This window comes from Symphalangus syndactylus, chromosome 1, assembly GCF_028878055.3.
Source record: "Symphalangus syndactylus isolate Jambi chromosome 1, NHGRI_mSymSyn1-v2.1_pri, whole genome shotgun sequence".
Taxonomy (NCBI): domain Eukaryota; kingdom Metazoa; phylum Chordata; class Mammalia; order Primates; family Hylobatidae; genus Symphalangus; species Symphalangus syndactylus.
This window is the reverse complement of record NC_072423.2, coordinates 7,279,464-7,421,283: the sequence shown is the minus strand read 5'-3', so window position 1 is coordinate 7,421,283 and position 141,820 is coordinate 7,279,464. Positions and strand designations below refer to the sequence as shown.

At 50.6% G+C, this 141,820-nt stretch overlaps 2 protein-coding genes and 1 long non-coding RNA gene across 8 annotated transcripts; 1 reads left to right on the top strand and 2 right to left on the bottom strand.

The window, feature by feature from the left end:
• Nucleotides 1-28,314: 28,314 nt before the first annotated feature.
• LOC129491342 (uncharacterized) lies at nt 28,315-66,840 on the bottom strand. Its single transcript, XM_055295528.1, has 4 exons — nt 66,701-66,840; nt 66,431-66,612; nt 47,438-47,603; nt 28,315-28,468 (listed from the first exon to the last, which is right to left on the bottom strand). The coding sequence occupies exons 1-4, from the start codon at nt 66,838-66,840 to the stop codon at nt 28,315-28,317; spliced, it is 642 nt and encodes a 213-aa protein (XP_055151503.1).
• Nucleotides 66,841-66,994: 154 nt separating this feature from the next.
• Nucleotides 66,995-134,402, top strand: CTDP1 (CTD phosphatase subunit 1). Of its 5 annotated transcripts, XM_055295740.2 has the most exons (14): nt 67,015-67,490; nt 79,266-79,349; nt 80,048-80,141; nt 81,955-82,083; nt 88,677-88,827; nt 94,367-94,457; nt 96,947-97,113; nt 98,076-98,168; nt 98,331-99,371; nt 100,942-101,083; nt 101,234-101,440; nt 109,453-109,615; nt 118,113-118,279; nt 133,589-134,402. In XM_055295740.2, the coding sequence occupies exons 1-14, from the start codon at nt 67,177-67,179 to the stop codon at nt 133,725-133,727; spliced, it is 2,982 nt and encodes a 993-aa protein (XP_055151715.1). In that variant the 5' UTR covers nt 67,015-67,176; the 3' UTR covers nt 133,728-134,402. The 5 variants fall into 5 exon arrangements, with proteins under 5 accessions (XP_055151725.1, XP_055151747.1, XP_055151715.1 ...); XM_055295750.2 differs by lacking the exon at nt 98,076-98,168 and having other exon boundaries at nt 66,995-67,490; XM_055295762.2 differs by lacking the exon at nt 109,453-109,615.
• LOC129491522 (uncharacterized) lies at nt 74,913-76,321 on the bottom strand. Of its 2 annotated transcripts, none has more exons than XR_008660569.1 (3): nt 76,309-76,321; nt 75,549-75,701; nt 74,913-75,095 (listed from the first exon to the last, which is right to left on the bottom strand). It is a non-coding gene; the product is annotated as an uncharacterized lncRNA (long non-coding RNA). The 2 variants fall into 2 exon arrangements; XR_008660570.2 differs by lacking the exon at nt 76,309-76,321 and adding an exon at nt 76,214-76,290.
• Nucleotides 134,403-141,820: the final 7,418 nt, after the last annotated feature.

Sequence of the window (141,820 nt, the reverse complement as noted above, 5' to 3'; positions counted from 1 at the left end):
GGCTGAGCCCCGCCACTGAGCCACCCCAGGAGCAGGCTGAGCCCCCACCTGTGCTGCCCTCTGGTCCCCAGCATCTGAGAGCAGAGGGTGGGGCCATATTCAGACCCCGGGCCTGGCTGTCCTTCCTCCCAAATCTAACCCTAGCCCGGATCCACACCCAGGTGTCCAGCTCTCTGGGTCAGGCTCCCTGAGCCGGCACCCTCCAGAATGTGCCTCTCTTCAGATCACAGGCCAGCAGGGGGGCGAAGGACAGCAGCGCCCCACCTTTTATCTGGGAGCTTGGCCAGGCAGGGGCTGGCCCGAGCAGCAAGAGCCTCCTCCTCCTCACCGCACGGTGGCTCGGAGGAGTTGCATCTTTTTGCCTCGGGAGCCTGGCGCATCAGAGCCTCGCTGCACTCATCCATGCATGACAGTCACCTCCACTCCGGAATGGGCGTGAGTCAGGCGAAAGGCTTGGTTGGCTGTGCATATAAACTGGGCATGTGCTCTTGGAAATAAATTTATAAAATCCCCTGAGAAAGTAAAGTGGAGACAGCCGAGAGGGCCCCGCACACCTCCCTATGGAGGCCCAAGGCCGAGGCAGCTCTGTTTCCTCCTCACCGGATGCCAGGTTCACCCCAGGCCGTGAGAACCCAAGCCTGAGGCAGCGCAGCCAAAGGCCCGATCCGGCCCAGAGCCGTGCCCTGATTAGGCCCAAAGGAGAAGTCAGGATCAGGGAGAGCAGAAAACATCTGAGCAATCAGACACGTTGGGAGTAAAGCTCCTGGCCACCGCGTGGTAACAGGCAGAGTGAGTCATGCGGACTGTGGACTGTGGGAATCTGTGTAGACGGGTTTGGTTTGTTTTCTTTGCTGTTGTGGGGGTGTTTGTCTCCATCTAATAATTTTCATTGTGTGCTAATAAGCACAGTAGGTGGCCTGCATGGAAACCGCCCAGCCGGCCTTTTCTCTTTGTTATGCAAAGGTTTGTAGGGGCCCAGGACCTCCAGGGTCAGGGGAGGAGCAAAACACCTCTTCGATGTGGGAAGAGGGCTGACATGTCACGGCTGTGGCTACAGACGCCGAGGCAGCAAACTGACACTGCTGCCCCCACACCTCTGTGCCCTTCAGAGGGCAGCGGTGACCCATCGCCGGAGGGGCCCCCGTGACCCATCGCCGGAGGGGCCCCCGTGACCCATCGCCGGAGGGGCCCCCGGCCAGGGTGGGTGCTTTCCCACGGAAAGTTGGGGTCCCCTTTGGCAGCTCCCATGGGTGACCAGGAGCACGGCCACATCTGCAGGACAATGGGAGTGGCCCAGCTGCCCTGACAGTGCTTCTTCCTTTGTTCCCTCCCTGGATGGGCCAAAGGGGTTGCCCTGTCTGGTATCTGCTGGATGACCAAGTTCCCTGAGCTAGAGCATCAGGCTGGCCTTCCTCTCCTTAAATAGTCTTCAGGATGGACACACTGCAGCTGTCACGCAGAAAGTAATGCCCAGGCCGGGCACGGGGACTCACGCCTGTAATCCCAGCACTTTGGGAGGCCGAGGCGGGTGGATCACGAGGTCAGGAGATCGAGACCATCCTGGCTAACATGGTGAAACCCTGTCTCTACTAAAAATACAAAAAACTAGCCTGGCGTGGTGGCAGGCACCTGTAGTCCCAGCTACTTGGGTGGCTGAGGCAGGAGAATGGCATCAGCCCGGGAGGCGGAGCTTGCAGTGAGCCGAGATCGTGCCACTGCACTCCAGCCTGGGTGACAGAGTGAGATTCCATCTAAAAAAAAGAAAGAATAAAAAAAGAAAGTAACTGGCCCAAAACTGTATTTGTCATGCAGGTTCCCAACCTCCAGAGGCACTTTAAAGACCATATCCTCACAAAATAGGATCAAGTAAAAGCTGCTCAGTGGTGAAGACGCGGAGCTGGACCAGCCCCGGTGCTGGGTGCAGCAGCCACTGTGCAGGAGGCCATGTCTGTACCGTCCGAGAGAGTTGGAGCCAGAACCTCACCTGGAACCTCACTCCTCCTAGAATAGAGGAATGGCCCAGGTCACACCCCAACCCCACCAGTACAGCAGCTGCTTTGCAAAGTGGATGTCTGCAGGTGCTTCCAATGCATGTCAGAAGTAAGCTGGAGCCCCGTCCACACTCCTTCGTGCTCCACTGGGAGGCTCTGCAGGAGGTGGCTGCTGGGTGGGACGCCAGAAGGTGGCTTCATCTTCCCTGCAGGCTGGACATGCCCCTCACTGAGGGTCCCAGGGTTTTCTTCAAGCCTCTGTGTCAGAGCCAGTGGGCAACTGTGCTGGCTCCGCCCACCCTGCCCACGTGGGCACACATGGGCACACCTGGCTACATGCGGGCACACGTGGGTATCTGCAGGCACACGTGGGTACATGCAGGCACGCCTGGGTACATGCAGGCACGCCCGGGTACATGCGGGCACACGCAGGTATCTGCAGGCACACGTGGGTACATGCGGGCACGCCTGGGTACATGCCGGCATACTTGGGTACATGCAGGCACGCCTGGGTACATGCGGGCACATGTGGGTACATGTGGGCACATGTGGATACATGTAGGCATACTTGGCTACATATGGGCACACATGGGCAGGGCAGCACTGGCAGCTGCTCACTGCCTGTCACAAGCCATGACCTCAGCTTTGACTTTGCAGGTATGCCAGGTTCAATTCGAAGGCAGGCCGTGGCAACGTGTGTGTGCATATTGTACAAGCAATGTAGCTAGAAACAGTAGCTATTATTATCCTAAGGCTAAACATGGATTGTTTTTTAGGTGAAAATTCAAAACCAAGGGAAATTACTGCCATCAGGTTGTGGCTGCAGCCAGAGCTTGCCTCCCAGTCTCACACTCATGCTCTCCTGTGGAATCAGGCTCTGCAATTCTTTTGGCTGGAGCACAAAGGACCTGCGACACGGCCTGGGGAGACGGCTCCACCGTCTGAGGTAGCAGCAAACAAAGCAGCAGCATGGAGGGAGGGGTGGGGGAGGCGAGCAGTCCCGGCTGTCTGCTGGCTTTCCGCTTTCTAAGCTTTTATTTTCACAGGGAGGAGAGAGAGGACGCCTGAGTCTGACAAGAGGGTCTCGGCTCCCGTGCTGGCCACTCTCCTGCCGGCCACAGGGACTTCCGGGCCGTGGTGCCTGGCCGGCCTACTGGGTGACAAGCTTAGAGGATGTGTGGAAGGGCCCAGCTGCTGTGAGGGTGCCGGCGTTCCCCCCCTGGCCTCCTGCTGCATCTGCTCTGAGCTGAGTTCTGCCATCACAGATGTGGGGGCGGCAGAGAGACCATCTGGCAATGAGGCACATGTGTCCGGATGGAGCGTCTGTAAGGGACGTTTGCGGGTGACCCGCCGAGGCGATGGTGGAACCCGTCGGCCGTGGAAAGCAGGAGCTGGTGCTGGCTGTAGCGCCCGGACCCCAGGCCTCCCGCCTGTGGCCCAGCTTCCCCGCCGCCTCATAGCTCTAAAGCGAACGCCCTGGCCAAAGAGACGCATCTCATCCCCAGCAGTCCCCAACTCCTGATGCAGCATGGACCCCTCACTCACTCCTCCAGGCAGCCCGGGGCCTGCGTTGATAGAGCCTCTAGCGTGGCGGACCAGGTTCTGAGGGTCTTTAAAACAGTCACCAATGGGAGGTTTTGTTCACAGAAATTTAACATTGAGAAGCAAATGGAAACATAACAGAAAAGACCGATTATGTTTCCCAAGTTGGAAAGAATCGGGTTCCATCTGCCCGGGAGAAACAGGCGTCTCCACGTGCTGGGAGTGGCGCGTGGGAAGTAGAGGGAATCTCAAGAACAGCAGGGAGGGTCGCCAGGGGCCCAGGGTGGCCTCTCAGATTCACGAACCAGAAAAGGGACCCCAGTAGATGTGGACTCGCCCACATCGCCCCTGGGGGAGGCTCCCCAGCCAGTTGAGGACATACCCGGGGCTCCAGCCCCACCCGCAGCCTCCCTCCCAGTCCATGAAGGATTCGTCTCACCCACAGCAGGAGGTTCTCACCGCGTGGCCTGTGGGTCCTGGCATGGGGTAAGTTCCCAGAGGCTCTGCCAGTGGGTCTGCAGATCAGAACTACATTTGTGACAATGCTAAGTGACACCGTGTGACAATATGTCACTACTTTTGTGACAATGCCTTCTCCAGCAGGCAACATCTGCAGAATGGCGACTGCGTGGTGGGCACGGGGCGGTGGCTCCACACCCTGCCTTCCACCGCCAGGCACTTACTGTGCAGTAGAAACAACAGCTCCACTTTTAAAAGGCCCCCTGGGGCAGAAAAGCTATCCGTTCTGTTCTATCTTGGCCTTGCACACAGCACAGCAGGGTGCGTGGTCACAGGTGGGGGAGTACACAGGAAATGCAGGCAGAGTGCGTGTACCACACATGGAAGCTGACGGGACTGGGAGAAAGTGTGTGGCTGAGTCTGGAGCCACGGCCCCCACCCTCCAGCTACGTCTGTACCTGAAAAAACAACCAACAAGCCACAGTCATCGGGCCTTGGGCAGGCATTTTCTTGAAAATGAGCAAAATGAGCCTGTTGCTTTAAGGTAAACTTGCAGTATTTGTTGCCAATAACAAAATTTGAGCTTTCAAGCAAAAATTAGAATTTTGGAAAACTTGTATCCATCACTGTGAGCTTCCCAGTCAGCACTTCTTTTCCAAGGAAGTTGGTGGTGATATTCGCAAATGTGACTTTTGATATTAAATAAAGACACGCATCAACATTTGGAAGCTCCACATGACTCGATGAACTGACCTTTTCCAATGACTGTTGCAGGATGCTATGAAGCCACGCCGGGTAAACCCACCCAAAGCGCGTGATCGCCGCACATCACAGCCTGGCTGGGCGTGGAGCGCGTGCACTGTGGTCTCAGGTTCCACAGCAGCTCACCTTGAGGAAACCGTCACTTGCCACGTGTTGCGTAACGCCAAGAAAGACGATGTGCAATGATCCAAAAAGGCTGGTAAATAATCCTCTGTCCCAACTCAATGTCTGTGTGTGGCCAGGTTTTCTTCTCAATTTCAACCAGAGCAACAGTATCACAGCAGTTCAAATCAGAGAACCCAGTGAAAGAGGTTTGCAAAATGTAAGATAATGCCATTCTTTTTACTAAAAATATTACTAAAATTTTATCCTATATGTTAACACTTAATGGGTTTATTATTGCTGTTTTTAAATGGATCAGAAAAGGATGAAATGGTCTGCTTTGCAGCAATGTGGATGGAAGTGGTGCCCATTCTCTTAAGTGGAACAGAAAGACAAACGCTACATGTTCTTACTCATAAGTGGAGCTGAATCACGTGTGGACACGGAGTGTGGAATGACAGGCCGTAGAGTCCGGGAGGGAGTTGGGGGGAGAAAGTACTTAACGGGTACAGCACACCTTATTGGGGTCCCCTAAAAGCCGTGGCTTCACCACTGTGCAATGTGTGCCTGTGACAAAATTACACTTGTGCCCCATAAATTTACATAAATCTAAAATGTATAAGTAAATTTTGAAATGTAAACAAAAATGAAGCCATAAGTATTTTTAAATGTCTCAGTTTAATTGCTAATACGGTATACATCTATACATATATACATACGTGTATATACATTATATATTATACACATATGTATATATTATACATACATGTATGTATATATACATGTATATACTTATATAAATACATATGTATATATTTAGATATACATGCATGTGTATATATTTAGATATACATGCATGTGTATATATTTAGATATACATGCATGTGTATATATTTAAATATATATGTGTATGTGTATATATATATATTTATATATACACATGCGTATGTGTATATTTATATACATATATATATATGTTTTTTGTTTTGTTTTATTTTTTGAGACGAAGTCTCACTCTGTCACCCAGGCTGGAGTGCAGTGGCGCGATCTCAGCTCACTGCAAGCTCCGCCTCCCGGGTTCACGCCATTCTCCTGCCTCAGCCTCCCGAGTAGCTGGGACTACAGGAGTCTGTCACCGCGCCCGACTAATTTTTTTGTATTTTTCGTAGAGACGGGGTTTCACCGTGTTAGCCAGGATGGTCTCGATCTCCTGACCTCATGATCTGCTCGCCTCGGCCTCCCAAAGTGCTGGGATTACAGGTGTGAGCCACCGCGCCCAGCCGCTAATACGATATATTTTGAAGGTTATAATGCACAAAAACAAAAGCTCTGAGGGTCTTCAATAATTTTTAAAGTGTAAAAATGTCCCAAGACCAAAACGCTTAAGACCCAGCGGCGACTACAGCTTGGCACACGCTGGGGTTCCTGCCCATCTGTTGACACAGCCGAGGCCGCCCTGCGCCCACTCCGAGCTCCCGGGCCCTGCGTGTCTTCCCCCGCGGAGGCCGCCGGGGCCCGGGCTGGGGACTTGGCCCGTCTAGATTCTGTCCCGGCCTCTGGGCATCGCCTCTCGGGAGCCGGACCCCTTGATCGCCCGCGGCTCCTCTCAGCTCCCCCAGCACAGTCCGATCCGCGCGGCCCTGTCCAGGCGCGATTTGGCCGCTTCTCCCCGCGTCCGGCCGCAGCTGGGAGCACAGGGACCGGGGCCCCGGGAAAGGGAGCGACGCCCCAGGAATGACGGCGCTGAGCCCCTGCGGCGGGACAGGCTCTGGGCGTCTGTTCCATGGGGTTGGAAAGAAAAGAACGTTTGACTTTCCCCGAACACCAGCCGCCCGCGACTCACGGATCTGAGGCCAGGGAGGAGCCGCGGCCCCAGGAACCCCCCGGGGAGGCCTTTTCGGGGCCGCAGTCGGGAGCCCCGGCCACCCCCAGCCCCCGCAACCTCCCCTCGTGGCCCCGAGAAGCCGGAGACCCTCCCCGCGGGACACGCGCCCCCCACTCCGAGCCCCCCAGCTCCCTGGAGAGGAGGAATCCGCCTCCGTCTTGACCCCAGACCCCGCCCTCCCGGGACCCCGCCCTCCCGGGACCCCGCCCTCCCGGGACCCCGCCCTCCCGGGACCCCGCCCTCCCGGGACCCCGCCCTCCCGGGACCCCGCCCTCCCGGGACCCCGCTGCTGCATCTGCCTCTCCAGGCTCAGCCTTTCCCCGGGGGTCCCAGCCCGGTCTGTCCCCCCAGAACGTTCTCCCCCAGGCCAGGCCCGGGCTCCCCACAAGCACCCCGCGACCCCTGACCCCACCGTCTGCCCTCGCCCGGGGCCGCAGCATGGGGGCTATTGGGGGGTCCCACGGGGGTTGCTTGGCCGCGCCTGGAATCGGCCTCAAGGTCCCCCCACGCCTCCCCGGGCGGCCGGACTCAACGCGCTCCCCGGGAACCCCGGACCCCGCGCGGACGAGCAGCTTCCCAGAGGCCTCAGGAAGCCCCGCCGGAGGGTGTCAGTGCCCCGCGCTCCAGCTCTGAGCAGGTCCCGCAAACGCCCCAGCGTATCCCTGCCGGTGACCCCGACACCCCAACACCCCAACGCCCCGCACCGCCCTCAGCAGCCGCGCCTTGGCCAGCGGGTCCGCCGGTGCCTGCGGCCTCTGACATAGAAAACGAGGAAGGAGGCCGGCGGGGTGGCTCACACCTGTCATCCCAGCACTTTGGCAGGCCGAGGCGGGCGGATTATTTGAGGTCAGGAGTTCAAGACCAGCGTGGCCAAGATGGTGAAACCCCATCTCTACTAAAAATACGAAAATCAGCCGGGCGTGGTGGCGGATGCCTGTAATCCCAGCTACCCTGGAGGCTGGGTTGAGGGCCCTCCCGGGCACGTGCTGCTCCCAGCGCTCTGGGCCACGGGCCTCTGCACCTGACGGAGACTCGGTGAAAAACAGCTGCGTACACTAGGCCTAGAACCAGCTGCACAGCAACGCCGGTGACAGTCAAACCAACGCGAAGGGCCTGGCAGCCGCCCTGGCACCAACTCCAGCCGGCCTGGGTCACCACGCGCTCCTGGGGTTCCTGCCATGTCTGTTTACATGCTAACAGGATCACAGCAGACACTGTGTGAAATCAGTCAGTGTGAGCACACTGTTTACATGCTAACAGGATCACAGCAGACACTGTGTGAAATCAGTCAGTGTGAGCACACTGTTTACATGCTAACAGGATCACAGCAGACACTGTGTGAAATCAGTCAGTGTGAGCACACTGTTTACATGCTAACAGGACGACAGCAGACACTGTGTGAAATCAGTCAGTGTGAGCACACTGTTTACATGCTAACAGGATCACAGCAGACACTGTGTGAAATCAGTGAGTGTGAGCACACTGTTTACATGCTAACAGGATCACAGCAGACACTGTGTGAAATCAGTGAGTGTGAGCACACTGTTTACATGCTAACAGGATCACAGCAGACACTGTGTGAAATCAGTCAGTGTGAGCACACTGTTTACATGCTAACAGGATCACAGCAGACACTGTGTGAAATCAGTCAGTGTGAGCACACTGTTTACATGCTAACAGGATCACAGCAGACACTGTGTGAAATCAGTCAGTGTGAGCACACTGTTTACATGCTAACAGGATCACAGCAGACACTGTGTGAAATCAGTCAGTGTGAGCACACTGTTTACATGCTAACAGGATCACAGCAGACACTGTGTGAAATCAGTGTGAGCACACTGTTTACATGCTAACAGGATCACAGCAGACACTGTGTGAAATCAGTCAGTGTGAGCACACTGTTTACATGCTAACAGGATCACAGCAGACACTGTGTGAAATCAGTGTGAGCACACTGTTTACATGCTAACAGGATCACAGCAGACACTGTGTGAAATCAGTCAGTGTGAGCACACTGTTTACATGCTAACAGGATGACAGCAGACACTGTGTGAAATCAGTCAGTGTGAGCACACTGTTTACATGCTAACAGGATCACAGCAGACACTGTGTGAAATCAGTCAGTGTGAGCACACTGTTTACATGCTAACAGGATGACAGCAGACACTGTGTGAAATCAGTCAGTGTGAGCACACTGTTTACATGCTAACAGGATCACAGCAGACACTGTGTGAAATCAGTCAGTGTGAGCACACTGTTTACATGCTAACAGGATCACAGCAGACACTGTGTGAAATCAGTGTGAGCACACTGTTTACATGCTAACAGGATCACAGCAGACACTGTGTGAAATCAGTCAGTGTGAGCACACTGTTTACATGCTAACAGGATGACAGCAGACACTGTGTGAAATCAGTCAGTGTGAGCACACTGTTTACATGCTAACAGGATCACAGCAGACACTGTGTGAAATCAGTCAGTGTGAGCACACTGTTTACATGCTAACAGGATCACAGCAGACACTGTGTGAAATCAGTGTGAGCACACTGTTTAGAAACACAGATGGAGACAGCTGGAGCGTGTGTGGAGGTGGGCCGGGGGACTGCGGCTTTTCTTAACAAGTGTCACAGTCCTATTTAACCTCTTATGTTATTTTAGTAAAAACTTGAAATAACTGTTAGAAAGGAAATCTACAAATCTGAGCATGGCAATCCCGTTAAAAACGTTTGGTCTTTCCCATCGCCGAGAGGCCAGGGCCACGCTCCTGCAACCATCACTGCAAGGTCATCTCTTGCTAAATCCGCGCCCCAGGTGTCCTGAGCCTGCAGCTGCTTCCGCACTGAGTTGTGATTTTCTCTAAATGCACGTACTCTGAACCAGTGAACAATCTGAGAGACGTGGGTACCTTTGCTGAGTACTAAAGCCAAGGTTGATTTGAAAGTTAGGCTGCTACAACCTGGCCAACACGGTGAAACCCCGTCTCTACTAAAAATACAAAAAATTAGCTGGGCGTGGTGGCAGGCGCCTGTAGTCCCAGCTACTCGGTAGGCTGAGGCAGGAGAATCGCTTGAACCCGGGAGGCGGAGGTTGCAGCGAGCCAAGATCGCGCCATCGCACTGTAGCCTGAGTGACAGAGTGAGACTCCATCTTAAAAACAAAAAAAAAGAAAGAAAAAAAAAAAGAAAGGCTCATTGATTCCTGTCAGCCTTTGACAGTGGAAGGGAGGTCACTGAGGGTTGACTGGGGAAGAGTGATTTCCCGAATGGGTTAAAATAAATAATTTATTGGTGACTCTTGTCAACATCAGCCAGTCCTGCTCACCACGCCCATCCTCTCCTCTGCGGGCAAATTCCAGTGGGGACTTTAGGATGGTGGCACCAGGGAGACCGGGACACCAGGGACATCAGTTCTGCAGGCGCAACACACCTGGAAGCACAGGGCTGGCCTCCCTGGCTGACCTCTGACCCCAGGGTCATCTGAGGCCCGTGTCCATCCCACCATCCTGCTGCCACACACGGGTCAAGTGTGTTCCTCACAAGCGTGGCCTGGTTTGGGATCACAGTGATAAAGGGCTCCATGTCACCGAGTGGGAAGGGCAGAGGGTAAACCAGTGTTTAGCTCAGTGTCCCCATTCGCCTCCAATGGAGACGTCACGGCGGCACGGGATCCACGTGGATCCATGTCACGTGGAAAATCCTATCTGGAGCAACACAGTGAGTGGGAATGAGACCCGGCACCCTCGCTCTAGCTGCCAGCAAGATCCTGCATACCTAGCAATTGACGAGACCTGCGCCTGCCCTGGAGATGATTTCAGGAGACTTTGCAGATGCAACTGTATCTATCAGTAGCATGTAATCAGATGAAAAGTCCGAAATCCACCTGTAATTTTCACAAAAATAATAGGCAGGAATGAGAAGCCACAAGATGCCTCACCGGTGGGCTCATGGATCCTCTGCACGGCTTCCGCGGCCGGAAGGCAAATGCCCTCATGCTGATACTCATTATTAGTTACATTTTCATTGCTTTGAGAGCAATTGCTTAGTTTTCATTGCTTAGAGAGGCCCAATTTAAGAAAGTTTCCAGGCCAGGCACAGTGGTTTACGCCTATAATCCCAGCACTTTGGGAGGCCGAGGCGGACAGATCACGAGGTCAGGAGATCGAGACCACGGTGAAACCCCGTCTCTACTAAAAATACAAAAAATTAGCCAGGCGTGGTGGTGGGCACCTGTAGTCCCAGCTACTCGGGAGACTGAGGCAGGAGAATGGCATGAACCCGGGAGGCGGAGCTTGCAGTGAGCCAAGATCGCGCCACTGCACTCCAGCCTGGGTGACAGAGCGAGACTCCGTCTCAAAAAAAAAAAAAAGAAAGTTTCATATCCCCACATCTAAGTGAACAGAACAAAGAAATTGAAGAAATGCTAAATCTCTTTTTGAAAGATACCTCTACATATAAATTTAGACAGACTTTCTATTAAGCAAAAGTTGGCAACCAAAATTTGCATTAAAAAAACCTTTAACTTCACAATTTTATGTTTAGTGTTTACCAGTGAAGAAACTCTGCAACCTATGACCTCACAACACTGCAGTCATCTAACAAGGCGGAGAAGCAGAGAATGGATGCTCAGTTCTCCTCCACTTGTCCAGGTGTTGTAGCTACAACCAAGAGCCTGAATAGACTGTGGGTTTCCGCTCACACGTGGCCAGACACCATCCAAGACTCCGCAGAAACAGGCAATCCCAGGCTTGTCTACTGAAATGAATCCAGCGTTGGTTTGGTGTGAAGACCCCACCCTTTCATTGTAAGTTATTAAAGGTCATTTTCTTCAGGGGTCCCTTCCTCCAACTTTAAATTTGGAAAGCTAGAAAAGGTAAGTCACAGACACCAACACTTTGACAATAGCAAATATCTCTGGAGAGCCTGAGGTCAGACATAAGGAGGGAGAGGAATTTAAAAAAAAATGGTGAAGCAGAGACGCAGAGAGGTAGAGGCTCCTCCTGCAGACGTGGGGCCGAGGTGTATACAGTAGGTAATAGAGGGGCTCCTGCAGACGTAGGGCTGAGGTGTATACAGTAGGTGATAGAGGGGCTTCTGCAGACACGGGGCTGAGGTGTATACAGTAGGTAATAGAGAGGCTCCTGCAGACACGGGGCTGAGGTGTATACAGTAGGTGATAGAGGGGCTTCTGCAGACACGGGGCTGAGGTGTATACAGTAGGTAATAGAGAGGCTCCTGCAGACACGGGGCTGAGGTGTATACAGTAGGTGATAGAGGGGCTCCTGCAGACGTGGGGCCGAGGTGTATGCAGTAGGTAATAGAGGGGCTCCTGCAGACGTGGGGCCGAGGTGTATACAGTAGGTAATAGAGGGGCTCCTGCAGACACGGGGCTGAGGTGTATACAGTAGGTAATAGGCTCCTGCAGACACGGGGCTCAGGTGTATACAGTAGGTAATAGAGGGGCTCCTGCAGACACGGGGCTGAGGTGTATACAGTAGGTAATAGAGAGGCTCCTGCAGACACAGGGCTAAGGTGTATACAGTAGGTAATAGAGGGGCTCCTGCAGACACGGGGCTGAGGTGTATACAGTAGGTAATAGAGGGGCTCCTGCAGACACGGGGCTTAGGTGTATACAGTAGGAAGCAGGAACTGCAGGACACCCTGGGGCTGATGACAGTCATTGGGCCACATTTCAGGGCCAGATTTTCTGGGATTTTTGGGGAGGATGAGCTACATGCCCGGCTTTGTGGATTTAGTCCATGGAATTTGCAACACGGTTTTCCACAAGTCATTGGCCCTGCCATTTAGACGGAAGGTATTGATAAGTAATACATTATTTATAGGCTCCGCTCGAAGGTATTTTCACATTTTTGTAGTCCTGGTGGAGACATTGATTTGCCCTGAATATTTAAACAGTGCTTAGATTTAACCCTGCTCCATGCTTTGTGCCCTGGCGAAGCTGGCCGCTGCCACAGCTCCAGGGTGTCACACTCCACATGGTCTTCCCTGCCTTCAGCGGTCACTTGGGGCTGGAGATGTGGCCTAACACTAGCCCAGTCTGACTCGCCTCCAGGCTCTGGCTTCTGGCACCTGGACAAGGAGACCCTCACTTTCATGGTCCCAAGGCACTGTCAGAAACCACTCTGTGGTGTCAGGAAGAACCAGTCTCAGGATAGTGCAGAACAGGGAGATTAAAACAAGACCACGTGGTTGGTGACATCACTGAGCTGCTGGGTCAAACCATCCCTGAAGCCTTCTCTTCTGGATGTCAGCTACAGAAGCCAATAGACCCCCTTCGTTATATTATTATTTAAGTGAGTTTGAATTGCCAGCAATCTGACTGATACAGCTCAGTGAAAATTGAAAGTTATAGTTTAATTTCCTACCACCTTGAAAATCCTGCCTAGGCCAAAGGAAGCACTGAATGGTGTCTTCTAAGGGAAGTCCTGCTGTATGGCTTGTAAAGATTGGCTATTCGCGGTTCCCGCGAGGAGGAATTTCACTGATGCCACTGTTGCAGCACTTATTTTTCTATGCATAAAGACTGCTAATTTAGGACTTTATATCCGCCACAAAAAAGTCAATTTTATGAGACTGGTTCCTTTTTAAAGCCCACCTCTCTGCAGTAAGAGAATATTTAATAATAACAACAATATGCTTGTGAGAGCAAATGAGGGTTGCAGCTCCAGTTCAAGAGGCAAACCATGGCTAGTCTTGAAGATTTTCGCGCATTTGCTTTTGAAGGAGCTGTTAACTGAAAACATGGGACTCAGAGCTTCGGGGACTTTCCGTGTTGAGTGTTCCGCCAGCAGTGCTCGCATGTCTCAGCAGCACAGAGCTATTTCTGGGGAAAGCAGAAATCATAAACCCACTGAAAATACCCATGATTGATCCAAGCTTCCTCTTTCAAAGAAAAACCGGAAGTTCCTCCTTCCGTATTCTTGTGGAAAGCTTTGCAGGTGCAGGGCCATGGGGCCGGGGAGTCTGGGGAGCAGCCCTCCTGCCGCTGACGGGTCAGGCCAGCTCTGTGAGTGATTAATTCCCAGGTCACATTTCTGTCTACAGCTGGGAGATGATGATTAAAACTTGAGTGTGTTTATTCCTTTGCATTGGAACTTGAAAACATCAATTTTTTTTTCTTGGATAAGTAATAAGAAAAGTAAAACAAGATGAAAGAAAGGAGAGTTTGTGCTACGGACACAGTCAAAGACCTAGAAAGGCACAGTCCTGGAAGGAGTGTGGGAGCAGCTTGACAGCAGATGGACGGAAAGAGCCACAGCGGAGGCAGCCCAGAGACACCCGGAGATCAAGGGCACGTGGTCCAGGCCACGTTTCGAACTACGGGCAAGAGAATGGCTGCTTCGATCCCTGGAATAGAGACCATTTTGGAAAGTTAATTTGGAAGCCTGTAAGATGCAAATTCCAAGCAGATTAAAGTTTGTAGTGATGGGGTTTTCTGTAGACAGACTTTTTCTAGATATCCAAAGAGCTGATCGGGCATGGGGCTCCTGATCTGCCTGCCAGGCTCCACGGGCAGAGCCTAGAGGTCCCATCCGGTGCTGAGGCTGAGCCACACTTGCCTCTGGGGGGGCTCATTGCCGGCTGCATCTGCAGGCTGCTCTTGCAACGCCCTTACTACAAAATGCAAAGAAGACCCACTCCATGTCCTGTCCAGCTGCCTCCGTGTCTAGAAAGGGGCCCGTCCACTTCATGTCTGAGTGACAGGGGCCTGCCCCGACAACACAGCAGCCCCACATGCCACTGAGGAAAAGCCTCAGCGAGAACACAGACTCGTCCGGGGTGCTGCCCGGGGGCACTTGGCTCCTGCAGGAAGGGCTGGCGGGACGCCTGCCGGGGCGTTTTGGAACATAAGCCACTCTGTGTGTGTCTCACACAAGCAATTTCTGCTGCAGCAAAGCACGGCCCTTCTCTAAGCAGGGCAATACCCGCTACCCTCCTCCCTGCCACTCAGGCCCCGGCTCTCAGCCCAGCCACACACGCTGCAAACCCGTGGGTGACATTTCCTCTTGCTTCAAACCTCCATCCCGCTTTCTGGTTTTATTTTATTTTATGCATTTTATTCTGTGTGATCTATTTGGAATCTGTTCTGGAACTAGGCCAGATTCAAATCAATTAACAAATTGGCTGCTTTAGAGTCTGGTAACTCCAACTTACCAGAGTCACTTCCAGGTGGATAAAGCCCCCATGTACAGGGATTTGGGGAGAGATTATGCAACGTTCTGTAGAAGTAATGTTTTTTACACTAATTTGTTAATTGCAGAAGATCAGCACAGAATCTGAAACAGATCAGTAGGAACCAGAGAACGCCCACGCTGCAGCTGCTGCCCCCAGCCCACGCCACTGCCCTGGGGCAGAGCCGCTGTCTGGGCGTGAAGTCTAACCGATCGTGCTTCCTCCAGAGCTCTCCACCCACCTCCAGAATCTGCACCGGGAGCAGCCTGTGTTTAAGGACTCTGATGGACAGACGGCGGGGTGGACGTCCCACCCTCACGAGAGAGGCTGCCGGACACGTAGCCAGGCCACTGCGCCCAGCTGGCCCTGCAGAGGTGCTGCAGGAACTCAGGCACGCTTGATTTGAGAGCAGCAAGCACACGGACGCCCATTTGTCACATCCAAATAAGCAGGTGTCAGTCTTCCTGCCCGACTCCCAAATCAGGGCTGAAGCCTGCTCTCTTCAGCTTGAAATGAGTCAGCCCGGGGCTAGCGAGCAAGCTGGGGTTCAAGTGAGGTAACACTGGCCTGGCCCGCCAAGAAGGAAGGGCTCACGCTTCAGGAGCAGAGGGGCCCCACCAGTCACTCCCCAGGAACAGGGGTGCAAGCGAGGAGGGGGCAGAGTGGGGAGAAGCACAGGCGAGCCCCGAGCCAGGTCCATGAGGGGAGGCACAGCTCCCCCAGGTTTCTACATGGCCACCCGGTGTTGAAAGGGCTGGGGAACCAACATCTCCAGGGATGGCTCCCATGGGCAAGCCCCCAACCTCAAGAGTGGGCTGCGAGGTGACACGGACAGGGCTGCAAGCTGGGCCGGGCTGCGTCCACCACTCTGCTGGGGTGGAGGAAGTTCGACCGGGATCTGGAATTCTCACAGGTGAGGCACAGGCATTGGGCACACATCTGCCTGCTCCTGGGGAACATGGTTGGAGGCCGAGGGCGTCCTGGCTCTAGTGGGGCCGCGCTGTGTCTTCCCTGCACGCTCACCGTGTCTCAGACTGTGGCGTTCCCTGCAATGAGTCCTGCCCGAGACGCAGGCAGGGCACTTCCATGGGGCCTGATACGGGGCTCTGTGATTCCGAGGGCAGCATGGCTGGGTGGAAAACCACAGTGAGAAGGTCATCGAGGTGTTTTCCACGCTAGAAGCACCCTCAACTCAAGTTAAACACACAAATCCACCACCCTGTCTCCAACAGCCCTGGAGAGCAACTGGGCTCCACTGACCTTAATGCCACTGGAGGCTTGTGTAGATGAACTCACATAGGCAGAGCTGCCCAGCGCCCGCTGGGGGTGCTTGCTGACAGGACTTCTGGGTGTTGTGGGGGTGAAAGGCACAAGTAAGTGCATCTGAAGCAGCAGGGAAGGCGTCACAGAAGAGGTGACAGCCCCGGGGACAGTTCAGGCCCAGGGAACCTGGGGAGGCAAGGGGGGAGGCATTTGGGCCGAGGGAACTTTCCAGAACCCGGCGACGATGAGGGCAGATCATGTTGTTTTCTTCCGTTGTCTGGGTCAGGTGTTGTAAAGACGCACTCTTAGAACCAGCTCTGCTGAGTGACGACGCAGAGAAAAACACAGTTACTTTTGTTCTCTCCTGAACTTCAAGTACAGTAAAGAGATTTTGTAAAACAAAAAGCAGCTCACACAAGGGGAAAGAGGCAGAGACGTCTGCAAAGCAGAGGGACCTGGAGCCAGCATCTCTGTGGACCCCAGAAACGACTCTGACACAGTAGTGGGGACAGGGCACCCTGATTTAGATCCTGAACCCCAAAGCCCCTGGGACTGCGGGCCAAGGATGATGCCGGGGGGAGGGCTGGAGGTGCAGAGGGGCCTGCACAGGCTAAGGACCCTTCCCCGCCCCTGCCTCCTGGGGCCACCTCCCCTTCCTGTCTCATCTCTGCAGAGACTGAAGCGATCCCTGGGCCTGGGCAGCCGTGAGCTCTGCAGGGAGTCCCTCTGCCCCAGCGCCAGGCCAGCCTCCTTCCCCGCTCGCTCCCAAGCAGGAGAGCCTCTCCTACAGGGAATCCGACCTGCTGAAAAGGAAGCCCAGAATACAAGCAGACACGCAGATCTGTCAAAACACCCGGGCAAACTCTCCAGCGTGAAAATAAACACAAAGCAAAATCATGTGGAAGTGAACGGAAGCCAAATGGGGAGAAGAGTGGAGCATCACAGACGGTCACCCTGGAGGGGCATCTCAGCACGGTCACCCTGGAGGGGCATCTCTCACCATGGTCACCCTGGAGGGGCATCTCTCACCATGGTCACCCTGGAGGGGCATCTCAGCACAGTCACCCTGGAGGGGCATCTCAGCACGGTCACCCCAGAGGGGTGTCTCAGCACAGTCACCCTGGAGGGGCATCTCTGCACGGTCACCCTGGAGGGGCATCTCTGCACATCACCCTGGAGGGGCATCTCAGCACGGTCACCCTGGAGGGGCATCTCAGCACGGTCACCCTGGAGGGGCATCTCAGCACGGTCACCCTGGAGGGGCATCTCAGCACATCACCCTGGAGGGGCATCTCAGCACATCACCCTGGAGGGGCATCTCAGCACGTCACCCTGGAGGGGCATCTCAGCACATCACCCTGGAGGGGCATCTCAGCACGGTCACCCTGGAGGGGCATCTCAGCACGGTCACCCTGGAGGGGCGTCACCGTCATGAGCTGTGGACAGAACCCACACTCCCCGCAGAGAGCACAGACAGACCCACGATCCCCACAACGGAACCATCACAGAAAAGAAGGAAATAGGCAAAAGGGCCGAGGTGTGAAGGTGCCGGGAATTGGAGCCTGAAGACAAAGATCAAAGCTGGGATGGAAGGCGAGGCCGGAGGACCAGTCCAGAGGCCACCTTGCAGGGATCGGCATTCCGGAGTGGGGAGCGGATACGACAGAAAGGGAGAAACCACAACCAGCAGCACAGGGACAGCCTTGTGGGATGAAGGACACGGGTCCTCGCACAGGAAGAACTGGCGACCACACAACACGGGTGACCACACCGGGCAGCACCTCGGTGGAAGGAGAGGGTCCTGCACCTTCCAGAGACCGAGAAGGGCCCAGAGAACAGCGTCCGGCATCTCCAGGGCACCTCGGGGAGCCCAGATGAGGGCATGACCCCAGCCTCCCGGACACGTCGCCCCCACCAGACTGACCATCGAGTTCAGGGAAGCCCCAGGCAGGGGCCACAACAGAGGGACCCCCACAGCGAGGGGCCTGTCAGCATCACTCCTGTGGGACAGGCTGCAGACACCTCTCCAGAACAAAGTGAGTTACAGTCGTGGGAGAGGCACCACCAGGAAGCCAGAATTAGCAAGCGCCCAAGATAAGACAACTTAAGAGGAGACTAAGACACTTGGGGTTCCATTAGTATATACACAGAAAATAAAGTTGATGGAAAAAGCTAATTATTAATTTCAGGAAAATGGAAAACTGCAAGAAAAGCCATCATCATGTGTGAGGGGCTCAGTGGTGCTGGTGCGTGTGTGGTCATCGCAGTCCTGGCCGATCCATATTTGCCCTCCACGTTGTCAGTGGAAAGGTGGCGGGGACAGGTGGCGTGGGAAGGGAGCTGATCTGTATTGTGGGAGGTGACAGACAATGCCCCAAATTAACCTGCCCAGAGGTAGCAATAGCAGCTAGTTACACAGAGACTGGAGGCGAATGCTGAGAAAATCAGTTTAGAAATTTGGGAATGAATGGTCTGCAAAGATGAAAAGTGAGGTACAGGGTTAGGGACTGCTGTTTGCAGAACAAGCCTTAATAAAAATAAAAATAAACACAGCCAAGTACAAACTGACCCTGAAAAGGACCAGCCTCCAACAGAGAAAGACGGGTTTCCTGATGGCAGCAGCCCCCGGGGTGAGAGTCCCAGCAAGAGCTGTTCACTACTCGGGAAACTTCGCCTGAAATTGGTACCCCCACTATTATTTTTGCATGTGTCTCCTAGGGAAGAGAAGAGGCTGGTTGGGTTGTGGAAAACTGATCTATGAATTTCAAGTCTTCATCACCCCTGAGATCTCTTTAGGAAGAGCACCACGTTGGTGATGCTGCGTCTCTGAGAGCCTCCTGCTATTGGCGCCGTGTTAGGGAGCTGGAAGGAGGCTGAGAGGTTCTGAAAATGAAAGCAGAATGTTGTCCAGGCTGACGCGGGCACCTGGTGAGCAGAGGGACCGTCCATGAATCTGCATCCCACGAGACGCACATGCAAACTGGAACTAATGCCTGCTCACAGCCTCATGACACTCGCGGCGTCAGTGCTCTGGGCAGGCCGTCCACACTTAAACTCTGTCGGCACCGGCGCTGGGTCGGATCCTGGCCATCAACCACACATTCTACAAGCAGCCCCTTCAGTGAGTCGCAACAACACTTGCTGATTCTGGGCCTCAGTTTCCCCCTTGTGAAAGGCGAGGCCAGCACCTTAGCCTCACAGAAAATAAAAAGTGTCCTAGAAGCAGAGGGAAGTGTGGTTTAAAACCCATCAAAACCACAGCGAGGGCCTGACATCCCATCTCCCGACGGTACCACAGCCTCACAGTTCTAGATGCGAGTCACAGACCTTATTCCAGGCAAGCTGGGAACTCCAGCCAGGTCTGGGTTATTATTTCTTGCTAGTGATTTTTCAGAGAGGTTTGTATCCGCTGGGAACCATCAGTCACGTAGTTGCTGTGTGCGTGTGTGTGTACATGTGTGCGTGTCTGTGCCTGTGTGTGTGTGCCCTGTGCGTGTGTGTGCTAGTGCACCTGTGCTCAGTGCCTGCGGTGTGATGAATGATGGCGGTGGGGCTGCATGTGTGTGTGTCTGCACCTGTGCTTGGTGGGATGAACGATGGTGGTGGGGCTGCGTGTCCTCCTACCATTGGCTCCGACGGTTGGAGCCAATCTGGCCAGGCCGATCCATGCATTCTTTCTTTTAAGGATTTCCTTGGGTAAAGCCTCTGCTTGTGAGTTTTCATGCAAGAGAACGTTGAGTTAAAGTCATTTTAGGAAAAAAAAAAAAAAAAAACTTGTTTTGAATGATGTCCATGCCCTTCAAAACTGAACACAAAATTAAGAAATAACTGAGTACCCAGAATGGCAGCCTGTCTCAGAGTGGTAATAAGGTCAACTGCAAACCACACGGCCTGGTGCCCTACATGCGCTGGGCGGCTGAGCCGTGCTCCAGGGCCTGGAGGGCCTTGGGGGCGTCGGATGTGGCTTGCTGGCTGCAGGGCCTGGTCTGTGGACAGGTGAGTTCTGGGCCCACAGGATGTAGCCTGTGAGGCTGGTGAGGTGAGCCAAGACCTCTTATCTCCCATCAGGCCTTCTGTTCCCCTCTCAGGAAGCCCGTTGGTGGCCAGCTGAATGTTTAAACCCAAGTGCTGACCAAGAAAAAGTCAGGGGGAAACCTAGGGGCTCCCTAAGATGAGTCTCGAACACACAGGGAGGTTCAGGAGTCCTCATACCCAACCAAAAGCTCTTCCTCAGGTCTGTGCTAAAATGTGTTTTCCTCCTCAGAAAAATAAGCCATGCTCTTATACAAATGTGGAAAGTATGACAAAATAAAAGAAAGAAACTAGAAATCACTCACAGCATCACTACCAGAGGTAGCTCACGTCAGCATTTTTGTGGATTTCCTTCCACCTGTGAGCATGACTTTGTGTGTGTGTGTGTGTGTGTACACAAGGGGGACAGGATAAAGTTGTGTTGAAAACTACTAAAGTCAGGCTGCTTGGGTCAGAATCTACCCCACGGCTGGCTGTGAAATCCTACACGATAAGCCTACCCAGGGCTCGCACAGATGCTTAACAAGTGTCAGCTCTTAGTATTATATTGACTGCACAAATAATCATACGTGCTATATGTACAGTTGTGTGTCAGCCCCTTCACTTAAAGTCACAACGTGTACCCCATGGCACTGCACATTCTTTGAAAATACGACTTTCAAGGGCTGGCGCTTCTGTGAGACGGCTCGGCTGCCGTCCGGGGGCTGTTCCCTCTTGCTGGATGCCTGTGGCACTTGTGATGATCGAAACACCGCAGTGAAAGCCTCACTTGTGAACCTCTGGGATTTGCTCTGATCATCCCTTAGGAGGAGCCCTAGGATGGCAGCAGGATGCAGATGTGGTTAGCATTGGGATTCACACTGCCCCGTGGCCTGGCTGAGATGCACCCACGAGGATCCCTCGCCCCTGGCCGCCCTCCTCGCCCAGCACTCCAGGCAAGAACGGGATTTCATGGCTGCTCTCATCTGCAGCTCTGGGAGTATTGTTGAAGTGTTTACGGCTTTTCTAAATAAAGTTTCGATTTCTATTTTTGTCCATTTTTATTAATAAGATTGTCACTCTTTCCTGATTGATATATGAATACTAGTAAACTTTGATTTAATATATTTTATAATTTTTTGCAGATTATTATTGCAGTTTTGAAATTTGTTTATGCTGTTCTCTGACTTCTTGCCTTTGCTTTGTTTTTTCTTTTTTCATGTTTAGAAAGCTTTTCTCCATCCCCAGGAAAGAAAAGCATTCATTTTAATTTCCTCTAGTTGTTTTATAATTCAATTCAAATTTTTTAACTTTTAATCAATCTGTAATACATTTGGGTGCAGGTCTTAAATTATATAAATTAATTTAAACAACTCTTCTCTGGTTTATTTTGTTGGTGGTAGTGGTGATGGTGGTGATGGTGATAATGATGGTGGTGGTGATGATTGTGGTGATGGTGGTGGTGGTGACGGTGCTGGTGGTGATGGCAGTGGTGGTGGTGGTGATAGTGATGATAATGGTGATGGTGATGGTGGTGATGGCAGTGGTGATGGTGGTGATGGCAGTGGTGATGGTGGTAATGGCAGTGGTGATGGTGGTAATGGTAGTGGTGGTGGTGGTGATAGTGATGATAATGGTGATGATTGTGGTGATGGTGGTAGTGGTAGTGGTGGTAGTGGTAGTGGTGGTGATGGTGGTAATGGTAGTGGTGGTAGTGGTGGTAGTGGTGGTGATGGTGGTGATGGTGGTAATGGTAGTGGTGGTAGTGGTGGTGATGGTGGTGGTGGTGGTGATAGTTATACTGATGATAATGGTGGTGATGATGGTGATGGTGGTGGTGAACTGTGGCCTCACATCCCCTGGCCTATGTCGGTCAGCCCTGCTGGCAGCTGCCCTCAATCTCGCTGGGCTGTGTGCACCTCCAGCTGGAGGAGGCTGACGGGGGCACAGCGCCCTCTCCAGTGGGTCCCCTTGGGAAGGAGCCTGCACAGCACTCCCAGTGACCCCAAGGGAACAACCTGCCCCCCAGGCAATGCCCTACAGTGCAGTCCGAGGTTCCAGGAGCTTCCCTTCTGCTGGATGGACCTTCAAGCATATTGACCCTTAGCTCCGGGTCATCCCATGGCCCTGGGGATGCAGCAAGGGGCCCAGCAGGCAGGGTGAGTTCTCCTGGAGCCATGTCTCCTGGAGAGCTCCTTAGTGGCTGGCAGAGAAGGATTGAGAAGACATTTTCCCCAGCAGGCCTGAGCAGAACACTGGCACACCCACCCTCATCCCTGGGCCGGCATCCTGGCCCCTGCCGTGCCCCCGACTCCAGCCCAGCTTCTCCACCTTGGTGGTCCAAATGCACCATGCCCCCCTCCCCCAAAGTCACTTTCTCAGTGAGCTTCTCCCTGCTGCCCTGCCCCCAGCCACGGACTCCTGGCCAGTTTCTTCCACAGCCCGTGACCTGATGACTCACGTGTGGCTCACTGTCTGTCTCCCTCCCTGGTGGGACCGTGGCTCCTGGACAGCGCCTGGATACAGTCAGCTGGGCTTTGTTCCCTGGGCCGCCCAGCTGCCCACTCCTGTCCTCCAGTGAGAATGAAGCCCATGCAGAGAAAGGCCCACTGGCCCCTGCCCCCTTTCTGTTGCACTAGGGTCCCAGCCAGGGCATCCACACTTGTCCAGTCCCATTAGGAACACCCCAAGTGTCTGTGTTGCCCACTCAGGCCTCACAGCTGGTGCTTCCTTGTTGAGTCAGTGAGCTTTCCTTCCCAGATGGTGTCTCAGCACTGCCACTCTGCCGTGCATGGCACCAGCGCACACCCCATCCCTGGATGGTCACACTCCTGGGTATGCCCTCAGCAGACAAGGCACAGTGACCAGCGCCTGTCTTAACCTGGGAGAGACACCTGAGCGGCCGGGACAAGTTTTACTCCTCCTTGCAAACCCTGGCAAAACATCCACAGAGAGTGGAGACTCCGCAGTGCTGTCCCCTGTGCTCTGCGACAGGGATGGAGCTACTCAATCAAACCCAAATCCAGCCGTTCCTTAGGGCCTCGGGTAATGGGATGAGAATGAAGAGACAGCGGCCGAGACAGTGGATCCTGATCCCTCCCCGGGAGCAGCCTCTCAACTGCGCCATCACTGACGGCCCCGTCTGCCCCTGCATCACACGTCACAATGTTTTCATATTCTAAAGCACAAGCGCATGTTTCAATGGGGTCATGGATTTTATAGTAATATTTTAGCTTGGAACTGGTAAGAAACTAAGGCAAATTAAATTCAGTGCTAGTTTACACTTGTATTTTAAAAGATGTTGAAAATAAACAGCATGATGAGGCCCAAAGAGCTATTATAAACTCCTCGGAAACATCAGAAAAGCCATCTGAAATTAAAATAAACGACAATCCGCCACTAAAAAATCCAAAACCTAAATGAACAAACCAACAGCCCGCAGCCTGCTCCGAGTGACGCGGTCTCCACACGGACCCTCCGCACCTGCAGAGCGTCTCTGGGTGCCCGGCCAGGCCTCCGAGTGACGAAGTCCCTTTAGGGGACAGACATTTACCTAGAACACGCCAACGTCTACAAGGTGTGAAATGGTCTTAACAAAGGGTTACATCTTCTGAAATGCTGCATTTTAAAATCCCGTCTCTCTCTGTCTTTAGGGTCCGTTTCCTTCCTAAGGCAGGTTCAGAGCCAGGCCTTGCTGGGCCTTCGGGGCGCGGGCATCTCCCGGCCCAGCTCCGCCCTCCTTCCGCGCTGGAAGCCGCAGCCCGCCCTGGCTCGCGGTGAGTCCAGGGGAAGCCACGCTCTGTGGCCACGGCTGTAATTCGAAGGGGCGGTCTCAGGTCTCACCCCAGTGAGACACCAGCACCCGCACCAGCTCTGACTTTGCGCGCTCCAGACCCCGGCCAGGAGCTGCCTCTGGGGCCGCCTGCGCTGCGAGAGGACTTGGGGCCTCGGGGACCCGGCCGGACCGTCCAGCTCTTGGCTGCGGAGCTGCGCGCCCGTGGCACGTCCCACGGCCACCTGGGCCTGGGCCTGTCGGGGACTCGGGAGGCGCCCCCCGGGTCTCAGGGGGACTCTGCCGAGGCGCGGCCTGGGCCCGGGGCGCTACGCGCGGACACAAGTGGGCGGGGAGGGAAGAGCAACCGCAGCCCCGCCGCCCTGTCCAGGGAGCCTTCCCCACCCGAGGCCGGCGGCTCAGCGCTCACGGGCGGCCTGGGGGCGTCTCCGGGAAGGACTCCTGCTCCTGCAGGAATTTGTCCCACGCAGAAGAACGAGGCCCCCGGGGAGCGCCCACGAACGCGGGGAGACGGCGCGGGGCCCTCGAGCAGATGCGGGGCGCTCCTGCCTCAGCCCGGAGCGGTGCAGCCTCGGGCCCTGCTCTCCGCCCGGGAAGGCTCTGCGGGTTCGAATCTGCTGTGAAATGTCACCGGCGCGCTCGCCATCCGCCGGCAGAAGGAGCCGCTCCCGGGGGCCTTTCCACTCCGGGAGGGGACGATGCGCTCCGAACCGCTCATGGGGAGCTTGGCCTGGTGGGTTCCAGGTGGGAGGAGGTGCTGCCCGCTAGGAGGGCCTGGGGCCCGGGGCCTGGACAGCTGCGTGGTCCCAGCGCTGGGGTCCGCGCCGGGTGCAGCCCTGGCCACGTGGAAACCCGGGGCTGGCCGTGCCCACTGCAGTAGCGGTGACTCCGGCGGACGTCAGTGAGGACCTGGAAGTGAGGCCCCCCCTCAGGGACCCGGGCTCCAGTCCCGAATGGGAACAAACCGTGTGGACCCCACATCCACGCAGAGCAGCTCGGAGCCATTGAAGGCCCTGGACCGAGGCTTCCCGGGAGGTCCCCGGGCCCCGCCGTGCGTCCCGAAGCTCCTGTGCCCAGACGCGGCGGGGCTGGGGCTTGGCTCTACCTAGAGCCCAAAATGTTTTCAATGTTCATCTTTGATTTAAGATGAGAAAGCTTGGCTCAGTTCCGCTTCCACTTGCTGGCATCTGTGCCTCAACGAAACTTGCCAACGTCTGGAGTGTAAATAAGGGACTTTGACCTAGAAGTTTTTACAAGCTTTAAAGTTTCAGTAAAGTTGGGTAGAGATATTTCTTGGTAAGTTTGATGCCAAAAAAAGAAAAAAAAGAAAAAAAGACAAGAAAAAAGCATGTGTTTTGCCTTAAGGAAGTTTGGCCGGCTGCTCCTCATGGCCTGGGTGCCCAGGAGAACCCAGCTCTGCCACGCTGGTGTCTGCTGTCCCGACTGTAAACCAAAAATAAACTTCTAAGCCCTCAACCGACTGAATGGATCCTCCTCTCTGTCAAGGGGATTTCAAAGAAACCTGAAAAACGAGGTCAGGCCACGTGCGGCTGCCTCAAGGGTCATCCCTGCAGCGTCCGAAGCACAGGCTGGCGAGGGAGTGGGGGCTGGAGATGCCTCATTCTACCCTCCTCCTGCTGGAATTCACTCACAGCTGACCAGTGTGAACTTTAAAACAGAGATCTTAAGGCTGACAAACAGGCTGTTGGTAGCAATATAAGATACCAAATTCCCACCTGACTCTAGTATAGCATCATATGACCAAGAGGAGGCCCTAGAAGGATCCAAATATTTTACTCCAAAATATATTTATTTGGCATATTTTTTAATGGCCCTGCAAAGCTGTCTCTTGTGGGAGACATTTACATTCTGTAGAGCAGCCTCTTCCCTTTCCAGGCCTTTTTCTGATGCTGAAGAGATTGTCTGAGAGTCTAGCACCTTCTAAAGGTCTAAAGAGGAAACAGTTGCCATCTATTGTCTCCAAGGGTGGCCATCTATGAGACTTCATCTACATAAGAACCTTGGTCTCCAAACCCCTTCACCAAAACACTCCTTTCTGGTGATTCCACGTCTTTAGATAATAACTCTCAACCAACTGCCAATCAGAAAACCTTCAAATACACCTGTGACCAGAAAAACCTTCAAATACACCTGTGACCTGGAGGCCTCCATTTCGAGTCATCCCACCATTCCAGACCAAACCCATGCACACCTCACATGTACTGATTGATGTCTGCTTGTAACTTCTGTCCCCCCAAATGTCTGAGCCAACCTGGGCACCTGTTCTCAGGACCTCTTGAGACTATGCCTCAGGCCTTGGCCACTCATATTTAGCTCAGAAGAAACCTCTCTAAACATTTTACAGAGTTTGGCTTTTTTCCCTCAACATGACCCTGCCACCCACCAACTTGAGCTGATGAATAAAAATGGTTTCAGGTGTCTCCCTGCCCTCCTTGCCCCCCACAAATAGAAACACGTTGTCTGAAACAGCCGGAATGTTAAGCTCACTTTCTTTGTTCCTGTTTTCAGCTGGAGGTTGTGCCAGGGGTTCTCTGGAGGTCCAAGTCACCCCGGAGACACAGGGACACCGCACAGCCACAACCGTCCCACATGGGAGTCTGAGTGGAAAGTGGGGGACTGGGGCACCTCGAATGGGTTAGTGGCACTTAGAAAAGAGTGATGTCTTCTCAAATTAAGTGACAGATGCCTTTCGTGGGATGAAGGGAGTGCTGTCTACCACGCTACTGTGGACCACGGAAAGTTGGGAAGGGCTGTGGCACGAGCCGGCACACCGGAATGCTGCCGTGTGTGCCATGCAGGCAGCACGGGGCTCTTTCCTGAGCAGGGCCCCGCATGTGGCCACAGTGGTGGGCAAAGCTGGGGCAGGGACTCCAGGTGCGGCTGCCTCAAGGGTCCTCCCTGCAGCGTCTGAGCACAGGCTGGCGTTGTGTTCTGAGCCTGTGTGACGTCAGCCACTCACTTTGGCTCTGGGATTCCTCCTTCCCATTCAAAAAGGAGGATCCGAACAAAAACCCACTCATCTGTATCCTTGTGACTGCAGAGTATCAGGGCACCTCTGGAGAAACTGGGGGCCCCGCAGAAGAGCCCTACATGCCCCCCAGATGCCCACTGCACCCTCCTCCTGTAACAAGTAGCCATGCTGAAACTTTCCAAATCCCCAAATAAAGCCGTAGGCTGAGCAAGTCCCTCCCGGAGCGGTGGGCTCCTCCACTGTTTTTAAAATTGTAGTAAAACATAAATAACATAAAATGTGCCATTTTAACCATTTGTAAGGGCACGGTCCAGGGGGCTAAGCACATTCACAATGTTCTGTGCAGTCCTCACCACCGACCATCTCCAGCACTTTCTCATCCTCCCAACTGAAGCTCTGTCCCCGCGAAATGCTCACTCCTCAGCCCCGGCCCCCGGCACCCCCACCTGCTTTCTGTCTCTATGGACCCGTGGACTCCAGAGACCTCCTGTGAGTGAGACTCACACATGACTGTCTTTACTGTGCATGACGTCCCCAAGATTCATCCACGGTATAGCCTGGGTCAGATTTTCCTTCCTTGTCCAAAGCTGAATATTCCACTGTAGGACGGACCACATTGTGTAGGTCCATTCCGCCCTGGATAGACATGCAGGTGGTGTCTGCCTTTTGGCTTTTTTGAATAAAGCTGCTGGGAACATGAGGGTGTAGGTGCTTCTTCAATATCCTGATTTCAATTATTTTGGGCCTATACTCAGCCTTCACTGTATTTTAACATGATTTTATCTTTCTTTAAGCCACTTTTTACACACGTCTATAAAATTTTAACTCGTTTAGTTGAGTGGTAACTGTAATTACAGTGGACCCTTGAGAAATGCAGGTTTAAACTACACAGGTACATTTATTAAACCAGTAGTTTGCACATGGCAGGTCCTCCTGGCTGCAGGGACTGAGTGTGGGGACTGGTCCCATGTTCGAGGTTCTGGGACGCGTCCCCCAGGGACATCAAGGGACAGACAACGGTGCCATTTTTCATATTTGCCGCCAGCGCCATTGGGTTTTCTGCTAATCAACGCCCCCGACTGTCAGGAGGAGAGGAGACGGGGCAGTGAGGCCCCAGCGCAGACCTCGGGCAGGCTGGGCTCACCTTAGCCTCCCCGGGCTCTGTCCCAGCCTCCAGCGGCCTCCTGGCCTCGGGTTCCAGGCCTCTCACCATGAGGACGATGACAGGCCCGGAGGTCCCGTTCTGATTTAAAACTGCGGACTCAGCCGGGACCCTGCAGGGCCTCCAGCCGCACCTGCTCCTCCCAAGCTCGGTCTGGGCCTGGTCAGCGCCGCCCCCTCCGCCCTGAGGAGGAACCTGGCCCTTCGGAAGTCTTCCACTGCACCCTCTGGGGAAACCACGGCACCTCCCTTGCCAAAGCCTGGTTCCTTCTCTCCCTCTTTACCAGGCTGGGTTTTGCCGGCGTTGTCTGTCGGATGCTATGGAGACGGGAAAATGAATTTCATCTTTCATCTTGCACACGCCCTTTCTGAAGGCCCAGTGTTGCCCTGGTGTGGGGACAGCGAGGGGCAAACTCGAGAAGCCCCTGTGGACGCGCAGGTTGCCTCGTGACACCCCCGGGGGAGGCGCCCCAGACCCCCCAACGCCAGAACCCACGGGGCGGGGCCTCGCCTGGAAAGGGGCATCCTCTCTAGATGACTTGGAATGCCTCGAACTATGCAATGTGGTGTATTTACCGTGTAACACTGGTTACATGGTATTTTATTGGGTTTTTTTTATTGTTGTATTGTGATTTTTCTTCCCCTCTGGGGTTGGTGGAACCCTCAGTTGCAAACGGGAATGCAGAGGTGGACGGTGGTTCCACGATTTGGAAATCATGAAAGACCACAGAGCCATGCCAGCTTCTTGGTAGAACTTTGTTTTTTATAAGCTCGATAGAAGATCTTATTAGCTTGATGATTCTTTGAGACCAGGTGCTATTCTTATCTAATTTATTTATTCATTTATTTCCTCAACAAATATTTCTTAAATGACTTTTATATTCTCCCCCAAGCATCTTAAGCAGATGCTTAATAATAGGAAATAACACTCCCTTTATACAATAACATTACACAACGCCATCATTTGTTCTCATAAAGGCAATTAGTGCATGAATTTCCACCCCCACCCTCAAAAATTGCAACACTGTGTGCGGTGGAGAAATCCTGGGCTGTCTCAGGTTTCTTCACTCCACACTCTCCCCAAGACACAGTGGGTAGTTACCGCGCTAGAAGGTGGCCAAGAGCACGTGTGTCTACAGGCAAGCACCTCACCCCCCTGGGGTGAAAATAATTCGGAGAATGTAGAATATATGAAAAGAAAGTGTGGAGTTAAAGAACCAAAGCTCACAGACCATCTCCCCAGTAACCAGAGAGTTACCTAAATGCTTTGAATGTCACTTCTCTCATCTAAAAAATAGGGGTGAGGCCTCTAACCTCCCAGGACTGCCGCTCAAGTCAAACCCTACCCCGAGCATGTGAAGCCTTTGAGGCCTGCGATTTTGGCTGACAGAGGCACAGGCAGAGGCCGGGGCAGCATGGGGAGCAGGAAGCCCCCGTGGCAGAACATGAAGCCCCCCGTGGGGGAACAGGAGCCCAAGCCCCAAGGGGAAACAGGAAGCAGGTGAACTTGCTGCCTCCCCTCCCAGCTGGTGCGTCCCCAGCAGAAAGAGGCCCCAAAACACCGAGTGACTCAGCCTACGTCTGACCATCAGGCTTGTTTCCAAAACCTTGATTTCCAGGTTTCAAAATTGTAAGCTAAGCCCCGTCCATGGCCATTGCCACCCAAAGACCCCCTCAGACCCTCAGCCTGTATTCTCGCCCCCATAACTGCAAGCACTGCCCGGGATGGCCAATTCCATAAACAGCCAGCTTCCTGACTGTATTATCCAAGGACGAACCTCCCCAGGACTGAGGAGTTCTTCCCCCGCGGCTGACCACAAGTAAATCAAGGGCCTCCTGCTTGGAGGCTCAAGGGGAGAGCAGGTGAGACAGTCATCCCTGATCAACGGGTGGACGATTCCCAGGTAATGTGGAGCACACATCTGCCCCTGGAAGGGGGCTGTCCCATTCTCGTGGAAGTCAAGGGATTTTTACTTCATCCTCCCACAGGCATCCTTCCTGCGCTGTTTCAGAGCCCAGAAGCTGGGGTGCCCCACAGGACTTGGCCAGGTCTGCACCTCAACTGACAGTCACTTAATATGTTTCTCGAATTAATTTTAAATGTAATTTTGCTTTTCAACTTAGGCTCATTCTAAACAAAATGAGTGACATCATGGACTAATGTGCCTGTTATATTATTCTCCGTAACACATTCAAGTTAATATATGATAATATATAAGAAATAAGTAACTAGTAAAATAAAGAATGTGTGTGCACATTCTTCCTAAAAAGCCTCTCTTGCACGGACAGGACTAGGCATAAGATATTTGGGGAAACTGTCTCGCGATAAGTGAGGGGCGGAGGCAGGTGCCCAGAGACCTGCAGGTGCCAGGGGGCTGAGGCCGGCCTCCTGCGCGGAGTCTCGCCCTCCGACCTCCCTGGGGTGCGAGCCCCACCTGCAAGGCGGTGGAGAGAGGTCTCCATCTAGTGGCCGCCTGCTTCCATTACACTGGGAAGCAAGTTCCTGATCCTGAGGGTCCCGGGTTCCTTTTGGTGATGAAAACCCTCCGGAAGTGAATAGCGGTGATGCCTGCACGTCCTTGTAAATAGACTAAAAACCCCTGAGCTGGACATTTTAAAGGCATGAATTATATTGTTCGAGTTATAGCTCCACTTTTAAAAGAACTTTTGTGAAAGGTTTCAATATATGAGCAGAAAAACACTGTTCACGTCTTCTTATGGTGAAATTAAAGCATCTGAAGCACAGTGAGCGTCTTTTTTACTTTGTCCAGAAACATGAAGTTTAAAACATCCAGCGACCCAAGTCTTCGAGATAGAAATGTTTCATTTGTGCTTTTCTGTAAGCCACAGCTATAGTTGCTACTAAACACCATGCTTCCAGGACTCTTTTATCTGATATTCTAATAAGTTGTTTCTTTTTAAGGGCACTTCTCCCTAAAAAGTGTTCTCAGGCTGCAATTACACAGATCTTAAGCGTGCAGCATACGCCTTTGCTCTCACTCTGCAGTGGAGCTTGTGGGTGTGGTTAAATTATGATGTTTTATTCTAAGGGGAGGCTAAGAACCATCTGCTTCTTGATGGAAACCATGTGTTATTACAAGACACTGCGTCAGGCGTGTTAACATGATACACTCCTTGCAATTATACTTACTAAACAGAACACCACTGCAGAATTCCCCTAATGTTCTCCTCACACCCCAACTCAAGAATCTTCCCCTGCACCTCAAATGGGATTGATCAGTGCAATTATTTTGTAAAGGTCTTTGTCAGTGGATTCAAAATAACCAGAAACAATAATTATTATTATTTAGAATTCAAGTGTAACTTTCCAGCTGAGATGGAGCCTCAGCTGTACAGGTGTGGACAGAGTGGAAAATGAGGTTATTTGTGTCCAGCCCATCTTCGGGGAGGGGAGACCCTGCTACCGGCTCCTCATTGCCCGGCAGGGAGTGTCCTCCCCCAAAAGATGTTGGAATGTGGCTCCAAAGGAGCCATGAATCCATGCAACCCTAGGCTCGTCACTGTCACAGTGCACGTTTCATGGCCTCAAACAGGTCTTCCTTGTGTGTAAACTTCAGAAAGTGCCTCCATGGGGTAACCACAGAAGTGCCACCCCAGGAAGCCTCTGCTGCCCAGCAGCAAGAAGCGGGGTCGAGTCTGAGGCCCCGAGGGAGGAGGAGCTGAGCTCTGCTGTAGGGAGCCCCATCCAGGGATGAGCAAGGCAGGAGGAGAAGGCCAGGGAGCATCCGGGGAACTCTCTGAAGGCCACCTTCACTCTGGAGCCTGGCCGAGGCTCAGCTGGCTTGACCACACTGCGATATGCATCTCCCTCGACCCAGCCCTGATTCCTCTCCTTTCCTCACATAGCCGTTGACCCTAAACAGATCTGACCTGCAAAATCCAACTGCATGTCAGCCACAGTCTACAATGCACAGTGGAGCCCTCAAAGACAGGATTATTTAGCCCAAAATGTTACCAGCACTGTGGTTGAGAGATCCAGAAACAGGCTGACCACGAAGAGACAGGAGGTACAGTTAGTAAGGCTGGTGATGAGAGGGCACATCACCACCTTGTGCTAAGGGAATGGTATGAGCAAACATATGCCAATAAAGACGAAATGCAAAAATGCCTAGAAAGACACAAATGGCCAAAACTGACTTAAGAAGAAATGGAAAATCCTAATAGGCCTACAACAAGTAAAGACATTTAAAAATCTTCCCAAAAGAAAAGCCCTGTCCCCAGTGGCTTCATCGGTTGACTTTATCAAATATTTAAAGAAGAAAATAATACCAATTCTACACAACTTTTTCAGGAAAACAAAGAGTAAGTAACACTCCCCAATTCATTCTATGAGGCCAGGATCACCCTGATACTAAAGCCAGATTAAGCATTACAAGAAAACTTCACACCAATATCTCCCACAAACATAGACACAAAAACCCCTAACAAAATACTAGCAAACGAAATGCAACCGCATATAAAATGGATTATAAACCAGGATCAATTAAAGTATATCCCAGAAATATAAGATTGGTTTAATATCTGAAAACCAGTTAATCAATAGATATGAAAAATTCATTAACAAAATCCAATACCTTTCATGATAAAAACTCACAGCAAACAAGAAATAGAAAGAAGGAATGTCCTCCATCTTTTAATGGACATGTACAAAAAACCTACAGCTAACATCACGGGTAATCATGAAAGACTGAGGGCTTCCCTCCTAAGATGTTAAACAAGACAAAGCTGTCTATTCTCACGTTGTGCTGGAGGAGAAAAATAAATGTTAGAATTCACTAGTTTATTCACTTCCATGTAATGTACCAAGTAGACCTCAGGTGACAACTGTGCCACAGAACAGCTGGGAGGTACAAGAAGCTCTCTGGCTGTGCCAGACGAAGGGAGTGTTTAACTGAAAGTTGGGCTTGAAAATGTGAATTAGATTCACCCTAAAATATGTTTTCTTTTCTTTTCTTTTTTTTTTTTTTTTGAGACGGAGTCTCGCTCTGTCGCCCAGGCTGGAGTGCAGTGGCGCAATCTCGGCTCACTGCAAGCTCCGCCTCCCGGGTTCACGCCATTCTCCTGCCTCAGCCTCTCCGAGTAGCTGGGACTACAGGCGCCCGCCACCACGCTCGGCTAATTTTTTGTATTTTTAGTAGAGACGGGGTTTCACTGTGTTAGCCAGGATGGTCTCGATCTCCTGACCTCGTGATCCGCCCGCCTTGGCCTCCCAAAGTTCTGGGATTACAAGCGTGAGCCTCTGCACCTGGCCTGTTTTCTTTTCTTAATGCCTGACTTGTAACAATAATTTCTCACATTGTGCTGGAGGAGAAGGGGTGAGAACAGCCAGCCTTGTCTTGTTCAGCATCTTAGGAGGGAAGTCCTCAGTCTTTCATGATTAACTCCTTTCCAAGGAAGGAAGGGAGGGAGGGAGGGAGGGAGGGAGGAAGGAAGGAAGGAAAGGAAAGAGGAAGGGGGAGGGAGGAGGGGAGGGAGGAGGAAGGGGAGGAGAGGGTTAAAACCATAAATACTGAAAAGAAGAAATAAAACTGTCTATTGGAGATAACCTAATCCTCTATGTAGAAACTCTTAAGAAATTTACAAAACAGAACCCTACTGAACTAACAAACAAGCTTATCAAGATTGTAAGATATATCATTACACAAAAATCAATTATATTTTATATAATATCAATAAACAACCTGAAAATTGAATTAAGAAAACAATTCCATTTACAATAGCATCAAAACTAATAAAATAGTATTAAATATAACAAGACGTGCAATATTTGTTCACTGAAAGCTACAAAACATCACTGAGTTTTCATCAGCAAAAACCGCAGACATCGTAGAAGAGCAAAACCAATGGAGAGACATCCTGTGCTCTTTGAAAGGTTCAATATTATTTACATATTGTCTCCACAAATTGCTGTGATTCAATGCAATCACTATCAAAATATCCGCATGCTTTTGTGGCAATTGACAAACTGAACTATTTATTTACATGGACCTGAAGAATCCAAAACAATTTTGAGAAAGAACAAAGTTGGAGAATGGATGCCCCTGGATTTCAGACTTCCTATAAAGCTACAGGGATCAAGATCATCTGGTATCAGCATAAGGATAGACATAAAGATCAATGGAACAGAACTTGAAATTCCAGGATGCTCATGGTCTATAGTGTAAAATGCAGCACTTTAAGGCATCCCTCGAGTGTGATTTCTTTCCGTTAAGGACTCTCTCAAGTCCAGCCCACCCTCGGTTCTATCTTGTGCTGTCTGTCCATGGCTCCAATCCCTTCTCTGTTTTGAATCACATTAAAACAGTCATCTGGGGACCTGCTTCTTAGAAACTCTCCAGTGGCTGTAATGGAAACCTGGCAGTGATAAGAAGAGAAGCAAACTAGAAGGTAATTTGTACACAAATTGCAAGTGAAATTTATAGAGGAAGAATGTTTCCTCTAACGCAACATTTTACATTGTGTATTATGAAAATTTTCAAACATATGTGAAAGCACCAACAGTTCTCAGTCCTGCTGCCCCCTCCAGCACCCTCGGTCCTCAGTCCCGCTGCCCTCCCCCCTCCAGCACCCTCGGTCCTCAGTCCCGCTGCCCTCCCCCCTCCAGCACCCTCGGTCCTCAGTCCCGCTGCCCTCCCCCCTCCAGCACCCTCGGTCCTCAGTCCCGCTGCCCTCCCCCCTCCAGCACCCTCGGTCCTCAGTCCCGCTGCCCTCCCCCCTCCAGCACCCTCGGTCCTCAGTCCTGCTGCCCTCCCCCCTCCAGCACCCTCAGTCCTCGGTCCACTGCCCTCTCCAGCACCCTCGGTCCTCAGTCCCGCTGCCCTCCCCCCTCCAGCACCCTCGGTCCTCAGTCCCGCTGCCCTCCTCCCTCAAGCACCCTCGGTCCTCAGTCCCGCTGCCCTCCCCCCTCCAGCACCCTCGGTCCTCAGTCCTGCTGCCCTCCCCTCTCCAGCACCCTCAGTCCTCGGTCCACTGCCCTCTCCAGCACCCTCGGTCCTCAGTCCCGCTGCCCTCCCCCCTCCAGCACCCTCGGTCCTCAGTCCCGCTGCCCTCCCCCCTCCAGCACCCTCGGTCCTCAGTCCTGCTGCCCTCCCCTCTCCAGCACCCTCAGTCCTCGGTCCACTGCCCTCTCCAGCACCCTCGGTCCTCAGTCCCGCTGCCCTCCCCCCTCCAGCACCCTCGGTCCTCAGTCCCGCCGCCCTCCCCTCTCCAGCACCCTCGGTCCTCAGTCCTGCTGCCCTCCCCTCTCCAGCACCCTCGGTCCTCAGTCCTGCTGCCCTCCCCCCTCCAGCACCCTCGGTCCTCAGTCCCGCTGCCCTCCCCCCTCCAGCACCCTCGGTCCTCAGTCCCGCTGCCCTCCCCCCTCCAGCACCCTCGGTCCTCAGTCCCGCTGCCCTCCTCCCTCCAGCACCCTCGGTCCTCAGTCCTGCTGCCCTCCTCCCTCCAGCACCCTCGGTCCTCAGTCCCGCCGCCCTCTCCAGCACCCTCGGTCCTCAGTCCTGCTGTCCTCTCCAGCACCCTCGGTCCTCAGTCCTGCTGCCCTCCCCTCTCCAGCACCCTCGGTCCTCAGTCCTGCCGCCCTCTCCAGCACCCTCGGTCCTCAGTCCTGCTGCCCTCCCCTCTCCAGCACCCTCAGTCCTCAGTCCTGCTGTCCTCCCCTCTCCAGCACCCTCGGTCCTCAGTCCTGCTGTCCTCCCCTCTCCAGCACCCTCAGCCCTCAGTCCCACCGCTCCCTCCAGCACCCTCAGTGCAGCACCATCTTATCTCAGTCATACCCACTAATCCCTAAACCAGGTTATTTTGAAATAAATCTCAGGTATCATACTATTTCATCTCCAAATATTTCAGCATATATCTCTAAATGATAAGAATCTTCTTTAAGTAATATTCAAATAAGTCATCAGTTTTATGTTTAGGAATTATTTTTAAATAAACAGAAGAAATCCTCCCTTAAGTTGCATGGACAACCCACATTCAGCATACTAAGCCTAGAGGTCTCCTTTAAAAGGCATTTTAAGACTCATCAGATGATTTAAAGTCAAATGAGTCCTATGCTTATTTTTCCAAAATATGTACTTTTTCCAGTGGCAAAGAATGCATTATAATATGCAATAGCAAATAGCCTGTTGCTGTATGGCCAGAACAAATGTGTTAGGAAAATAAATGTTAGAATGCATTAGTTTATTCACTTCAATGTAATGTACCGAGTAGCCCTCAGGTGACAACTGTGCCACAGAAGAGTTGGGAGGTGCCAGAAGCTCTCTGGCTTCACCAGACAAAGGGAATTTTTACATGAAAGTTGGGCTTGGAAACACGAATCAGATTCACCTAAAATATGTTTTCTTTTCTTAATGCCAGACTTGTCATAACAATTTCATAAATTAAAGCCGAGCTGTATGGGAAGGCTCAAACAGCAAAACATTCAATGCCATCTCTCCCTGCTATAATTAAAAACACACCTGGTGAAAATTCTAAGACAAAAGAGGATCCCTCTAACTCGGAGTCGCTAGTTACCACCACAATCAAACGCACCCTAGAAGCTCTCGGCGGTGTGTGCGCGTGCGTGGGCTCAGGAGCAGACCCTCTGTTCCGACCCAAGCTTCTGACCGGTGATTAGAAAGCGGCATGTTCTATCCTCGGCCCTGTCAGCCCTGCATGGCGCACCAGCTGCTCTCATGGGCCACAGAATCACAGAGGCGCCCTCACCCCTCGGAGCGGCCTTCTCCTCGACAGCACACGAGCCATCTACGTTTTCCCGGTTCTCTTTCTTTCCAAAGTCCACATGTGCGCTACCACCTCCTTTAAAATACAAAAACAGAAAAGCAAAACGAGGAAAAAGGTAGCAGTTCCCTTTAGCCAAAGTGCAGCGCATTTGTTTTCATTATTCCTCCGTTTTACTGAGAGTAACGTGCCATCCAGACAAGCCCATGGGAGCGGTAAAAAGAGTCAGGGAATAGTCGATTGAGCTGGAACGGCCCCCATGCTCACGCGCCGTATGGAGCAGATTTAATTGGCCTGTGTGTTAGGATGCACGGTGCAAACTGTTCTGACGCTAATCCATCATGGAATAGCATCTTCCAAGCAGATGTACTTTCTGCTTATAGACACCTTGTCTTACGGAGCTCTCTCCCCACAATGACAAGATTCTGACAGTGGAGGCATCGCCTTCTCTGCATCACATCAGCAGGGCCATTCCACTCAGGGGGACTTTCCCCATTCTGCTCTTTTTCTCTGCCTCATTTATTGAAATAAAAGCAACCGCAAGGACCTGCCTCCTCTAGAATGCATGCTCTGTCTCAAAACCCAGCCCAAAAGGAAGAGGAGGAGGAGGGGAGGAAGAAACTCGTTTTCCCTGTTGGCCTGTTTTATGCGTTAAAAACACACTGAAGAAAAGTCGGGGGGGATTTCTACTTCTGACAATAAGGCAGGCCAGACACTCGGAAGGGTCCTCACCAACAAAACCATCCAATCCTGCCTGAGACTTGGTTTTCCTGCCAGTATCGGGCTTGAATGAAATAAGGGACTTCTTCAAGGCTCCCCTGGTGACCTGAATTCAGAGGAGGGAAATCCCATAATAAAATGGAAAAGGTGAAGTTGCCCTGGGAGGACTTGCCACAGCAGAGCCACCTAGAGATTGTCTGGGTCAGGAGGTGAGCTGGGGTTCCAGGCTCAGCAGAGGCAGCAAATGTGCTCCCCACTGGGACCCCCAGCTTGAGCCAGTAGTAAACACCACCGGGTTCTCACAGAGTGACATCAGCCACACCTGAGCTCACGGCCAAAGAGCAGCAAACACACGCAGAGGAACGCGTCCATGAGCAAAAGTCAGCACGCACAACCCGAACACAAAACAGACTCACACCCACAGAGGCATCAAAATTAGAGGTTAGAGCTGAAGAAACTGTCCAGGATGCATAACAGAAAAACAGGGAGGCAAAAAATATTTGAAAGATTAAGAGGGAGAGATTATAGAATAAGGTCTAACAAATATCTATTCATAGTTCTAGGAAGTGAGACCAAAAAGAGGGAAAAATGATTAATTAAAGAGATGATGCTTGAAAACCTGCAAGAATTGATGAGAGTCGTGAATACATAATATATTCCAAACAGAGTAAATAAAAAGAAATCCACCCATAGACACACTGCAAGAAAATGTCAGAACACTGAGGTCAGGCATGGTGGCTGACGCCTCTACTCCCAGCATTTTGGGAGGCTAAGGCGGGTGGATCACCTGAGGTCAAGGGTTCGAGACCAGCCTGGCCACCATGGTGAAACTCTGTCTCTGCTAAAAATACAAAAATTAGCTGGGCATGGTGGCAGGCACCTGTAATCCCAGCTACCTGGGAGGCTGAGGCAGGAGGCTGAGGTTGCAGTGAGCCAAGATTGCTCCATTGCACTCCAGTCTGGGTGACAAGAGTGAAACTCCGTCTCAAAAAAGAAAAAAAAAATTTCAGGACACTGGAGACAAACAGAAGACAGATCACCTATGAAGCCAACAATAAGACTAACAGATTTTCTTTTCTTCTTTTTTTTTGTTTTGGTTTTATTCAAGACAGAGTCTTGCCCTGTTGCCCGGGTTGGAGTCCAGTGGCACAGTCTCGGCTCACTGCAACCTCCGCCTCACAGGTTCAAGCCATTCTCGTGCCTTGGCCTCCCGAGTAGCTAGGATTACAGGAGTGTGCCATTATGCCTGGCTAATTTTTGTATTTTTGGTAGAGACAGGATTTCACCATGTTGGCCAGGCTGATCTTGAACTCCTGACCTCAGGTGATCCACCCTCCTCGGCCTCCCAAAATGTTGGGATTACAGGCGTGAGCCACCGCGCCATGCCCAGATTTTCGACAGCAAAAATAGAAACTGGAATCCAGTGGAATCATGTCTTCTAAAAACAAATTGTCATTCTGCTGCTGTCTACCCAAACTGTCTTTCCACAATGAGAGCAAATAAAACATTCTCAAAGAAACAGAAACGGAGAGTTAAACTCCAGTAAAACTTTCCTAAAGAAGTTCTAAAGAATGTGCTCTAAGCAGGTGGAAACTAATCCCATAAGGGCATGATGGAGTTATGCATAACATATCGTGTGGCGTGTAGCATGTATTACATATAGATTACATATTCTATAACTATTTTAGATGTCTGTTAGATATGCATTGTTTTAGCAGAACCAGTTCCTTTACACTGAGATAGATCTTTTTCCTAATAAATTATTTGTTACTTTAAAAAAGGAAGTTATAAAATATCAGAAGAAATGACAAACAAAATGTTAAATATATGTTAAATCTAAACAAACATTGCCTATAAGGTAATAACCACAATATCAAACTTGGGAGTTATAAAAATTATAGAGCTAAAATATTGAACAATGATAGTTTGAAAGTCTGGAAAAGAGTGTTCTAAGGTTTATGTTGTTGAGAAGGAAACTGAAGTATTAAACTCAAATTTATTATGTTAGAAATGCAAAGTAAAATTTCAATGGCAATCACCAAAAGAACAACAATGGAGTGAACAAAAATTTTTAAAATAGATAAAAAAGCAGATCTCCATAGATTCCCAAAGGAAAAATGTGTAATAAAGGAGAAAAGATACATGCACACATACATATAGAGAGAGAGACAGAGAGAGAGAGGAACCACACACACACATACACACACAGAGAGAGAGAGGAAGAGGGAGAGCAGGAGGGAAGACACACACACAAGCAAAGTTGATAAAACTGCAGGCGAAATTGGCAAATGCACTTTCAAAGTGAGAGATTTTGACACATCTCTTTAGACTATTGCTTTTTCAATTAGAAAAAAAGTAAACATATAGTAAATTTGAATAACATATTCAACAAGCTTAACTTATTAGATAGACATAGAATGCCGAACCAAATCAGAATACACATTCCTTTGAAGCAAATATTAAGCATATACTGGGCTTTATGCTAACTGCATTAAATTTCAAAATAATAGCATCGTACATTTTATGTTATCTAACTGTAGTGCAATTAATTTAGAAATCAACAATACAAACATGAAGAAACTGCCTATATACATTTGGAAATTTTAAGATGTACTTCGAACTAACTCCTTCATCAAAGAAAAAGATTGCGATAGAAATAAAGCCATACTTGAATGATTGACTATTTTGAAACTCGTGAGAGGAAGCAAAAGTGAGATCTAGTAGGGCATTTATAGCTCTGAGGTTCGATTCAAATGAACACAGGCTTAAAATTAATGAGCTAAACATCCAATTTAAGATGATGAAAAAGAACAATAATGAATCCAAAGAAATTGGCAAATCCCTAGAAAATATAATTTCCAAAAGGGAACATCTCATTTTGAGATGAGATAGGTCTAAACAGACATTTAACTATGAAAGAAATCTAATCAGGAGATTAAAATTTTCCCACAAAGAAATACCAAGAAAGGTTTACAGTTATATCAAACATTAAAAAAAGGTCATCCCACACTTATAAAAATGCTTTCAAAATGGAATTGAGACAGAAAAGAGGAAAGCTTCCCAACTCATTCTGTAAGCCCAATATACCTTTGATTTCAAATTCAGCAGGCATAACACAAGAGAGGAACACAGACGTTTCTCACTTGTAAACATGGCCATAAAAAGATTAAGTCAAATATTAGCGAACTAAAAATCTACTCATGGAATTGCGTTTATCCCAGAAATGCATAACTGAATCTGGTTTTAGAAACAGAATAATGTATACATTACACATATGCAAATGTATGTATTTCCCTGTCTTAACAAAATGAAAGAGAAAAACCATATGGTCATCTTACCAGAGGCAGACAACCATTTGATACTATTCTAAAACAGTCATAAAAATCTTTTAGAAGACTAGGGATGAACTGAAGTTTCTTTAACCTGAGAAAAGACAGACCAGAAAAACCCTTACCATAAATCTTTCCTGATGGAGAAATGTCGGAAACACTCCCTTTACCATCTGGAATAAGACAAGGAGACCCACTATAACTGATTCTGTTAATCACTGCACTATGGGGCTAAACTACCGCAGCAATGCAAGAAAAGAAATAAAAGCTACAAATAATCTACTGATATACTATTAGAAATAAAAGATCTTAGTAAGGTGAGAGCGTGGCGCCAGTTCATGAAACTCCACTGCAGTCCTGTAAGCCAGCAGCAATCACCCGGAAAACAGCAGTTTTTAAAAAGCTATCATGTACAATAGCAACAGAAAATAAAGTAACCAGGAACAAATATAAAACAAAAATGAGCAAGTGCTGTATGGAGAAAATCATAAAATCTTATTGGAGGACTTTGAAATGGACCTAAGCAAGTGAAATGGTAGACCAAGTTGACAGACGGGAAAATTCAAATCACAAAACTGCCAGTTCTCCTCAAACTGACTTAGATTCCACACAGCTCTGTTAAGGCCCTAACAGGTTTTATCAATAAACTTGACACATTAATTCTACAAGCTATGAAACAACAAATACCAAGAACAGCCACAAAACTTCTGAAGAAACTTCTAAAGAATCGTGGGGCCCTGGTCCTCCCAGATGTCATGACTTACAGAGCTCTAGCAATTCCGACAGTGCAGAAGCCAGAATAGAAAATCTGGCCTGGCCGGGTGCGTGGCTCATGCCTGTCATCCCAGCACTGTGGGAGGCTGAGGTGGGCGGATCACTTGAGGTCAGGAGTTTGAGACCAGCCTGGCCAACATGGTGAAACCCCATCTCTACTAAAAAAATACAAAACAATTAGCCAGGCTTGGTGGCACATGCCTGTAATCCCAGCTACTCAGGAGGCTGAGGGAGGAGAATCACTTGAATGAGGGAGGCAGAGCTTGCAGTGAGCTGAGATCACACCACAGAACTCCAGCCTGGGCAACAAAGCAAGACCCTGTCTCAAAAAAAAAAAAAAAACGGAGACTGGTATATATCAGAGATGACATCACAGATCAATGAGAACAGAAGTTTTTCAATATATAGTGCTGGGACGATTGGCTATTCATATGGAAAATGAATTGGATTCCTGCCTTACATCATATATGAAACATCCATTTCTTATTAAGTAAACGATTAGCTGTGAAGGGCAAATTTCATACGTTTTAAAAGTATAAAGGGAAGATATCCTTAAAATCCTCATATTAGGGAAGGCATTCTTAAAATTAACAGCTTCTGTCCATCAAAATATCTCATAAATGAAAAAGACAAACCTAAAATTGGTAGACAACATGAGTGACATATAAACAATAAAATAGTTTCCTTCAGAAACCACAGGGGACTACTACAAATCAGTAACAAAAAGACAAACACCCCAACAGAAAAATGAGCAACAAACATGAACAGGCATTTCACAGGAGAAAAAACTCAAATGGCAGATAAAAAATAGAAAAACAAGCTAAACCATATGGTCATTAGGAGACTGACAACCAGAACTACAAGTTTTCATTTTAACACAGGTTTTTACCTGGCATGGCAGAGACCAAGTCGGATAACATAGACTTGTTGAGGATGTGGATGGAAAGTAACTCCTTTGTTGCTGGTGGGATTATAAATTAAAACAACCATTTCAAAAAATTGGTTGTCACTTCATTCATCTGAACATTTGCACACTGTATGTTTCTGCAGTCCCCTCAACATGCACACCCTCCTCCACACACACACCCTCCAGAGGCTTTAACTCAGGTGCACTAAGAATCATACAGAATGTTCACTGCAGTACTTCCCATGAAAGCAACTAAATGTCCATGTATAAAGACTCAGGAACACATTCTGTTACACCAAATGTCCATGTATAAAGATGGCATGAACACATTCTGTTACAGCCACATAATAGGATACTATACAGCAATCACAATCAACAAACCACAGCCAAACAAAATCATATGGATGAAGATGCGGATACACAATGATTAGTGCAACAGCCATCACTGAAGAATATATATGATGCTATTTCTATAAACCTCAGGAACAGGCCAAACTAAACAATATCTTTGTATGTGCATATATATATCTTTGTGTGTGTGTGTGTGTATATATACACACACACACACACACAAAGATATATATATATGCACATACTCATGCAATAAAACACCATAGAAAAGGAACATGATCAACCCAGGCTGAGGTTGGTGGATCTGCTGGTGGGGAAGCAAAGGGCAGAATGGGACGGGGAGAGCTCTCCAGCGGTTGTGATATTGGTGACACCCTGGATTTCAGGTCAGCTGATGGGCTCATTGTAGGGTTAGGCTTCAGAGCTCACCCGATACGTTACACACAGTCTGCTCTGTACTGTATGGGGAGCCTGGAAGCTGGAAACCCTGGAGAAAAGTGGCCACACTCAGCACCTGGCCAGGCCTGAGGACCCGGGGCTGTGAAAGAAGCTAGGCCAGGGAGACTGTGAGGGATGGCAGGATGGAGATGGGGGCCAAGGAAACAGGCAGGGGTCAGAGAACACGGGGGCCCCATACTGCTCCTTGAGAGGTCTGAGTCTCCGAGGCCTTTGTGATACTCAGAGAAAGGAGGCAAGGTGAATGACAATGGCAGTCCTCTGACTCCAGCCCATGTTGTTCAGTTGGCCTGATCCCACGTGAAACAGCATTGCCGTCCACCGTGCCCTTGGTCCACAGAAGAGCGGCAGGGCCAGTGGGAGGGTGGGATGTCTGCGTGGGGATGACCAGACAGGGCTGCCCTGGTCTCAGCTGCAGAGCCTCCTGGCCCAGACCTCGCCCTGCACAGAGAAGGCCGGCAAGACTGCACTCCCCGCTGCTCTGTCCACGAAAGGTTGGCAGGGAACTCTCGCTGAGACAGAAGAGACCTGCTTTTGTTTTGCCCCATGCTGCGGTGGCTCAAGTTACACCAAAATGAAACCACATTCATCACAGAGAGCCCACAGGTCGGCGCCAGCAGTTTCCTTCACTTGTGAAAGCAGCAAGACCAGCAGAAGTGATACCCTGCGAGGATTGAGTCTTGCTTCCAGCAGGACACTTGAATGCCCTGGGCCTAATGGACCGATTCTTACCCAGTGCTTTTCACTGGCGTCCTTGCCATTTCCCCCCAGCAATGTGCATCCCAGCTGCATCTCAGGAGAGACAGAGGAAGGTTCCTCGTCACATGCATCACAGCTGCAGCCCAGGAGGGGTGGAGGAAGGTCGGGCTCATGCACATCACAGCTGCGGCCCAGGAGGGGTGGAGGAAGGCCCTGCTCATGTTGCCCTCACCACTGCCTGCTGAGGGAGCGAGTTTCTGGGAGTGATATCTTGAGCCTCCTCCACTTGGTCTCCTGGGAGGGCTCATTCGTTCAGGTCCACAGGAGATTTTAAAGAGCTCCCTGTGTGATCGTGAGGTATATTGAAGTTTAAGAACCACTACTTTAGGAGGTTTGTGCTATTATAAGGCCAATATTCTGCTCTATTTTATGTTCTATAAATGTGAATTTTACACTTTGGATTTTCTAAAAGAAGGACATGTGTTCTTATGTTGTTTATTAATATACTAAAAATATTAGAATAAAAACAATACGTGGAAATGGCTGCTTTAAATGTGTAAGATGCCCACCCCAACATACTGGCACAGGCTTATCTCAGAGAGGCTACTGCTGCAGTTCCAAACCACGGCAATAAAGTGAATATCACAATAAAGCAAGTCACATAAATCGTTTTGGTTTCCTGGTGCTTTATAAAATTATATTTACACTATACTGTAGGCTTATTAAGTGTGAAATACCATTATGTCTTTAAAAATGCACATGCCTTAATTGAAAAGTAATTTATTGCTAAAAAACGCTGACGATCGTCTGCCCCTTCAGCGAGTCCGAATCTCTTGCTGCTGGAGGGTCTTACCTCAATGCTGACGGCTGCTGACTGATCAGGGTGGTGGCGGCTGATGTCTGGGGTGGCTGTGGCAATTTTTAAGAATAGGACGGCAATGAACTTTATTGTGTTGATCAACTCTTCCTTTCACGAGAGTGTGTGATGCTGATGGATAGCGTTTTACCCACAGCAGAGCTTTGTTCAGAATCAGTTAATCTGCTCACACCCTGCCACTGCTTTATCAACTCGTTAATGGAATATTCTAAATTCTTTGTTTCATTTCAACAATCTTCACAGTGTCTTCATCAGGAGCAGATTTCATCTCAAGGAACCACCTTCTTTGCTCATCCGTAAGCAGCAGCTCCTCGTCGTTCAAGTTTCATCCTGAGATTGCAGCAGTTCGGTCCCATCTTCAGGCCCCGCCTAATCATCTAATTCTAGTTCTCTTGCTATTTCCACCACGTCTGAAGTTATTTCCCCCACTAAAGCCTCAAACTCCCCAAAGTTATCCCTGAGGGCTGGAATCAACTTCTTCTAAACCCCTGTTAATGTTGATATTTTGACATCCTCCCATAAATCATGAATGTTCCTAATGGCATCTAAAATGACTTCCTTTCAGAAGGTTTTCAACTGACTTGGCCTAGATTCATCAGAGGAATCAACTATAGCCTTAGAAAATGTATTTCTGAAATAATAAGACTTGAAAGTCAAAATCATTCTGGGCCCTTGGGCTGCAGGGTGGATGTGGTGTCAGCAGGCATGAAAACAACATTCCTCTCCTGTACGTCTCCATCAGAGCTCTTGGGTGACCATGAGCAGGAATTTTTCTGAAAAGAATCTTTCTGGCCAGGCGCGGTGGCTCACGCTTGTAATCCCAGCACTTTGGGAGGCCAAGACGGGCGGATCACGAGGTCAGGAGATCGAGACCACGGTGAAACCCCGTCTCTACTAAAAATACAAAAAAAAAAAAAAATTAGCCGGGCGTGGTGGCGGGCGCCTGTAGTCCCAGCTACTCGGAGAGGCTGAGGCAGGAGAATGGCGTGAACCCAGGAAGCGGAGCTTGCAGTGAGCCGAGATCATGCCACTATACTCCAGCCTGGGCGACAGAGTGAGACTCCATCTCAAAAAAAAAAAAAAAAAAAAAAGAATCTTTCTGAGCAACAGGTCTCAAGAGCGGGCTTAGAATGGTCAGTAAACCATGCTGTGAACACAGGTGCTGTCATCCAGGCTTTGTTGTTCCATGGATGGAGCACAGGCAGAGGAGATTTCGCATCATTCTTAAGGGCCCTGGGATTTTCAGAATGGCAAATGAGCACTGGCTTCAACATTAGCCCCTAACAAGGGGGTCAGCCTGTCCTTTGAAGCTTTGAAGGCAGGCACTGACTTCTCTCCACCTATGAAAGTCCTAGACAGCACCTTCTTCCGACAGAAGGCTGTTTTATCTGCATTTAAAATCTGTTGTTCAGTGCAGCCTCCTTCATCAGTGGTCTCAGCTGGGTCTTCTAGGGAACTTGCTGCAGCTTCTCCACCAGCACCTGATGCTTCACCTTCGCTTTTATGTTACAGAAACGGCTTCTTTCCTTCAACCTCAGGAGTGAACTTCTGCTGGTTTCCAACCTTTCTTCTCTCTGAAGAAATTGGAGAGAGGCAGCTTCCTCGCCTCTCCAGCCTTCATGGAGCTGAAGGGAGTTAAGGCCTCCGTCTAGATGAGGCTGTGGCTTCAGGGAGTATCATGGCTGGTTTGATGTTCTGTCTAAACCACTGAAATTTTCTCCTATTAGCAATAAGGCTGTTTTACTTTCTTATCGTTTGTGTTCACTGGAGTCGCACTTTTAATCTCCTTCACGAACCTGCCCTTTGCATTCACAGTTAGGCCACCCATTTGGTGTGAGAAGCCTAGCGTTTGGCCTATCTCGGCTTCTGATGTGCCTTCCTCACCAAGCTTAATCACTTCTAGCTTTTGATTTAAAGTGAGGGACCTGTAATTCTTCCTTTCAATGAAATGTGTAGAGGACATTGTAAGGTTATTAACTGGCCAGATTTTAATATTGTTCTGTCTGAAGGAATAGGGAGGCTGAGGACCGGAGAGAGATGGGAACGCCGGGTCAGTGGAGCTGACAGAACACAATTAAGTTTGGTGTCTCACGTGGGCGGTTATGGTGCTCCAAAACAATTGCAGTAGTAACATCAAAGATCACCGATGACAGATCACTATAGGTGATAAAAATGAAAAAGTTTGGACGACTGTGAGGATTACCAAAATGTGACACAGAGACACCAAGTGGGCAGGAGCTGTTGGGAAAATGGTGCCGATCGACTTGCTCAAGGCAGAGTTGCCACAAATTCAATTTGTGCAAAATGCAGTATCTTTGAGCACAATAAACTAAAATGCAATAAAATGCCTGTGTATGGCAACCAGTTTGAGAAATATTTCACAGCGCACTGGTAACTGACTGTACTTAGAAGCTGCCGGTTTTGACAGAGCTCACCTGTGAAGTGGTGATGGCTGCCTCGCTGGGGCCCAGGACCTGTGCGTGGCTGGGAGCACCCTCTGGGGGTCTTTCTTGGGCTCCAGGACCCTCAGAGTGTGAGTTGCAGTTCGGTGGACAAGCATGGCCAGGACAGATTGTGCTCCTGGGGACTGGGCGCCTTCCCCTAGAAAATCAGTGATGTGGGAAACGGCTGTATTAGTTATGAGTGACCTCGGCGAGTGTGGTTCTCAGCAGTCCTGTGAGAGGCAATGCTACTCCCCCATTTATATTTTTAAAAAGAATAACCCGGTGGGGCTTTTAAGCTTTTGGGATAAAATAAAACAGGAAAAGAAACAGCTTTTCTTGATAAGACCGATACATACCCCAGGTCTTCCTCCCTGAAAGTGTGACCATTGTTGAGAGGTTGAAAGAGAATGGCCTGCACCACATCCGATGACCGTTCAGCTTCCTTCCCTCCTGTAAAAGCTTCCACGGCATTTGGCAAGACTCCTCCACGTGCTATCCCATCCTTTCACTCAGTGAAAATGAGTGAAAATGGCCAGGCACGGAGGCTCACACCTGTAATCCCAGCACTTTGGGAGGCCGAGGCGGGTGGATCTCCTGAGGTCAGGAGTTCGAGACCAGCCTGGCCAACATGGTGAAACCCCGTCTCTACTAAAAATACAAAAATTAGCCGGGCATGGTGGTGGGCATCTGTAATCCCAGCTACTCAGGAGACTAAGGCAGGAGACTCACTTGAACCTGGGAGGCAGAGGTTGCAGTGAGCCAAGATCGTGCCAGTGCACTCCAGCCTGGGCGACAAGAGCAAGACTCCATCTCAAAAAAAGAAAAAATATTAAAAACCTAGTTGTAAAATGTAAATTTGAAGGCACCTGTAGTATTGTAACGTAGACTATTTCTCACAGGTTAATTTTGGTGGAGGCATAAAAGTTGTTAGAATCAAAATGAAGGCACTCGTGTTAGAAAAACAAACAAACAAAAAGCTCTGATGAATGGAGCCAGCGAAGGCCGTGAAGAGAGCGTTCCCACATCCATCGAATAACAAAAAATATGATAGAAGATGCTGCAAAACCCAAAACCTTGCACAAAGACCAGCACAACCTTACACAAAAAATACTTCTGCAAGGATATCTGCCCAGCTACTGCCTGTTCAACTTCGGACTGGCATCGCCCTTGCTATTGATCTTTGTAGCCCGGGATAATTCTTTCGAAATAATTCTGTCATCCTCCTAATTTTCCCTTTAAAACCCTTTGTCTTCCTTTACCCAAATATGCACGTAATTTAGTGTGGCACGTGTATTCCCATTTCAATGCTCTATTCTTGAATAAGTTAATTCTTCTTTGAGTGAGCCTCTCTCTGTTACTTAGACTGATACATATGGTGTCAGAAATAGGACGAGGAAAATATCACCATTGGAAAAATTATTTTTTATTCCCGTTTTTTGGAACCGTTGTGCAGTATTTACTCCAGCTGTTTGAGCTCTTCACTTCCACAGCTTGGTTTTTCACCCTGGTGAGTCCTTTCTCAGGCTGAGCCTTTCTCTTTGTGCTGGAGGCTTTTTGATGCTACTCAGAATGTGACTTGGATGAGGCCGCCTTGATAAAAGACCACACATCCAGCCCGAGATGATAAACAGCCTTTTTGTCTTTTCTGCTAAGTCCTTTCTGGTACAAAGGCATAAATCTTTCTGGGTTGAATGCTCTGATTTGTACAGAATTAACATTCTCTCTGTAAGGCATGTCTTTACTTGTGAATTCACTTTTGATCTGCATGCCTAGTTTAATATTTTGTTCTATGTGGACACCTAGGTTAAAATTTTTGTGAACACTCTTACCTTGGTTCCTTTTGACTTGATTTGAGTCTTTCCCCTTGATGGTTTTTTAAAATCTTCTGAGAACAAAAATAAACATTCTAAATGGTGAGTGCAGCATCGCTAACTAAAGGCCATCAGGGCAGCCGCCACCATCTCAATCATGGTCTAAACTCCTGATATTCCCTGGCTGGATTTGTAGATTTTCTTTGCTCTCAAGAGATTAATAAGAATTGAATGAGATTCTAAAACATTAAGGTATGCCAGGTGTGCTGGGATTCCAGCCAGCTACACATTGTGGCCCATTCTCATGCACATTTTTTAAGTGATTGGCAAAATGACACCAAGGAAAATTCAGAGCTCAGTGGCCATTATTTGAACTCTCTAAAAAAGCAACCCTCTCAAACAAACAACCTTGTGGCAAAAGAGTTAACATGGAGTCTCCCAAGGTCTGTATCTCTCACCCAACTTTTTTTTTTTTTTTTTGCCTATTTTGAATTTTCTGACTCTTCTGGTGTTAAGATGAAACTCACTGCTTATGGCATTCTAGCCAAGATTTTTTTCAAAGTCTTAAAGGGCTTTCAAATTAACGGCTTTAGAAATTCCAACAGCTCCATGGTAACCAACAACCTAGACACCTTTTAGAGACATCCATTTAGGTTTGACTGACTAACAATTGCTTATGGTGATGGAGCACTTAACTGAAAAATTAATAATCTAAAAGAAAAAGAACTACATATTTATAAATGTTTATAAAAGTTAGGCTCTCAGATTACAGAGGTCAAACCTGGAGCTCAGAGCAATAATGTAAGGTATGTCTGTCCAGCATAAAAATGTATTACTTTTTCTGCCATGCAGAGTCCAAAAACAAAATAAAACCAAAACCCCGCTACAATGCTTCCTGCCCACATCTCTAACCAAGCAAACAAAACCAGCAACCAAAAGACATTTGCTGCTAGTTCAAGTCTACTTGGAGATTCTTATACAATGCAGTCAATCCTAGCTAAAATGTTTTTTTTTATAGATAGATAGATATAGATACAGATACAGATATAGATACAGATATAGATATAGGTATAGATACAGATACAGATATATAGATTAGATAGAGATAGATAGAGATAGAGATAGAGATAGAGATTACAGGGTCTTGCTCTGTCACCCAGCCTAGAGTACGGTGTTACAATCATGGCTCACTGCAGTCTTGACCTCCCAGGCTCAAGTGATCCTCCTGCCTCAGCTTCCCAAGTAGGTGGGACTACAGACATGCACCACCAGACATGACTAATTTTGTTGTCATTGTTTTGTAGAGATGGGGTTTCACTCTATTGCCCGGGCTAGTCTAGAACTCCTGAGCTCAAGTAATTCACCTGTCTCAGACTCCAAAAGGGCTAGGATTACAGGTATAAGCCACCATGCCAGGCCCACCTAGCTAAAATGTAAACAATTGAAAATTTAGCCCTAACCTCATTTGAAAATGAAAAAAAAAATAAGAAAGAAGAGGTGGGTGGGGGTAGAAATGGTGTTTTTTATTTTTATTTTTAAACTGCATGGAAACTGTTTACCCAAAATTTTGGTCCGGAGCCTTCATTAGATTTCCTATCAGGGTAAGTAGCACAAAACTAAAAATCTTGGTCCCCTGTTGTATTAGTCCATTCTCACACTGCTATAAAGATACTACCCGAGACTCGGTAATTTGTAAAGAAATAAGGGTTAAGTGACTCACAGTTCCTCATGGCTGGAGAGGCCTCAGGAAACTTACAGTCATGGCAGAGGGGAAGAGGCATGTCTTACATGGTGGCAGGCGAGAGAGAGCGAGGAAGAGCAGGGAAACTGCCTGATAAAACCATCAGATCTCCTGAGAACTCACTCACTATCACAAGAGTAGCATGGGGAGAACTGCCCCCATGATCCAATCACCTCCCACCGGGTCCTTCTCTCAACATGTGGGATTATAGGGATTACGATAGGAGTGGAGATTTGGGTGGGGACACAGAGCCAAACCATATCGCCTAAGTTAGAACAAGGTTTTCTTAAAGTATTGATTTGCCCTTAGGAAAATTGCAAGAGGTTTTGATGTTTAATCCTGAAATCTGTTTCTTTTTTTCCCATGTTTTGTAGAGATGGGGGTCTTCCTATGTTGCCCAGGCTAGTCTTGAACTCCTGGGCTCAAGCAATCCTCCTGCCTTGGCCTCCCAGAGTGCTGGGATTACAGGCATGAGCCACTGGCCTGGCCGGCTTTTCCTGATGTGTCTGGATTATTCTGTGTAACCAAGAAAATTCCTGTGTTGTTACTAAGAGTCATGTAATTCCCTGCTCCAGGCACTCCTTTGCTTGTTTACAGTCCTCTATAATAAAGTGAACACTCATAACCCTGGACGCACTCTTCTGTGTCTAATTAAATTCAAGTACCCTTTTCTTCAGGTTTGACTTCTGGGTTATCTAAGGAGAAGTAATCATACAGCAGGAAGTTTTTCTTTACTTTTTGTAACTAGCCTAAACACAAGACATTTTTACATTTTATCAAGTTAGATTTGTTTTTTATTAAGTTTTTGATTACTCAAGCAGAAAATTGAGCTTTAAATGGGTTAAGGCTTTTACATTCATGTAACTTTCCGTATTTTCTTTTGAAGTATTTTAACTATCACTCTGCTTAAATGAATGATTAATATTTTATATGACGTAACTTTTTTTTTTTTTGAGACAGGAGTCTCACTCTGTTGCCCAGGCTGGAGTGCAGTGGTGCAATCTCAGCTCACTGCAACTGCCACCTTCCAGATTCAAGTGATTCTCCTGCCTCAATCTCCCTAGTAGCTGGGATTACAGGCACCCGCCACCACGCCTGGCTAATTTCTGTATTTTTAGTGGAGACAGGGTTTCACCATGTTGGCCAGGCTGGTCTCGAACTCCTGACCTCAACTGATCCACCTGCCTCAACCTCCCAAAGTGCTGGAATTACAGGCACGAGCCACCACGCCTGGCCCTGTGATTCTGTTTTGATCAAGTGTTTTAAACTTTTTGACATATTTGGTAGGCTTCCCAAATATCAGAATACCAAATTAAGTCTTTTTGACCTAGAACTTTTGGATTTTCTATTTGTGCTCCTGGAGACTCAAAACATGTATCTCTCATCTTGTTGAGACATTAAATAATTAGGCTTATTTGGTAAATTGTAGGGAAGCATTGTCAAATGATAAGTGATACTAGATCTTCTTTCAGATACATTTATGGGTATGTTGTTGATATGTTTCAAAAATTATGTAAACTCATAGAAATCTAATATGTTATCAGTCGTAATTTTGGTTGTTATATTACATTTTTTCTGACGCTGTATTTGTATGGCTGTTACTAATGCATTCTAAAGATGATGTGAAATTTGTAAGTTTCATGGTCCTGATATCAGTCCAGCTGTCAGTCATGATTCCAGTTGTTATCTTAGAATGCCATATGTTGGCCGGGCGCGGTGGCTCACGCCTGTAATCCTAGCACTTTAGGAGGCTGAGGCGGGTGGATCACGAGGTCAGGAGATTGAGATCATCCTGGCTGACATGTTGAAAACCCTGTCTCTACTAAAAATACAAAAAAACTAGCCAGGCGTGGTGGCGGGCGCCTGTAGTCCCAGCTACTTGGAAGGCTGAGGCAGAAGAATGGCGTGAACCCGGGAGGCGGAGCTTGCAGTGAGCCAAGATCGTGTCACTGCACTCCAGCCTGGGCGACAGAGGGAGACTGTCGAAAAAAAAAGCCATATGTTGTATGTAAGTAACTAAATTTCCTTGATAATTAGGAATTTTCATCAGATTTTTCACCATGGCCATTCTAAGCATTTGGGCTTCTCTTGTTATTATTTTCAATTATTCTCTAAAAGTATTTGCAATCAACTACAGTCCCAAATTGCCTTTCATAAAAAGACTTGCAAGAACCCTTGGACACAGATTTCTGCTAACTTTAAGATCATGAACGGAAAAAGAATTTCCAGAACTCTGATGAAGAAACTGACGGGTCCATGACACTGCTAACCAAGATCAAGCAAAACAAAATACTAATTATATGAAATTTAAAAATTAACACAGATGTTTTAATGACTTTTATTTGAAACATTGTAAGTTCTTTACCTACATGTTTTATTTTCCAGATTTAAGAAAACTGTCTCTCAAAAGCTGTCTATAGTTTACAACAATTTGGTATAGTTTAGTGAACAAAGGTGGAGGCATTTGACTTTTCTGTCTACTTGATTCTTCCAAAATTTGGAAACTATTCATCTATATTCTTAGTTTTAAGTACAATACAATTATTTATATAAGTTCAACAAAAATCTATTCTCTCTTTACAGCAGGATACAATTGGAAACATTGATTATAGTACAGAGGTTTTGACTGAATATCATATTTGAAGGTATCCATAGAAAGCCTGGTTTTAAGACTCTCCAGCCTTACAATCAGTAAATAAAAATTGTCATTTCCTGGCAGGCCCAGGAACATTCAGGTTGTAAGTACAATCGAAGATCTGCCCAGGTTTGGCTTTCTAGCCTCAAGAGGTTTTTAAATCTGATAACCTATGTGATCAGTGTAGGGAGAAAAAGTTATGTTTCTAAAGAAAAACTATCATAGCCTTTTATTAGACTGTAGCTCTGAGCCTTGTTTTCGAGTTCTTGTTATCTACCTGTAGAATGGGCTAGATCCTGAATTCTCCTAATTTTCTCCAATGTTTGGCTATAATTCTCCAACTAAAAACTAAAACTGCTTCTCTCCTAAAGCCCTGTAAGATGAACCTAAACATGTTTTAACAAACAAGCCTCATGGCTGATGTATGGTCCACACATAAGGTTCACCAAACCGCTTGATGCCACAACCAGCGATATTCAAGCTGCAAACTGGGAGGAAAAGTTGATGTTTTCACGTTGTAAACAGTTTTCCCTGGACATTGGAACAAGACTCCATATCATAAGGAGACTCTAACTCCTCAACTCCTCTTAATGTCTTTTTCACGTGACAGGATAATGATGAAATTTCACCATCAGTAGCTTCTGTTGGTAACTTAACAGAACGTAACCTTCAAAAATCCTTTAGTAACGCCTGTAATCCCAGCACTTTGGGAGGCCGAGGTGGGTGGATCACCTGAGGTCAGGAGTTCGAGACCAGCCTGGTCAACATGGTGAAACCCCGTCTCTACTAAAAAATACCAAAAATTAGCCAGGTGCAGTGGTGCACGCCTGTAATCCCAGCTACTCAGGAGGCTGAGACAGAAGAATCGCTTGAACCCGGGAGGTGGAGGTTGCAGTGAGCTGAGATTGCACCACTGCACTCCAGCCTGGGCAACAAGAGTGAAACTCCATCTCAAAAAAAAAAAAAAAAAAATCCTTTAGTATTCATTGATTAAATAAGAAAATGCCTGTGCATTTCTTATTGTGGTACCTGGATAAATTCCTCTAGGAAAGTTGAGACCCATATACACAAAAGAAGAAAACAGGCCACATCATTCAAGTCTTACCTAATTCCCTATGGTCATTGATTCATTCAATTGTCTTTAAGCCTACCGGGTTCATGGATGCAAACTGGGATTGTCATATTACTATTAATTTTACTTTTTATTTCCCCTTTTTAAACTTTGTATCTGTTACTTGTCAATTTTTTTTTCCATCCAGGATACATAGGAATAAAGATAATTTTTTTGAGATAGGATATTGCTATGTTGTCCAGGCTGGCCTTGAACTCCTGGACTCAAGCAATCTTCCCACCTCAGGCTCCTGAGTAGCTGGGACTATAGGCATGAGCCACCATGCCTGGCTACTTGTTAACTGATTTGCAGAAGTACAACTCCTAATAATATAATGCTGGCCCAGCACTTTCAGATGATAGCAAAAGATCATGGAAAAGACAAAATTGAACTTAACAATGCACTCCAGGTAGACTTATCCAGGGAGCCACTCCCTTCAAACCTCCCTTGCTGCTCAAATGTGGCTAAAAGGGTTTTGACACTGGATCCTAGTCACCAATCATTCCCCTCAAAGTGGGGTGAGACCACCACCAATGACAAGTCCAGCACGGAGAGGCATCAACACCCAACCACAGGTTGATTGATCAGTGATGCTTTCAAAGAAAGATCTTGATCAAAAGAGGAAATGTGAAAATTGTCAGAGTCAAAAAAGAGTCACTAGTGTTAAAGAAAAAAAAGTCAAAAAAGATTCACTAGTTTAAAGAAAAACAAACAAGCAAACAAACAAACAAAAACCCCTGACAAATAGAGTCAGGGAAGGTCATGAAGAGAGGGTTCTCATGCTTGTATATTGATAACAAAAATGATGACAAAACCCAAAGCCTTGCACCAAGGTTATCACAACCTCACACAAAAGGTGCTGTGGCAAGAACACCTGCCCAGCAATCGCCTGTCCAGCCCCAGACTGGATCGTCCTTGTTACCGATCTCTGTACCGAGGACAATTATCTCAGAATAATTATGTGATTCCTTCCCTCTCTGAATATGCAGTGTTTACTGTGGAATGCATATTCCCATTGCAATGCTCTATGCTTGAAAAAATATATTTTTCTTTGAGAGAGGCTTTCTCTGTTTGTTCTTTAGGTTGACAGAAGTATTATGTTTTCTCATCTGTGCCTAGTGAGCTTTGAGGTTCAACAAACATTTTTGCATCATGATACTATGCTCTCACAGTAGGCATCAACTTATGGCAGGGTCACCCAAAACTTCTTCAGTGAGAAATGTGGTTAACATTTTGTATCAGTTTTGTAGAGATATAGTTTACAAATCATCAAATTTAAAGCTTGCAATTCAATGGTTTTAATACACGTCCTGGGTTATAGAATCATCACCATAATCCAGTCTCAGAACATTTTAATCTCCCCCCAAAGAAACCCCATACCCCTCGTTTCCCATGCACCTGCTCACTCCCCCAGCCCTGGGCAAGCGCTGGTCTATATTTTGTCCCTATGGACCTGCCTCTTCTGGACACTTCATATAAATATAATCGTACAGTATGTGGGCCTGGCTTATTTCACTTAGCATGATGTTTGCAAGGTTCATCCATGTTGTACCATGTATCAGAACTTCATTTTTTATGGCCAAATAATATTCCATTTCATGGACATACCAATTTTGTTTATCCATTAATCATTTGGTGAACGTTTAGGTCGTTTCCACCTTTTAGCTACTGTGAAAAGTGCCGCTATAAATATTTAGGTACGAGTTTCCATATGGACATATATTTTCAATTCTCCTGGGCATATACTTAGGAATTCTGGGTCACAAGACAATTTGATGTTTAACATTTTGAGGCCAAATGTTGTCCAAGGTTGCTGCACCATTTTACATTCCCGCTGGCAACTTATGAGGGTCCCAATTTCTCCACAGAATCACCTGTTACTGTCTTTTATTTTAATACACTTTATTTTTTGGAGTATTTTTAGGTTTAGGGAAAAAATGCATAGAAAGTACAAAGAATTCCCACATACTCTTCCATCCCCCCACCCCCAGTTTCTGCAATTGTTAACATCTTGCATTAGTGTGGTCCATTTGTTACAGGATGAACCAATATAATCACATTGCTATTTTTATCGTTTTTATTATTGTAGCCATCTGTCTTAGTCCATTTTGTGTTGCTATAACAGAATATCAGAGACTGGGGAATTTATAAATAAAAGAAACGTATTTGACCCAGGATTCTGGAGGTGGAAAAATCCAAGATCCAGGGGCCACATCTGCTGAGGGTCCAACAGTGTGTGTGAGAACAACAGCAAGAGGCTGAGGGTCCTCTGCTGGGTCATTCCATGGCAGAAGGCAAAGTACAACAGTGGGTGTGAGAACAAGAGCAAGAGAAGACCAAGCTCCCTTTCATCAGGAACTCACGTCCGTAATCACGAACCCACTCCTTTGATAACAGCATCAGCCATTCACGAAGGCAGAGCTGTCATGGCCTAATCACCTCTTACAGGCCACACTTCTCAACACAGTAGCACTGGGGATCAGGTTTCCAACACATGAACTTTGTGGGACACACTCAAGCCATAGCACTGTTTTGACAGGTATGAATGGTTTCTCGTTGTGGTTTTGATTTGCACATCCCTGACTGATATGGTTTGGCTGTGTCCCCACCCAAATCTCATCTTGAATCGTAGCTTCCATAATTCCCACGTAGTGGGAGGGACCCAGTGGGAGGTAACTGAATCATGGGGGTGGGAATTCTCTGTGCTGTTCTCAGGATAGTAAGTCTCACAAGATCTGATGGCTTGATAAAGGGCAGTTACCCTGCACATGCTCCCTTGCCTGCCACCACGTAAGACATGACTTTGCTCCTCTGCCTTCCGCCATGATTGTGAGGCCTCCCCAGCCCTGTGGAACTGAGTCAATTAAACCTCTTTCCTTTATAAATTACGCAGTCTCAGGTAGGTATTTATTAGCAGCGTGAGAACAGACTAATACATTGACCTTTAAAGATACTGAACATCTTGTCGTATGTTCACTGGTCATTTACGTATGTCAGCACCATTTGTTGAAAACACTTTTCTTTCGCCCACTAAGATGTCTTCACATCCTTGAAAATCAGTTGACCACAAATATGAGGTTTATTTCTGGACTCTAAATTCTATTTAGACTGGAATTCTATTCCATTGATCTACATTTCTATCCTGATGTCAGTACCACATTGTCTTGATTACTGTAGCTTTGTAGGGAATTCTGAGTACTCCAAATAATTTTTCAAGATTCTTTCTGCTATCCTGGGTCCCTTTCGTTTTTATGAATTTTAGGATCAGCTTGTTAATTTCTGCATAAAAGCCAGCTGGGACTTTGAAAAGGATTGTATTGACTGTATAGATAGATCTGGGAAATATTTCCTTCTTAACAGTATCAAGTCTTCTGATCCATAAACATGAGATATCTTTCAATCTATTTAAATCTTCTTTATTTTCTTTCAACAACATTTTGCAGTTTTCAGTGTTCACATCTTGAACTTCTTAAGTCTATTCCTAAGTATCTTATTCTTTTTGGTGCTATTATAAACGGAATTGTTTGCTTATTTTGGCTTTTTCACTGCTGGTATATACAAACACAACTGATATCCTGCAACATCGCTAAACATGGTTTTTCTAATGTTTTTAAAATGAATTCCAGCCGGGCACGGTGGCTCATACCTGTAATCCCAGCACTTTAGGAGGCCAAGGTGGGCAGATAACTTGAGGTCAGGAGTTAGAGACCAGCCTGGCCAACATGGTGAAACCCTGTCTCTACCAAAAATACAAAAATCAGCCAGGTGTGGTGGCGGGTGCCTGTAATCCCAGCTACTCGGGAGGCTGAGGCAGGAGAACTGCTTGAACCTAGGAGGCAGAGGTTACAGTGAGCTGAGAGCGTGCCACTGCACTCCAGCCTGGGCAACAAGAGCAAAACTCATCTCAAAAAAAAAAAGTATTCCATAGGTTTTTTTGTTTGTTTGTTTTGTAGAGATGGGGTCTCACTGTGTTGCCCTGGCTGGTCTTGAACTCCTGGGCTCAAGCAGTCCTCTCACCTTGGCCTCCCAAAGCACTGGGATCATAGGTGTGAGCCATTGTGCCCTGCCATAGGCTTTTTTTACATAAAAGATTAAGCCATCTTCAACAATCTTTAGAGATTGTTTTACACCTTTCTTTTGAATTGGATGCTTTTTTTCTTGACTAACTGCCCTGGCTACAGCCTTCGGTACACAATTAACTAGAAGGGGCAAGAGCGCCACTCTTGTTTTATTCCTGATTTTAGGGGAAGGCCTCCCATCTTCAAGCACTGAGTTTGATGTTAACTACAGGTTTTTGTAGAGGCTGTTTATTAAGCTAAAGAAATTTCCTTCCATTCCTTGTATGTTGAGACTGAAATTTAGCAGACAGCTGAAACACTGACTGAAGTTCAAAGCTCGGAACCTGAACGTGGGCCTGAGTGAGGCAGCTCCCTGAGGGGCAGAACTGTTGCCTTATATGACAGCTGGTGGGTATGGAGGAATGAAAGGAGCCTCCACTCCTTGCTGCCTTCATCTGGCTCCTGACATTTTCCTTCAAATGGCATCAGGACCAGGGGCAAGCTGGGCTCTGTGAAATGCAGGAAGCAGGGAGCTGTGTCCACCCGCCAGCCTGCCCTCACCTCCCCAGAGCCTTGCCTTCTCTGTACTGCACACTTGGGCACGGTGAACCCAGCCCAAGGCATCATTCTCACCTGCCCCTGAAGTCAGACCAGTCTAGCGGCCTGCCCCTTCCTGCCAGTCCTCTCGTAAGGAGGGCAAAAATTAAACATCAAACAAAACATCAACTATATTCTATATTTCCTACATTATTCAGATAAATTGTATTTATCAAAAAAACTGTCCCGTTTTATTTTGACGGCCCTGGAGTGCGGCCCCTTCATCAGCTGAGATCACAAAGATCTCTAATGCAGGCGACAGGAGCAGGGTCTGCAGTCGGCCACCTGGCTTCCAGATGCCAGTCCTGCCCTCTCCGGGCTATGCAGCTGAGCACCCAAACCTCCGAGGCCTCGCTTTCCTCTCTTATCTGTAAGCTGGAAACCGTAGCTACCTCAATGAGTCATGGTGCAGATGAAATGAGACCAGGCTCTGCAATGCACTTGGCACAGCAGCTGGCAAAGTGTCACCCGCCCCCCACGATAAGCACCATCCTTGCCTCTGCAGAGATGCTTAGCAAGGTAAGTGGGTTCTCAGTGTTAAGATTCACAGTGTAACCAACATCTAAAGCTGTTCATGATTTTGGCCTGAACAGGAAGTTAGGAAGAACCCATAAAGAAATCACAAAGGAAAGTAAAAAAACGAAAAAAGAAAGTCATCAAGGGGAGTAAAAACTGGTTAACATTTCATTTTCTTTTCTTTTTTGGCCTAGAGATTACTGACTTTTAGAAACAGGTGTCATAGGCAATGGTCTTTAAAGAGCATCTAAATAGACCTGGAATTTGCTTTTTTAAATGTACTTAATTCCTATTACCTCTGCTTGTCAAGCAATTCTGGTTCACATTATGAAATGAGTACATTCTCAGGTTATTTAGTTCACAAATAGGAATATTTATTCCATTATGCCAAAAATTAAACAGAACTCTGCAAAGTGATCTCTAAAAATAAGTCTGGAAAATAATCATCTAATTCCAGTAGAGGCCTCTCACACTTTTCTTTTTAAATGTTAACTCCAGGCCGGGTGTGGTGGCTCACCCCCGTTATCCCAGCACTTTGGGAGGCCAAGGTGGGTGGATCACTTGAGCCCAGGAGTTTGAGACCAGCCTGGCCAACATGATGAAATCCCATCTCGAATGAAAATACAAAAATTAGGCCGGGCGCGGTGGCTCACACTTGTAATCCCAGCACTTTGGGAGGCCGAGGCGGGTGGATCATGAGGTCAGGAGATCGAGACCACGGTGAAACCCCGTCTCTACTAAAAATACAAAAAATTTAGCCGGGCGTGGTGGCGGGCGCCTGTAGTCCCAGCTACTCGGAGAGGCTGAGGCAGGAGAATGGCGTGAACCCGGGAGGCGGAGCTTGCAGTGAGCCGAGATTGCGCCACTGCACTCCAGCCTGGGCAACAGAGCTAGACTCCGTCTCAAAAAAAAAAAAAAAAGAAAAAAAAGAAAACACAAAAATTAGCTGGGCATGGTGGCAGGCGCCCGTAGTACCAGCTATTCAGGAGGCTGAGGCAGGAGAATTGCTTGAACCCGAGAGATGGGGGTTGCAGTGAGCCGAGATTGCACCACCACACTCCACCCTGGGCAACAGAGCGAGACTCCGTCTCAAAAAAAAAATAATAATAATAATAAATTTTAATTGTGGTTAAAAAATACATAAAATTTACCATATCAACTGTTTTTAAGTGTACACTTTAGTAGCGTTGTTTATTCATATTGCTCTGCAACAGATCCCAGAACTTTTTTTATCTTGCAAAACTAAAACTCTGTACCCATCAAACAACTGCCCACCCTGCCCCCAGCCCTGGTAACTACGGTTTTGTTTTGTTTCTGTAAATTTGACTTTAGGCATCTCACAGAAGGGGAATAAGACAGTATTCCAGAACCAAGATCATGCCACTGCACTCCAGCTTGGCAACAGAGCAAGACTCTCTCTCAAAAGAAAAAAAAAAAAAAAGACAGTATTTGCCCTTTCGCAGCTGGCTTATTTCACTTAGCATAGTTTCTTCAAGGTTCACCCATGTTGTAGCATGAGTCGGAATTTCATTATCTTTTTTTTTTTTTTTTTGGAGATGGAGTCTTGCTCTGTCGCCCAGGCTGGAGTGCAGTGGCGCAATCTCGGCTCAGTGCAAGCTCTGCCTCCCCAGTTCACGCCATTCTCCTGCCTCAGCCTCTGGAGTAGCTGGGACTACAGGCGCCCGCCACCACACCCAGCTAATTCTTTGTATTTTCAGTAGGGATGGGGTTTCACCGTGTTAGCCAAGATGGTCTCGATCTCCTGACCTCATGATCCGCCCACCTCGGCCTCCCAAAGTGCTGGGATTACAGGTGTGAGCCACCACGCCCGGCCTTCATTCCTTTTTAAGGCTCAATAATATCCCATCTCATAGATAGGTCACCTCGCTTGTCTATTCATCTGTTGATTGACGCTATGTTGTTTCTGCCCCTTGGCTACTGTGAACAGTGCAGCTGTGAACATGGGTGTGCAAATGGCTCTTTAGACCTTGCTTTCAATTATTTGGGTAAATACGCACAGGTGGGACTCCTGGATCACATGCTAACTCTGAGAAAAACCTCCATGCTGTTTTCATCATAGCCATCCTAACTCCATGCTGTTTTTCATCATAGCCATCCTAATGAGTATGGAGTGATTATCTCATTGTGACTGTGGTTCGCATTTCTCTAATGGTCAGTGATTTTGAGCATCTTTTCATGTGCCTACTGGTCATTTGTAAATACGAATGTCCCTTGGTATCTGTGGGGGACTAGTTCCAGAACCTCCCATGGACCAAAATCTAAGGATGCTGGGAGTATTTGCATGTAACCTATGCACACCCTCCTGCGTCCTTTAAATCATCACTAGATTACTTGTAATAGCTAATGCAAAGTAAATGCTATGTAAATAGCTGTTATACTATATTGTTTAGAGAACAATGAGAAGGAAAAATCTGTACATGTTCAGAATGGGCGCATTTTTTTAATAAAAATATTTTCAACCCCTGGCTGGTTGCATCCAGGGATGCAAAATCCATGGATAGAGTGCTGACTGTATATCCTCTTCAGAGTAGAGTGCTGACTGTATATCCTCTTTAGAGTACAGTGCTGACTGTATATCCTCTTCAGAATAGAGTGCTGACTGTATATCCTCTTCAGAGTAGAGTGCTGACTGTATGTCCTCTTCAGAGTACAGTGCTGACTATATATCCTCTTCAGAATAGTGTGCTAACTGTATATCCTCTTCAGAGTAGAGTGCTGACTGTATATCCTCTTCAGAGTGCTGACTGTATATCCTCTTCAGAGTGCTGACTGTATAACCTCTTCAGAGTGCTGACTGTATATCCTCTTCAGAGTAGAGTGCTGACTGTATATCCTCCTCAGAGTGCTGACTGTATATCCTCTTCAGAGTAGTGCTAACTGTATATCCTCTTCAGAGAAGTGTCTGTTGAAGTTCCTTGCTCATTTTTAAATGAGGTGACTTGTTTTACTGTTGAGTGGTGGTTCTCTATATATTCCAGATATTAACCCCTTATCAGATACATGATTTGCAGATATTTTCTCACATTCCACAGGTTATCTTTTCCCAGCACAGAAGGGAAAGGCTGATTATGTCCTTCGATGCACAGAAGTTTCTAAGCCTGATGTCATCTTAGTTTTACTTTTGTTGCCCATGTGTTTGGTGTCACATCCAATAAATCACCACTAAATCCAATGTCATAAATTTTTCCCCTGTTTTCTTCTAGAAATTGTATACCTTTATTTCTTGTTTAGTCTTTAATCCACTGAATTAATTTTCACATAAGGTGTCAGATAAGGGTCTTGGGGGCCACATGTTGGCCTGTGAAACAGTTAAAGGGTCCCAAGCATAGTCACATATGTGCAGGTGATGTTCACACACAGATACCCCAGCCCAGGAGATTTCGGACTCCCCAAGGCCATATTCTATTTCTACAACTGCTGTCCTTCGCCTTAACCTTCTTTTGCTCTGGCCTCACTAGCACAGACCCTTGTATGCTAATCAAATGACACAGTTGAGTTTGCAGGAAACATACATCAGTGAGGACAAGTGACCATAGAATCCTTCCAGGTTTCACCAAAACCACCCAAGATGTGGATAAAACTAGAATTCCGGGGAGTGAGATTCCTCCTTTTCCCCTGGGCCACTACGTAAAGGTGACTGCATTACAGTCCCATACCTCTTATGTGTGGCCCCAGTATCCAATTTTTTAAGACAGGGTCTTGCTCTGTTGCTCAGACTGGAGGACAGTGGTGCAATCACAGCTCACTGCAGCCTTGACCTCCTAGGCTCAGTGGATCCTCCCACCTCAGCCTCCTGAGTAGCTGGGACTCCAGACAGGTGCACACCACCACACTCAGCTAATTTTTTGTAGAAATGAGGTCTCACTATGTTGCCCAGGTTGGTCTTGAACTCCCGGGCTCAAGTGATAAACCTGTCTCAGGCTCTCAAAGTGCCGGGATTACCGGCATGAGCCACGGTGCCTGGCCCAAATTCATATTCTAAACATGAAAAGTTTTGTGTACTTCATTTGGCAGGAAAGTCTAACCTGAATTGGCACAAGATGACCCATGATCCTTTTCATCCTGCTTGTATTTTGCTGCAGGAATATCAGTTTGATGACGGTGTTGCCCCAGGCCCCAAGTGGAATATGCACACGTCACTTTCCTAAAATCAGAACAATTCAGAGTTCTGAAATACATGAAACACAGCTGTTTCTAAGATTCTTGACTAAGAGGTTGTGGCTTATGCTATTTTTCCTGACTTTGGCCTCACTTTCTTCCCAATAAATGTTTTAATCTGTTGATAATAATGTTTTTTCTCATGATACTTGTAAGATAGCTGATTTTAACAAAAGGTGGCACACCAATTAAAGACATGGTAACTTTCATTTGCTGTATAGCATCTCTAAATGGAAGACCACACGGCATCTATCCAGGTTGGAGTTGTCATCATCTAGGGATGTCTACATCTGTCTACCTAGATCAGTCTGTCAATTCCATCGAGGTCTGTATTTCAAAGTCCCTAAATAACACACGGTTCTTCCCATTTTACAGAATTATTTTTTCAAACCAAAGTTCACATACTGCTGGTGGGAACAGATTCAAATAGGGAATGCTGATACATACCAACAACCTTTGAGACAAACCTGTTCACACAGTGAGTGTGGAGCCCTTGGCCCCCCTACTTTCTCTCGCAGACCCCGACATCACCCAGGACTTGCGCTGTTGGTAGTGCTCAAAGGAAAATTTTAAAAACATTAAATTTAACAGAGTTTAACTGAGCAAAGAATGATTCAAGAATCAGGGAGCCCCTCAAACCAGAACAGGCTGAGAGAGACTCCAGTGCCGCTGTGTGGCCAAAGACTTACGGACAGAAAAGGGAGTGAGGCACAGAAGGCAGAGGTGAGGCCTGCAAACAGCAGGGTGGCTACAGCTCGCGTCTGGCTTATTGGAACAGAGTTTAAAGTGCTGCTGCCTGTGACTGGTTCAAGAGTAGGTTATAGTGTCCACACATCCAATTAGATGACCGTTCACTACGTATGGAGAAACCTACAGGCTAAACTCACAGTATGTAAGGAGGTGGCTTCAGGCTACATCTGAGTAGTCTGTCCTTACAGTGTGAACCAGGGGTTCGTGGGAATTCTTCTTCATCCAGTGGTCTGTAAATGTCACCCATGATTTAGTTTTGCTACCTGGTTGCTGTTTTTATGGGATTGTGAGAAACTGAAAAACTGTGACTGCTGGTGCCATTTTCCCACAATCCCCATTTTTAAAAAATCCCATAAACACTCTCTCGTGAGCACCACACGTTTTCCCTTGTAGTCTCGGGGCAGGGGCTGGAGAAAGCAGCAGAGACAGTCAAAAACCCACAGCTACAAAAAATGCACTCCTAACAGCAAGTAATGGCGAAGGCTAAAAGGCACTGTCCCCATTCTGGGCCATTCTAATTACCACATTTAAATGGTTTTGAGAAAAGAGAATTTTTATCTGAGGAACGCGAATCCTTTTAATTATTAGGCCAAGAGAGACATTCAAATGAGGCGACAATCGCGCCCTACTACCCCGACCTGTGTTCACCTCTTTAAACTGCTACTGGTGGCAATAGCACCACAAACAGCTATAAATTAACCTAATGACGCCACACTGGACACTACACCCACACTCAATAGCTTAACAACATATAATCAGTCATTAATCAATGTTATTTCTGTAAACCAGTGAGAATCCCTCACAAACAAGTTCCTATTAGTCCACTACCTGGCCCCTTTTTTTGCCTTTAAAATCCACTGCTAACTGCTAATCGGAGTACACATTCAGGACGCCTTGAATTTGTGCTCAAGTGTGGCCCAAATAAACTCTCTACTTAGAGAAACTGTGCCTCCGCTTGTTTTCAGGCCAACAGTTTCCAAAATGTTAGTACTCAGCCATGTCTGAATACTAACAGGAGAAAAGTCACCATATAAAAGTGAGGGGGAAAAGGCAAATACAGGATAATCCCAATTGTACACAAAATTTATATATGTAAGGACAAAGATACATAGTAAAAAAAAGAATCCTGGCAGGTATTAAGGCTGAAAAAATAAAAACAGTCCAGAGCGGCCTGGCTCAGCCCAGCCTCCCGCCTCGGCCTGCTGAGTAGCTGGGACCTCAGCCACCGCGCCCGGCTAGGTATTAATGAATCTATTTCAGAGATAGGGTCTCGCTATGTTGCCCAGGCTGGTCTCCAACTCCCAGGCTCAGGTGATCCGCCCGCCACAGCCTCCCAAAGTGCTGAGACTACAGGCTGGGCCGCCCGCCCGCCAGCTTAATTCACGTAAATTCCAGACAAACGTAGAAACCGGCTCCTTTAGTAAGCCACTCGCGGCTGCTGCTCATCAGGGTTCGCCCGGGGCCACTGAGACCTCGCGCCGGTGCCCACCCTCCCGCTGCGGTCCGATTTTTCTGAACCAACCAGGCGCTTCCGGACGCCTTGCCCCAGGCGGGCCCACCGCCTGCGCGGGCCGAGGGCGGCGCACCTGCCCCTGAGCTTCCGCATCGAAGGTGAGGTCGGAGGAAGAGAAGACCGCAGCACCCAAGCTCCCGCGGCGTGAGGTCCGGGCGGGACACGAGGCGGGGCCACCAGGAGGCCGACAGCCTCAGGTCTCTGGGGCCGCGGCGCGCACGGCGTGCCGGGACCCGGAGTCTCGCGACGTTGCGACTAGCAGTGCGCGATGGGAGTCGAGGAGAGCGGCTCGCGGTGCATGCCGGAACTGGTAGTCTCAGGAGGCTAGGTCTCGGCGCGTGACGGGGTAATGGGACGCAGGCCTGCGTTGAACGCTGGGACTCGTAGTCCCGCCATGCCCTGCCCGCGGTGCACGACGGGATACGTAGTTCCGAGCGCCCCAGGACCGTCACTGGGACTGGGGGACAGCGTCCCGCGTTGCATGCCGCTGCTCCACGGTGCCGGCGCTCCGAGGAAAAGTAGGTAGGGCTCAGGAACGCAGTTCTTCACGGCCGGCGCGCAGGTTTGGTCCCAGGACGGAGCCGGTCCCAGCCCCGCCCGGCGCTCGTGTTTACTCGCGCACGTACGCACGCACGCACGCGGCGCCCTTGCCGTGACGTCACGCACCCTCCAGGAAGTCGGCGCGGGCCAGGCGGCGGGTGGAAGCCGGTACTGAGAGGAGCTGCAGCGTTGCCGCCTGGGTCGTGCCGCCGCGGTGGGCGCTGCGCTCTGAGCGCAGTGCAGGCCCCGTAGCGACCGCCCGCCCGCCCTCTGTCCGCGATGGAGGTGCCGGCCGCGAGTCGCGTTCCCGTCGAGGGCGCCCCGACGGCGGCTGTGGCCGAAGTGCGCTGCCCGGGGCCCACGCCGCTGCGCCTGCTGGAGTGGAGGGTGGCAGCGGGCGCGGCCGTGCGCATCGGCTCGGTGCTGGCCGTTTTCGAGGCCGCCGCCTCCGCGCAGCCCGCCGGGGCCTCTCAGTCCCGTGCAGCCTCCGGGGGCTGCGTGCGCCCCGCGCGGCCGGAACGCAGGCTGAGGTCGGAGCGCGCGGGTGTGGTGCGGGAGCTGTGCGCGCAGCCGGGCGAGATGGTCGCCCCAGGGTGAGTGCGCTGGGCCGGCGGGGGGGGGGGGGCGGGCGGCTCCGGGGAGGGATCCTGGGGGACCGCCCGGGCTGCTGCGTCCGCGGTGGGCAGGGGGCGATAAAGCGGGACGCAGGCACTGCGCTTCTCCCCTAAAACTGTATAGTCACCACCTGTGGTTTTACCAACAGGGAGCATTTTGAGATAAAAGGGAAGGGTCCTGCGTAGCGACACGAAGTTACTGTTTGGGAAAGCGATGGTGTTTGTTTCTTTCTGCAGTGATAGTCCCCGCCCCTTCCTTCAGCTCCACCTTTGTGACTTAGGAAAACTCACGGGTGGCTGTGAGCACAAGAGTCATCAGGCAGGCTCCAGACCTGTTACTGAAATATAAACGTTGGGTGTGTGCACATCTTTAAATTTTTGTAAACTTTGTGAAACGCAGTTGTAAAACCTGGTGCAGTTCTGTTTCGTGGCTAAGGAACGGGCGGAACCCAGGCCTGCAGCGAAGGCAGTGGCCCCGTGGTTGACCACAGTGGGCATTGTCGCAGGCTGCTTGAGGGTGACGTCGGCGTGTGACAGACTCCACAGCTCTCAGTAACTGTGCTCTGACCCCAGAAGGGGATATGTTTCCGTAACACCGAAGTGTCCAGCCATGTCTGAATCTACCCTTGTGTTCTGGGATGGGCGGGCACGTGGGCACGCGTGTGCGCCTGGCTTTGGTAGTTTTGATTGTGAGAACAGAAACTGCAGGGAGAGGTGGACACTCCAGCCTGCAGTGGGCCGGGCGTGAGCCCCCTCTGGGAATGGTGCCGCTCCTTCCGGGGATGCCACCGTCTCCCTCCTCCGCAGCCGCCGCTCCTGTCCCTGTGGCTTGCCCTGACCCTGTGTTTGTTGAGGATCTGTTCTGCATCTGGTTCCGCAGGAGTGAGGACTGGGACAGGAGTCTTCCCATCAGCCCCAGAACGTCCTGGCTCCACTTCGTTTGGAGACGGAGCCTGGGTCCTTGACCCTTGGCACGGGCACTCATTCCTGCCCCATATGTGCTGGTGGGTGGGGCTGGGAGGTTCAGGGCCTTGCCTCCCAGAAAATGCCTGCACGGCTTCCTCAGCGGGCACTGGCCATACCTGGGAGGATTGTGGAGGCAGACCCCAATGCTGGTGCATTCCCTGGACAGAAAACCCCAGGATGGAAGAGCCCTACTGATGTTTCATTCTATTCCTCTGATTGTACAGAAAGGGCCACTTTGGCCTAGACAGGTAACTTGGTTATGTGGCTAGTTAGTATTGAAATTCCGTGTTCAGTCAGGCTAGTGAATGAAACCAACCCAGTACATCAGTCAGCCAGGTCATGAGCTTGATGACAGGTTCCCAGCAGTCAGTAGTGTTTACAGGGAGGTGCTGTTTGAGATCTTGGGGTACCTCACAGGGCCCTTTGAGACACTGAGTGATATCATTTCTCCTCAGATGGAGCGTCTGTGTAGCACCAGATGTTCCTCTGGTTCCAGGAGGCTCGTCTCTCTGCCTCCGGTCCATGGGCGGCAGGTAAATCCCTGCCTTAGAGAAAGCCACAGATGGTGCTGCCTGGAATTTGAGGTGCCTCCTTCCCCATTTCCGTGTACTCCTGTGGGTTTGTGTACAGGGGTTTTATGAGCGTTCTGGGAGTGTGGTGGTGGTGGTGTGACGTCAGCATTTCCGGAGGTGTTCCTGCCCGTGCAGTGGGCGTGGATGCCATATATCCAGGAAGGAGCGACTGGAAACGCTTTAGTCTAAAGCCCTGTGTGCACGTGCCCTGGCAATTCTGGTCGTCTGTTTGGAATCAGGTTCCTGCCTCGCAGTTGCATTAGTTGGCTGAGTTCGGGAGGTGCATTTGCAGCAGGAGTCCATGCTGCTGACGGTCGGCTCCGTGCGGTCCGGATGACGCTGCCCTGGCTCTGGGGGGCTGTCGTTGGGAGCCGGTATGTGTTGGCCTCCCCAGAATGCCTGCTGCACCTTTGTGGGACACAGCTGAAAATTACGAGATTCAGTCACTTGTTGACAGATTTTGTGAACAGGGTGGGTTACAAGTGCGTTTCTCTGGCAGCACCCCTGTGATGGGAGTAGCGCCCTGCAGCGTGGACTTGGGGTGGCTTTGCCGACGTCTCTCCATAGGGAGTTGCAGGTAGAAATCTCCGCAGCTTTTGCTTGAAGCCCAACAGTGAAGGATTTCTCCAGGATGTTGAGTTCCAGCTCAGCAGCTCTTTATACACAGTTTACAGCTGACCCTCGAACAACTTGCTTTGGTCTGCGAGGGCCACCTTTATGTAGATGTTTTTCAGTAAATCGTCTGCTCTCCGCATCCGTGGGTTCCACGCCCGACACTGTTTGCTGGGTGTGGAGCCCAGCCTGTTTATACAGAGGGCTGACTTTCTAGATCCGTGGGTTCTCCAGGCTGACTGCAGGACCTGAGTATCTGCGAATGCGGGATTTTGTATCTGAAGGAGTCCTGCAGCCCATCCCTCGTGAGACTGAGGGACTATCTATGGAAGTCTTTCCGTAATAGATTGTGCCACTTTGTGATGAAGTAGAGAATATTGGGCATAATTCCATCCTGATGTTGGAAGGTGATGGGCGTGAGTTTAGTTCTCATCCCTGTGACGCCTCTGGGACGTCGGTTGGTGAAGAGCATCTCCCTTCCTCCAGAGAGCCTGAGTCACAGTACTTTCACTTAAAAGGTTTTTCCTGTGTTTTTCTTTTTTTCTCTGATTGCTGCTGTGGCTATTTCCAGCAACAGCCCCGCAGTTCTCTTCTGTGGTGTCACACCACTTGGAGGCTGGAAGGTGAAGACATCAGGGAAGAGGAACTGCCTTAAACCGTCAGTGACTCTGCTCACCAGCCCAAGTGTTTGACTTTTACTAAGCAAGTTCCCAGAATTGCACATGGGCTGTTTTAGAATTGACTTATCTTGACCACCTCTAGAAGTTTTCTTGAAGTTCCAGGTTCCTGAGATCTTTCTCTGGGAGAGCAAGCATTTGGTTGAAGTTTGCTTTAAACGTTTGTAGACTGATTATCGTGTATTGACCCTTAGAGTACCCCTTTCAGATTATGCAAATAACACGCACTTGTATAGACAAGCATGGGCAGAATCCACAACTGCTTTTGTGGACGCTCCAACCCTGGCTTCAGCTCATCTGTGTGTGAGGGCAGGGGAGGTGCGGAATCTGCTCCTGGGTTTGTGCTGGAAAGAGTCTCCCCCTTTTAACACGGACCTCCCAGCGCCAATGGAACCCTGTGGCTTTTGGTGAGAGAGAGCAGGTCCTGCCCAGCTGACGGATCAGAAACTCAGGTGTCAGAAACGGGATTTCATGGCGGCTGCCTGAGGAATGCGCAGGTGATCTGACATTGGAATTCTGGCTTGGGTGAAGCCCGTGATGTGGCCACACAGTTTTGGTCCCCCAAGGGCTTATTGGGTGCCTGCGTGCCCTGATGGCTCCTTGGTGAGGGGCCTTTGGAGAAAGTCTTGGGAAATCAGATTTCCCGAGGGTGTTGTTGAGGACATTGCTGACAAGGTGTGGAATACACGGGGAGGACAGCCTGTCTGTCTTGAGGCTTGGTCACTGTGTTCACCCTGCGGGCGTTGTGAATTAGCTTCTGGCCCGGGACGGTTTTGGGACTGGGGGGTGCCTACCCATTACTGTTCCTTTATCTTGATCGTTTCACAGGGCTTATAAAAATACTTATTTTTCAGGAATAACGGGAAGTATCTTTGAAAACATAGCATTAAATCTGCTAAACTGGAGCTTGCAGAGAGCAGACAGTGGCAGCCTGAGTGTGCTGAGCTCAAGCGTCCTCTCGTGTGCCATCACCTTAGTGAAGGTGGCTCTTGACTCCACTGGCCGCCGGCTGCTTGACAGTAACTTGTTTAGCTGAGACTGTGTTTGAGAAACTGAGAGGTGTGGGTGTTGCTTGTACACATGCAGCCAGCACGCTCACAGTGCCGAGGAGCTGAGTGTGCGCTAATCCAGAGCATAGATTAGAACGTCAGTCTAAACAGTTCTTTATAGCACGGAATTTTAACAAAGTAAGAAGAATCCCACGTGGGTATGTGTGAGTGAGCCTTGTGTAGCTTGGTGTTGATTACTGAGGCAGAGCACTGCGGAGAGAGGTAATGGAACCTGTGGCCCCATAAAACCTCCCTCTGTAAATAGCAGGTGTGAGTGAACCTGTGAAAAGCACCAGCACCAGCCAGGCAGGGTGGGTCCGTGCCCTCGTTGCCTGCGTTGTTGTCACCAGCAATATTAATGCTGACCACATCAGTGGTTATTTTTAGACAAAGAACCATTCTGGGAACTTAAAAATACTGCATTTGGATGAAGTTACAATAGTCACTAGATTGTCGTTTTGATCTTTAATAAGATTGTATGTTTTTGTCAGGCTTCATCCTATCTGGCAGAAGTAAGAACCTCCTCACACTATCGGAAAGAAACTGAGGTTCCAAGAAGTTTGGACCTGCCCTGCCCCTTACGGGGTGTGAGGGTCCTGGTGAGGAGGACGGTGCAGGCGCCTCGTGGTCTCTAGTCCTGGTTTTTCTGTGGTGCCCCTTACGGGGTATGAGGGTCCTGGTGAGGAGGCCTGCACTGGAGCAGTTGGCTTTGTCAGTTCACTGGTGGGCCTGCACCGGAGCAGTTGGCTTTTTGTCCTGAGCATACCACCAGGGGGTTAAAGTGTTTTCAGGCTGGAAGCATTTGATACCATGGCTCCCTGGGGTCTGTTGAGGTTCTGAGGCAAGGACCTTCCTTGCAGGTCTGTTTACCCAGCAGAGAGGGCAGTAGAGTCTGAATGGTGTGGTGCACGTGGTGCCACGTGGTTTTGAGGCGTGCTGGGAACTGGTTTTGTTGGATGACTCGCTCTAGACCACAGTGGCAGTGTTGAAGCTTTCCAGCCGCGGTTCTGTGTGGATGTGTGCAGTGTTGGGAATCAGGCTGGGCTGCCCTTGTTCCTTCTTCACATTCCTCAGACGTTGTGCTTTACAGCCGCGTTTTCAGTAACCGCTGCCAGAGCCCCACCTGTGCATGTTCTCCAGAATGGCTGCGTCTGGGCTCTGGGCGACTGAACCAGGTGCAGAGCGTGAGCCACAGCTGACAACTGCACTGCACTGGACTCCAGCCTGGGGCTCCCACCCCTGTGGCTGCACAGGAGACAAGACAACAACACTTGTTCCTTTGAAGCTGTTTGTTTTTTGTTTTGAGATGAAGTTTAACTCTTGTCACCCAGGCTGGAGTGCAGCGGTGCAATCTCAGCTCACTGCAACCTCCACCTCCCGGGTTCAAGCGATTCTCCTGTCTCGGCCTCCTAAGTAGCTGGGATTACAGGCGCCTGCCACCATGCCCAGCTAATTATTGTATTTTTAGTAGAGACAGGGTTTCACCATGTTGGCCAGACTGGTCTCGAACTCCTGACCTCAGGTGATCCACCTGCCTCGGCCTCCTGAAGCGTTGGGATTACAGGCGTGAGGCACCACGCCCAGCTAATTTTTGTATTTTTAGTAGAGGCAGGGTTTCACCATGTTGGCCAGGCTCATCTCGAACTCCTGACCTCAGGTGATCTACCTGCCTCGGCTGCCTACAGTGCTGGGATTACAGGCATGAGCCACTGCGCCCGGCCACACTCGGCTAATTTTTGTATTTTTAGTAGAGACGGTTTCACCATGTTGGCCAGGCTGGTCTCGAACTCCTGACCTCAGGTGATCCTGCCTCAGCCTCCCTAAGTGCTGGGATTACAGGCGTGAGCCACCACACCCGGCCACTCGGGCTCTTTTGGGGCATAATTTTTGACTTCAAAGTTGCAAGAACAGTGCACAGAATTCTCACACTAGCTTCACCCCAGATTCCGCAAATGTTAATGTTTTGCTGAGTTTGCTTATCTTTCCCCATGCACACGCACATTTTTTGGAGTAGGAGAGTTAGTTGCAGGTGTGATGTCACTTCACCCCTAAATACTTGAGTTTCCTGAAAACAAAGATGTTCTCTTACATAATTGGTGTGCAGTTACCAAAATCAGAAATGAACGTCCAGGCAGTGCTGTCTCCTGCTCTACAGATTTCCCCACAGTCCTAATAAAGCCCTTTGTAACAAAAACAAACCCTGGACCCCACGTGGCGTCGCTGGCTACACCTTCAAGAGTCTGCTCCTCCGTCTTTCTTTCTTTCGGTATCATTGCCTGGTTTTGTAGGACATCCCTCAGTTAGATCGTAGCTGTGCACTCCGGTGAGACTGTCCCAGAGCCTGCGCTTGATGAAGGTGGTGTCTGTTGCAAAAAGTTACTCCTTTTCCTGCTGTCATTCAGTATCTTGAAAGAGATACTTTGTTATTACATAAATACATTCTCACCAAGCTGACCCACTGTTTTGGGTATCCTGTCAGTGATTCCTGCCTGAGTCGCTTCAATTCTAGGGTGATACTCCAGCGGTGGTGTTCTCAATTCCAGCCTTTCTTCTCCGTTTTTTGGTTGACTTTCTGCCATAAGAACAAATAAGGCCGAGCATAGTGGCTCGTGCCTGTAATCCCAGCACTTTGGGAGGCCAAGGTGAACAGATCACCTGAGGTCAGGAATTCGAGACCAGCCTGGCCAATATGGTGAAACCCCATCTCTACTAAAAATACAAAAATAGGCATGATGGTGTGCGCCTGCAGTCCCAGCTACTCAGGAGGCTGAGGCAAGAGAATCACTTGAACTCCAGAGGCAGAGGTTGCAGTGAGCTGAGATCACACCACTGCACTGCAAACTAGGTGACAGAGAGAGACTCAGTCTCAAAAAAAAAAAAAAAGAACAAATAATTAACATGTCTATTTAGCAGTGTAGGCTTATGGTTTCTTATTTTATTTAATGGCTTATAATCTGTTGTTATTATTTGCCTTGACACACAACTTATCCCAGCTGTGGCCGGCGGGATCCCCGTGGTGCTGGTTCCCGGCAGCTGAGTCTTGGAGCCCTGCCGCCTTGTGTGCATAACAGATTCTAGGCTGCTGCTCTCCTGGCCACAATCCTGGAATCAGCCATTCTCCAACAAGTCGTGCTTCCTCTTAGTGGAGAATGACATTTAGAAACCCAAGGTGTAGGTCCAAAAAATATACTCTTCCCTCTAAATACATTTCTACACTCAGAATGTTGGAACTTAGGGAAGACCCTGGAGCCCTCCTGATCTGTAGAAGGAGGGGACAAGTTTGGACCCACCTGGTGCAGATGCTCAGAGATGATGACGTCCGTGGTCCAGGCCCAGCCCATAGCCCTCTCTGATGTACCCATGCCCTCAGGCCTCCCCTGAGAGAGCTGAGAGCCCAGAACCCCGCAGAGTTTGGTACTTACTATACTTGTGTATTTTGAGGAAAATAACTTGTTTAGAAATTGCATGTCATGGCCTTCTCATGGATTTTCTTTAGGACAAACCAAAAAACATTTATTGGTGACTGATTGGACATTTTTGGGCTGAGCTGTTTGGTTGGGTGTTTTTACGTTTGTGTATCCGCATTAAAGAATCCACAGCGTGTCACTCCCCGTTTTAAGGTGTGGAGACGTTTCTCTGCCTGGAGCTGGAGCGTGGAGGCTGGAATGAGAGCATTCAGGGCTTTTCACCCCTGTTTTGTGTCAGCGTCTGCAAAGACAGTGTAGAAATGTCTCGTATTGAGAAAAGACGTTGCTCTCTGCTCCCTGTCTGCACGTGGGTTTCCCGGCCTTTGCGCACACAGACATTCTGAGCCAGATGGCCTGGCTGGGAGCATCCCGCATGCTGTGGGATGCTGAGCAGCTTCCCTGCCTCCAGGTGTGATATCCAGGAGTGTCTCCAGCCACTGCAGGGGTCCTGGGGGAGCAGAGCCTGCACTAGAATAAGACAGGCAGAACCTTTCAACCGCAGTACAGAAAATTACGTGACTCTCTGACGTGGCTAGGATGCGAATGATTTTCTACGAAGGCCTGTGTTTGGTCCACGTTGCTGGAAGCCTGGGGAGTGCTGCCCACGTGCACTGGGCGCAGGTGCCCTTGGCGTCAGGAGCCAGCCTTGGCTCTGCCACCGGGACCTTGCATGGTTGTCATTTCCAGCCCTCACCTGCTTCCTCCTCGTCTGTCAAGACCCAGCTGTTACAGCTGCTGTGACACTGTTCTAAGAAGTTTCCTTCCTCATGTAGAACTAGGCATCTGCTGTAGTCATCTGCCTGTGGCACCTCCGTCTTGCAGTCCCTCTTGTCTGACTCGTATTACACTGTTGGTGACAGCAGGCAGTTGACTCAGCTTATAGTCAACTTTCTTCAGACCTCAGGCTGCGCTGATGGCCCGAGGGAGGCTGTTTGTGGGAAGCAGGGCCAGCTTACACTCGCTCTTAGACCTGTGTGCTGGGGAAGGCAGGTGGCACCTGGTCTTGCTACCAGCACTTCCTTGGAGCAGGAGGCCCCTGTCCTTTGTGGCAGCCTAGTGTCACTGTGCGAGGAGTCACAAAGCTTCCCAGGCAGGACTAGGGCTGGGGAAGAGTGAATGGCTCCCAGGGTGCACTCGGGTTGGGAAAGAGTGGACAGCTCCCAGGGTGGACTCGGGGTGGCGAAGAGTGGACGGCTCCCAGGGTGGACTCAGGCTGGGGAAGAGTGGACGGCTCCCAGGGTGGACTCGGGCTGGGGAACGGTGGATGGCTCCCAGGGTGGACTCTGGGTGGGGAAGAGTGGATGGCTCCCAGGGTGGACTTGGGGTGGGGAACAGTGGAGAAAACTTTGCAGAACACACTTTGCAGGCGTCTGGCAGCCGTTGATCCATTTGTGTGAAGCCCCACTGGCTGGAAGGTGCCCCCGCCCCGCACCGCCGTGGAGTTTTCTGGGCACCTTGGTGGGTCATCCGTCATCGGTCATGCCTTTGAGTCTTTCTGGACTCCTCTGTTCCGTGCGTTTATGATGTAAGCTTGATAAGTTCTGAAGTCAGGTAGTAAAAGTTCTCTGTTATTTTTGAAAATTGAGATTCTAGGTTTCCTGAATTTCCATATGAATTTCAGAAGCAACTTCTCAATTTTACAAAAAAACACCTGTTTATTGGTTAAGCTAGAGACACCATAGATCTTTCTTCATGTTAACATGTTTGGGAGAGATTAGCAAAATCCTCCTAGTTCATATTTGAGGATTCCTTTCCCTCTCTTCCCCTTGCAGGGGGTAGAGCAAGGAGCCCGCCGTGAGCTGGTGTCCTGCGTGGGGCAGAGGGTAGAGCGAGGAGCCTGCCATGAGCTGGTGTTCTGCGTGGGGCAGGAGCTGTGCAGAGTTTCCTTGCAGAAGGCTGGTTGCAAAATGATGTCAGCTGGAGACCAGGAATGCCTGTTAGAGGGACTGGGGCTCCCAAGTGGGGTTGCTGCCAGGACTGGGGGAGCAGTGCCTGGGGGAAGGCCGTGCGGCCACTGGGAGGACTGGGTTTGGGTGTTGGTGGTGGGGGCTGCAGAGCCCTGTGGGTGGACCAGAACAGCGCAGCCGGGGAGTTGGGGGCTGCCGGGCATCAGGGAGGAGCCTGCATGTGGAGGCCCCACGTGTGATGGCGATGGGGACACAGACTCCTGGGCGGGGATGGCCCCTGTGGCCTCAGCAAGCAGGGAGCAGGTGTCCCTGAGGCCTGTGAAGCCTGGCAGTGTCTTTGACCAGGTGTGGTGACCAGGAGGGAGGATGGTCCAGTGTGGGGTTTGTGCATTCACTTTTTTTTTTTTTTTTTTCAGAGGTTGGGTTTTTTAGGTTAAGTCTGCTCACTGGGGCATTTTAGGGCAGAACTCTAATCATTCATTGTAAAGTATTTTGATAAGATTAAAGAAATCATACTTGTCGCCTTAGAAAGTTTAACACACCTTTTCAAACAAGGTGTCACTATTTTGTTGTCTGGTTTAAGAAAAAAAACCTGATACAGGTTGAGTCTCCCTTATCCAAACTGCTTGGAAACAGAAGTGTTATGGATTTCTGGATTTTTTTGGATTTTGGAATATTTGCATATATACATGACGAGATGTCTTGAGGCTGGGACCTGAGTCGAAAGGCGGAATCCATTTATGTTGCATATGCACTGTGTACGCACAGGGTCAGGGTTAGGGTTTCAGGCCCAGGACCCAGAGCAGCTCAGGTTCTTGATAGTCACTGGCAGCCCACTCCATCCCCGAGGGCTCGGAGCCCCGCACCGTGTCTCCTCAGCACGGTTCCTCCTCCAGGATGATCTGCACACGCCCATCCTCCTCCCCAGGAAGAACTCCCCTCCACTCCCCTCCAGGCTGCAGACCCGCCCCTCCCAGTCTCCCTCCAGGATGCAGGCTACAGACCTACCCCTCCAAGTCTCCCTGAAGGATGCAGGCTGCAGACCCGCCCCTCTGCTCCCCTCCAGGATGCAGGCTGCAGACCCGTCCCTCCCAGTCTCCCTGCAGGATGCAGGCTGCAGACCCGCCCCTCTGCTCCCCGCCAGGATGCAGGCTGCAGACCCGCCCCTCCCAGTCTCCCTGCAGGATGCAGGCTGTAGACCCGCCCCTCCCAGTCTCCCTGAAGGATGCAGGCTGCAGACCCGCCCCTCCAAGTCTCCCTGAAGGATGCAGGCTGCAGACCCGCCCCTCCAAGTCTCCCTGAAGGATGCAGGATGCAGACCCGCCCCCCCACTCCCCTGCAGGATGCAGGCTGCAGACCCGCCCCTCCCAGTCTCCCTGCAGGATGCAGGCTGCAGACCTGCCCCTCCGAGTCTCCCAGCACAGCCTGCCGTGGCACAGTGGGCATGGAGGATGTGGCTCCGCCTTGTTTCCGCCTGTGCCCTGATCGTCGCGCCATTTCGATGACATAGCTGGGGGTCTCGGTGGGCCATGGGGCATCCCGCCTGGAAAGGTCCCATTAACAGATGCAGCTTGGGTGGCTGTCTCATGTCCGCAGGGCACAGTGGTCGGAGCAGCCCAGCCGGGAGGGGGGTGTGGGGGCTGCGAGTACCTTGTGGGGGGGGTGCTGAGTGCTGAGCAGCCTCATGTCCGTGGGTGGGGTGGTCGGAGCAGCCCGGCTGGGACAGGAGTGTGGGGGCTGTGAGCACCTAGGGGTGGATGCTGAGTGCCGGGCGGCCTCGTGTCTGCGGGGCAGGGTGGTCAGAGCAGCCCGGCTAGGATGGGAGTGTGGGGGCTGCGAACTCCTAGGGACACTGAGTGCCGGGCAGCCTTGTGTCCACGGGGTGGGGTGGTCAGAGCAGCCCGCTGGCGTGGGAGTGTGGGAGCTGCAGGCACCTAGGGGTGGGCGCTGAGTGCTGGGCGGCCTCTGGTCTCGTAGCCTTCAGATTTCAGCACTTCTATGGCTTCTGCCAGATGACCACTGTTTGGACAAATAAAACAGTTTGTGTTTATATAAAACGAATGTTACAGTAGTTTTGTCAGGAAAATGTAGTTGCATCAGCCTCTCTCTAGACTGGGAATGATATGAAAGTTTTAGATTTTATAATTTCTCTATCAGAAATGTCAGAGGATCACATATATATAGTGTATTTTGAGACGACTTTATGTTATCTCCAGGTCTCGTCTTTGGACCAGACATCCTTAGTTTTTTCAGCTGTTCACGGGTGGCCATGGGGGTGGTGAGATGTGGTGGCGTGTCGTTTTTCGTGAGAGAAACCCGTAGGTGGAAAGTCCTTTCATTTTATAGACAAAGAAGTGCCCTCAAGGGGTGATGTCACCTGCCTACAAAGTTATGCAAGAGTTAATGTAGAATTGGTATAAAAACTTAGATTTTAAGATTCTTACTCGGGGGTTCTTTTGATAAACCAAGAGATTTTAAAGTGTTCTTCCCTTTGTGTTTCGTAGAGCGGTTCTGGTGAGGTTAGAAGGATGCAGCCACCCGGTTGTCATGAAAGGCCTGTGTGCTGAATGTGGCCAAGACCTCACCCAGTAAGTATCCGGAAGAGTGAGATCGCTGCCTGCCGGGGCTGGAGGTGGTGGCCTCCGGGGAGTCCGAGAAGCTGTGTTGGGAGCACAGTGAGGGCGTTGGTTTCCCAGCGGCAAATGCAGACGCCTCCCTTGGGCCCCACGCGAGTCACACTCAGTGGGTTTCCTTGGAGGCAGTCCTTCCTGCTCTGCTGTGTCACCCCAGCCTCATGCCATTCTCAGGTGTGGTGGGGGGGGTGGGGTCTGTGGAGGGCTGAGACCTGTTTTCTCCTGACTGTGAAGACGCAGATCGCTGAGTGCCTGGAGTATCCCCTCCCTCGGGGCAGCCTGGCTGGGCCCCCGAGTGCGCCATGCTGGGGGCTGCTTTACCTCTAATGCCAAGTGGGAGGTGCAGCAGCTACTTCTGCATTTTCATGGTTGAGGGCCTATTTCTGCTTCCGTGTGACTTTGCAGTTTGTGTTCATGAAGAACTGTGGCTCTGTGTGTTCGTGAGTGTGGCCATGAGCTCAGTGTTTCCACCAGTTTTCCTGTCTTTAAACAGTGGAGAATGTCTCCACAGTTGCCGACAGAATCAAATTCTGTGCTAAGATAGCAGCGTGTGTCTGTTAAAACATCAGCTGGAATCCTGTCACTTAGAGCCCAGTGTGCATCTGTGCACAGGGACTCAGCTGAAAGCCCTAAACCTGTCCTTGCACTCACAGGTTGCAGAGTAAGAACGGGAAGCAGCAGGTGCCGCTGTCCACGGCGACCGTGTCCATGGTGCACAGCGTGCCGGAGTTGATGGTGAGCTCTGAGGTGAGCCGGGCGTTAGTGGCGGCGTGTTGGGGAAGCGCGGTGCTCTGAGGAGGGCGGCTGCAGGAGGAGGGCGGCTGCAGGAGGAGGGCGGCTGCAGAAGCACTGATGTGTGGTTGTCATCGTTGTTACTGAAACAACCCCTCATCACACGGATGACTTATGGGACTGCTGCCTTCCTGAAACAGGGACGGTTGCCCTTGGTTCTCCACAGACAAGTCTGCCTGCAAAAGTGACTCGGGGCCCCAAGGCTGCATGACCTGCGTGTCGGGAACACCGGGTGCTGCCGCCGCAGCTGTGAACAGCCAGGCTCAGCCTGGGTTCCCTCGAGCCAGGTCCTAACTGGGGAGGGATGTGACAGCTGCTTGTGGAGCTCGGGAGGTAGCCGTGCCGCCAAGGCGTGTGCCGGATGAGCCGGAAGGGCAAAGCGTATATTGGGGCAGATAATGGCAAGGAGTTGGTGGCCAGGGGTGGGGCGGGGGCAGGGGGACGTGGGTGGCAGCACCTTGTTGGCTCCAGGAGTGGCTGCTGCTGGTACCAGTGGGAAGCTGGCTCGGGAGAGTGGGCACACGCAGGGGTGGGTTGGGGGTCCCAGGAGTGTTTGCCTTGTAGCCGACAGGAGAGCCTATGGGGTGTACGTGGGGTGGAGAGAACGGGCAGGTGTTCATGTGCCCAGTGAAGAGTGAGATGGGTTTTTATCTTCGAGTGTCTACGCCTCGTTTATCTATTTCAGGAGTTGCTGGGGCACTGTGGGTCAGCGGCTCCGGGCACCTCCTATGCTTGAGGCAAATGCCGTCTCCCCGACCTCGCTTCACCCCGTGGGTGAAAATGCTCTGGGAGCCGAGAAAAACTAGTTTGTGATCTTACAGACTTCAGGGCTGCACAGTTTTGTAAATAGGTAAAACACTTTCCAGTGTTATGATTTTAGTAAATTCGTGCTTTTAAATGATGGACACCAATTTCAGTCTATCTTTTTATGGGAAAAGCAAAATGCCAGATACAGGATTCTTGGTTTTCTGAATTACCAAACTTTAAACCAATGTAAAATGTGTGTGCATAAACCAAAGCTGGCAAGTTTGAGGGTGAAGGGAGGAGGAAGTACCCCCCATCTCTCCGGCACCTGCCGGCCCCTCTGTGCTTTTCCCTTCGGGGACAGGCACGGGAGGAGGTCCCCCCGAGCAGGACCAGGATTTTGTTGTGAAGGGTGAGGGCCAGTTACAGTGAGAAAGGTCGCGTGGTGCGTCCTAGCGCGTCACATCCCGTGTCCCACGCCGGGCCCCTGATGCCGGGGTGGCCGGGCCCTTGTTAGGAGCACCACTCTGGGCCCCGTGTGGAGGGACACCCCGATGTGCTGTCGCCAGGCCCCCGGGTCTCTTCGAGGCACAAGAATAGGCTGAGCGTGGGAGGTTCTGAGCTCATCGCCCTTGCCCGTCTCTGCTGCCCAGCTTTGGCTGCCCAGCGTCTCCCTTCTCCCAGCCGGCCGACTTGGTTTCTTCATTAATTTTGCAGCTCACTTTTATTGAGCACTCCATACTGTTGAATCCAGCTTTTATAGAAACAACCAGTTTCCCTTCCCCCTCGGTTTTCATTGGCTCACGTATTTAACTGAATTATAAAATTGTGATCACAAGCGAGGTTGCCGTGACCAGGTTGGTGACCGAGGCCTGGCTCTCGGCCCATACGGCGCAGGCCATGGGGCGTGCCGGGGGCTGGAGAGGAACGCATTGATACCGTTTTGTGTTTCTTGATGAAATGGAGTTTTACCTTGAATGCAAACATACTGACTTTGTCATTTCTTGTTTCTTTTTAATTGTAGCAAGCTGAACAGCTGGGAAGAGAAGACCAGCAGCGACTGCATCGAAACCGGAAGCTGGTGCTCATGGTCGACTTGGACCAGACGTTGATTCACACGACCGAGCAGCACTGTCAGCAGATGTCGAATAAAGTGAGTGCGGCCAGCACCTACGGACAGTTTCCCAGGAATTGTGGGTCCTAGAATTTTGATTCGGAAGTGTGTTATCTTGTTTTTTAGATGATTTCCCGTAGGTCAGCCTGGATTTGGAAAGCAGACTCGCTAGTTCTGGCCGTGGGCCATGTGTCTGCTGGGCTGTTGGGGAGCATCCGCGGCCCCTGGACAGACATCCCAACACCCACTGTGTCTCGCACTTCCTGCCGTTTGTGTGGGAGCCCTTTGTGTGCCTGCCCGGCACGCTGTCGGAGAGGGCGGAAGCGTTCCGAGCCTGTGAGGATGACGCAAGGCGTGTCCTGAGAGGGGCGGTCTTGGTGGGTAGGACGTTGGTGTTGGATGCATTTGTGTCGCTGGGATGTTGAGGGCAGGTGGACGCCTGGGTTTGTGCTTGGGAGAACTGGGCTGCAGGAAAAGGCTGGGTGGGAGGTGGCCAACGTGCATTCTCCAGGGGAGATACAGGGGGAAACACAGGGTGAGGGCAGAACCCTGTTTAATGCACACGAAACCCTTCCTGCACCTCAGCTGTGTCCTCAGGATGGAGCCAGAGTAGCTGAATTTCTAGACCGAAGGCTTTTATTGTGTGTGCCAAGAGGTTTGTCCAGAGGCTTGTGTTGGCCTAGACGGTGGCCATCAGGGAGGCTCTCACCAACACTGAGTTGTTTTTTAAATGTTTGCTATTAAACATATAGTATGTGGACTCTGGCGTTAGATTTGGGATTTCAGAGGCCCATCAGTTCTGACCTTACCAGTTCCTAAAGGTTCCTGGGGATCTTGCAGGTCTCGATAGCAGACACTTGGCAGGCTGGAGGGTGCACCACAGAGCTGGGCATCCTCCGCTGCTGAATGCCGGGGTGTGGTACCAACAGCTGGGACAGATTGATGACAGTTACACATAAGTCACATTTGTGACAAGCTTCGTCTGGAAGAAGTTTGGTTAAGTTTGGCCTAGTAAGTCAGGTGGTCAGGGTGATCTGCACAGGTCCCCCAGGTGGCACAAACTCTTGCATTTTATGCTGTTTGCAGAATGAAGAGAATCAAGTAACTGCCGTACTGCATGGGAGTTTCCTTTAGGGCCGGAATTCAGGCCTCACCCACAAAACAGCTTCTATTTCTGGCTGTGTTAGTCATTTGTGTGTATCATGGCATCTTATACAGCAGTCTATTCTTCTATGCAGTATAAACTGTGACTAGATATTTTCAGATTGCTTCGTTCATACCCATTACTCTACTCACTAAGGTTTTTTTATGCCTATTTTCTGACAAACTAGGTATTTTAAAGGATGTAAGGGCTTTATGAAAATACATTCTGCACACATGAACCTTCTTGAGTTGCTGTGGCTTTTGCCTGCTTTTATTGTGCCTTTGGAGTTGGGCATTGAGTGGGTTTTATAGGCACACCTCATTTTATGGTGCTACACGGATACTGTGTGTTCACAGAGAGGAGGCTCGGGGCAACCGGGCTAGCACGTCTGCAGGTGCCATTTTCCAGCAGCGTGTGCCCTCAGGTGTTGTGCCATGCTCTGGAAATTCCCATGTACTTCAGGCTCTTCGTTAGTGTTCTGCTGTGACAGGGAGCTGTAGTCAGTGATCTTTGAGGTCACTGTTGTCATTGTTTTGGGGTGCCACGAACCACACCCACATAAGACGGCAAACGTAATGGGTAGATGTGTGTGTCTTGACAGCTCCACCAACCGGCCATTCCCTGTCTCTGTCCCGGTGCTCAGGCCTCCCTATTCCCTGAGGCACAACAGTATTGAAATTAGGCCAAAGTAGTAACCCTACAGTGACCTCTAAGTGTTCAAGTGGGAGGAAGACTCACCAGTCTCTCACTTTAAATCAAAAGGTAGACGTGATTATGCTTAGTGAGGAAGGCACGCCAGGAGCCGGGAAAGGCTGCAAGCTGGGCCTCTTGCGCTAAACAGCCAAGGTGTGAATGCAAAGGAAAAGTTCTTCAAGCAAACTAAAAATACGACTTCAGTGAACACACAAATGATGAGACAGTGAAACAGCCTTATCGCTGAGAAGGAGAAAGTTGTAGTGATCTGAGTAGAAGATCAAACCAGCCACAACATTCCCTTAAGCCAAAGCCTAATCCAGAGCAAGGCCCCAACTGTCTTCAATTCTGTGAAGGCTGAGAGGGGTGAGGAAAGCTGCAGAAGAAAAGCAGGAAACCAGCACAGGTTGGTTCATGAGGTTGAAGGAAGAAGCCGTCTCCGTAACATGAAAGTGAAGGTGAAGCAGCAGGTGCTGTTGGAGAAGCTGCAGCAAGTCCCCAGGAGATCTGGCTGAGATCACTGATGAAACTAAACACACTAACAACAGATTTTCAGTGCAGACAAAACAGCCTTCTGTTGGAAGAAGATGCCGTCTAGGACTTTCGTAGCTGGAGAGGAGAAGTCAGTGCCTGGCTTCAAAGGACAGGCTGACTCTCTCGTTGGAGACTAACTAATGCAGCTGGTGACTTTAACTTGAAGCCAGTGCTCATTTGCCATTCTGAAAATCCCAGGGCCCTTAAGAATGATGCTAAATCTCCTCTGCCTGTGCTCCATCCGTGGAACAACAAAGCCTGGATGACAGCACCTCTGTTCACGGCATGGTTTACTGACCATTCTAAGCCCGCTCTTGAGACCCATTGCTCAGAAAGAGATTCTTTTCAGAAAAATTCCTGCTCATGGTCACCCAAGAGCTCTGATGGAGACGTACAGGAGAAGAATGTTGTTTTCATGCCTGCTGACACCACATCCACCCTGCAGCCCAGGGCTCAAGAAATGCTTTCGACCTTCAAGTCTTATTATTTAAGAATTACATCTCCTGGCCGGGTGTGGTGGCTCACACCTATAATCCCAGCACTTTGGGAGGACGAGGCAGGTGGATCACGAGGTCAGGAGATCAAGACCATCCTGGCTAATACGGTGAAACCCTGTCTCTACTAAAAATAGAAAAAATTAGTTGGGCGAGGTGGTGAGCGCCTGTAGTTCCACCTACTTGGGAGGCTGAGGCAGGAGAATGGCGTGAACCCGGGAGGCAGAGCTTGCAGTAAGCTGAGATCATGCCACTGCACTCCAGCCTGGGTGACAGAGCAAGACTCCGTCTCAAAAAAAAAAAAAAAAAGGCCGGGTGCGGTGGCTCACGCCTGTAATCCCAGCACTTTGGGAAGCTGAGGCGGGTGGATCACGAGGTCAGGAGATTGAGACCACGGTGAAACCCCGTCTCTACTAAAAACACAAAAAATTAGCTGGGCGCAGTGGCGGGCGCCTGTGGTCCCAGCTACTCGGGAGGCTGAGGCAGGAGAATGGCGTGAACCCGGGAGGCAGAATTTGCGGTGAGCCGAGATCGCGCCACTGCACTCCAGCCTGGGCGACAGCGAGACTCCATCTCAAAAAAAAAAAAAAAAAAAGAACTACATCTCCTAAGGCTGGAGCTGCCTTAGAGAGCGACTCCTCTGATGAATCTGGGAAAATCGAACAGAAAATCCTTCTGGAAAGGATTCACCATTGTGACATTGTGAGTGCCACCAGGAACACGTGTGATTCGTGGGAGGAGGTCAGAGTATCCGCATCAACCAGGAGTTCGGAAGATGTTGATTCCAACCCTCAGTTGGGAAGATGTTGATTCTAACCTTCATGGATGACTTCCAGGGCTTCAAGACCTCAGTGGAGGAAGGAGCTGCAGGTGTGGTGGAAATAGCGAGAGAATTAGGAGTGGAGCCTGAAGATGACTGAATTGCGGCAACCTCAGGATGAAACTTGAAGAGATGAGGAGTTGCTTCTTACGGATGAGCAAAGAAAGTAGTTTCTTGAAGTGGAATCCGCTCCTGGAGAAGATGCTGTGAACGTTGTTGAAATGACGACAAAGGATTTGGAAGATTCCATCAACTTAGTTGATAAACCAGCGGCAGGGTCTACGAGGATTGCCCTTAGTTTTGAAAGCAGTTCTTCTGTGGGTAAAATGCTGTCAAACAGCATTGCATGCTACAGAGAAACCTTTTGTGAAAGGAAGAGTTGATTGATGGGACAAACTTCATTGTCATCTTATTTCAAGAAATCGTCACAGCCACCCCAGCCTTCAGTAAACACCCCTCTGATCAGTCAGCAGCTGTCAGCATCAAGGTGAGACCCTGCGCCAGCAGAGAGAATATGACTTGCTGAAGGCTCAGATGGTTGTTAGCATTTTTTAATAATAAAATTATTTTTATTATGTATTTATTTTTTATTTTTTGAGACGGAGTCTCGCTCAGTTGCCCAGGCTGGAGTGCAGTGACACAATCTCTATATCCTGCAGCCTCCACCTCCCGGGTTCAAGCCATTCTTGTGCCTCAGACTCCCAAGTAGCTGGGACTACAGGCGTGTACCACCACACCTAGCTAATTTTTATATTTTTAGTAGAGACAGGGTTGTGCCATATTGGCTAGGCTGGTCTCGAACTCCTGACCTCAAGTGATCCTCCCACCTCAGCCTCCCAAAGTGTTGGGATTATAGGCGTTGAGCCACTGTGCCCAGTGATTTTTAATAATAAAGTTTTAAAATTAGGTACTTTGTTCTTTTAGACATAATGCTATTGCACATTTAATAAGCTACAGTAGAGTGTCAGCATGGATTATATTCACTGGGAAACCAAAAAATTAATGTGATTCTCAGTATCTCCAGGATAGGCCTGCCGAAGACAGTTGGAGTCTAGTTATAATGTGGCTGTTTCTCAGTTGTATGGTCTGGAAGGCGACAGTGTCCTGCTGTAGTGGGGAAGGGGGTCTAAGTATGAACTGTCTGTCCTCTGCCTCCTCAGTAGCAGTTAGTGTGCCCCACTTGACATCCAGAGGAGACCCTGAGGCTGGTGCCTGGCCCTACTCCTGGCCCCTCTGAAAGCAATTTCAGGGATCAGAGGTGGTGCTGGCCACACCTCCTGAAGCCTGGACAGCTGCTGGACTTTTTACTCTTTGAGTAATGGGAAAGTTGTTACTAGAACTTCTCACTCCTAAATATTTAACAGAGTAGCTTCTTCATGAGGGTCGTAACCAACTTAGAGCTAGAAAAATGTGACTGAACTGAAGTCATCCACCTTTTTTTAAAGCCATTAAGAGTAAATATTTTACTGAGAAAATAACAGGATTTAAAGGATCGAAGTTTAACTTCCTAAGGAAAGCAAACTTATTTGCATGTTGATCATGTGTAAGCGAGTCGGTATCGCTCATCTCATCTGTCTACTAAATATGATTTAGAATTCTTTCAGCTTTTGTGTTGTTATGTAAATGACAGAAACTGTATCTGAAAATCACCCACGCGTTATACCAGGTTACCCGGGAATGTTGATTTCCTTTATACAGTAGCTCAGGAAAACACTGTCAGCACGTGATGTGGGTGGAGGTTTGTTCAGAGCAGCTGCGGTGGCCTTGCTGTGTAACACGTGTCAGCATTTGAAGAAACAGGCAGAAGTGACATCAGTGGTTATCTCATAGTTAGTGTAGGTTGTTCCTGTTGGCTGGTTATCAGGGGTGATTATATCCTAGGCGGTCGTTGCAGGTAGGTAGTTATCATGAGTAGTTAGTGTAGCTATCATCGGTGGTTATGTAGTTATCATAGGTGGTGACTGTTGGCATGGTTATTGGGGGTGGTTATTGTGTAGTTATCACAGGTTGTTACTGTTGGTTATCGGGGGTGGTTATCCTAGCCGGGTCGTTGCAGGCAGGTAGCTCTCGTGAGTAGTTAGTGTAGCTACCATCGGTGGTTATCATGTAGTGACCGTAGGCTGTTACTGTTAACGTGGTTACCCAGGGTGGTTATCTTGAACAGTTGTTGCAGGTAGGTGGTTATCCTAGTTGCCATGGGCAGTCAGTATTCACATTCACTGAGGGCATTCCCGCAGCAGAGAAGGCCGCACTCGCTCACTCTTACTGCGTGCATGGAAAGTGCTTACGCAGTGGATTTTAAATGCCACAGGTAGCCCCTTGCACCAGTTAAGGTCACGTCCTTATTTGGAGGGGTGGGTGGACATGCGTCCTCTGTCCCACGTGGAGAGGCGTGTACACACTTCTATCCCCTGTCCCACGTGGAGGAGCGTGTACACACGCACGTCCTCTGTCCCACGTGGAGGGGCGTGTACACACGCACGTCCTCTGTCCCACGTGGAGGGGTGTGTGTACACAGGCACGTCCTCTGTCCCACGTGGAGGGGTGTGTGTACACATGCACGTCCTCTGTCCCACGTGGAGGGGCGTGTACACACGCATGTCCTCTGTCCCATGTGGAGGGGTGGGCACATGTGTGTCTTCAGGACACCTGTCTCGGGCACACGTGTGTCTTCAGGACGCCTGTCTCGGGTACACGTGTTCTCAGGATGCCTGTCTCGGGCACACATGTGTCTTCAGGATGCCTGTCGGGCACACGTCTGTTTTCAGGACGCCTGTCGGGCACATGTGTGTCTTCAGGACGCCTGTCTCGGGCACACATGTGTTCTCAGGACGCCTGTCTCGGGCACACGTGTGTTCTCAGGACTCCTGTCTCGGGCACACAGGTTGTGGGGGCGGCCGGGGCTCCTCAGGCCTTTTCTCCCGACTGTTGCTGCTGTTCTTTTCAGGGCATCTTTCACTTCCAGCTGGGCCGGGGCGAGCCCATGCTGCACACACGCCTGCGTCCGCACTGCAAGGACTTCCTGGAGAAGATCGCCAAGCTGTACGAGCTGCACGTCTTCACCTTCGGCAGCCGGCTGTACGCACACACCATCGCAGGTCAGTCAGCCGCAACCGAAGGGGCCGTGTGAACAGTGGGTTTCTTTCCTGTTTTCGGTGATGGTTTCTTAAAGATGAAGAAAGAAAAGTCAAGAAGCTCTCCAGCAACTCACTTGTAGTCTTAGGGTTGGTCATCGTGCAGGGGGTTGTGAGAGGTAAGGGAATTCTGCCACCGGGGCTGTTGGGTGGGGCTGTGGCCGCTCTGGCCGGGTGCGGTACTGGGTGGGCTGCTTTGGGAGTTTGTCAGGACCACACGGGCACGTGGAAACTTCTGTGAGCGTCCTCCAACAGATACCTTCTTAATCAGTTCACAAGGACTTTGGGCCAGGCTGCTTGTGTGTGCTCTTGCTGGGTGCTCCCACTGCACACAGCATGACTGTCCCCTACCTACACATGGGTGCCCTTAGGGTTTAGCATTTGCTTCTGTCTCCCTGGGTGATAGCGTGAATGCCAGGCTGTGGTGCCCACTGGGAGGCAGCACCAGCAAGACAAATCAAGGGGACAATGCCACGGGACGGTGACTGTCCCATGTGGATGAAGCGAGGGGATGCCACAGGATGGTGACCGTCTCTTCCACGTGGACAAAGCAAGGGGACAACGTGGGCTGGTGACCGTCTGTCCCACATGGACAAAGTGAGGGGATGCCACGGGACGGTGACCGTCTGTCCCACGTGGATGTGGGCACCAAGTGGCAGTGTAGGCAAGCTCCTCCGTGCTGGCTCCAAAGGTTGTTAGATTGAGCATTTTAAAATTCAAAGGTCTTTCTAGATTGGTCCTCGTCTTTTGTTGTTGTTGGGGAAATGAATCTCGAATCCTCCTTTAATATTTAGTGCCTTTATAGGAAATTGTGATCATGACCTGTAATTCCTCTTGTAATTGAAATTCAAAATATTCACCTGTGACATTATGGCTGCTGCTGCATGGTTGCCTGAGATAGATGATGTGAAGATGAGTAATTATGCACAAGGGTGATTTGGCTCACTTCCTCAGGCCAGTAAAGAAATAACGCCTGCTATGATCTCAGGGTTTTACAGCCCCCAAGTCCATATGTTAAAACCCAGTCTCAAGGCCAGGGTGTTAGGAGGGGCGTGGGAGGTGGTGACGTCATGAGGACTCCATCCTCATGAATGGAATCAGGGCCCTTACCCAGGTGGGTTCTGGGAGCTGCAGGAGATGCAGCAAGCCGGCGCCCACTGACCTGCAGCCAAATCGCTGGCACCGTGGTTGGACGCCTGCCTCCAGAACTGTGAGGAAGGGACGTCTGTTCCTGAGTCACCCACGCTATGGAGTTTCTTTAGAGCAGCCCAGGCCGACTAAGCTGCCCACTGCGTGGACATAGACCCCCAAATCCCTGCGTGTGTTCCAGCCCCAGATTGTGCCGTCGCAGCCAGTGCCAGGCACCTCCCAGGGGCCAACCAATAAGTCACACAAACCGCAGTGACACTGACGCCCACTCAAACCAGACAACTGAGCGGGGCGTCACTCTCACAGTAACAAATGTCAGGGAAAGACTAAAAACCAGAAAATTATTCCTCATGGTCATCATATCCCTGGCTGTCCCCTATTCTCTGTTTTTTTGTGTGTGTAATTTTGCCTAGTTTGTCTTAATATATGCACAAGTTTATATACTGTTCTTTTCACATGAGATTTCATCACTAAGAATTTATCCGTCACGTTGTTATAAATCTTCATCATTTTATGTAAGATTTTTTCCCCTCCTCTGTGGACTGGATCTTCTGGGTGAGTTCTACAACCAGGATTGTTGGGTGAGGGAGTGGTTCCTGACCCCCAGGATTGTGAGGACTGCGCGCCGCATGGCCTGCTCCCTGGGAGGGTGACGGGTTTGCCTCCCGCCTCCCACACAAGGTGCACACAGCGGGCACAGCCCGGTGACCGGCACGTCTGATTCCTGAAGGTGGCAGTCCAGGATGTGCCGGTGATGTTTCTTCTTCTCCTGTCCCATCTTCCATACGTTGATCTAGTGCCCGTGCAAATGTTTCTCATTTGGGGCTTCCTTCTCCAGGTCTCTCTCTAAAGCTGGGTTTCTTTAGGTTGGCTGTTTCACACGTCTTGCTTATCCTTTCTTGAGGTGCATCAACGTTTGCTGGTCAGAGTACACGAGCCCCAGTGAGGATGAGCATGTGGAAGGCTCGGGTCTGTTTAAATGCTTGGCTGGAGGGGGTTTGGGCTAAAAGCAGAGGGGTCCCAGGTTTTAGCCGGGCCACACCCTTGCCGCCCGTCACACCAGCAGGCAGGGCATGGGTCACTGCAATCAGGTTCCACGTTCATGAGGCCTCGTGTGGCAAAAGATAAAGCAGGTGACGAGAATGCCATGTTTCTTTATCAGCCTGAAAGCTGGAGGGAGCCTGGTAGCTGCTCGCAGATTCAGCAGAACATCCATACGGACATCTGCAGGCCGCTGAGCCGCTTAGACAGCAGAGCAAGGAGCCTGCTGTGGGCGCTTGGCTGCGGAGGGCCTCGAGCACGGGTCCTCCTGCAGTGAGACCAGCTAGGTTTGCTGAGCCTCACCGGGCCCTGTCTGGTGCCTTCTCCCTTTCAAGCTCTGCTTTCTATGCTAAAGTTCCAGTATTCCAGTGTGTCCAAGGTATGTTGGCCAAAACCAGACGAAGACATCACAGGAAAACTGCAGACCAGTATCCCTTTGAACATGGATGCAGAAATTCTCAACGGAACACGGGCCCTCGAGCCAGCAACACGGGAGGGGGACTGCGTCCAAGCTGTGGTTCGGGAAGGCTGAGCTTTGCTTCGTCGTGGCTGGCGGGATCTGTAGAGATGACCTGGGTCAGCTTTTCTACAAGTGAGAAAGTGAGGTCCGGACTGAAGCCTGAGGTGGTTGCTGAGCATCTGCTTTTGATGCTTTTCATTTTGAAAGTGACTGTGTTGATAAGCGTGCGTGCTTTCAGTATGATTGGGACAGAGATGTTAAGGGTTTGGGATGTGTGTCATTTATCTGATTGGAGAGACGCTAATAATTCTATTAACAGACTTTAGATTTAGCGACTGCGTGGCCTCAGTGGTCATCTAGAGTTTACATATCGTAAGAAACAGTTGCATTTATTTCTCCTTTAAGTCCAAGTATCTTTTTGTTAATGAAATACTAACAAACCAGTGATATCAGGGAAGGGAAAGCTCCTGGCAGTGCTGCATTTGAGATGTCTGGAGGTGGTGATGCTTCAGCCAGGAAGCAGGTTCATCTTCCCGGAAGATCTTATAGATCCCAGAGTGCATTGTGCATAGCGCCACGGGGCCGCAGGGTAATTGAGGTGGTACACAGAGCAGCTTTTGTGTTTTAATTGTAATGTGTGTGTTTTAACCTGTATCGAAAACAGCAAATGTGTTTCTCGTGTTTGTGATCTCAGAGGTGGTGGTGCAGAGGTTGGGCCCAGTAGGGATGGGCGCAGGGAGTAGTTGATTAAAAGCCAGCGTGAAAACACTAGTGATTATGTGGAGTGCAGTCAGGGCGCATTCAGATCCGGAAGTGGACCCCGTGTGCCACGCGGAGATGTGGAGCCAGGCGTTGCAGGGCGCGTTCGTATCTGGAAGTGGACCCTGTGTGCCATACAGAGGCGTGGGCGTTCCAGGGTGCATTCAGATCTGGAAGTGGACCTCATGTGCCATGCAGAGGCGTGGAGCCAGGTGTTCCAGTGAGACTTAAGTCTTGCGAGAATGTGGGCTGTGTGGTCGGAGTTTGGGTTCATGGTGCTTTTGAGATGTCTCGTCTACCTCCTTTGCTTCATGCGCAAATAACGGTTATGCGGGGGACCTGCGTGCCATGACGAGACCACAGTCCCAGCTCCCGACTCTGGACCGGCTCACTCTTCTGCAATCCAGTCCCCCTTTTGTTCCATGGCATCTGCACGTGTCATGCCAGATAGAGGTTGTGTGTTAATGTGTTCAGTTTTCTTATAATTTCAGCCTCTTGGGAGAGTAATAATTGTGTTGTATTCATTCCTGTACCTTATATTCCTAGCAAAATTCCAAGTAATGTTAAACTCAGTAAATGTTGAATGAACAAATACCCTTAAACACGTTATCTAGGTGCCGTGGAATACCTATCTCTTGAGTATGTCCAAATTTATGGCTTCAGCCACTTGTATGATGAGTAGCTAAAACATTTCTTTTTGAGGCTTCATAATTAACTGTAGCTTTTTCTCTCCAGAATGTTTTAAATGGCTGGTGAAATTAAATTGACATTGAATTTGATGCCTCCAACGTATTTTACCAATGGAATTAATTACCTGAAAAGCCTGTTTTGTTTTTGTTTAGTACCCCTACTTCTACAAACTGAAATACGTTTACTATATATTCTGTGGTTCTTGTAAATTAGCAAGAGATAACTTATTTTTAAATTATCTTTACTTAAAAATATGGGCACTTTACTGTAAATTGAAGACTTTGAAAACTTAGGAAGATAATACAGTAGGCTTAAAGTTCAGAAGATAAATTTATAGATCAAAAAACCCAGAATGGAAGTGATCCCAAGAAACCTCTGCCTGATTTGTTGATTGTGACAGTGGTGCTTCCTGAAGCATAGAAGGGGTGTTCTGGCTGATTGTCGACTGTGACAGTGGTGCTTCCTGAAGTGTAGAAGGGGTGTTCTGGCTGATTGTCGACTGTGACAGCTGTGCTCCCTGAAGTGTAGAAGGGATGTTTGCAGATAGCTTGGTTTTACTGTCTTTAAGGAGTCGAAGCCGAGCATCAAGCAGGTGAAGCTCTTTAGAAAATTACTGTTAAAAAATTAAACTAGACTTGTAATTAACGGATGCCATGTAAAGTGCAATTGTCAAATGTAACCCAAGCCGATTCTTCGCTGTGGAAGCACCTTCTGCACTAGCTGGTCAGGATGGTGTCACGGGTGTCCTTCCTTCCCAGTCTCCTCTGTCAGGCAGGCTTCCTTGATGTTGCCTAAATTACCAGCGTTAAAACGTGTATGATAGTGAGAAATAACCGGCCTTTCTGTGTATTTCTGCAACACAGCATGTGAGTTTGTATAATTCTACTAAAGTAACTTGGGAGAAGCAAACTTCCTTGATAAGCTTTCCTCCACTAACCATTACAATGAGAGCGGTGGGCCGCCGCCTGGGGTTAGGAAAGATCATATCTTAGGTGATGCAGAGTAATTTCAGCTTAGTGTCCAGACTCCGTCACATGAAGAACCACACGCAGAGTGTTTTGAGATCGAAAGATGACTTACCTGTTTTACTTATACCAATGCCTTCCATAATTTTCATATCCATCTGGTTTAGATAGGCACTTCAGTAGGATATTACAAATTTTTCATGTTAATAGAATTATCAACACTTATAAACATGGTTTGTGTTTGAGAAATAAGTTCACCATTAGAGAAAAGAAGCCCTACATGAGCCGTGTCTTACCTCAAAAGGGATAAAGTGTTTGGTGCCAATTCATCATGTTTTGTGTCTGCCACTGTAAAAAAAAACATTCAAGGCTTCACCATGTGCCGTGTGACCTAAACGTGTCTCAGGTATGTAATCTTTGTCCTGTTTTCTTTTCCAAGGCTTTTTAGACCCCGAGAAGAAGCTTTTTTCTCATCGAATATTATCAAGGGATGAATGCATTGACCCATTTTCTAAAACGGGAAACCTTAGGTATGTACCCAGCCGGGCTCCTCATAAAGACCTCTCGCCGTTCATTTCCCATTTCAAAAATCACAGCTTGAGATTTAGAGCAGTATTTCTTTTTCTTTTTCTTTTTCTTTTTGAGACGGAGTCTCGCTCTGTCGCCCAGGCTGGAGTGCGGTGGCACAATCTCGGCTCACTGCAAGCTCTGCTTCCCGAGTTCACGCCATTCTCCTGCCTCAGCCTCGTGAGTAGCTGGGACTACAGGTGCCCGCCACCACACCCAGCAATTTTTTTTTTTTTTTTTTTTGTATTTTTAGTACAAACCGTGGTTTCACTGTGTTAGCCAGGATGGTCTCGATCTCCTGACCCCGTGATCCTCCCGCCTCAGCCTCCCAAAGTGTTGGGATTACAGGCGTGAGCCACCGCACCCGGCCTAGAGCAGTATTTCTGTATTGATGTTTTTTAGGAATTTAACATCCCCTTTCCAGTTTTCCTTGTTAGCCTTAGAGTACTTAGAAAGTTCCTTTCTAACCTGTACTCCCACTGTCTCCCAGGTGCCTGAGCCCTGGTGCTTGTGCAGGGCCCCCAATCCAGGCTCTGCCCCATCCCGACAGCCGTGTCCTGCCCTGAAACTGCCCTTGAGCTGGGCTTTTGTGTCTGTGGAGCCATGGACTGCCATCGTCTCTGCCTCGTCTCTGTCAGATGGCACCGACTCGATGTCAGCCCGCCACCTGACGTTGTGCATCGTTTACTTAACCAACCCTGGCATATGTGATCATTCTAGTCCCTTTACCTCCAAATTTTCATTCCTATGCGAAGACCTGGCATTGAGATTTGTGGTTGGAGAGGCAGGAGGCAAGTGTGCGTCCCCACAGTAGCCAGCTGTGAAGGATTTGGCCCTTTTGCCTCTGAGTATCCAGGGAATGGCCAGGGCTCCTGGGGAACTCAGTGACTGGACTTTCGGGCCCAGAACCCAGGAGGGCAGGCGTAGGGACGGGATGGCATCAGGGAGGTGGCAGCCGAAAGGACCCCAGTGGGCAGAGGAATGTTGATAACCCCACCCCACACACAAGCTCAGCAGCTCTGTGGGGCCGCTGGTTTAGGGGCAGTTCTTGACATCAGCATCAGCATCTGAGGTTTATAATTTTCTTAGGATCTTGCTTGTGTTAATTCTACTAATAATTTATAAAATCCTAAGTCACTTGACTGTTTTGCCCATATTTTTGCCTTTTGCCATTTCTTCCTTTCCATCAGCTCCAGAGCCCCTTCCTGTCAGCTCCTCTGAGCTTTTTTGACAGGGCGGGCCCCTCCCTGCCCCTCCGCAAAGACTTTTTAATATTCTTTTATATGCTTTGACGTTTCTTGCCCACTGTGTTCGAGGAATTTCCCCATTTCCACCCGGAAGTCTGTCCTTGCTGGTGTAGCACCACATCAGGCGTGGCTTGTTTTCCCAAGGAGCCCTGGCAGTCACAGCCTCAGCTTCAGCCGCTTCCTGGCTCACGGTGGCCACCCTCGTCCCAGCACCTTGGTTTTTACATTTAGGGAGTCCCCACAGACTGTGAGGCCTATGCACGCTAATGTTAACTAAGAAGAGAATCTGAAAGTATTTACTTCAGAAACCTCCTTTTTGCTAGTTAGCGCCAGAGTGAGTAGATTAATCAGGGCAAAAAAGAATGAGAGGTGCTGTTAGTGATGTGTTAGGGGGAAAAGTCACCTGAAGGCAGAATGATAGGATCGAATGGGGACACGCCCAGGATAGGCCCTAGTGGTGGGCCCTGTGGTTTGCATGGAGGTAGCTGGAGGTCCACTTAGAAATTCTGCATCGGCAATGGGTCTGGTTTTTGTGTTTTTGTTTTTGAGATGGTCTGGCTCGGTTGCCCAGGCTTAAGTGCAGTAGTGCGGTGTCAGCTCACCACAGCCTTGACTTCCTGGGCTCAAGCTATCCTCCCACTTCAGCCTTCTGAGTAGCTGGGACTATGGGTGCACACCACCACACCTGGCTAACTTTTGTATTTTTTTGTAGAGATGGGGTCTTACTATGTTGCCCAGGCTGGTGTCAGACTCCTAGGCTCAAGAGACCCTCCTGCCAAGACCTCCCAAAGTGCTGGAATTACAGGCATTAGCCACACGGCGCCTAGCCTGGTCTGTTTTCAGAGTCAGCAAATTCTGGCCTTTAGGCTACCCAGCCTTGTTTTATTGGAACATGACCACGCCCACATGGTCAGAGTTGGGTTTTGTCCCTGTGGCCCGTAATGCCTAAAATAGTGACTCTGGTGCTTTAAGAAACAGTTTGCGAACTCCTGCTTGAAGGAGAATCAGAAACAGTGGAGAAGATGTTACTGAGGTTTAAATGTGACCCAAACAGAAAGGGCTTCGGGGCAGCTGGTGTCCGTTTCTGATTAACCTGCTGTCTGCTGGTTACATGTGGATTAGAGTCTTAAACTGTTATGCTTGGCAAGATGAGTGACTACAACTTTTCATTATTATTTTTTGTAAATTATGCATTTCACTTGTAGAAATCTCTTTCCTTGTGGAGACTCAATGGTTTGCATTATTGATGATCGAGAAGATGTCTGGAAGTTTGCCCCCAATCTGATAACTGTGAAGAAATATGTATACTTCCAAGGTACGGGTGATATGAATGCGCCCCCTGGGTCACGAGAATCTCAGACGAGAAAGAAAGGTGGGTAACCTCCTTCCTGATTCTCTAGAAGAATTTTCATTTGCTTGTGGTTTAGCTCTTCTTATTTCTTATCTCTATTTTGACTGCTATAAATTCAAGATACACTTTGTTTTTTTTATTTGTGTTTCAATAGAGATTATTGGATTTATTTATATAGTACTGAAAAACAGGATATTATGTTGTTTCGATTTGGGCTTTAAAAAAAATGGCCCTCACTTAAGCCTTTTCCCAGTTGAATAAAAACAGGATGCTGTTTAACCTAACGCATCTGAATAACTCCTTTCATCCCAGTTTTCCTTAAACACACCCCGGGTATTGGGCCATGGCGTTCTATAGAGAGAACGAATGTGGGGGCGGTGGCTCTGCGGGGAAGAACCGTTCCCGGTGCGCAGTGGTCAGGCTTAGCACCGGCTGAGGCCCCAGAGAGCAGTGTGGTTTAACCTGTCAGGCAGGCATGCAGCTGATGTCCACCCTACGAAAAGGTAAGTGTTTTTTGGTCTTTAGTTTTTTAAAAAATATTTTGAGGCACACACTTACTGCTGTAGTCACTAAAATGGAACTTGGAGGTTAAGACCAGGAGAGGGTGAAACTGCGGGTATTCCCGTAGAAGATAGAGACTTTCACCAGATGGGTGGGGTCAGCGTGGAGTTGCTGACTTCCTCCAGACCGTGGCTTGGGAAACCGTGGCCACGGTGGCGCCAGGTCGTCAGGGGCTGACGGCCACGGTGGCGCCAGGTCGGCAGGGGCTGACGGCCACGGTGGCGCCGGGTCGGCAGGGGCTGACGGCCACGGTGGCGCCGGGTCGGCAGGGGCTGACGGCCACGGTGGCGCCAGGTCTGCAGCCCGGAAACCTCTAGTTGTCCTTACAGGTGGAGGACCCCTCCTCCCCCAGATCCAGAGCTTTTTGAGTGCCCACATGGTGCCTAAAGGAAATACTAATTAGGATATTTTGGATTTTTCAGATTTGGGATGTTCAGCTGGTAGGTATAACGCAGATACTCCAAACTCAGAAAAAAATTCAATATCCAAAACATCCCTGGTCCCACGCACTTCGGGTAAAGGGCGCTCACCCCGTCCGGCTCTTCACAGCAAGGTTGCCAAGGCCTGGTCTAGAGGGTGATGGAGTTCACTGCCATGGAGAAGGGTGCTGCTTTAACTTGGAACGTTATTTAATGTTTAATGCTAAATTGCGGTAACTTTTCCTTTTGCATATTTAGTAAATCATTCTTCTCGAGGCACTGAGGTCTCAGAGCAAGCTCCGCCCGTGAGAGACCCCGAGGGGGGAACGCAGGCCCCTGGAGAGGAGCCCAGCAATGGCCTGGAGAAGCCTGCACGGGAGCTGAACGGCAGTGAGGCCGCCGCCCCGCGGGACCCACCCCGCCCCGGGAAGCCGGACGAGAGGGACACCTGGCCCCCTGCCCAGGCCCCCACCAGCAGCCGAGAGCTGGCAAGCGCTCCTGAGCCCCAGGGATCCTGTGTGCAGGGTGGCCAGGTGGCACCGGGACAGCGGCCTGCCCAGGGTGCCACGGGCACTGACCTGGACTTCGACTTATCCAGCGACAGTGAGAGCAGCAGTGAGTCTGAGGGCACAAAGTCCTCCTCCTCCGCCTCTGATGGTGAAAGCGAGGGGAGGAGAGGCCGGCAGAAGCTGAAGGCCACCCCAGAGGGAGCCGGGGCGCTGGCACAGGGCAGTTCCCTGGAGCCGGGGCAGCCTGCAGCACCGAGTCTCCCCGGAGAGGCCGAGCCTGGCGCGCATGCCTCGGACAAGGGACCCGAGCTGGGTGGGCAGGAGGAGGGCGAGCGGGATGGCCTCTGCGGCCTGGGCAACGGCTGTGCCGACAGGAAGGAGGCAGAGACTGAGTCACAGAACAGCGAGCTGTCGGGGGTCACCGCAGGCGAGTCCCTGGACCAGAGCGTGGAGGAGGAGGAGGAGGAGGACACGGACGAGGATGACCACCTCATCTACCTGGAGGAGATCCTGGTCCGTGTGCACACCGACTACTACGCCAAGTACGACCGCTACCTCAGCAAGGAGATCGAGGAGGCGCCGGACATCCGCAAGATCGTACCGGAGCTCAAGAGCAAGGTGCTGGCAGACGTGGCCATAATTTTCAGTGGGCTACACCCGACAAACTTCCCAATAGAGAAGACGCGGGAGCATTACCACGCCACGGCGCTGGGAGCGAAGATCCTCACTCGGCTGGTGCTGAGCCCCGACGCCCCTGACAGGGCCACGCACCTGATCGCCGCGCGGGCTGGTGAGTGCTGCCTCCCTCTGCCCTGGGCGTGGTCAGCCCCACGGGCTCCTTGCAGGCACTCCTTAGAGTTGGCATTGCTGTTTATCTCACTCAATTTTCAGAAACATTTCCCAGAATCACCATCTTTTAAGAATAGATCATGACATTGGGTGAAATTCGAGTTTGGGCACGTGCATGCTTTCGGACCGCAGTCATCCCGCACGCCGTTTGGTGGTGGGAGTTACTCGTGTGCGGTGTAGAAAGTTCAGCCTTCTCCCTGGAGTGAGCCACGGCCGGGTTGGAGAACAGGGAATCAGCGATACGGGCGTAGTGGAGAAACTCGAGGCAAGAACAGGAGGCGGGGCCCTCAGTTCGCAGGTAAAAGGTTGACAAACCCTCTGAGTTAGAAAACTAAATGCAGAGTTTCAGCTGAAACGCTCACAGAAGGACACGGTGTGGCTGGGAGAGCGGAGGACAGGCCTCTGTCCCCCGACGGTGAAATCTGTCCCAGACGGGGCAGGCTGCTCTGACATGTTGAAACTTCTGCCGAATAAAACAGAACCTTTCAGCAATAGGTGAATCTTGAAGGAAGACTTACACCCCGGTGCTTAAAAAACCCAAATTCCTCGTTATTCTAGTTATTCTGTGAAAATGCTCCCATAAGCACCTGGATTTTCCCTCAATGAAGATTGCCTGAACCACTTCAGGTTCTGCTTCTCCAATCGCGCTTCGTGTCTTGGTGGCGTTTCCTGAGAGGGCTTCTCAATGCGCGGCCCCGCCTCCAGGGCTCAGGGTAGCCTTGTGGGGTGAGCTCATCCCTGTCCACGCAAGCTCCCTGACAGCAGGTGTGGTCTTATTTGAGGCCACGGCTCTAGCACATATCATGTGGCGTTGGACACGCATGTGCTCAGTAAAGCATTTGAATCGAGGGTAAATGGAAGGTTCCATCTCAGTGTGAAATAGCCGGCTGCTAGCTGCAGGACAGAGGCGGGCTTTCCGTGGAGCCCAGCGACACCCTTGATCCCAGGAGAAAGCCAAGCCCTGGCCTCCCGTGGGCAGTCAGACCCTTCTCTCCTGAGCCCACGTGGAGTCGGGCCAGGCCGGGGTCCTCCTTAGCCCCTCAGGTGCCCGTCTGCCCTGTCCCGTGAGTGCCCAAGCTCCTGACCCTTCTGAGCATGGAGCTGGGCCAGGCCAGGGTCCTCCTTGGCCCCTCAGGTGCCCGTCTGCCCTGCCTCATGAGTGCCCAGCTCCTGACCCTTCTCTCGCTTTCCTTCCTTCCGCCCGAATTGTGCTCACGTTTCCTTTTTGCTTCTGTGTTCGTGAGCTCACTGTTGAGGGGCTTTCCTGAACACATGCTAAGAGAGGTCCTCCCGCCGCTCACGTCACCCGCTGTGCCCGGCTCCCCGTCTGAGATCCACCCCGTCCCACTATGGCTGCTTATCCCTGGCCTGGGAGATGGGAACCTGCAGTGGGCAGCCCTGGTGGGGTGCAGCCGGGTGAGGGCCCTGAGCCCTGGAGGGGTGCAGCCGGATGTGGGTCCTGAGCCTCCAGTGCTGGCTGGGACAGTCTCACACAGCCGGGTCTCCCGCAGGCACAGAGAAGGTGCTGCAGGCGCAGGAGTGCGGACACCTGCACGTGGTCAACCCTGACTGGCTGTGGAGCTGCCTGGAGCGCTGGGACAAGGTGGAGGAGCAGCTCTTCCCACTCAGGGACGATCACACCAAGGCACAGAGGTGGGTCCTCGCTGCACCCAGCACGTCCCTGCCAGGTGTTCCCTTCCTGGACAGCTGTTGGTTCACGCACCTGGGCAGCGTCCACTGGGCGTCTCCGCCCCACGTCACCTGGACGCCCCAGTCATGGCCCTTGTTCTCTTCCTCCGACAGGGAGAACAGCCCCACGGCCTTTCCCGACCGGGAGGGTGTGCCCCTCACCACCTTGTTCCACCCGATGCCGGTTTTTCCCAAGGCCCAGCCTGGCCCCGAGGTTCGGATCTACGACTCCAACACAGGGAAGCTCATCAGGACGGGTGCCCGGGGGCCCCCAGCGCCCCCCAGCTCCCTACCCATCCGCCAGGAGCCCTCTTCCTTCAGGTACATGGCGGCCCAGCCACTGCCCCCAGCTAGTAAGGGCTCTTCAAGCTTGCTGCTCCAGTCTGTTGGGGGGATGGCGCCAGTTGCCTGAAGTGAGGGCGGGTGGAGGCTGCAGACAGTGACTCCTGCTTCCACCTCGTGGGAACGCCGCCCCCACCTGCACTCTCAGGTCTTTTTGTTTTTCTCTCCTGTCTTGGGTCCCAAAACTGAAACAAAACCCCCACGATCAGCCTCTCAGATGTTGTCCAGGCACCTGCATGTGCACACCTGTGGCCGCCCCGCAGAGCACTCGGTCCTGGGAACACTCAGCAGAGAACGGGTAGAGTGGGGCTGGTTCTGAGCCCCCCACCCCCCTCGCCTTGCCGTCTGCTCTCCGCCGGCTCCACGTTTGCTGCTCTGCCAACCCCGGGCTGCCCTCTTCGTTTCCACACAGAGCAGACGCAGGGGTGGTGGCAGTGGCGGTTGGTAAACAGCACCGTGAGGAACGGAAACTTGCTTGGACTGGAAGGCGTTGGTAGCCGGGATCTGTGCTGCCCTGGAGAGGAGAGATTGCAGGCCCTGAGGGATGCTTCCTGAGCACGTGGCCTCTGTGCCTGTTTGCCCATGTGGACCCGAGATCAGCCCTCAGCCTAAGGTTGTGGCCCCTGCAGACCCCATGTAAATGGCTGTGGGACATTCTTGGAGATTTAAGTGAGGAGTCTTTGTTTGTACCGTGGTGCTTGAAATTCAGCCAAAAGTTTAACTCGATTAAACTTGACCCAGGCGAGGAGCACCCACCAAGACCTGGTGTGCGTTTGCCCCTGGAAGCCCTCTGACAGGTCACAACACCTCAGATCCTGCGACGGGTATAGAACGCAGGCTGCTAGAGGGAGATGGGCGCTCACGGTTAATGGGGAGATGGAGAGGTACGGCTTGATGTCCTTTTTGAGCCTTTGCAGGATCCAGCACTGTCCCTGCGTGGGGACGCTGAGGCCTGGAGTGCACGGCCCTTCCAAGTCAGGAGCAGGGGTGGCCAGAGCGTGGCCTTCGCACAATGGGTGGCAGCTCCCAAGGCTGGGTGGACAGGTGAGGAGGCCCCGCCAGGCACCGCGGCAGAGCCCAGTCAGCTTTCGGGAGAGGCCACTCCCTCTGGAAACACACTCTGGTTCCTCCCCGGGTTTCTGTTTCATAGATTGTGTTTCGTCTTTTATGATTCTGGAGAGCAGCGGGTGCCCCTCTCGGCTGATTTCACAGCCCTTGAGGTCATGGTGGGGAATGTTGCTAGCAGGAGGAGTCGGGTCGGGTGACTGGGAGGTGGGCAGGTGCAGGGTGGCTGTGGGCAGCTGGGCCGGTGCTGGTGGCCTCCTGTGCAGCAGCCTGGCAATGCTCTGGGACCTGGGGGATGGGGGGTTTGGGATGAATCTGAGGTCCTCCATTCTGATGACAGGGAAGAGGATCCCCAGCCACAGAGATGATGTCATCCCTGATGGATAGGAAGGCGTCCTGGTGATGCTGTCACCTCCCATCGTGTTCTGGTGACGATGTCATCTCTTGTCGTTAAGAAGGCGTCCGCGTGGTGATGTCGTTTTTTGGTCTTTAGAAAGGCTTCCTGTTGGGGGCTGATTGGGTTTTTAATACGAGGTGTCTTTCCAACACTGCTTCTCTAGCTCTTTGAGGCCGGCAGGTGCCTGCAGTTCAGTTTGTTTCTGACGCTGACGTCCCACAGTTGGCATCAGGCCTTGAGTCTAGGGGCGCAGTCCCACCAGACTGCCCTCATCTTGGACCCCCAGGCCACCTCACCGTCCAGCTTGGCCACAGTGTTGGGGGTCCCCACACACAGACCTGTGCAGTTTTGATAATCTGCTGAATCGGCTCATGAAACTCTGGAAAACATTTCACTCAGCAATACCAGTTTATTTTAAAGGCTCAAGAACAGCCAAGCGAGGGGGTGCCTGGGGCAGGGTCCGGAAGGGCCCTGAGCATGGTACGTGCCCCCTGGAAGCACTGCGTCCTTCCATCTGTGGCGAAGGCATAGCTGATCCCACCCGCTGCCCACTTGCTCCTGGGAAGCCTCCTACCCTGGAGCCGCTCAGGCCCAGCCCAGAGCCACCCTCACCACTGCGGTGATCCCAGGGACTGGGAACAGGTGTCTTTCCGTAACACCAGGGCTTTGTCCTTTGGTAGTACTCTTACTTCTTCATTTGACTTAATTCCAACTCTCCAGCCAGTTGACAAAGCTCTGGGACCCTTATGAGAACAGCGTGGTGAAGCCTGGCCTATGGGATTGCTGTGGGCCAGTCAATCAGTGAACGGGCCAGCACCACCTAGAGCAGAATGATGCGGAGACCCCACCTCTAGGAAGTCAGGGTCTGTTCTGTGCTGTAATTCTAATCAGTAGAAGCGCGATGGCAGGACAGATACGTGCATTGAAGTGATACTGCTGAGTTTTGGTTTCGAAATTATGTGATAATTTAAAGCAGCCACACAATCAGTACTGTGAACAGCACCTGTTCTTTAGATGCTGCTTTTCATACTGTTGAATAAAATGTGCAGGGGGTGGCTTGCACTGCAGTCCCAGTGCTTTGGGAGGCGGACGCGCAAGGATCTCGAGCTCAGGAGTTCAAGGCTGCAGTGAGCTGTGATCGCGCCCCCGCGCTTCATCCTGGGCCACAGGGTGAGAGCCTGTCTCAAAAAAAAAAAAAATTTTTTTAATAATTTAAAATAAAATCACAAACCTTTGACTTATTTTTTCTTCGGTATTTTTATTTATTTATTTTTTTGAGACAGAATCTTGCTCCATCACCCAGGCTGGAGTGCAGTAGTGCAGCCTTGGCTCACTGCAACCTCCGCCTCCCAGGTTCAAGCAATTCTCATGCCTCAGCCTCTTGAGCAGCTGGAATTATAGGCACATGCCGCCACGCCCAGCTAATTTGTGTATTTTTAGTAGAGATGGGGTTTCACCATGTTGCCCAGGTTGGTCTCAAGCTCCTGTCCTCATTGTCTTAACCTACATAAAGTGGTTAAAGATTAGATACAAAACCGGTTTTTTAATAATTCAGCCTTGTTTGAAGGGAGCTAGGAATTTCTAAGATCAATGAGAAAAAAATAATTATCTGAAAACAGACTTGTAGATGGTAAGCTGGATTTGAATAAAGTCAAACACTTTTACTTGAATGACACTAATAATATGGCAGCCGATAACTGTATATGTGTTCTGAAATGTGTATAATTTACATGAACGGCAGCAGTTCAGTTTCGAATGGCACGTCGTAAACAACTGTTCAGCTGTGCCTTTCGTGAGGAAGATACATTTGAATTAGCTGACTTTTGATGAAATTTTGTTCTGTTTTTAATCTGAAAGTGTAATCTGCACCAGAATATCAATATTACTTCATTTAATACCAGCTCATTTATACGAAAGGGTGTTAATGTGATTTGTTAGGTTGCGATAATCGTCAGTTTGGTGGCGGGAAGCAGCGTTGTTGTAGCTGTAGCAGCTGGCCGCCTGGTCTGCATGATTGCAGGCTGGACGCACCTTTGTCATGTTAAGGAAATGTCTCTCCCTTCACTTGTATGTGTTGGAAACTGAGTTCTCCTAAAATGAGCCTGGGTTCTGCTTTTTGATACTTTTCAAAATTGATCAAATGACCTATTTATATGAGAAAAAAGGAATCCCTGTTTGAATGTCCCCCTCCCCAGGCTAGACGTAGTGCTGGAAGTCTGAGGAAACAGGACCAGCCGGCAGGAGTTCTGAGGGGCCTTCGTGCTGCAGTGGGGACCTGGGCCTGTGTGGACTGGCCACGCCTCTGCTCACACCCTACCTTTTCTCTGCAGGCCTCCATCTTGGAGAAACAGTAGAGTGTTTTCTTCTGGTTTAATCCAAGAGTCCCCTCTGCTTGTCTGAGTTCATGTGGTGCCTGCCCAGTCCCCTGCACTAAATAGAACTGTGTCCGCAATGCCACTCCACGTGTGGACGCCTGGTGCCTGCGGGACCACTCCGCCTGTATAGACGGGTCCAGCGTGGTCTCCTGCAGCCACTGTCACACCCTTGGAACAGCGCTGGTGCCCTGCAGCCTGGTTCCCCCGTGGCACCCCGTCTCACGGTGGGTCCCATGCCTGAGTAGCCCCAGGTCTCATCTGTCACAGGCATCGGTCACCCAGTTCCCCCGTGGCACCCCATCTCACAATGGGTCCCACGCCTGAGTGGCCCCAGGCCTCATGTGTTGTGTGCATTGGTTGTGCTGCTGTGGAGGTGGCCCCGACTCCCCACCATCCTGAGAGTGGCGGTTCCTCATTCTGTTCCCGGAACCCTGTGCAGACCCCATTGTGACAGGACGCTTGGCGGTGAGGGCAGTTGGCCCTTCGTGCCTGGACTGGTCCTCATCTAAGGCTTTGAACGTTGTACGTTTTTTTGTTTTTCAGCCTCCTTATTTCTTACCTTCTTTCTGCTTGCTTTGGGATTATTTCTTAGGACTCTTGTTTTGACAGTCAAGTGTGGTCTAGAGAACTCAAGCGGAGTCTCCGGTGCTTGCCCAGATTCCTGCTTCCGTCCTCACGGGAGCTTCCCTCGGGGTCCCTTCCCTCCCGACCTGCCCTGCGGTGTCCATCATGCTCCCGGGGCTGGCCTGGGCCCTCTCCAGTCCCTCCCTCGCTGGGGGACGTTTTCATGGGACAAGACTCTGGGTTGGTCTTCCTTTTTCTCAGGGCCTGAAAAACATCCAGCTTCCTTCTGGGCTCCGTGGTTCTGATGAGTGATCTTCTGTCTTTGACCGTTTTCCTGTAGGTGAGCTGTGTTTTCTCTTTCACTGCCTTCAAGGTTTTTCTCCGTCTTTAGTTGAGGTTTGACGACGAGGTGTCCTGGTGTAGATTTGGAGGGTTTACCTTGTTTATGTTTGACTCTGCTTTTTGAGTTGGAAGGTTTATGTCTTTTGACGTCTTTGGGACACTTCCAGCCATTGCTTTTCAGGGCCATCTCTGCCATGCTGGGACGGCAGGGACATGGATGCTGAGGCTTTTTGTATCTCGTGCGTCCCTAAGCTGTGTTCTTTTTCCTGTTCACCTCATTTTCTCTTGTCCAAGTTGGGTGATTTCTGTTAGATTTTCGGGTTCACAGCCTTCTTCTGTCTCCTTCATTTGCTGCTAGGCTGTCCATGACATTTTTTGGTTTTAGTTTATATTTTTTGTTTATAAAATGTCTGTATCTTCTATTTCTTTGCCAACCCTTTTTGTGTTTTTCAGTTGTTTCAAGCATATTTGCAATTGCCTGTTGAAGCATTTTTATCGTGGATGCTATAAAATCGTTGTGAATTTTAGCATCTCTGCTCTCTCAGCTTGGCCTCTGTTGGTTGTCCTTTTCTCCATAGTTTGACATCTTCCTGGTTCTTGCTGTGACAAGTGACATTGGATTGAAACCTGGACCTTTTCACATCATGTTAGAAGACTCTGGATCTTATTTAAACCTTCTCCCATCACTGATTTTTTTTTTTGGGGCCATGCTCCAGCAGCAGGAGTGGAGGCCCCCTAGTTCCTGCCATTTGGGATAGGAGTCCAGTTCCCCACACGGCCTCTTTTTGATGCCTGAGAGTGGGGGATGGAGGTGACGCCGTTGCTAGTGGATGGCGGTGGGGGATGGAGGTGACGCCGTTGCTGGTGGATGGCGGTGGGGGATGGAGGTGATGACGCCATTGCTGGTGGACGGCAGTGGGGTATGGGGGTGACGCCGTTGCTGGTGGATGGCGGTGGGGGATGGAGGTGACGACGCCATTGCTGGTGGACAGCAGTGGGGTATGGGGGTGACGCCATTGCTGGTGGATGGCGGTGGGGTATGGGGGTGACACCGTTGCTGGTGGACGGCTGTGGGGGTGGGGTGACGCCGTTGCTGGTGGACGGCTGTGGGGGTGGGATGACGCCATTGTTGGTGGACGGCTGTGGGGTATGGGGGTGACGCCATTGCTGGTGGACTGCCGTGGGGGTGGGGTGATGCCGTTGCTGGTGGACGGCTGTGGGGATGGGGGTGATACTGTTGCTGTGGCAGTCCTGGCTCCCCATATCATCATTGCTGGCACCATGGGAGGAGTGTCTGCATCTCCAGTGGGGGCTGGTGAGAATCCTGAGCCTCCTGCATGGGTGGGTGGGGCCTCATTGCTGCCAGTGGGGTTGGATGTCAGGCTCCCCGCAGGCTCCTCCATGGCCTTCTCTGAGACCCCAGAGGTGGGGTGTTTGGCTGGAGTAGAGCAGTTATCACAGGTTTTTAACATTTAGTTGAAACATTTAATTCAGTTTAAAATAACAGTGCAGTTGGCCCTTTGAACAACACTGCTTTGAACTGCGTGTGTCCAGTTATACGTACATGGGTGTTTCAGCCAAATGCAGATGGGAAGCGTGGCGTTTGCGGGATGGGATGCGTGGCGTTTGTGGCGTTCGCGGTGTTCGCGGGATGGGAAGCGTGGCATTCGCGGTGTTCGCGGGATGGGAAGCGTGGCGTTTGTGGCGTTCGCGGTGTTCGCGGGATGGGAAGCGTGGCATTCGCGGGATGGGAAGCGTGGTGTTCGCGGGATGGGATGCGTGGCGTTCGCGGGACGGGAAGCGTGGCATTCGCGGTGTTCGCGGGATGGGAAGCGTGGCGTTTGTGGCGTTCGTGGGAGGGGAAGCGCGTGTTCACAGAGGGCCGCCAAGAAGAGTGGACTTTGACAAGGCTTGGAAAGTCCTGAATTCCAAACAGCGCAGATCAGCACTTTCAGATTACTGGGCAGAAAATCTTCTCTCCATTAGTAAATAGCCTAACACGGTTGTATCCTTTTAGTTTTGTGACTTTGACTTAGTGCCTGTTTTCCTTCACCAGGATGGGTTTTATCCCTTCGTCCTCGTGCCTGTCCCGAGCGAGCTGGTATCTGGGACGCACGCTCAGTGCCTCCTGGTCTCGTCCTTTGGTCATCCAGGGAGGAACCAGCAGCTAGAAACAGCTGCCTCTCCGGAGGGCAGCACCACCCCTTTCCCAGAGGCTTGCCTTAAATTCCAGCAGTCAGAGGCATGCATCAGAATATATTAATAAGATTGACACATCCAGATCGAGAAAGATGTGTACAGAGAAGAGAAACCATTTCAAACGGAGCTGTGGTTTTAACATAGCAGAAAGATCCTTGAAACAGAAGATTGGCCCTTTCTAGTTGATTTATTACATTAATATTTAACTATACAAGCACAAGATTTACCTTTTTCTGTTTTTTGTGAATTTTTTTTTTTTTAAGATGAAGTTTTGCTCTGTTGCCCAGGCTGGAGTGCAGTGGTGCAATCTTGGCTCACTGCAACCTCTGCCTCCCAGGTTCGAGTGACTCTCCTGCCTCGCCCTCCTGAGTAGCTGGGATTACAGGCGTGCACCACCACACCGGGCTAATTTTTGTATTTTTAGTAGAGATGGGGTTTAGCCATGTTGGCCAGGCTGGTCTCGAACTCCTCACCTGAAGTGATCGACCCGCCTCGGCCTCCCAAAGTGCTGGCTTTACAAGTGTGAGCCACCACGCCGACCTGTGAAATGATTTTAATTTTAGCCTACTGATGTCTGTTTTGTCACTTTGCTGTTTTTTGTGTCTGTTTTCGTAGCCTGGACATGTTGCATTTTCTTGTTTTGTGTTTTGCCGTTTAGCTCTCCAGACCCTATTTTGAGGGTGAATGACATGTCCTGGGGGTTCCTAGAACACGGTTCATCTCCCGTCTCTCTTTGCCCTTTATTCTAAGATGCCAGAGCCCGGCAGATGCTCTCTGCCCCACGGGGGTTTTGTGGATAAAAGAAGGTGGGTGTTATTTTTCCACAGGATAGTCAGAAACATGATTTGCCACTCAACCTGGCTCAATTAGCAAATTCTGATCTATTAAACTCTGAAAAGCGTATTGGCGAAACATCACGTTTTTCATACGTGTTCCCTGTTGGGGTGTGTGAGTGTTTATCTAGTCCGAGAGCCAGGAGTCTGATTCAGTGCGGAAAAGTGCAATTCAAACTGACCTTCCTCATGTGGGACCTATGAAATTCCTTTCAGAGCGGTTCCGCCACCCCAGCCGCAGATGTTTGGCGAAGAGCTGCCTGACGCTCAGGACGGAGAGCAGCCTGGCCCTTCTAGAAGAAAGCGACAGCCCAGTATGTCTGAGACAATGCCGCTGTACACTCTTTGTAAGGAGGATTTAGAGAGTATGGACAAAGAGGTGAGCCAACCACACGCCCTGGTGCCCACGCCGGCGCTCGTGCTGGGGCCGCAGAGCTATGGTGTGCGGGTGGATTGCTGAGCTGTGCACGTGGAGGCAGGGCTAGAATTCTGCACTTGCGTAGTCCTGTCTAGTTTGGGACTAGCACTTGTGTTTTTCATGCAACTTCCTATTCAAGGAGACCTAGAACAGCATTAAGCAGTGTGTCCGGCATGAGAACGCGTTGAAGTTGTGGCTTAGGATTCGTGCCTGCGTCTTCACCAGGACCGACGCCGCCCAGCCCCTCCGGCTCTCCCGGCCCACCCCAGGACATGGGATAGGGTCTGGAGGCACTCATGGTCGTGACGAGGGGTGATCCTGGGGCCGGTCAACACACTCTGCCCGACGCCAACCGGCCCCCGTTGAGAAACACTGGAGGGCTGTGTGTCCATTGCACATGGGCCTTAAACACACACACACAGAGTGACTGGTGATTCTCACAGCTCTCGTTATCACAGCGCGAAAGAGCTTTAGGCAGCATCAGTGGAGTTGGGGTCTTCTCAGCCAGGTCCTGCTTGGCTCCTGTGTCCTGTGCCCCTTGGCCCGTGTGCTTCTCCTCTTGCGTCCCAGGCCGCCCCCGATAGAAGGTTCCACAACAGTCAGGATGTTAGGGATGGGCGATCTGCACAGCACTGTCCTTTGGAGACTGTTCTTTAGGAGAACTGTCCTGGGAAACCACATCCTCTGTCCTCCCGTAAAGTGCCCTCATGGGTGGCGCCTGTGTGGGGTCCTCACCCGCAGCTGGTCAGGGCACAGGCCGTACCCTTCCCTCAGGTCTTCGTGTTCCCACCAGAGCCTGTCCTCCCTGCCCGCCTGGCACCACTGTCCTCTGGAGAGAGCCGCCATTCTGTTTGCATCCAGAAGGCAGCAGAGGTTTCTTGAGGAAAACAGCTCCTGTTTATTTTCAACAGTAGCAGAAAAATGCAGATAATTCTATTCAGGACAGACTCGTCTCAGTAACTCAGGTTATCACCTTTAGACGCCCGTTTATCTTGTGAGGATCAGGCCCTTTTTTCAGGTGTGCTGAATTTCTCTGCCATTTTTCTGTCTTTTTGAACATTAGCTGTTTTTTGTTTCACAAAAATGTTTTCTCTAAAAAAATTTTTTCTCAGCCACTACCTGTAAGCCCAGACCACTTTATTTAAGATTCCAGAAGGTTCTGTATAAGAAACAGCCACCTGCCTAGGACCAGGGGTGGGAGGAGAGGAGGGAGGGACGCTGCCTCTTCCTGCCTGGAAGCTGCTAACACGTCCCATCTCCCTCCTGGTTTCCTGGTCGGGCGTGGAGGACTCAGGGTCTGTTCCCCATGCAGTCCTGTTTCAGGCAGTGGTGACAACTGGTTCTTAGTCATTCGATATCAAAGGGGGTTGAATTCTCAGTGGGAGACAGATGTCTTGAACGCACTCAGCAGCTTTCAGCCACCCCAAAACCTAATCCTTTCTCAGAAATAAAAAGCGATCGTAAACCCCCAGATGTAGCTCTTCGGGAACAAATGGTATTGAAAGTCGAAGGCTGCAGCCGTGGATTGTTCTGTGCATGGGAGAGAGGCCAGAGGGTTTTATGTTCGTGAATATTTAAAGCCTCCTTGATTCTCTGTGAGTCCTGGGCCCTTAAGACAATCAGCGCCTGCAGGCAGGAGAAGGGGTCAGAGGAGCCCCGGAGCCAAGGACCTGAGGCCTCTAGAAGCTGGAAGATGCGAGGAAGGGATTCTCCCGGTGGACGCCTGGAGTTTGGTCCTGTGAGGCTCATATTGGACTTCTGACCTGCACAGCTGTGAGGTCGTGAATTTGGATCTTTTGAGCCATGGCGCATGGTTATTACAGCAGCCTCAGGAAGCTCCTTGTGGCCTGGCCCTGGCCTGACAGCCTCGTCTCACATCTATCTCTCTTCCACTGCCTGTGCTTGGGGCAGATGAGGCAGCTGCACCCCAGATAAGCCTATCTCTCGGGCCCGTTGCCTGCACCCCACCGTGGGCCTGTGAGATGGACTAGGTACCTGCCCGTGGTGCTGCCTGGAGGCTGCCGTGGCCCCTCTTCATCCTGGGGATACATGGGGTGGGGCTGCTGCTCCTTTTGGGGCACAGACGATGGGGAGTCAAGGGGATCTGGAATCAGGGTCAAGTGCAGCCTGTCGGGGGACCATTGAGTGAGGGGTGTCGAGACCTCTGGCCATTTCCGGCACGTCAGTGTATTAGATGGGCGTCGGCTGCTCCAGTGGTAGAGGAAGGGTCTCCATGTTGACAGAGGAGAGGCAAAGCTGCTGACCCAAGAGTAGCCCCTGCCGTGGGGGATGCTGCTCCCACCCACACTGACAAGGGCTTCCCCACCCCTCCTGTGAGGAGCAGCTTTGAGAACTCACGCCCCTTCAGTGCTGTGGGAACACGTGCCCAGTTCCTTGAGACCCAGTAGGCATCTGGATTTCTTCTTGAGTTTGAAGCACGGAGGCTTCTAGAGCTAGCAGACCACTCACTTGATGTCACTGCTTTCTAAGAAAACCGGTCCCCTGGGTAGCACATGCTTCTGACCTCCACGTCCAGAACGTGCCTAAGCAGTGTCAGGCGTGGTGTCAGTAAGCATTCACCTGCAACGGCTTCGAAGAAACCTGAAAGCCATGAAAATTAATGTAGTTTTATCTTAACCGTTTTTAAATTCTGCATTTAATATACGTGGAAGCCAAGAAATGTGATGACCCCGATAAAATGCCTCAAGAACAGAGGCCGGGTGTGGGGCCACCATCACCAGGAGTGCTCCCAAAATCACGTGGGATGTAAGAACTCGCTAACATCAGGAGTGCTACCAAAATCAGGTGAGACATGAGAACTCGCTGACACCAGGAGTGCTCCCAAAATCACGAGATGTAAGAACTCACCAACGTCAGGACTGCTCCCAAAATCACAGACGTGAGAACTTGCTGACACCAGGAGTGCTCCCAAAATCACATGAGACGTAAGAACTTGCTGACACCAGGAGTGCTTCCAAATCACGTGAGACTTGAGAACTCGCTAACATCAGGAGTGCTGCCAAAGTCACTTGAGATGTAAGAACTCACATCAGGAGTGATCCCCAAATCACGAGACGTAAGAACTCGCTGTCATCAGAAGTGCTCCCCAAATCACGTGGGACTTGAGAACTCGCTAACATCAGGAGTGCTCCCAAAATCACAAGACGTAAGAACTCGCTATCATCAGGAGAGCTCCCAAAATCACGAGATGTAAGAACTCTGTCCGCTGTCACCGGGAGTGCTCGCAAAATCACGTGATATGTAAGAACTCACACCAGGAGTGCTTCCAAAATCACGTGAGACATAAGAACTCGCTGTCACCAGGAGTGCTTCCAAAATCATGAGATGTAAGAACTCGCTAACATCAGGAGTGCTCCCAAAATCACTTAAGACATGAGAACTCACTAACATCAGGAATGCTCCCAAAATCACTTAAGACATGAGAACTCACTAACATCAGGAGTGCTCCCAAAATCACAGGAGACGTGAGAACTCGCCAACATGGATTTTTCTTCTGAAGGTGACTCTAAAGCATGCACCCCCACACAGTCCCTGAGTCTCCTCATGGTGGGCGTGGCCGGAGCACTGTGCCTGGTGACTGTGTGTGAATAGCACTCGGTCCTCACGCTGCAGCCTCAGCACAGGACGAGTGTGCGTTTGGTGTGTGTGGATCCTCGGGCTGCCGCGTCAGCACAGGATGGGTGTGTGTTTGGTGTGTGTGGATCCTCGCGCTGTGGCCTCAGCACAGGACGAGTGTGCGTTTGGTGTGTGTGGATCCTTGCGCTGCGGCCTCAGCACAGGACGAGTGTGCATTTGGTGTGTGTGGACCTCCCGCTGCAGTGTCAGCACAGTACGAGTATGGATTTGGCATATGTGATGACTGCCCAGGCCACATGAAACAATTACATGTCATGCCTGGCTACCAAAAACAGGTTGAAGGCAACATGCGAAAAGTTTCAAGCTGTCATAAAAAGTTAAAACTTTGCAGATTCTTATTGCTCACAAAATACGCATGAAATGTGCCTGGACGTAGAGCCTCAAAATGGTCCAACCTGGAGTGTGCTCTTATGCAGTGTCCAAGCTGCTTCTCTGCAGTTGGCACCGGTGAACACAGTGGTGCTGCATCCCAGCCCAGGGCTCTGTGCTCCTCTAACACCCAAAACTGTGCCCACCTGTCCTTCAAGACCCCACTCAGCTGCTACCTTTCCACAGATGTGCTCTTACCACCCCTCCGACCCCCCGAGAAAGGAAGCAAAAGGTGTTGGACACAAACGAGGACTGCGGATGGCAGGCACACTTTTCTCTACACATGGACGCGGCCATCAGTGTCTTTCAGCAAACGACTGCGGACGGCGGCCACACTCATCTCTACACATGGACGCAGCCGTGCGTGTCTTTCAGCAAACGAGTAACGCAGATGGCTGCCACACTCATCTCTACACATGGACGCATTCATGTGCGTTTAAGGAACACAGACAGCGGCCACACTCATCTCTACACATGGACGCAGCCGTGCATGTCTTTCAGCATATGAGGAACGCAGACGGCGGCCACACACCTCTTTACACATGGACACAGCCATGCGTGTCTTCCAGTATTTTTTCGAGGCCAGTCTCTTTTGGGAATCCATGATATGAATGTTAAACGTCTGGTCCTGTCCAGAGGCCCTTGAGGTGCCACTCCTTTTCTTGCTGTGCTTCTGACGAGGCCGTTTCTGCAGCTCCACTCCTAATGTCTGTGGAGTCTTGGAGCCTAAACATGTTAGTGAAGCTGTGTTTGTTGAACTCGACATTTGTTCAGGAAGTGCTGGGCACCTGTTACCGTGGAAGGCCTTCTCCCAGAGTTTCCAAATTCGGCAATTTCTGAATGCCTTGAGTTTGTTTTCCAAGTTTGGGTTTGTTTTTTTTGTTTGGTGTTTTTTTTGTTTTTTTTGAGACAGTTTCACTCTTGTTGCCCAGACTGGAGTGCAGTGGCACAATCTCGGCTCACTGGAACCTCTGCCTTCTAGGTTCAAGCAATTCTCCTGCCTCAGCCTCCCAAGTAACTGGGATTACAGGCATGCGCCACCACGCCCAGATAATTTTGTATTTTTATTAAAGACAGGGTTTCTCCATGTTGGTCAGGCTAGTCTCGAACTCCTGACCTCAGGTGATCTGCCCGCCTCAGCCTCCCAAAGTGCTGGGATTACAGGCTTGAGCCACCGTGCCCAGCTGTTTTTTGGGTTTTTTTACACGTTGTTAAAGGTCCTCTTTAGTTGAAGTTTTCTGTTCATAAAAGCATCTTTGCAGTTGGCATTATTTCACTTAAAAATTCATTCCACATTATAGTTTTTCAGGCAAATTTCGATTTCGCGTTTAATAGAGGTTTGTTCCTTGAGACTTGAGCTTAGAGTGCATGTAGTTGGCCAGTTGGATGGTGGCCTTTTCACAGGAGGTGCCACGTCTTGTCATCTGCTGAAGCCTACGTGTTTCTGCGCAAACGCCCGCCTCTGTCTGAGCCAGCTCACAGAGACTCACACTCACGTGTCGGTCCCCCTGCAGGTTCTTGTGTGATCATGGAACTGCGGGGAAGGGAAGGTGCTGGAACCAGGGCTGGGAGGTCACCGGAGGGTTGAGGCGGGGCCCGTCCCCTGCACACCCCTGTGGGAAAGCCTGCTGGGCCCCAAAGCCAGCATCTGCTACCCGTTCAGCTGCGTTACCTTGTTTCTGCCTGTTCTGCTGGGCGCCAAAGCCAGCGTCCGCTGCCCCCCCGGCTGCATTACCTCGTTTCTGCCTGTTCTGCTTCTTGTGCTCAGGGTGCTTTCCCGACCTTGCTCTGTGTCTCTTCTCGTTTCCCGTCCTCTCTTTCGAAGCCGTCCCTCCTCACTCCAGGGCAGAGCTGGGGAGAGTTTTATTCTGTGATCTGGGGTCGTGCAAGGAGGTTGGTAGAAACATTTCATTTCCGTGCATTGACAGGATACAGTAGCATCTGGTGTTATCTGTATTTGCCCTTTGGTAGAAATTCCAACACTTAGGTATGAATTCATTCATGTTTTTTCTTTTTACATCCTTGTAAATTTTCCTTAAGATTAAAAAAAATTATGTTAGCATGTTTTAAGTAAATACAAACGACCGTCAACTTTACGATGGTTCTCGCTTCACAATTTTCCAACTTTACCATGATGTGCAAGTGAAGTGTGTTTGGTAGAAACCACACTTCAGATTAGAAGTCTTGACTCAGAATTCTGTGGAACAGCTTGTTCCAAGTCAGCCTTGTGCTGGACGACTTTGCCAGCGATGGGGTCATGTCTGAGTGTGGAAGGCGGCTGGGCCGGGTGTGCTGACACGTTTTCAGCCTGTGATGGGTTCATCTGGACGTGACCCCATCCTGAGTCCAGGAGCCTCTGTAGTTAAGAAAACTGTTTTTCAAAAAGTGAAGTCACCTTTTTTGTAAAAACAAGCCCAGGAAAGGTAGGTATCATTCCCACACCGATATGTTTACACGAGTCAGGCCGAAAGAGGGAGGGGCATGGTGTAGATGAGGTCAGGTTTTAATGTGAATGTGTGCTCACATTTCTGGCTTGGCTGTGCAAAGCGTGCCTCCAGATCTTCCAGATAGCAGCACAGGGACACGTGCCAGGCTGCCCTGCCTCACCAGCGTTGGCACAGACATCTGAGGCCCTCCCAGGTGGGGCGCTAGTGAGGGTCCCTCGGGGTCCCTGGGCTGCCGTGCTGGACGGCCCGCCGGCCCTTGGCTGTCAAATGTAAAATAACAGACTGTAACAGGCCTTTTTTTCTCTCTTGACAAGGTATGATGCCATGTTAAAGGCCCTAAGTATTTCAAAATAGAATTTAGTAGAATTATTCCCATAGGAGATTTGCCATCCGAACAGTAAATTCAGTGATGTAAGCATTCTGGTGAAGTGTGAACATCAGTAACCTCTTCGAGTAACCAGATGCTCTTATTAAATACCATTTCATGCCAGCGTCCCTGTCCCTGGTAACGTGTTACTTTTAGAGATCACTATAATTACCTGATGATAAAGCCACTGCCTTAACTCATTAACCATTGGTTAAAATGTTTCTGCCTTTTAATGATTCAGCCAGGGCACATGTGCTGTGACTTGCTGGACACGTGGCGATGAGTTTGAAATTGCAGAGTGGACAGGGTGGATGAGTCTGCCTCGACGCGGGCTCGGGAGCCGAGCTGTGATTTCTGATGAAAGCGGCCTCACACTGAGCCTCTGTGACTCTGGACTCGGCCTTGACTGCTGCGAACCGCACCCATCTCGCCCGTCTCAGGAGTTGTGCTCTGTCCTCTGGCCGTTTCTCGTACCTGCTGCGGGGGTGGGGTTGGGTCGGCGTTGGTGAATGCACCTCGAGGCCCCAGCCAGGCGTGCACCCCCAGATCCCTCCTGGGAAACAGCCTGCGCTGGGGGACTGTGGTCAGGCCGCCCCGCCTCACCTGCCTGTCTCGGGGACCACGGGGCTGTGCCGTCACACACAGACGCCCTCAACATGGGAGAGCTGTGAGCAGGGCTGTGCTCTCGGGATGGGAGCCCCCGAGAGAGCTGCCCGCCAATACCCCTCCGACGTGATCCGTGCTGGACATAAAGTACTCTCCCTCCGCTAGTCGTCGGCCGAGCCGGCCCCTCGCTCCTGGGTGCAAGTTCTTTCTGCACGTCCTTCTCCCATCTCCGTGCAGTTGAGGAGAGGAGGCGAGAGCTTGAGCTCACCTCCCCGGCACTGGGCTCAGCCTCTCCCGCCGCCACGTCGAGGCACTGACGGTACCCACTTCCCGCCTGCTGAGGTTCGGGGAGGCTGAGGTTTGGATACGGTACTCCCATCACCTGCTCGCTTGCCTGCCGCCTCTGTTCCCACTCCCGTCCGCGTCACACGTGTCAGGCGTGGGGCCGGCCGAGCTTACCCCAGGTGTTCAGGAGTCGCCCTCTCTGCACGTTTCCCACATTGGAGGCGTGCCCAGAGCGAGCGGGCGGACATCTTAGCGAGCATCCCTGTGGCGCAGCCACGTCTCCACCCCCAGGTGGCTGCTCTCCTCCCAGATCCCAGGATGGGAAGGACTGGGGCGCCTCCCCGAAAGCCCTGCCACTCAGGAATTGTGCTGTGAATCTCATTGATCTTGAAAATTTCAAGCAAATATGCTGATTATTCACCATAAAATCCAACAGTGCACTAGGAATAAAGTCCTGTTCACATAAGGGACAGAAGGAATTTAAACCCAGTCTTTGCCTGTGAACCGACTGTCTGGGTTTGCTCTGTGGGTTTCCAAGTGTCTTTTGCCCGGGGCTTTGTTAAGGATTGGTTGAGTTTCAAGCCCCAGGGCTCAGGTAGAAAGCAGAGTGCCACCTCCAGCCCCCACGCTGCTGCACTCAGAGCCCTGGACTCTGCCGGGAGAAGCCTGTTGCTGGGGGACGGGGCCCGGGAAGGAGGTCTGTCACTGACTCTTGGCTGTTTGTCAGGTGGACGACATCCTCGGAGAAGGCAGCGACGACAGCGACAGCGAGAAGAGGAGGCCTGAGGAGCAGGAGGAGGAGCCCCAGCCCCGGAAGCCAGGGACCCGCAGGGAGCAGACGCTCAGGGCACCGGCGTCCAGCGAGAGGAGCGCAGCAGGTGGCCGGGGGCCCAGGTGAGTGCAGGGTCTGAGGGGGGAAGGGCCCGACGCGGGCTCCCGGAGGTGACTCTGCCGTCGGTGGGCCGCCTGCCTGCATCTCGTTCTTCACGCCCTCCCCCATTCTGTGTGTGACACCAGCAGCTTCCAAACTCAGCAGCCCCTGGTGATGGCCACTTGGTTGTCTCCATGCTGACTCCATGTCATCTTACATGTGCACAGGCGTGTGTGGGGTCTGCACGTGTGCACAGGAGTGTGTGTGAGGTGTCTACACATGTTTGCAGGCGTGTGTGGGGTCTGCACGTTTGCACAGGCGTGTGTGTGAGGTGTCTACACATGTTTGCAGGCGTGTGTGGGGTCTGCATGTGCGCACAGGAGTGTGTGTGAGGTGTCTACACATGTTTGCAGGCGTGTGTGAGGGTCTGCATGTGCGCACAGGCATGTGTAGGGTCTGCACGTGTGCACAGGTGTATGGGGATCTGCACGTGTGGGCAGGCGTGTGTGGGGTCTGCACGTGTGCACAGGAGTGTATGGGGGTCCGTACGTGTGCACAGGTGTGTGTGAGGTGTCTACACGTGCGCACAGACGTGTATGGGGGTCTGCACGTGTGCACACAGGCATGTACGGGGTCTGTATGTGTGCACAGGCGTGTGCAGGGTCTGCACGTGGCGCTGCTGGTCAGGAGCCAGCATCCTGCATGTCAAGGGTGGTGCCTGATGTGGGTCCCCCGCCAGCGACAGTGGTCCCCGCCTCTGGTGTTTGGTCTGTCGGTGGGAAGAGCCGAGCACCGTGGTTTGCTTTCACTTCCTTCGCCGTGAATGAGGCCTGTTTTGGGGCATTTGGCCGCAGCAGCACACTCTGAACGCTGCTCACCTGCTCCTTGTGACTGGTCAGTGTTTTCTGCATTGCCGTGAAAGGTTATCTTTTTGTCACCTTTAACTTTGATGACATTTCTGCCATGCAGAGACGTTACTGTTGTGCAGATCTTACAGCTGCTTGGTTCTGAATCTTGTCCGAGAATCTTAACCTTATGTCTTTTCCTTGGATGCTTTTATGTTTGACTTTTTCTACATATGAATCTTAGTAAATTAAGAATTACTTTTTAGTAAGGGGGGGATTTAGCTTTTTCCCAGATGATTAACTCATGGTCCCGTCGCAGTTTCTGACATCATCTTTCCCCACTAACCGGCTTTGTTCTCCGGCTCTGTGTGCCTCTGTCGAATGGTGGGGAGGAGCCGGTTTGCTTTGAGAGACATCTTTTCTCAGGTTGGTCGATGAACATGCATGAAACCCAGGGTGCGGAGAGGTCCCCGTCCCGCGTCCCCGCGCATGTCCTTGCGTGAAAGGCACCCACCTCACTGCCCGGTTCTGGGTGGTGGGGGAGACCTGCCGTGCCCTTAGCAGGCATTTTGGGTGCCGTCTCTTGATTCTTAGTGTTCAACATACAGACTGCGTCTCTTCTTGCCTCCGCCCTGCCAATATCAACACGCCAGGATTTGGGGGTGTGGAATGACGCGGTGTTTCCTATGACCGTAAATTGCTTTTACCAAATAGAATAGGACACGGTGATGCTGTTCCCTTTCTTAAACATCTGTTTTACCTGGATTTGATAATTACCTCACTTTTGTTAGCTTTCTTCCTTTTTGCCTGTTTCCGAATCCCTGGCTGCCTCTCTGCTCCACTCCCCCAGCCTCCCCCCAGGTCCCCGCCTCCCCCCGCCCACCCTGCTCACCGCCCCTGGGAGTTGCCTTCCCCACTCTCTGGGGTGTTCTCTGTCTGCATTTTGGTGGAGTACATCTCCCAGAAGCTTCCTGAGAAAGTGTCTTTGTCCTGTCCACACGTCCACAGTCGGCGAGATGCGTAATCCCCAGGTGGCACCATCTCCTTGAGGATTTAGAAGCACAGCTCCCGTCTTTAGCTCCAGAGCTGCTCCAAGGCTGTCCGAGGTAACCTCGGAGGCTTTGTCTTGCCCACCCGTTAGACAGGATGTGGCCCCCCAGGTCCTGCCGACATCCTCAGTACAGACGCGTGTCCCAAGGATTTGCCCAGAGAACTTGGTCTCCAGAGCCTTCTTGCGGCTGCTGTGGGGCTGTGGGCCGGTGTTTTGACCTCTGCGTCCTGGTTTCCTCACCTGTGAAATGAGGTAGGAGCAGCGCCAGCCTCGGAGGAGCTGCTCCCAGCTTCAGCAGGTGAGCAGGGGGCGCTCCAGGCGCACGTCTGGTGTCTGTGGTGAAGAAGACAGTGCAGATTGCTTTCTTTCTCCCCACGTCTGGTCTTACTCTTAGGCTCTCCTGTAGGTGAATAAACAATATTTCAAGAAAAGAGTGTAACTCATTCGGGCAATCCAGTTACAAAATTGGGCCAGAAATTCCAGCAACAAATGCAAACAAGACAAGATAGTCATTGTTCTGTTTGTAGGAATTACTTAGAGAAAATCACTTGATTTGCACCTCTGTGGTTTAGCAGAGAAATGAGTGCAGCTTCTCTCCAGGCAGCCCACTCTGTGTTTACAACGTAGAAAGCAGCATTTTCCAGCTGTGTTGAAATGATGTGAAATTGTTTTAGGAGAGATTTTGAAATTCCGTATTGGGCGATAACAAGCCTTGGTTTTTCCCACATGAATTATGGGGTGGTTTTGCCTGGCCGTACCTTCCTTCACTTTTCGGTGTAGACCCGTTGGGTCTGTCGTGAAGCTCTGGGGTCAGACCTGGGGAAGGCAGTCATTGGGGGCCACTAGGAGGGTTCCACTGCCCTCCCCTGAAGACCCTCCAGGCCGGGGCTGAGCTGAGCCGGCTCCAAGGAGTCTGTCTGCCGTGGCCATGTTAGTATCTGTGGATTTGCAGCGTGCTCTGGGTGTGAACATAGGTGGTTTTAACCTGACAGTTTTTTTTCTAATTAAAAGAAGAAACCCAAAGTGTTTTTCCACTAAGACCAGTCAGGGTATTGCTGGCGGCCAGCGATGTCATCCAGGAAACGTGCTGCGTCTGTGTCTCCCCCTGTGGGCAACTGGATGTGGCGCTCAGCGGGTTGGGACCCAGAGCTGCAGAAGACTTGGGGGCCAGGACTGGAGTTAGCACCCCTGGGTTTTTTTTTTTTTTGCTAAATGACCTGCCCATGGCAGAACTGACCCTCACTGGTGAAACCACGCGAGCACGATTAGAAAACCCCTCTGCTCTGGTGCGGCTTCCATGCTGCCCTCCCAGCTGCAGGAGGCGGTTGGGGCTCTGCCTCTCCATTCTGGCTCCTCTAGCAAGGACCGGATCGGTACTGTACTCGCCATTTCACTCTATGTCTTACAGACTCGGTGGGCTTGGGTGATTTTAGAATTTGAGATCAGGAGAATAAAGTGTCCTGGGAGTCTGTTCAGGTTCTGCTGCGCAGCCTTCATACCCGCTGCCAGGACGGGTAGGACTCGGCGCTTGCTCCCTGCCTGCGCCACGCCTGCGTTTGCAGATCGCTGTGGGCGTGTAGCCACAATAGCAGCCTGACTGCTGGGGGCCGTGTGTGCCCCTTGAAAGGGTGGGGCGGTGGGGTCTGTTCAGCTTCCTGGGTGGGGTGGTGGGGTCTGTTCAGCTTCCTCTCAGCTGGGTTTTTGTGACTCTTGGACTTTGGGGACCTCACTCCTTCCTTAAAGACCAGGGACTTCCAGTTTTATTTCATTCCTGTTTGGGTATTCAATGAGATGTGAATGTTTTGAAATTTTTCACATGAAATTTTTGCTTGTAATGAAGTAAATGTGGTTTGAGTTTTTTATTTTCGCCTGTCGAACACGTAGGTTTCATCATGATTCTTTCCCGTGAGTGGCGACACGTTTCGTACGGAAGCCGGAGGTAGCTCTGCTGTTTCCCGTCAGTGCTCTGGCTGGTGGTACCTCTTGCTAATTTCGCATGGCCAAGCTGTTCCACAGAATCTTAATGTCAGTTGAACTTGAAAATGAGTTTTAACAGAAGGGGGAAGGTTGTGTTTTTTACTTGTCTACCAAGAAGTGATTCATTCTTCTCTCAAATCAACAAACATCAGATGCCTGCTCTATATGCAGCCGCCTGCTGGGCACTTTCACTCCTTAAAATAAATCCTCAAAATAAAAAACCAAACAAGACATCTTCAGAATGTTTAAGGATCTCACAGACACATCATCCCACCACCAGTTCCTGAAAAGAACAGGCACCCAGGTGAGGCGAGGTCTCCTGTGCAGGTGATCTGCCCCTGCGCCCTTGGTTGGGTGAGGTCCTCGTGCGGCTGATCTGTCCCTGCGCCCTTGGTTGGGTGAGGTCCCCGTGCGGTTGATCTGCCCCGCGCCCTTGGTTGGGTGAGGTCCTCGTGCGGTTGATCTGTCCCTGCGCCCTTGGTTGGGTGAGGTCCCCGTGCGGTTGATCTGCCCCTGCGCCCTTGGTTGGGTGAGGTCCTCATGCGGTTGATCTGTCCCTGCGCCCTTGGTTGGGTGAGGTCCCCGTGCGGTTGATCTGTCCCTGCGCCCTTGGTTGGGTGAGGTCCCCGTGCGGTTGATCTGTCCCTGCGCCCTTGGTTGGGTGAGGTCCCCGTGCGGTTGATCTGTCCCTGCGCCCGTGGTTGGGTGAGGCCCTTGTGCAGTTGATCTGTCCCTGAGCCTATCCTTTTATGCTTTTGGTGGCGGGAGGTGAATCATCGCTCACAAAGGCAACTTTAAAATATACCATAGCCTCTTTCTTCAGATCATTCCTAGAGTTCGTGGAGAAGTGAAAACGACGTTGAGCTAACTGCCAAGAAACAGCACAGCATTGGTGGGAGCTGTTATGTTAGTGGCAAGAAGATGAGCTGATCGTTCCCATGATCTGTTGACAGAGACAACAGCTGATGATGGCTCCCTAAGTACTCGGAGATTTTAGTCCTGGCGTCGTTTCCTGTCCATCTGGTGCAGTGATAAACAGGAAAGGAAAACAGCACCACGTTTTAAAGGCTTAGTTTCCTGACACGAGTACCCAGATCCCAACACTCAGCTCTTTTCCACAGGGGTGTGTGGTCAGCCTGCATGGGAGATGCAGGGCGGCCCGCAGGGCCCCTCTGAGGTTCACCTCCTCTTGTCCGTTTGGGAGGGTTGCATGAGCTCCCACTCTTAGACAACAGGGAATAGTGCTCAGAAACACTCACACATCAAAGTTGTTTTTAATCTTGGATAATTAACTAAGAAAGATAATCTTTAGGAGAGAGAGGAGCAGAAAAACTATTCAAAGACATAATGACTGAAAACTCCCCAAATTTAATGGAAAACATTAATTTATACGTCCCAGAAGCACAACAAACTCCAAGTAGGATGAACACAAGGATCCTTACCTGGGCACATCCCAGTGGAAGAGGAAATGCTGGGAGCAGGGCTGGGGGCCCAGAGGAAGCGTGAGGTGTCGTGGGATAGAGGCCTGGGGGCAGCAGAGGAGGCGTGAGGCATCCATGGGAGAGAGGCCTGGGGGCAGCAGAGGAGGCATGAGGTGTCTGTGGAGAGAGGCCTGAGGGCAGCTGAGGAGGCATGAGGTGTCTGTGGAGAGAGGCCTGAGGGCAGCTGAGGAGGCGTGAGGCGTCCACGGGAGAGAGGCCTGAGGGTAGGAGAGTGCATCACGCCACAGCTGCTTCTCCTCAGAGATGGCACCACCACACCCAGGCCCCTGTAGCCAGCAAAACAACCTTCAGAAACAAAGGCGGGGTTTTCCCAGACAAAGTGGGAATTCACTAGCAGACGCACCTTACAAGAAGTTCTAAAGGAAGCTCTTCAGGCTGAAAGCAGGTGACTTAGATGAAAAATCTGAATCCACACATACAAGCGAGCACCAGGAATGCAGATTATGTAACTCTGTAAGGTAGCGTGTTGCTTCTCCTTTCTTCTTTTGATTTAAAAAGCAGTATAGTTTTATAGTATACGACTCTATGCCCGGGCATGTGGTGGCTGTGACTCATGCCTGTAATCCTAGCATTTTAGGACGCCAAGGTGGGCAGATCACTTGAGGTCAGGAGTTCAAGACCAACCTGGCCAACATGGTGAAACCCTGTCTTTACTGAAAATACAAAAATTAGCTGGGCGTGGTGGCAGGCGCCTGTAATTTCAGCTACTCAGGAGGCTGAGGCACAAGAATCACTAGAACCCAGAGAGCGGAGGTTGCAGTGAGCCAGGATCATGCCACTGCACTCCAGCCTGGGCCACAGAGCGAGACCCTGTCACAAAACAAAATAAAACAACTCTTTGTACCTAATTGTATTGTTGGGCCCATACCATGTGGAGATGTAACGTTTGCCAGTAGCCGCGCCGAGGAGGAGCCTGGGATGAAATGACAGCAGATGGTGACTGGAATTTACAGCAAGAGCTGAAGAGACCCAGGAGTGCTGAACAAGAAGGTTGGTCTCACCGCACACCGAGTATGCACCTGCTCCCCCTCCTGCTGTAAGTAATTACAGTGATGCATTGTTGGGTTTGTGGCATGCATGGATGTGGTATTGTACAGTGAAGCAAGGCTGGGCGTGGTGGCTCACGCTTGTAATCCTAGCGCTTTGGGAGGCTGAGGCGGGCGGATCGCCTGAGTTCAGGAGTTCGAGAACAGCCTGGGCAACATGGTGAAACCCCGTCTCTACTAAAATACAAAAAATTAGCTGGGCATGGCAGCATGCGCCTGTAGTCCCAGCTACTCAGGAGGCTGAGGCAGGAGAACCACTTGAACCCAGGAGGCGGAGGTTGCGGTGAGACGAGATCATGCCACTACACTCCACCCTGGGCAACAGAGCAAGACTCCGTCTCCAAAAAAAAAAGTGAAGCACAAAGTGAGGAGTCCGAGTGTGCAAGTGTGCACCCGCTCCCCCTCCCACTGTAAATAATTACAACGATGCATTGTTGGGTTCATGGCGTGCACGGATGTGATATTGTACAGTGAAGCACTAAGTGGGGAGGGGCCGAGCTGTGCAGCAGCCGTGTCTCCGTATCGATTTGAAATTAGGCCAGCATGAGTCCAAAATTGATTCTGATCAAGTGAGATGTATGTATGCTAAACCCAAGAGCAGACGCTAAGGAAATAACTCAAAATACATCGTGAAACAGATCATAAAAGGAAAAACAGAAAGGAAAATAAATCTTGGGACCCACCATCACGAAACTAAAGGGAAAAGTCACACTGGGAACTGCTCAGGGCCAACCTGCCTCCCATTCTATCCAAAGCCACCCTCTGCTTGCTGAGACAGATGCAGATCTGATGGTCTCCTTTGGAGAGGCTGATCAGAAACTCGGAAGAATGCAGCCATTTGTCTCTTGCCTACCTGTGACCTGGAAGGTCCCTCCCTGGTTCCAGCTGTCCCACCTTTCCAGAGTGAACCAGTGTTCATCTTACATATGTTCTTTCATGTCTCATGTCTCCCTAAAATGCATAAAACCAGGCTGTGCCCCGACAACCTCAGGCACGTCAGGCCCTCCTGAGACCATGTCACGGGCAGGTGCCTCCAACCTTGGCAAAATAAACTTTTTAAGTTAACTGAGACCTGACACAGATACTTGGAGTTCACAAAAGGAACCAAAATGTTACATTAGACAATATTCACTTAGTGCAAAAGAAAACAGAAAAAGGAAGACAGGAACTAAAACTACATGAGACATGAAAAACAATAGAGTGGTGGGTGTGAACGCGAGGGGATTCAGAGCTTTATGAGTGGATGAACAACTGGGTCAGAGGGCATCACCGTAGGAAAGCTGGAGTGTTCTCCTGATACCAGAGAAGACTGAATTTAAACAAAGAATGCTTCTACGGTAAAGAAGGGCGCTTTATCATGATAACGGATGGAATTACGATGCTAACAGCTGGATCCATCGGGAAGAGTGACGGTTGCTAGCACATGTGCACCAGAAGTGAGAACCAACTCACCGGAGGCAGAAACTGACAAGCAAAGGCAGAGGCGGGCATGGTGAGACCATGGAGGTTCCCCCACCGCTCAGTCATGGGGGGCAATGTGGGAGGACGCTGCCCCTGGAGGGCCACAGACCAGTCCTGAAGCTCTTACAGGAACGCAGGAGACCCTGGAGGGTCTTGAGGAGGAGCAGGCCAGAGGACACACGTCCTGCTTCTGAATAATGGAGGCTGGTGTGATAAAGGCGTGCTGGGCCGTGGAACAGAAGTGTCCGTCCCGGAACGGCCCCGTGTCCGTGGCCAGCTGGCTCTCAGCAGGGGTACCAGGCCACTCCATGGGAAAGACTTGTGGGTCCTGAGAGTGGGGTGGGGAATCAGAAGGTGCTCCTGGGATTAGGAGGTGTCCCCACGACACATAAGTTCATGTGAGTTTCAGGCTTTTCCAAAGCAGTTGTAATGAGTATGGCATGGATAATTTTTGTGGGGAAGATGAGCGGTCAGCACACTTAACGTGTTGTGACTGGATCGTGCATCCCTCCCGTGCACGTTCTGACCCTGCGTCCCTCCCGTGCGTGTTCTGACCCTGCATCCCTCCCGTGCACGTTCTGTCCCTGCGTCCCTCCCGTGCGCGTTCTGACCCTGCGTCCCTCCCGTGCGTGTTCTGTCCCTGCGTCTCTTCCGTGCGTGTTGTGACCCTGCGTCCCTCCCATGCATCTTCTGACCCTGCGGCCTCTTCAGGGTTTGCCACTCGAGGATGTCGGAGGTGGAGGCTGTGTTCGTTCTCCCTGCACACAGCACGCGGAGTTTTGGTTTGTGAAGGTTTGCTTTTTCGTGTTTTCATAGCTACACAAACCGCATCTCTTGGAAAAGTGAGGGCCTTTTGACAACCGCTGTCACTGTGAACAGGTCAGGAGGCCCTGCCTTGCCCACCCCATACTTAGGGGCTTAAGAGACAAGGTCTCACTCTGTTGCCTGGGCTGGAGTGCAGTGGCACGATCATGGCTCACTGGAACCTTGAACTCCTGGGCTCAAGGGATCCTCCTGCCTCAACCTTCCAAGTAGCTAGGACCACAGGTGCACACCACCATGCCTGGCTAATGTTTTTAAAATTTCTTTGTAGAGATGGGGACTCCCTGTGTTGCCCATTGAGACCAGCCTGGCCTCACACTCCTGGCCTCCAGCAATCCTTCTGCCTCAGCCCCCCAAAGTGCTGGGCCTACAGGCGTGAACACCGTGCCCACTGTGCCTCCCGTGCCTGGGGGTGTTAAAGTGGTCTTTGACACGCCAGGCTGGAGGCTCCTGGTCGCGCACCTTGACTGTGTGCTGCTGGCCACCCCGGTGCCTGCAGTTTAGAATTTGGGTACAAAGCTGCTGAATCAAATAGTGTTTTTTAATGATTGCCCAATTTTAAGTGAGAGACATTCATTTTTTTCCAGACCTTTCATAGCAATACACGAAGCAGCAATTCTTACCCTAAAATAGCTCACTGAACTTCCCTCTTTAAAGAGCCCCGGCCTGGCTGCAGGCTCTCGGAGGGGAGGGTCAGGTGTGGTGAGCGCCCGGTCAGGTGTGGTGAGCGCCCGGCCAGCTCCCTGCTGGGAAGGGCCCCTGCTCCTCTTCCACCTGTAACACACACAGGTTCATTCTAATGCCGTGAGATTGCTGAGGAGAGCATGACGATGTTTACACCCAGAGCTGTGGCATCCCCACTAGGGCCCTGCGGGGACTGGGACTCAGGTGCAGACGCCACGGAGGGAGGGCACCGCTGGCTGTCACTGGGCCCGGGCCCACTCTCAGCAGCAGACCAGCTCTTGCCGCCTGCTTTCCTTGGCAGAGCCCAGCCCTGTGTTGTGGGTGGTTGGACTGTTGGTCCCGCTGATGTCATCTGACGGGTTCCCTGCAGGGCCCTGTGGAGCCTCCCAGGCTTGTGTGCGGCTTCATCTGCTTTGGGCAGCCCCACGCCGCCCTCACGCCACGTTCCACTCCAGGGTGCACTGGGGAAATAATCCGCCGTGCGCAGCGCCTCCTGCAGGTGTCCCGGTGCGTGCAGACCTGGCCACGCCAGCGCAGGCTTTTAGTGACGTGACAGCCTCACCGTGAGCAGCACTGGTCTTCCCTTTTCTTCGTGCAGCCACGCTGGCAGCGGCCACGGGAACCCTGTGCCTGTGGATTGCTCCATCCCCTTTGGATTAGATGCTGGTGTGACACAATTGTGCGTTGCTGCACTGATGGATATCTCTGCGGTGCCAAATCGTGTGCACTGTGACAGCTCAGTGTGCTTGGAAAACTGAAATATGGCGGGGTGGGGTGGAGGGTATACATGTATATTATTCTGTTTGTATTCTTGCCTTATTCCACGTTGAATTTGAGACAAATGTTAAAGCTTTAAATTTTCCCCAAATTAAATCTGTTAATATTTCTCTATGGAGCTGTGCAGCTGGTTGTATAAACAAAATACAAGTATTGCATGTTATGCTGAGGAAGTGAAGCTGGTATCAGTTACGGACATTTACTAACCATAGCTTGCAGCTGTGTCTAATGTTTGAGGTAATTTTTAATGACTAAAGTCCATTTGTCTCGTATTTTTAAATGCCACACTCCAAACATCATTTAACCAAGAGCAAAGGTTTTGTGCCATCTTAGTGAAGCGCTCCCTGTGCTTCATTACGGAACGAGACCGAGGGTGCGGCATTCTCAGCACCAGGAGGGATCGCACAGGGCCTGGGGGGACCCATGGAGAGAGGGGTGCTCCAGCCCGGGCTCTGTGGCCCCTCAGGGTGGAAGCTGTTGACCTGGTCCCAGACACTCAGCCTCATGTAAGCCCTGGCCCTGTCTCTCAGTCAGCTGCGTTTTCCCAAAGTGCATGGAAAACGTTTCTCAGCATTCTTATGAGCATCGTGGGGTCCAGGCCTCTGTTGTGAGATGGGAATGGTGGTGCCTGCCCGTGGGTTTCTTGTGGAAATCGAAAGAAGAAGCACTTAGTACAGCTGGCCTCAAACCACAGCGTCCGCAGCTGTGGATCCACAAGAAACTGTTCCCAGCGAGTGCCGTGAGTGCCTGCGGCCGCCTCATCTCACATGACAGCGACAGAATCATGATCAGAGGCCTTTAGAGTCATCACTATCATGTCTATGCGTGAGCCGTGACCGCGTGAGCCATGACTGTTTGCCGTGTCTGTGTGTTTGCCGTGTCTGTGTGTGAGCCGTGTCTGTGTGAGCCGTGTCTGTGTGTGAGCCGTGTCTGTGTGTTTGCCGTGTCTGTGTGTGAGCCGTGTCTGTGTGTTTGCCGTGTCTGTGTGAGCCGTGTCTGTGTGAGCCGTGTCTGTGTGTTTGCCGTGTCTGTGTGTGAGCTGTGTCTGTGTGTTTGCCGTGTCTGTGTGAGCCGTGTCTGTGTGCGCCGTGTCTGTGTGTTTGCCGTGTCTGTGTTTGCCATGTCTGTGTGTTTGCCGTGTCTGTGTGTTTGCCGTGTCTGTGTGTTTGCCGTGTCTGTGTGTTTGCCGTGTCTGTGTGAGCCGTGTCTGTGTGTTTGCCGTGTCTGTGTGAGCCGTGTCTGTGTGTTTGCCGTGTCTGTGTGTGAGCCGTGTCTTTGTGAGCCGTGTCTGTTTGAGCTGTGTCTGTGTGTTTGCCGTGTCTGTGTGAGCCGTGTCTTGTTTGCCGTGTCTGTGTGTTTGCCGTGTTGGTGCGTGTGCACAGGGCTCTCCAGCAGGAGCTGAGGTGGTCCCTTCCATGGGCTCGGTTCAGGTCCCATGGCACCCTGCCAAGGCATGCTGGCATTTCTGAAGGTGTCCTGCTGTCAACAGCACACTGGGTATTTTTGTCGGCCTTGTGAGGGGAACGTATTTGTAAACCTCAAACAGAGAGCCACAGCTGGCGTTTCCCATTCTTTGCCATCCTCTTGCTGCCGTTAGAACTCTATCTGCCACGGATGGCTTCCCCGCTTGATTTTAGAAAGAAAGGAATTGTTGGAACTGGTTCTTGTACCTCTCGCCCTCCTCCTCCTCTCCCTGCTTGCCCCAGGGTCCCTCCTGGCTGATGGCTGCCCCGTCTTCACTTTCTGTTGGGGACCTTGCCCCCTGCTCTGCTCAGTGCCCCTGGTACGTCCAACCCATCATCGCTGTGAGGGAGTCAACCACCCTGCCAGCACCCCCGAGTCTGGCCCCACTAGGAGGGACCAGGGCTCCCTTGAGCAAGGCGTCAGCACACAGGCAGGGAGCTGGGTCACCAGAATGTTAGGGTCGCACCACACACTCCCGAGGCCCCGTGCACGTGAGATCCAGGCCCGCCCTCTCCTGGACTTTGTGACTGTCCCAAGTTCGACCTGAGATGGCACTTCGGCTTTCGTGTTCACAGTCATGACTGCCCCTCCCCAAGGTCAGCGCCATGCACTGCCCTGGGGGCCTGAAACGCTGCCTCTGTTCGCAAGAGTCTTCTGCCCAGTCCACCTACCAGTGGGCTGAGCTCTTCCGGGGGTTCGGGGCACCCCTCGCTGCAGCACCTTAACATTTACGAACCGTCTCTATCTTGTTTGTTTCAAGTTCTCAAAACGGAGTGAGGTGGAGGAAGCCTAGTGGGAGGACGGGAGCCGGGTTTTCCCGGAACAGTCATCAGCGTGTATTCGGGAGGAAGAGAAATGACTGATGAATTTGTTAATTGCCAAAAGCTTGTTGCTGTAGCAACCGGAGGCCAGACTCGTGGCCCTGACAGCGTCGTTGGTGTCAGCAGAGACTGGAAATAAAGGAAACTCGTGCATGATACGCCTAGCATCCTCAAAGCAAACAGCGGGAGGTGCCCAGCCCAACACAGGCACAGGCACAAGGTCTGCTGATGAGGCACGGAGGGGAAGCAGGCAGTGCCCAGCCCAGCACAGGCATAGGCACAAGATCTGCAGACGAGGCGTGCAGAGGGGAAGCAGGTGCACAGAAAAGGTGTGCGGAGATTTTTTTCTTTTAAGACAGGGTCTTGCTCTGTTGCCCAGGCTGGAATGCAGTGTTGCGGTCATGGCCCAGGCTCACTGCAGCCTCCACTTCCTGGGCTCAAAGGATCCTTTTTCCTCAGCCTCCCAAATAGCTGGGACTCCAGGCATGCACCGACACTCCCAGCTAATTTGCAACCCCTCACTCTCATATAGCAATTAAAAGTAAGCCTTTATTTCTCAGTAGAAAATATTCATTCCAGTTGACATAAAAATGACAAATTCGTTTAAAACTTGGATGGCAGGTATTAGGGCGTGCACTTCCCGCTACTCTGCTTTTTTTTTTTTTTTTTGAGACAGTCTCGCTCTGTCACCCCGGCTGGAGTGCAGTGGTGTGATCTTAGCTCACTGCAACTTCTGCCTCCCAGGTTCAAACAGTTCTTGTGCCCCGGCCTCCCGAGTAGCTGGGACTACAGGTGCCCACCACCACACCTGGCTAATTTTTTGCTAATTTTTTTCACCATGTTGGTCAGGCTGGTCTTGAACTCCTGACCTCAGGTGATCCACCCGACTTGGCCTCCCAAAGTGCTGCTATTACAGGCGTGAGCCGCCACGCCCTGCCTACTCCGCTTCTAAATGATGGGATGCATTGCTTTTAAAGAAAGGATCTCATGGATCCAGGGGTCCCAGTATGTGACGAAAGATGGCAGTTCCCATCTTACACGGCGGGCTGGACTCAGAGGCAGGCCGGGGAGGGAGGGGCTGGGCACAGAAGCAGGTCAGGGAGGAGGGGCTGGGCACAGAGGCAGGCCAGGGAGGGAGGGGCTGGGCACACAGAGGGCAGGTCAGGGAGGGAGGGGCTGGTCACAAAGAGGGCAGGTCAGGGAGGGAGGGGTTGGGCACAGGCAGGTTAGGGAGGAAGGGGCTGGGCACACAGAGGGCAGGTCAGGGAGGGAGGGGCTGGGCACACAGGGCAGGCCAGGGAGGGAGGGGCTGGGCACACACAAGGCAGGCCAGGGAGGGAGGGGCTGGGCACAGAAGCAGGTCAGGGAGGGAGGGGCTGGGCACAGAGGCGGGTCAGGGAGGGAGGGGCTGGGCACAGAAGCAGGTCAGGGAGGGAGGGGCTGGGCACAGAGGCAGGTCAGGGAGGGAGGGGCTGGGCACAGAGGTGGGTCAGGGAGGGAGGGGCTGGGCACAGAGGCAGGTCAGGGAGGGAGGGGCTGGGCACAGAGGCAGGTCCAGGAGGGAAGGGTGGGGAGGGGCTGTCATCCTGCGGCCCAGTGCCTGCCACCTGGACAGGACTTGGAGTTCTGGGGCCCTTGTGTTTCTCTCATGCCGTATTCCCTGGACCACGAACAGTTGGGTTCTCTGAACGAGCTTGTCGTGACTGATCGGCTGTGTGTGCCAGCCCACGGGGTTCTCTTGTCTTCTGTTGGTTCCATCTGATCGGCTGATTTTATTCCTTTTGTCTCTTATAAATGAACTGTGATTCTTCTAAAACCAGCAAGAATGGTTTCAAGTTATTTCTGTGCTATATAGTTTGTGTGTTAGCCTCATGTGCATGTGTGTTATATGCGTGCTGTGTGTGCGTGCAGCTGTGTCACACTTATTACCATGCTATAGTTTGTGTGTTAGCCACGAGTGCTCGTGTGTTATGTGCCTGCTGTGTGTGTGAAGCTGTGTCACACGTGTCACATAGGTGTGTATGTTAGCTACATTGTATCTATGTTAGCTAAGAAAATAGGGTATTCACATATGGTGACTGTCACTAATTTCTCTCAGTGACTTTTCAGGATTGTAACTGAAGGCTCGTGTGCCCCAGTTGCCCCTAATCAGGGTAAAGTCAAAACAGCCTGTGCACATTTAGCCAGGCTTCCATCTCTAAGGTTGTAGTTGAGGTTCCTTGGCGCAGTGGGACGTCCCAGCACGGCACCAGGAGGGAGGTGTCTGGCAGGACGTCAGCCGGTTGGAATTTCAGGGCTCTGGGGATCTTGTGGGTGTGCACCGTTCAAGTCGGCCAACATCACAGGAACCAGTTGCATCTGCAGCAGCTCATAAGGAAAGCCTAGTGGCACTAGCTGCTTATGCAGAGGGCTGGTGTTCTCTTGGTTTGTTCATTAGAGTCATTTTAGCAGCGGCCTGAGGAAATGAGAATTTGCAGACCGTGACCCACTTGATGAGCTGGGAGGTGCTTGTTCACATAACAGTAACAGTTACTCTGACAGATGATCTTACTTTCCTGTCCTGTTTTCCTGTTCTGATGTCTTCTGGCATCACAGGTGTTTATGAGCGGCCGGAACGTGCGTTTGCAGCAGGTGAACAACCGCTTTGTCAGTGGTGTCCTCGTGTGTAACAGGGCCGGGGCCTCTTCTCCTGCCCTGGGGCTCTGCTGTCCACACGCATGTGACGTGGCCCTGGGTCAGTGGCCTGTGTGCATCCTCGACCAGGAAATTGTGCTGTGTCTTGTGTTAAAACCACGGAAGCCACTTTCCAAATGCAGACCAGGCGGTGACCCGGCGTTGTGCGTTTGCCACAAGCGTCTCACACCACGTTTGCTTCTCTGCAGAGGCCACAAGAGGAAGCTGAACGAAGAGGACGCCGCCAGTGAGTCCAGCAGGGAGTCCAGCAACGAGGACGAGGGCAGCAGCTCCGAGGCCGACGAGATGGCCAAGGCGCTGGAGGCGGAGCTCAACGACCTCATGTGAGCGTGGGCGGCGGGCGGGGGCTGAAGCCTGGCCGGCCTCCAGCAGAACTCGGACGTCCCCGGACCAGCCCTCAGTCTCGGTCCACGCTGCTTTCTCCCCAAAGGACATGTATATTTGCAGAGCTCCACATACAGAAACACATTATTTTGCAGAAATAGGTGTTTTTAAGAAGTTTTACTACAGGAATGTCTACTTTTGTAAGTGACAGGTGTTAAAGGCCCCAGTGTGCTGTGCCAAAGGGCTCAGCAGAGGCTCGCCTGGCCCAGGCTGGTGCGCCCGCTGTCTCCCCTCATGTACCAGAGCACATTCTTTAGGGGACGGCTTTGGGGGTCCCACGAGACGTGGACTAGGAGTTTAAGCAGGACAGCGTGCGTGCGCGCAGCACAGACACGCCTGGAACCCCCGCCGCCTGCTGCTCCCTCCTAGGGAACCCGTTTCCGGGGAACGCCGTGACTCTCGGGCAGCCTGGAGCTTCCTGCAGCCTCCTACGCAGGGTCCACGCCACGTGGCCTGGGCTGCCATCCTGCCTCCTCCCACTGGCATCCTGGCAAGGGGGCGTTGCTTTTCCTGGGCGGCCTTTTATGTCTTGGAGACACCTGATGTAAAGTTTCTGTAAATCTATTTCATATCTGACCCACCAAAAAGATTTCTCTTTAATAAAAATCCTTTTTGTAAGTTCTCTCCTCGTGGGTGTGTGGCAGCGGTGAGCACCCGCCTCCTCCCTCGCTGGGATCCAGCTCCTTAGCTGTGAAACAGAAACGAAAAAAATTCCCACGGACGGGACCGTGTGGAAGGCAGAAATGGAAACCGCAGAACTGCGAGCGTGATGATTTCAGGGTTTCGCTTCTGAGCATAAGAGGCTTGTAGCTGGTATTTTAAAACGGTTAAGTGTGAAGAATTACACTCTTGCATTATTTTCATCCTTCCCTTTTGTTTGTTTGGGATGTGGAGGCCTGAGAGCTGTAGGTAGGTGCTGGGCTGTGGCCGCCACTGGGACCCCTCCCGTCCAGCAGCCTCGGCTCACGTCCCCTCCTCCTCCCAGCGTCAGTCCCGCAGTGTGGCGGGTGGGAGGCTGCACCTCGAGGCCATGGTCCTTCTCCAAAAGCACATACTCCTGTATTCCGACGGCGCCCTCCCCTGACCACAGCTCGGGAGGCGGCGGGTGTGAGAACTCTCCGTCCATGGGATGTGGCTCTCGCGGGACCTCCAGGCTCAGGCTGTCTCCGCTGGGTGTGGGGCCTTTCCTGTGGGGTTTTCAATGGAGGTTGGCTGGGGAGGGAGGCCTCCTCTGGGTAGAGGACCCCAGGGGTCCTGGTGCTGTCATCAAGATACAGCGACATGGTGGCAGAGGAAAGGCACTGTTACCCAGCAGCATGCCAGCCCCAGGTGACTGTTTCCTGTACTAACTAGGTTATTTGCAGGGCTGAGTGGAGAGGCAGCTTTACCACCCAACCCGCCTGTGGGTTCTCCGGGGTCTGCAGTCTGAGGAGGCTGCAGGATGACCAGACACCGGTCAGGGAGTTCCTCCTGTCCAGAGAAGCAGGAGGTGAACTGGGCCCACCTCAGGCCCAATTTCGCCATGAGCAAGAATGTAAGATGAACTGGACAGAAAACAAAAATAGATGCACAAGTTGATACCCAAAGAAAGCAGAAGATTCTACAGTTTATAGGGAGGGGCACAAAACGTGTAGGGAGTAATGTGCTGGCCAGAGGCGGGGCAGGGGCCGCTAGGGGCACAAAGCGTGCATTGAGTAATGTGCTGGGGAGGGTAGGGGACAGAGGCCGCTATGGGGCACAAAACGTGCAGGGAGTAATGTGCTGGGGGTGTGGGGGACAGGCCGCTAGGGGCACAAAACATGCAGGGAGTAATGTGCTGGGGGTGTGGGGGACAGAGGCCGCTATGGGGCACAAAACGTGCAGGGAGTAATGTGCTGGGGGGGTGGGCGGGGGCAGGGGCCGCTAGGGGCACAAAACATGCAGGGAGTAATGTGCTGAGGGGGTGGGGGCAGGGGCCGCTGAACGAGGCCTTGATGCTTTGTGGAGACCTGTGGGAAAGGCTGGGAGACCTTCCCTCCTTCCACAGTGGTTTCTCCCTGAGGGCGATTCTGCATGTGGTGGTTCCTGCTGGGACCAGGGTGGCCCCTTGTTCTGCTCTTGGCCGAGTCCCCTCTGACTTCATAGGCATGCTAATGAGGCTCTGCAAGGCCTCCTTAAACACAGTGTGGAAATACAGATGGTGCTGCAGGGGCAGCAAGAACGGGGACCCTCTGCTGCCGGGTGTGGCCTAGGGGTGAAGAAGGCAGGAGGAGGAGGGTGGTGTGGTAGCTGACTGTGCGGGGCCTGGTGACGGGAGGGGCCGGGCCGCATGCGGCATTCAGGACCAGCGTGGCCCCGGGTGTTCCGCCTGTTCTGACCGTGTGGTCTCTGCTATTGTTGGCAGGTTGATGATGTGTTTCTGCCCCCACCCTGTGTGTCCTAAAAGGCCTTCTTAGCAAGGAGGACCCAAACCCTTCTCCCGAGGGAACAGAGCATGCAGGGGAGATGCAGCAGGTTCTCTCCGACGCAGAGGAGCAAGGGGTCCCCGGTTCCTGGAGGAGCGGCAGGATTGCCCTAGGCTCTGGGATCGCCCACGGGGGCAACGGGCCAGCACCCCCAGCCGCATCTCTGCACAGCCATGCTGCACACCTTCTCCGTCACGTGTTGGAGGTGGGTCTCAGCACCAGCACATCCGCATCGATAGCTTAAAATGGGACTTTTCTCCCGCCTGCCTCACTGTTGGCCCACCCCCATGCAGCAGCGGGGACTCCAAGGACCCCGTCCTGTCCTCGGCTCCAGCCTCCATCAGCACCAGCTGTGTCCTCGCAGCCCTGACTGGAGCAGCTCCCAAATTCTGCTGCCCGGCGGTCCCCTGACCCTGCCCACAGCGATGGCAGCCTCCCGAAGGCTGGCCCAGGACGGCATCTCCACGTGGCAGCCCCCGAGTGTAGTGTGTGTTCTAGACAAAAGAGCCAGGAAGTCATCTGTGGGACTGTGATCAACGTTTACGAAATGTTCTGTGCTATGCGAAGAAACCACTGAATGTTAGGGAAAATATTAAATACTGAGTAATTGTACAACTGTTCCAAATCAAGTCTTAAGAAGAAACTTGAACTTGCTTCCTTTAGTATAAATTTCATGTCAGGTTTTCAGCTTAAACTGGCTGTAAGGAAATTTGTGATTTAGAATTTGAAGAGGTAACTCCTTAAATTTCGAGATAGTCGTTGTATAAATAGATGATAAATTTTAGACCATTCAAAAATCTGTAACAGTTAAATTTAATGAAATTTCCTTTTCTCTTTTGAGAAACGGAAAGTTGAAATTTTTTATAACAGCATGCGCAGATTTCATATCTGATCAGTTTTTCATATTACGTTTTCAAAACAACCATGAAGCTCTAATCTGCATGTGCACTTGCTGTGAGACGGTGCCTGGCAGATGTGGAGATTGGGAGGTGGTGGTTCTCCGCCTGGTGCCCACCCAGGGCTCACTCTTAGCGCCAGACATGCCGTAGGTTTTGACAAATGTCTGATGGCGTGTCCACCACTGTGGTGTTGCACAGAATTGTGTCCCCGCGTATCCACCACTGGTGTGGCACAGAATCGTGTCCCCGCGTATCCACTGCTGTGATGTCGCACAGAATCGTGTCCCCATGTATCCACCATTGTGGTGTTGCACAGAATCGTGTCCCCGTGTATCCACCACTGGTGTGGCACAGAATCGTGTCCCCGCATATCCACTGCTGTGAAGTCGCACAGAATTGTGTCCCCATGTATCCACCATTGTGGTGTTGCACAGAATTGTGTCCCTGCGTATCCACCACTGGTGTGGCACAGAATCGTGTCACCGTGTATCCACTGCTGTGGTGTGGCACAGAATCGTGTCCCCACGTACAGAATCGTGTCCCCCACATATCCACCACTGTGATGTCGCACAGAATTGTGTCCCTGCATATCCACCGCTGTGGTGTGGCGCAGAATCGTGTCCCCGCATATCCACTGCTGTGGTGTGGCACAGAATCATGTCCCCGCATATCCACCACAGTGGTGTCGCACAGAATTGTGTCCCCACATATCCACCACTGTGGTGCCGCACAGAATCATGTCCCCGCGTATCCACCACTGTGGTGTCTCACAGAATCGGGTCCCTGCATATCCACCACTGTGGCGTCGCAGAGAATCGTGTCCCCATGTATCCATCACTGTGGTGTCGCACAGAATCGTGTCCCCGCATATCCACCACTGTGGGTGGCACAGAATCATGTCCCCGCATATCCACCACTGTGGCATGGCACAGAATTGTGTCCCTGCGTATCCACCACTGTGATGTCGCACAGAATCGTGTCCCCGTGTATCCACCACTGTGGCGTGGCACAGAATTGTGTCCCCACGTATCCACCACTGTGGTGTCACACAGAATCATGTCCCCGCGTATCCACCACTGTGGTGTGGCACAGAATCGTGTTATATGACTGGAATTAGACAGTATGTAGCCTTTTCAGATTGGCATCTTCCACCCAGTAATATGCATTTAAGTTTCCTCCATGTCTTTTCGTGACTTGAGAGCTCATTTCTTTTTAGCACTGAATCACACAATTCATTTACCCATTCACCTACTGAAAAATAATCTTGGTTGTTTCCAAGTTTGGGCAATAATGAATAAAGCTGCTCTAAATATCTATATACATGTTTTTGCTGGGACATAACTTCTTAATTCCTTAGGGTAATGCCAAGGCATGTGATTGCCAGATCCTACGGTCAGAGTGCATTTAGAAACTCAAATTGTCTCCCAAAGCAGCTGTGCCATTTTGCATTCCCACCCACAGTGAATGAGAGTTCCTGTTGCTCCATGTCCTCACTGGCGTTTAGTGGTGTCAGTGTTCTGGGTGGTGGCCTTTCTGTCGGGTGTGTGGTGGGCTCCCACCATTCTTTAGTTTGCATTTCCCTGATGACGCAATGCAGAGCATCTTTTCTTGTGATTATTTGCCATCTCTATGTTCATATCTTCTTTGATGAGGTTTTAAAATATTTAGCCCATTTTGAAATCAGTTTGTTTCTAATTGTTGACTTTCTCTGTTTTGTTTTGTTTTGTTTGAGGCTGAGTTTCACCATGTTGCCCAGGCTGGTCTCGAACTCCTGAGCTCAAACAATCTGCTCGCCTCAGCCTCCCAAGGTGCTGGGATTACAGGCATGAGCCACCACGCCCGGCGAGTTTTGGTTTCTGATTAAGAAAGAGTTTTGTATGCATTTTGGAGAACAATCCTTTCTCACACATGTCTCTTGCAAGTCCTGTCTTCTAGTCTGCCTTGTCTTCTAATTCTAGTGACAGTGTCTTTGAGAGAGCAGAAGTTTTTCATTTTCATGAAGTTCAGCTCATCAGGTAGTTCTGTCATAGACTATGCCTTTGCTGTTGTGTGAAAAGGTTCACCACCATACCTAGATCATGTATGTGTTCCCTAGGGGTTCCATAGTTTTGCATTTTATAGTTAGGTCTCTGATATCTTTTCAGCCAATTTTTGTGAAAGGTGTAACGTGTGTGTCAACATTCATTTCTTTGCATATGGGCATCCAGTTGTTCCAGCACCATTTGTTAAAAAGACTTTTCTCCACTGTATTCCCTTTGCTCGTTTGTGAAAGATCAGCTGACTGTATCTCTGTGGGTCTGTTTCATCGATCCATTTGTCTTTCTTTCACCAGTACCTCACTGTCTTAATTACTGTCGCTTTAGTTAAGTCTTGAGGTCAGGTAGTGTCCGTCCTCCAGCTTCTTTCTTCTTCTTCAGTATTTTGTTGGGTATTCGGGGTCATTGCCTCTCCATATAAACTTTAAAGTCAGTTTGTCAGTATCCACAAGATAACTGGCTAGGATTTTGATTAAGATTGCATTGAATGTATAGATCAAATTGGGAAGAACTGACACCTTGAAAGACTCAATATTGATTCTTCCTATGCATGTACATAGAATATCTCTCTGTTTCATTCTTCCCTGACTTTGTTGATCAGAGTTTTGTAGTTTTCCTGATAGAGATCTTATCTATGTATAGTTAGATTTATACAAAAGTATTTTGTTTGGCACAGGTAATGTAAGTGATATTATGTTTTTAATTCCAAATCCACTTATTCATTGCTGGCATATAGGAAAGCAGTTGACTTTGTGTATTAACCTTGTATCCTGAAAACTTGCTGTAGTTCCAGGAGGCACTTGGTGGGGGCAGTCAAATTCTTCTGGATTTTCTACACAGACAATCATGTCATCTGCAAAGAGTTTTATTTCTTCCCTCCCAATCAGTATACTTTTTGTTTCCTTTTCTTATTGCATCAGTTGAGACTTCCAGTATGATGTTGAAAAGGAGTGGTGAGAGGATGTCCTTGCTTTCTTCCTGATCTTAATGGGAAAGCTTTGCATTTCTCACCATTATTGTAGATTTTCTGTGTCAAGTTGAAGTTCCCCTTTATTCCTAGTTTACTGAGTTTTATTATGAATAAGTATTGAATTTTTGTCAGATGCTTTTTCTGCATCTGTTGATATGCTCACGTAATTTTTTTTTTGTTGATGTGATGGGTTACATTGATTTCCAAATGCTCAACCAGATTTGCATACCTGGGGTAAATCCCAATAGTCTTGCTGTAGAATTCTTTTTATGCATTGTAGCTTTCAATTGGATAATATTTGGTTGAGGATTTTGCATCTGTGTTCATGAGAGATATTGGTCTATAGTTTTCTTATTTTCGTCTGGTTTGTGTAACAGAGTGATGCTCGTCTCATAGAATGAGCTTGGATGTATTCCCTCTGCTTCTATCTTCTGAAGGAGATGATAGAAATTTCATATAATTTCTTCCTTAAATGTTAGGCAAAATTCACTGGTAAACTCATCTGGGCTTGATGCTTTCTGCTTTGGAAAGTTGTTTATTATTGATTCAATTTCTTCAATAGATATTGGCCTATTTAGACAGACTGGTTCAGCAGATTGTGTCTTTGAAGAACTTGGTCCATTTCGTCTGGGTTATCACATTTGTGGGCATAGAGTTGTTCATAGTATTCCCTTATTATCCTTTTAATGTCTATGGGATCTGTAGTGATGTCCCCTCTCATTTTTTGATATTAACAATTTGTGTTCTTTTTTTTTTTTTCTTACCCTGGCTAAAGAGATATCAATTTTCTTTCTTTTCAAAGAACTAGCTTCTGGCTTCCTTACTTTTCTGTATTGATTTCCTATTTTCAATTTCATTGTTTTCAGCTCTAATTTTTTTATCACTTCTACTTGGTGATTGTTGTTTTTTGAGATGGAATCTCACTCTGTCACCCAGGCTAGAGTGCAGTGGTGCAGTCTTGGCTCACTGCAGCCTCCACCTTCTGGGTTCAAGTGATTCTCCTGCCTCAGCCTCCTGAGTAGCTGGGACTACAGGCACGCACCACCACGCCCAACTAATTTTTGTATTTTAAGTAGAGACGGGGTTTCACCACATTGGCCAGTCTGGTCTCGAACTCCTGACTTCAGGTGATCTGCCTGCCTTGGCCTCCTAAAGTGCTGGGATTACAGGCATGAGCCACCGCACCCAGCCTATTCTACTTTGAATTTAATTTGTTATTCTTGTCTTATTCAGGTGGAAGCTTCAGTTATTGATTTTAGATCTTCTTTTCTAATATATACATTCAGTGCTCTGAATTTCTCTGAAGTACTGCTTTTGCTGCATCCCACAAATTTTGGCAACTTGTGTTTTCATTTTCATTTACTTCAAAATATTTTTAAATTTCTCTTGGTATTACTTCTTTGTCCTGTATGTTATTTAGAAATGTGTTGTTTAATTGCTGCATGTTTTTGTGGTTTTTCAGTTATCTTTGTTACTGATTTTTGCTGTAATTTCACTGTGATCTGAGAGCAGACACTGCATGATTTCTCCTCTTTTAAGTTTGCTGAGGTGTGATTGATAGCCTGTCTGCGTGAATGTTCCTGTGAGCCTAAGAAGAACGGTACTGTGCTGCTGGTGGATAACATTGTCTGTAGATGTTAATGATATCCAGTTGATTGATGGTAGTGTTGAGTTTGACCGTATGCTT

Coding starts and splice junctions, on each gene's coding strand:
- LOC129491342 (XM_055295528.1), bottom strand. CDS start 66,840: ATGCAACGCGGGACGCTGTCCCCCAGTCCCAGTGACGGTCCTGGGGCG. Junction 47,604..66,430: donor ATGCGGAAGCTCAGGGGCAG/GTGCGCCGCCCT, acceptor CTGATTTTCTAG/GGGAAGGCGCCCAGTCCCCA. Junction 28,469..47,437: donor CAGCCATCACCACTTCACAG/GTGAGCTCTGTC, acceptor CCGTCTCCATAG/CATCCGACAGACAACGCCGG.
- CTDP1 (XM_055295740.2), top strand. CDS start 67,177: ATGGAGGTGCCGGCCGCGAGTCGCGTTCCCGTCGAGGGCGCCCCGACG. Junction 88,828..94,366: donor GTACGCACACACCATCGCAG/GTCAGTCAGCCG, acceptor TTCTTTTCCAAG/GCTTTTTAGACCCCGAGAAG. Junction 97,114..98,075: donor ATCTCAGACGAGAAAGAAAG/GTGGGTAACCTC, acceptor TGGATTTTTCAG/ATTTGGGATGTTCAGCTGGT.